This window comes from Canis aureus, chromosome 5 (assembly GCF_053574225.1).
Source record: "Canis aureus isolate CA01 chromosome 5, VMU_Caureus_v.1.0, whole genome shotgun sequence".
In the NCBI taxonomy this organism is placed as follows: Eukaryota; Metazoa; Chordata; class Mammalia; order Carnivora; family Canidae; genus Canis; species Canis aureus.
The window spans coordinates 14,095,468-14,225,686 of NC_135615.1; the positions used below are offsets into that span (position 1 = coordinate 14,095,468).

At 38.2% G+C, this 130,219-nt stretch overlaps 2 protein-coding genes, 1 long non-coding RNA gene, 1 other non-coding gene and 1 pseudogene across 4 annotated transcripts; 3 read left to right on the plus strand and 2 right to left on the minus strand.

Moving 5' to 3' along the window:
* Positions 1-16,460: 16,460 nt before the first annotated feature.
* On the minus strand, positions 16,461-21,128 carry LOC144313333 (uncharacterized). Its single transcript, XR_013378999.1, has 3 exons — positions 20,802-21,128; positions 19,691-19,844; positions 16,461-16,699 (listed from the first exon to the last, which is right to left on the minus strand). It is a non-coding gene; the product is annotated as an uncharacterized LOC144313333 (long non-coding RNA).
* Positions 21,129-41,116: 19,988 nt separating this feature from the next.
* LOC144313287 (solute carrier family 25 member 3-like) lies at positions 41,117-76,495 on the minus strand. The gene is given in 6 exon segments (XM_077896427.1): positions 41,117-41,458; positions 41,460-41,969; positions 42,368-42,378; positions 45,276-45,359; positions 65,359-65,483; positions 76,270-76,495. Coding segments are annotated over 6 exon segments (1,098 nt in total). The 3' UTR covers positions 41,117-41,316.
* Positions 64,923-64,991, plus strand: LOC144315048 (U4 spliceosomal RNA; annotated as a pseudogene).
* On the plus strand, positions 76,483-121,437 carry KIF5B (kinesin family member 5B). Its single transcript, XM_077896890.1, has 26 exons — positions 76,483-77,070; positions 83,892-83,979; positions 92,471-92,544; positions 93,455-93,559; positions 94,046-94,094; positions 94,641-94,696; positions 94,793-94,880; positions 95,040-95,164; positions 96,266-96,370; positions 96,778-96,923; positions 97,790-97,938; positions 98,366-98,559; positions 99,593-99,661; positions 101,344-101,550; positions 104,101-104,244; positions 108,640-108,828; positions 109,402-109,519; positions 110,040-110,105; positions 110,201-110,306; positions 111,030-111,131; positions 112,580-112,640; positions 112,752-112,823; positions 113,003-113,107; positions 114,003-114,219; positions 114,749-114,899; positions 118,604-121,437. Exons 1-25 carry the CDS (start codon positions 76,945-76,947, stop codon positions 114,877-114,879), a joined length of 2,892 nt encoding a protein of 963 aa, XP_077753016.1. The 5' UTR covers positions 76,483-76,944; the 3' UTR covers positions 114,880-114,899; positions 118,604-121,437.
* A 7,363-nt stretch (positions 121,438-128,800) lies between these two features.
* LOC144314983 (U6 spliceosomal RNA) lies at positions 128,801-128,909 on the plus strand. Its single transcript, XR_013380809.1, has one exon. It is a non-coding gene; the product is annotated as a U6 spliceosomal RNA (small nuclear RNA).
* The last annotated feature ends 1,310 nt before the right edge of the window (positions 128,910-130,219 follow it).

Here is a 130,219-nt window from a genome sequence, read left to right on the forward strand (position 1 = left end):
GTGGGAGAGAGGAAGAAGCAGGCTTCCCACTGAGCAGGGAGCCTAATCGCAGAACCCTGGGATCATGACTTGAGCCAAAGGCAGATGCTTAACCTATTGAGCCACTCAGGCACCCCTACACTAATCTATATTTCAAGTAAGGTGTTCCAAACCATCACCTCTCTTTCAAGATGCCTACTCCATATGACTTCTCTCTGGCTTCTTCTCAGAGAAAATTAAAACTACAGGTAAGAATTCCCTCACCTTCCATGCATTCTCTATTGTGCATTCTCTACTATGATACAAATATGAAGAAGCATGGTGTCTGGAGTTTCAAGTCTATTGAGCACTGGGGATTTGTTTGAACATAAGGAAAGATTTTTTTTCTACCAACTGGTGTATGTTATATTAATATTTAGATAAGACTTAAGGTGTAACCTGTTTGGTCAGATTAAAGGATAAGTTTGAATCGCATGATAGAAAATGGCCAAAAGTCAAAGCAGCAACATTTGGCATAAGTATCTGGAAAAGTTTGTATAAAAAACGTAATACCTAATGTGCACAGCTTGTGACTTGAATTCTAGCTTGCTAATTTGTATAAAAGGTCCTTTCATTGGATCCACTCATCTAAAAGTACATAGCAAATCTGAGTGCTATCTATTTTCTGTGAAGGCAGACAGAGACAGGCACAAACAGCACAATAATATCACTGCTCTGATGGAGGTAGGAATAGAGGTTGGTGATCACACAGATACAGAAGAATTCTTAAGGGAAGTCTCCACAGAGAAGATGGCATGTGGACTGGACTTGAAGGAAATCCACAGTTTATCTACATATAGCCTTTCATGTTCCCAAAGGAATAATATGTTTCTAAAACAAAATGCAGGAATCCTACTTCCAGAAAGATGGATTAGGCATCCTTTTTCTTATTCCTCCCACCAACTACAGCTAACTCTCCAGATGTTATGTGTGAAGCATACAAAGACTCGAAAAGGTAAAGATAAGAAGGTAGTCACACTAGGGACCTCTGGACATGAAGAATAGCAAGGAGCGAGTTCCTTGGGGTTTCTTTTTGCCTCATTATCCCAGGCTGGGTGTTGAAAAAAACTGGTAACATGGAAACACCAATAGGAACAGAAGGAGAAAACCCCAAATTCAAGAAAAGTCTGCTCTCTCTCACCAAAGGAGCAGGAAAGGAGAAGCCTAGCAAGGCAAACAACTTTCAATAACCACTCAGTTTCAGCCAAACACCACAGAGCACATTATGGTTCTTCCTTCACTCACGAGCAAAGACAAAGTGGAAAACCTAGATTGCCACCTTGTCAGGTTGGTAATAATGAAGCATCTGCTGGGAGGTGTCAGAGGAAACCTAGTGTAGAGGCAAGATTTTCCCCACTGCTCAGAGGTAATGAGGCCACCCCTCCCCCAAGACTCATCAGGAGATATCTGGGGAGCAATAAGTAGGCATCTCTGTGCCTCCCACTCAGGGTGGTGTTAGTAGACAGCCTAGAGCGGGGACCTACATCTCTTCTGCTCTGCAGTAACAAGGAGTCCCTCTCTCCCAGGTGGCAAGGGAAGAACAGTGAGAAACCTAAACTTCAATCCCCATTTGGCAATAATGAGGCTGAGTCCACCCTTTACCACCAGAGCAGTGTCAGAGAAGCCTACTAATACAAGATTTTTAAAAAATTTTTATTTATTTATGATAGTCAGAGAGAGAGGGGGCGGGGCAGAGACACAGGCAGAGGGAGAAGCAAGCTCCATGCACCGGGAGCCTGACGTGGGATTCGATCCCAGGTCTCCAGGATCGTGCCCTGGGCCAAAGGCAGGCGCCAAACCGCTGCGCCACCCAGGGTTCCCTAATACAAGATTTAAATAAGATTCAGAGCTCAGCGTAATACCCAAAATGTCCAGCTTTCAACTGGAAATCACTCATCATACTAAGAACCAGGAAAATCTCAACTTAAGTGAGAAAAGACAACTAACATATGCCAACACCAAAATGACACAGGCATTAGAATTATCTGGCAAGGATTTTAAAACAGGCATCATAAAAATGCTTCAATGAGCAGTTACACACTCACTCTAAACAAATGAAATAACAGAAAGTCTGAGCAAAGAAATAGAAGCAGAAGAACATTCTGTATACAGAAGAACAAAATGAACATATTAGAACTTAAAATACAGTAACCAAAATGAAAAACTCATTGGATACTTCATCAGTAGGTTAGAGTGACAGAGGAAAGAATCTGTGAAATGGAAGGTAGAACAATGGGAGTTGCCCAATCTGAATAACAGAGACAAAATGGACTGGAAAAAAAGTGAAGGGGGGGGGGTGCGGCAAGACTGCGGAGGAGCAGGGTCCCCAAGCCACCTGCCCACCAACTTACCTGATAACTTTCAAGTCACCTGAACACCTACGAAATCGACCTGAGATTTAAAGAGAGAACAGCCTGGACGCTACAGGGAGAAGGGTTTCCGCTTCTAACAAGGTAGGAAGGAGGAAAAGAAAAAAAAAAGAAAAAAAAGAGTCAGTGGGGAGGGGCACCGGAGGAGCCGGGCTAAGGCCTGCGGGGAGCCTCCCGGCGGGAAAGCCCAGCCCCGGACCAGCGGGAGCTTTACAATCCGCCCCGGATTCCTCCCCAGGAAAGGCGCTCAGCAGGGACCCCGGGCGGGATCCCGGGGGGGGGGACCTCCAGGTCCCGGGGTCACTGACCCAGGAGGGGCGCCGGGGGAGAGCGCCCCCCACACCGGCCCATCTCCGTAAAGGGCTGGAGCGCGCCCCGCGGCCTCGGGGAGCAGCCGGGGGGTCGGGCGGGGCTCCGGGCGGAGGGGGCTCCCCGGGAGCGCGACTCCAGCAGTGCAGGCCCCGGACCCCAGGGCGCCGGGGACACAGCCGGGATCCTGCTCCCCCCGGGACAGGCCGAGGCGGGGAGGGCCCAGGACAGCGAGGACGCTCCTGCCCCGGGAGCATCCAGGCCCCTGCGGACTGGGAGACGGCGGGAGTCACTGCGGGGACGAGGGGCGCCCTCCAGGGCCAGGGAGACCTGGCCGCCGCCGGTGGGGTTGTCCCTCCTGGTGTCACCCTGTGCCTGGGACGGAGCAGGGCCGCCAGGGGACAGAGGCCTCACGGGGTGGTCGGCTCCCCCCGACCCTGCACCCGGCAGGTGCACACACCTGAGAATCGGCACAGCCCGCCCCTCCCCCAGAAGACCAGCTGGAAGGACAGGGGAAGAGCAAGTTCCCGACCCAGCAGCGCTGGAAAGCTCCAGGGGAAGTCGAGGGATCTACAGTATATAGAACTAGAGGGCACCCCTCTTTCTCCCCCCTTTTTTTCCAGTACAACTAGTTTTTATATCAGACTGTAAGTTTCCAATTTTCTCTTTTCCCACCTTAACTAAAATATTTTACCACCTCTTCATTTTTAAGTTTCTTCCTTTTTGACTTTCATATTTTTACAATTACACGTCTTAGGTATATTTTCCACTTCTAGTTTCCCTTCAACATACTCAACTTAATTTTGGGAGATAAATGAGATATGCCTTTTTTCTTTTGTGTTTTTTCCTTTTCTCTACCTCATTTGGTTCTACAATGGCACGAGTTAATACCTTCTAAAACATGACCAGCATGCACCCAGAACAAGTGGTATACCGTGCTGGTTCATTCTGTGAGATTATATTCTCTCTTCATTCCCATTCTGCCCCCCTCTTTTATCTCATTTATGTTTTGGTGATCAATGTTGGGGCCCTCTACAAGTATTTCTGGTTTATACAAATTTGGGACTGAGCATCTTCTAACAAACAGAACTTAATACACTCAGAACCAAGAGGATAACCTTCTAGGACCCGCAGGTAGACTACATTCTCCCTCCACTACAACTACATCACCACCACCATCGCCCATTCCTCACCCTTTTTATTCTTCTTTTTTTTCTTTTTTCTGCTATTTCCTCTTTACTTTTGCTTTTTTTTTTCCTCTTCCTTATTTCCCTTTTCTTTTTTTTTTTTTCTTCTTCTTTGGGATTCTTGGCCTCTTATTTTTTTACTACTTTGTTTTAAAATTTGTTTTTTCACTTTAGTGGTCCTTTTGTTTTATTTTGTTCTGATCTTTGTTTTAAATTTCTCATCTCTGACCTCATCAGAATCATCTAGGCTGAAACTTACTTAGATCATGGTTGATATTCTTGACTCAGCTGGCTGATACTGCCACTCTCCACTGAGCAAAATGAGTAGAAGGAAGAATTCACCACAAAAGAAAGAAGCAGAAGCAGTACTCTCTGCCACAGAATTACAGATTTGGATTGCAATTCGTGTCAGAAAGCCAATTCAGAAGCACAATTATAAAGCTACTGGTGGCTCTGGAAAAAAGCATAAGGGATTCAAGAGGCTTCATGACTATAGAAATTAGATTATATCAGGCTGAAATTAAAAATCAATTAAATGAGATGTAATCCAAACTGGAGCTCCTAACGATGAGGGTTAATGAGGTAGAAGAAAGAGGGAGCAACATAGAAGACAAGTTGATGGCAAGGAAGGAAGCTGAGGAAAAAAAAGACAAAAACAATGAAAAGACCATGAGGAAAGGTTAAGGGAAATAAATGACAGCCTCAGAAGGAAAAATCTATGTATAATTGGGGATCCAGAGAATGCTGAGAGGGACAGAGGGCCAGAAAGCATATAAGCATATTTGAACAAATCTTAGCTGAGAACTTCCCTAATTTGGGGAGAGAGAAACAGGCATTCAGATCCAGGAGATAGAGAGGTTCCCCCACCTCAAATCAATAAAAACAGTTCAACACTTCGACATTTAGTACTGAAACTTGCAAATTCCAAAGATAAGGAGAAAATCCTTAAAGCAGCGAGAGACAAGAGATCCCTAACTTATATGGGGAGAAATATTAGATTAACAGCACACCTCTCCACAGAGACATGGCAGACCAGAAAGGGCTGGCAGGATATAGTCAGGGTCCTAAATGAGACGAACATGCAGTCAAGAATACTTTATCCGGCAAGGCTCTCATTCAGAATAGAAGGAGAGATAAAGAGCTTCCAAGATAGCCAGAAAGTGGAAAAATATGTGACCACCAAACCAGCTCTGCAAGAAATATTAAGAGGGGCCCTGTAAAAGAAAGAGGAAGCCCAAAGAAATAATCCACAAAAACAAGGACTGAATAGGTTATGATGACACTAAATTCATATCTTTCAATAGTAACTCTGAACGTGAATGGGTTTAATGATCCTATCAAAAGACTCAGGGTATCAGGCTGGATAAAAAAGCAAGACTATTTTGCTGTCTACAAGAGAGTCATTTTAGACCTAAAGACACCTCCAGCCTGAAAATGAAAGGATGGAGAACCATTTACCATTCAAATGGTCCTCAAAAGAAAGCTGGGGTAGCAATCCTCATATCAAATAAATTAAAGTTTATCCCAAAGACTGTAATAAGAGATGAAGAGGGACACTATATCATACCTAAAGGGTCTATCCAACAAGAGGACCTAACAATCATGAATATTTATGCACCTAATGTGGGAGCTGCCAAGTCTATCAATCAATTAATAACCAAAGTAAAGACATACTCAGATAATAATACACTAATACTGGAAGACATCAACACGACACTTTCTACCAGTGACAGATTTTCTAACACAACATCACCAAAGAAACAAGGCTTTAAATGATACACTGGACTAGATTTCACAGACATATACAGAACTTTGCATCTGAAGGCAACTGAATCCACATTCTTCTAAAGTGCACATGGAACTTTCTCCAGAATAGACCACATACTGTTTCACAAATCAGGTCTCAGACAAACCAAAAGATTCAGGTTGTCGCCTGAATTTTGAATTTTCTGAATTTTCTGAACACAATGCTTTGAAACTAGAACTTAATCACAAGATGAAATTTGGAAGAAACTCAAACATCTGGAGCTTAAAGAGATGAATGGGTCAACCAGGAAATTACAGGAGAACTAAAAAGATTCATGGAAACTAGTGAAAACGAAGATACAACCATTCAAAATCTTTAGGATACAGCAAAAGCAGTCCTAAAAGGGGAATACATCACAATACAAGCATCCCTCAAAAAATTGGAAAAAACTCAAATACACAAGCTAACCTCACACATAAAGGAACTGGAGACAGAACAGCAAATAAAACCTACACCAAGCAGAAGAAGAGAGTTAATAAAGATTTGAGCAGAGCTCAATAAAATAGAAACCAGAAGAACTGTAGAACAGATCAACAAAACCAGGAGTTGGTTCTTTGAAAAAATTAATAAGAAAGATAAACCATTAGCCAGCCTTATTAAAAAAAAAAAAAACAAGAGAAAAGAGCCAATTAATAAAATCATGAATGAAAAAGGAGAGATCACAACCAATACCAAGGTAATACCAATGATTTTAAAAACGTATTATGAGCAGCTATATGCCGATAAATTAGACACTCTAAAAGAAATGGACACATTTCTGGAAAACCACAAATCACCAAAACTAGAACAGGAAGAAATAGAAAACCTGAACAGGCCAATAACCCGGAAGGAAATTGAGGCAGTCATCAAAAACCTCCCAAGACACAAAGGTCCAGGGCCAGATGGCTTCCCTGGGGAATTCTATCAAACATTTAAAGAAGAAACAACACCATTCTACTAAAGCTGTTCTGAAAGATAGAAAGGGATGGAGTACTTCCAAACTTGTTTTATGAGGCCAGCATCACCTTAATTCCAAAACCAGACAAAGACTCCCCTCCAAAAGGAGAATTATAGACCAATATCCCTGATGTACACAGATGCAAAAATTCTCAACAAGATACTAGCAAATAGGATCCAACAATACATTAAGAAGATTATTCACCATGACCAAGTGGGATTTATCCCCGGGATGTAAGGCTGGTTCAACACTCGTAAAACAATAAACATGATAGATCACATCAACAACAGAAAAACCAAGAACCATATGATCCTCTCAATAGATGCAGAGAAAGCATTGGACAAAATACAGCATCCATTCCTGATCAAAACTCTTCAGAGTGTAGGGATAGAGGGAACATGCCTCAGCATCTTAAAAGCCGTCTACAAAAAACCCACAGCAAATATCATTCTCAATGGGGAAACACCGGGAGCCTTTCCTCTAAGATAAGGAACATGACAGGGATGTCCACTCTCACCACTGCTATTCAACATAGTACTAGAAGTCCTAGCCTCAGCAGACAACAAAAAGAAATAAAAGGCATTCAAACTGACAAAGAAGAAGTCACACACTCCCTCTTCACAGATGACATGATACTGTACATAGAAAACCCAAAGGCTCCACCCCAAGATTGGTAGAACTCACACGGCAATTTGGGAATATGGCAGGATACAAAATCAATGCCCGGAAATCAGTGGCATTTCTATACACTAACAATGAGACTGAAGAAAGAGAAATTAAGGAGTCAATCCCATTTACAATTGCACCCAAAAGCATAAGATACTTGGGAATAAACCTAACCAAAGAGGTAAAGGATCTATACCCTAAAAACTATAGAACACTTCTGAAAGAAATGGAGGAAGTGAAGACACAAAGAGATGGAAATTCCATGCTCATGGATTAGCAGAATTAATATTGTGAAAATGTCTATGCTACTCAGGGCAATTTATACGTTTAATGCAATCCCTATCAAAATACCATGGACTTTCTTCAGTGTTGGAACGAATCATCTTAAGATTTGTGTGGAATCAGAAAAGACCCCGAATAGCCAGGGGAATATTGAAAAAGAAAACCAGAGCCGGGGGCATCACAATGCCGGATTTCAAGTTGTACTACAGAGCTGTGATCATCAAGACAGGGTGGTACTGGCACAAAAACAGACACATAGATCAATGGAACACAATAGAGAACACAGAAATGGGCCCTGAACTCTATGGTCAACTAATATTTGACAAAGCAGGAAAGACTATCCATGGGAAAAAAGAAAAGTCTCTTCAGTGTATGGTGCTGGGAAAATTGGACAGAAGAATGAGACTAGACCATTCTTTTACACCATACACATAGATAAACTCAAAATGGATGAAAGATCTAAATGTGAGACAAGAATCCATCAAAATCCTAGAGGAGAACACAGGCATCACCTTTTTTGAACTTGGCCACAGCAACTTCTTGCAAGATACATCTGTGAAGGCAAGGGAATGAAAAGCAAAAATGAACTATAGGGATTTAATAAAGATTAAAAGCTTCTGCACAGCAAAAGAAACAGTCAACAAAACTAAAAGACAACCTACAGAATGGGAGAAGGTATTATCAGATGACATATCAGATAAAGGGCTAGTACCCAAGATCTATAAAGAACTTATCAAACTCAACACCCAAGAAATAAACAATCCAATCATGAAATGGCCAAAAGACATGAAGAGAAATCTCACAGAGGAAGACATAGACATGGCCAACATGCACATGAGAAAATGTTCTGCATCACTTGCCATCAGGGAAATAGAAATAAAACCACAGTGAGACACCACCTCACATCAGTGAGAATAGTGATAATTAACAAGACGGGAAACAACAAATGTTGGAGAAGATGTGGAGAAAGGGGAACCCTCTTGCACTGTTGGTGGGAATGTGAACTGGTACAACCCCTCTAGAAAACTGTGTGGAGGTTCCTCAAAGAGTTAAAAATAGATCTGCCCTAAGACCCAGCAATTGCACTGCTGGGGATTTACCCCAAAGATACAGATGCAATGAAACGCCAGGACACCTGCACCCCAATATTTATAGCAGCAATGTCCACAATAGCCAAACTCTGGAAGGAGCCTCGGTGTTCATCAAAAGATGAATGGATAGGGATCCCTGGGTGGCGCAGCGGTTTGGCGCCTGCCTTTGGCCCAGGGCGTGATCCTGGAGACCCGGGATCGAATCCCACGTTGGGCTCCCGGTGCATGGAGCCTGCTTCTCCCTCTGCCTGTGTCTCTGTCTCTCTCTCTCACTGTCTGCCTATCATGAATAAAAAAAAAATTAAAAAGAAAAAAGATGAATGGATAAAGAAAATGTGGTCTATATATACAATGGAATATTACTCAGCCATTAGAAACTACGAATACCCACCATTTGCTTCAAAATGGATAGAATTGGAGGGCATTATGCTGAGTGAAGTAAGTCAATCGGTTAAGGACAAACATTACATGGTTTCATTCATTTGGGGAATATAAAAAATAGTGAAAGGGTTTAAAGGGGAAAGGAGAGAAAATGAGTGAGAAAAATTAGAGAGGGTGACAGAACATGAGAGACTCCTAACTCTGGGAAATGAGCAAGGGGTAGTGGAAGGGGAGGTGGGCAGAGGGACTGGGTGACTGGGTGACGAGCACTGAGGGGGGCGCTTGAACGGGATGAGGACTGGGTGTTATACTATATGTTAGCAAATTGAACTCCAATAAAAAAATATACCAAAAAACAAAAGTGAACAGAGCCTCAGAGATCTGGGGGAAGATACCAAAAGATTTGTGTCATCAATGTCCCAGAAAAGAGAAAAAGAATGAGGCTGGAAAAGTATGAAGAAATAATGACTGATATTTGGCCAAAGACATAAACTGACAGACTCAATAATCTGAGGGATCCCAAACAGACAAACAAAAACAAAGAAATCCACACCAAGACACATCACAAATTTCTGTAATCCAAGACAAAGGGGAAAAATTGAAAGCAAGGAAAGAGATAACACTTTACCTATAAAAGAAAAACAGTGTTACTACATCTGATGGAGTCATTGAGTTCCCTAAGTCTATTCTTGTTTTGCATAATTATTTTTTCTCTCTTTTGTTCAGCTTGATTTCTTTCCACTACTGTGTCTTGTAAGTCATTCATTCATTCCTCAGCTTCTTGCATCTTGCTGTTCATTGCATCAAGTGTATTTCTCATTTCATTTAGAGCCCCTTATCTCTGTGGTAAGGGGTTTACTCCATATTCCTTTCTTTTCTCAAATCCAGTGAGTATCCTTATGATCATTGCTTTCAATTCTCCATCAGGCATGTCACTTATATCCATTTTGCTTAGTTCTCCAGACATGGCTTTGTCCTGTTCTCTAATTTGGAACAAATTCCTTTGTCTTTTCATCTTGGCTAAGTCTCTGTACCTGTTTCTCTGTGTTAGAAAAGTCAGTTATGTCTCCTGTTCTTGAGGGTAGTGACTTTATGAAGAAGAGATCCTGGCACAGTTGGTTAAACATTTGACTCTTAGTTTCAGCTCAGGTTGTGGTCTTGGGATCATGGGATCCAGCCCCATGTTGGGCTCCATGCTCAGCAGGGAATCTGCTGGTTCCTCTTCTTCTCCCCTGCCCTCCACTCACACATGTGCTCTCTCTCTCTCTCTCTCTCTCTCCCTCATTATCACTAGAATAATAAAGAAAGAAGACTTTCTGTAGTGCCCTGCTATAATAGTATCCCCTGTTCTTCCAGGGTCTGGTGCCTCTAGGAGCGTTCCCATTGTGTGTTGCATGCACTCTACTATTGTGTCCTGGTCACTGTGTGCTTCAGGTCAGTCATCTGCAGAGACTCTCCTTGCTTATTGTGGGCAGTGGCTGATCTCTGGCCTGAATTCTGTACATTTTAACTAGGTGTGCTCTGTTGTGCTTGTGAAATGAGACCCTTACTGCTGCCACCAGAACTGAGACCTTGCAAAATTCCTGGGTCAGAAGATGTGGTGTTGGCAGGGGTTAGGGTCAGTCTTTTGGAGTAGGGGATCCGCCATGCTGGGACTGAGACAGGTGTGACTGGGAGGGGTGGTTCCATGGGCCTTGAGGCGGGGGACGGGGCTTAGTGGTAAGCAAGTTAGGCGCTGAGCATCAGTGCTGTGCTGGTTTCCACAGGTGGCCCTGTGCTTATGCTGAGGGGTGGCAGAGGGAAATGGCACTGGCCAGTTCCTTTGTTCCCAGAGGGTCTCTCCATGAATGCTCTTTCTCTGGGATGTCCTGACATGAATAAATAACCTCCCCACTGTGTGCCTCAGGTGCTCTTTAGATTGCTGTTTCCACACTGTATATCCACAAACAGTTTGCCTGCCTTCTCTCCTAGAGCAGCCCCTATGTTCTCCAAGTTCTCCCAGAGTCAAGCACTCTGACCTTTAAAACTTCAGGCTTTAAGCCCTGTTGGTTGCAAGAGCTTCCAGGATTCAGACCCTCTTGCTTTCAAGCCAATAGCTATGGGCATTCCTCTTTCGGGTGTGGGTTCCCCTTGTGCTAGACTGTCTCTTGCCCTTCTCCATGACTGTGGCTCCCTCCCCACCACAGCTGCCATGGGCCACTTTCTCCAAATCCACATCTTCTCATTTCCTACCTTCTTTGATATGGCCTCTTCTCTATCTTTAGTTGTGGAGTTTATTCTGGCAGTCTTCAGGTCAATTTCTGGGGTATTTATGATGATTTGATAGTCACCTAGTTGTATCCATGTCCACTTCAGAGCATCCAACTGTGCTGCAGGAATTCTTGAAGTGAGAGAATGATAGGATTTTAAAGGAGAGGAAGACCCCAAACAGACATAAAACATTACCTAGAAGAGTTAGGATGATAAATATCAGGGCTGACAAATCACAGCTCTTGGCCAAAGCTACTCCAGGCCCAGCACATGAACTGATACAGTTTTCAGAGGTGTGTTGAGCTAAGAGCCAGAAGAGCTTCTTGAAGCTTTGAAAAACTTCTGTGAAAATTCAAAGTAGCTTTGGCATTCAGAATCCTCTAACAAGCTGAAGACAGATGATAAACATGAATGATTTCTAATAATTTCTAGTTAGAGGAAAAACAAGGTGAAAATCATAGGAAACTGTTTTCATTTCATGGACCAATTTCCAGATAACACAAAGCTGATTGAGAAAGTCAGCTCAGGAATTGGGGGAATATAGGCTGAAAAATAACAGTGAAAGGAAGACACTGAATGGGATGATGTGGTGGAGTGCAAGCCTTTTGCTGTTGAAAGAAACACTTTAAGACTCTCTGATGTTAGCTCAAGTTTAATACTTGCATCACATGGGTACTTGTGCCCTGAAAAGAAAATGCTCCTGGACTGTAGATCCCATAGTCCTCCGCGAGGAGATTGAGTGTGTTTTTTTTAAACCAGCATCATTCCAGTTACATGTCTTGATAGAAGAGTTCTACAGACTTCCTCAAACCTCCCAGGTGTGCAGGGCCTCATTAAGAACAGTGAGCTATAAAGCACCACATCTAGAGGAAATAACAACCAGCAGGATCAGTGACTTTTTCTTCATTTTCATTTTTTTGCTCTGAGCTATGTGTTTACAAATACAAACATAAACAACAATTGCCTACATACGTTGTGCACCTACAGAGCACCATGCTAGAACTTTTTACCTCAGTGGATCACTGTAACAACCTCATGAAGTTAGTGAGTATTAGCCACCTACAGAGGAGGACACTAGGGTGTACAGCCAGTATTCACCCATGAGTCTGATTCTAGAGGCTACATTCTTAACTTCTCCAAAGCCTTCTGATAAAGAGGAATTCTCACCATCTTCCCCCAAAACAAGTGAATCTGCTTTTTTCACCTGGGCACAACTGGCATATTCTTGAGGCAGGGGGTGAATTAAAGAGCCCTTCACAATACATTATGATATTTTCATACAAAATATAAAGTTCCAATGACTTGATGTGGGTTATCAAAACAGAGATTAACAGGCTGAGTCATAGAGTAATTTATTTCAAATTTGGCTTCAGCAGCCATTGCTAAGTGATTTCAAAAGTAGGCCAATGGTGTGGGAACGGCTTGCATGACGTCATGTTTAGGCAATCTGATTCCCACCCTGAAAGGCCGAGACCTGCATTGGAGCATGGTGCTTGCCTCTTGCCGTCCCCCACCCAACCACCCACCCATCCACAGTTCAGATGAAACGAGTTGCTCCCCGTTTTGTGGTTTTTATCTCCTAGCAATGCAGCTGCCTGATGCATTCTCATCTTTCAGGCTGAGCTGCCAACTTTCCATTCTGGGCTCCAGAATGAAGACAAAGAATCATCCTCCAAAGTGATGCTAGAGCTTTTTTTCCCCTCCCTTTTGGCATCAGTGTTTGAAATGGAAACTTGATTCACTTGTCACCAAAAAAAACCACAGAAAGTGCTACATCAGAGGAGGAAGACAAAGCCTCTCCACTGGGATTCTATTTCAGGGGTGATAACTCTGCATGCTGTGAAGAGGGCTTCAGAGAAAGACCAGGAAGGCAGTTCCTCCCGAGGGGCTTGGTGGAGCCCAGGGGACCATTCTTGAGCCGGGAACTATTCTTGTCCTGACGCATAAGAGTGCCAAATTGTGTCAGTCTTGTGAGATTCTCCCTCTCTGGGATGAAACATCCACAATTTAATTATCTCAAGTATACTAATATTAAGATTCAAATGTTTTGAATACTTAAGTACTGTCTTACCGTTGGTTCTCAGAGATGGGCTCCCCCACTTGCTAGGTGCTGGTCAAACTGAAAAATGGGAAAGATTATAGAAATCACTACTTGAAGGCAAACTTTAAGAGATTCTTAACTCTAGGAAACAAACTGAGGGTTGCTGGAGGGGAGGTTGATGAGGAAATGGGGTAACTGGGTGATGGGCATTAAGGAGAGCACTTGATGTAATGTGCGTTGAGTGTTATAGGCAAGAATCACTAAATTCTACCCCTGAAACTAATAATCTATGTTAACTAACTTGAATTTAAATAAAATCTTTAAAAACAAAACAAAAACAAAAACAAAGAAATCCCTACTCTATGGGTTTGTTATGAGGATTAAAGGAGATAGGAATGTAGATTAGCGACCAGGCACACAGAGAGGAGTAGAGTGAGGTATTTAACAGCAAGGACTCTGGACCCAATTACCTGAGTCAAAAATCTGTTACTACCACTTACTAGTCAGGTGAACTGGAACAAATTATTTGACCTTTCAGTGAGTGCCTCCATTTCCTCACCCGAAATGGGGTGAAAATGATAAAAATGATGTCTCCTCATAAGGCTGTTGTGGGTGTTCAGTGATTTAATATGTATAAATCATCCAAAACCATCATCAACACATAATATGTCCTCTATGGGTATATTCAACTAAGTGTCCAATAAATGCTCTGTATGGATGTATTATTAGTCTACATTTCTTCAGCCCTACATGCTAGTATTTAGATGCCTATAGGTGGCTTTAGATAGACATGGTCATCTTTGCCTTTATATAGAATAAATATGGTTACTGGGTCAGAGCTCAGGAAGGGAAGATAAATAATACATACTGAGCATCCATTATGTGCTAAATACTTTATGTGTATAGGCTATGTTAACCTTCATAATCATCCTAAAGTTAAATGTACTATAGCTGAGGACAAAAATGCTGAGAAATATTCATTTACTCCAAATCACAAAGCAGAGAACAGCAAAGCCAGAATCTAAGGACAGATTTGTCTTGCCTCCTTCCTCTTGTCTCAGGAAGGAACCTAGACTGAGGTTTATCACCCCATCTTTTCAGTGAAACCCAACCTTAATTTTCGCAGGAGACAAGATCTTTCATTCCACATCAGGATATAGGTTTGGAGATGCAGACACCTCCTGCTGACAAAAATTCCCCTGATGTGTAAGCATCCGACACAAAATCCTTTCTTTTTTTTTTTTTTTTTAAATCCTTTCTTGATAACAGATTTGGTTGTGGCAGGAACAAAAGGGCACTGGTCCCAGAAAAGGGAAGCCAGATCCAATTTAGGTCACAACTTACTGTTTTCCTGGTCAGTTCTGCTTACTTTCAAAAACTCTAATTTTTAATGTCTGCTCCTGGTAGGGCTGCCACACTTTAAAGTATATATCTACCTAGATGTATGCTTTGTAATGTTTTAATATAAATATGTCCAGTGTCATATTTGGGATGGACTAAAAAGTTATTTGGGTTTTTTAATCTGAAATTCCAATTTAACAGGGTATTAACTGTGTTTTAGCTGGCAACCCTAGTCTCCTGACTTGAAAGCCTTTCACTGAGTATGTCACAGTCAGAAGAGATAAAGATACCATCACCGAGCATCAGAGAAATAGTCCCAATGCCTTCCTAACCCACAAGCTTAAAATGAACTTGGAGCTGCACTCAGGAATGTCTGATCTGGGCCTAGCAACAGCATTTTCTGCAGACTACCAAAGGACCTACTGACTGAGGGGAGTGGTGACCAGGTCTGGAGTAGCAGCAATGGGATGATGAGAAAGAGGTGGAAGGATAGGTCCTCTGTGCTTTCAAACCTGTGTATTCTTGTTAGTGTTCTGGTACTGCTGGCACAGATGACAAACCTACTGGCTTCAAACAACACCCATTTATTGTCTCACAGTTTCTGTAGGCCACATGTCCAGTGGGCTTAACCAGATACTCTGCTTAGGGTCTCACAAGGCTGCAATGAGGGGTTAGCCTGTCTGGGCTCTTCTGGAGGCTCCCAGGAAGAATTTGCTTCCAGGCTCATCCATGCTGTTGGCAGAATTTAGTTCCTCCTCATGCGGTTGTGGGACTGACATCCCTGTCTTTTCTGGCTGTCTGCTGGAGTGGGGGTGATTCCCAGATTCCAGACATTGCTTCTTTCATTGGCCCCCAACTCTCCATCTTCAAAGCCAACGCCAGTGCATCAAATCTTTCTCATGCTCCCAATCTCTCTGACTTCCTCTTCTGCTGCATTTCTCTGACTCTCTGTTTTCCTCTTGTACTAAAAGCTTCCGGGATTACATTTGACCCACTAGATAACCCAGGATTATCTCCTTATGGTAAGGTCAGCTGATTAATAACCTTAATTATACCCACAAAGTCCAATTTGTTATATAATGTATATTCATAGGCATAACACCAAGGGACAAGGGTCACAGGGTCAAAATTCTGCCTCGTACTGCAGGCCTTGGACATTGACAACACATTAACACATTCTGACAAAGGCTGCCAACTTCTGGAAGCAGAAGAGCACTTACCCATTTCTGGTGCTGTGAAATAATCAGGAGAGAATCGGAAGAACTCTGTTCTGATCCCAGCTCTGCATCTACCATAGCAAGTGAGCTTAGACAAGTCATTTAAAGCTTTTGTGTCTGTGGCTACTTTGCCTGTCGGTTCTTAATATATGGATGAAGAGTCTAGCTCTCGGCCAGACACCTATGTGTGATTTTTCAGGCCTAAGCACCGGTGATCAGAGAGGCTTCACCTGCCAGTCCTCAAGGGGAAAGCTGACCTCCCCACACACTGACAGGAGTTACAGTCAAGGACCCAGGCCCCCCGCCAGCCTTGCTCTTACACACGTCTGCATTGCCAGCCCAGGCACCTCCATCTGGAGGTCTCTTTACCAGGGAGATACAATGACAGAGCCACCCTCGGGAGACACAGCCAAGACCTCCGTATAGAGGAAGAGAGGAGGACACTTGAAAACACTTTTTCTCTATGCTGACTTAGTATTCACTACTACTTTTCCATGGCAGTCTTCCTCCCTCTGTTCCCTAACCCCCAGCCCAGCCCAGGATCAATAAAACTCCAGGAACCTTTTGCTCAGGGCTCCCTCAGGAGTGAGATAATGTCCACATCTGCGCTGATACATCAGACCCTCACTTGGTTCTGTTCCATGGGGAAAATCAACAGGAGGAATCAGCACATTCTCCAGTGTAGCTTCTTGTTCATACTAGGTAGTGATTAAAGGCTTGACTATTACTTGCTTGTTGACTTGTTGTCTTAATTGGTTTCTCCAACACCTGGTAGTCCAGCTTTCTCCAGCTCAGCAGAGCACCTGACAACATGAGACAATATAGGACAATGCCTCAGTAGTGGCATGGCTTACATGGTTCATTCATTCATTCATTCATTTATTCAGCACCTATTATGGGCTGGGCACTTGCTAGGTGTCAGGGATACAGAGATGAGTAAGACCCATTCCATTATGGCAGGAAGGTTACATTCCAGTTGAGGAATCATGACCAATGAATTATGACACAGTGATATTAATTCTCTCATCAAGTATTTGTTGAAAGCCTAACTTCTTGCTTGAGATCTCATATAATGATTCTTTGAGAAAGATTTATGATTAGCTTTATTTTATAGATAAGTAAAATAAGGCTCAGAGAATAAATATTTTGCTCAAGGCCCCAGAGCTAGTAAGTGATAGATCAGGATTCAAACTCAGGACTTTTGATTTAAATTCAGTGTTTTCTCCTTCATCTTAGGTAGAGATAAGTTCTATAGGGACTCAGAGAAGGAGACTGATTCTTCCTGGGTTAAAGATGGAAGTGAATGCTATAATCCTCAGGACTTGGAAAAAGTCGAGTGCTATGTATGATGGCTCCTGCTGTTATCATCCACCATTTACATCCTTACTCCTTTTAATACATAGACAAAATAAAAGTTCCAAGTCACCTATAAGTCATCATGCAAAGCCCTGCCTTCCTTTGGAGGCAGAAAGTCCTCTGCTATCTCTGTCACAGACCTGATTCGAGGTCAGCTCCTCCAGCTCTGTGCAGATGACACCCATGCTCCAGACAATGGTGCAAATGGCTTTCTCCACAGGGTTTTAGGAAAGTCTGTCTTTACATAATAACCCACTAAACACAATGACTCTCAAAAACACTGATTCTTTTTTTTTTTTTTTTTTAAAAAAAACAAAACAAAAAACACTGATTCTTTAATGAGGCTGTTGGAGGATCAGAGTCCTATCTGGACATAAAGGAATCCATTGATTCCGCATCAATGGCCTGAAGGAAAAAGCCAACCGTGGGTGTTTGCAGAATGCTGGGCAACAGTAAAGGGCTCAGCACTCAGAGCTAGAAGGGCGGCAAAAGTCAGCATGATGCAATGGTCTCCTCCCTAAAATATTTCCTCTCGGTTCCCTGTGAGTATGAAGTTGTTCGCAAATATTTAAGATAAGTGCTCTTGTCTAGACCCACTCACTGGTGCCCAAGAGCTGTAACCACACAGAGATGAATGCTATGGAGCCTAGCCCTGGCATGTGCCCCTCCAAGGGCGCTTCTGCTTTTCATTTGTTTATTCCAAGGCCATTTCCCAGCCCTTCTTCCTTTCTAGGGTCCGTAAGGAAAGCACAGCCATCCACACAGATGCCAGAGGCCCCCCTCTGTGACCTTGCATCTGCCCCCTAAGAAATTCTGCAGACACATGGAGAATCCAGTTTTCTTCTCTCAGATCTCCCTCAGATGGACGGAAATCATTGGCCCCATTGACTAGTTATGATATTTTTTTTCCTCTTAGATCCTAGGTCTTCCCAGTCAATAGAGCTTCAAGGTGAGAACAAGAAAGATTGGATTTTATTCTGCCCAGTTTGGTGGTAGCCAAATTACATCCTTACTCAACACGAACAGTTCCAGTTATCAAATAAGACTAGTATGGATTTATTCATCTTTTAAAGACTTTATTTATTTATTCATGAGAGACACAGAGAGGCAGAGACATAAGCAGAGGAATGGGATCCCTGGGTGGCGCAGCGGTTTGGCGCCTGCCTTTGGCCCAGGGCGCAATCCCGGAGACCCGGGATCGAATCCCACGTCGGGCTCCCGGTGCATGGAGCCTGCTTCTCCCTCTGCCTGTGTCTCTGCCTCTCTCTCTCTCTCTGTGACTATCATAAATAAATAAAAATTAAAAAAAAAAAAAAGAAAAAAAAAAAGAAGCAGGCTTCCTGCAGGGAGCCTGATGCAAGAGTCAAACCAAGGACCACAGGATCACGACCTGAGCCAAAGGCAGACGCTCAACCACTGAGCCACCCAGGCGTCCCACTAGTATGCATTTATTATCTAAAATTTTACAAAATAAGTTCATTGGAAAAAGGTCCTAGAGAATGACAAAGTATCATGCTGTTCTTATCGGCTGTTGCTTAGTAATAGTGATTGTTGGAATCCTTATCCATGTGCGTTTCTTCCCTTAATAAACATCTATTGAGAACCTACTGCATACAGAGTTCTTTGCTGGACACTCATGGTGGTACAGATACACAATCTCTGTCCTTCCAGAATTTAGCATTTACTACTTGAAAGGAGCAAAGTAGAGTACTAGAGAGGAGGAACAAAAAGGTGTCCTTGGTGGTGTGTCGTTTGGTTCTGAGCACTGTGTCACAAAAATAGACATTTTGAATAACCAAGCAAGGCTGGTGCTGACGCAGCCTGGCTTCACTCATATGCCCCTTTAGCCAGCTGACAGGCTAGCCCCTGGCAAGCACCAAATCCTCTTGTTGGGCTTAATGCACGAGGGTAGTTTGGTGTCTGCTGGAGGCCAACAGAGTGAATTTCAGGTCTGTTTGTGGGCACTCTGGAATTTTAAGTGCAGGCATTTTTTATTCATGAGATTCAAAGGAGACCCTGAAATAGTTGGCTCTCCAGCCTTAACAGGCGGGCCTGAGCACTTTGTAAGGGACTAGGGGAGTCATACCCTGGCTAGGGCAGGGAAAGTGATGACTCACTCAGAGCCACTTAGGTTGGGCAGGAAACGGCTGATTCTGTTGTTGCTGTTCTAGAGGAGGCCTGCATTCCCTGGGTGGACAGGTTGCATTAGGATTTTGGCAGGAGTTTCACTGTAGCTCTTTATCTTTCTTCGATTCTTCCTGGGGATTTGGGGAAAATATTGAGCCATAGGATGAACTAAACAAATAAGAAGGAAACATGGTGTTCTTCCAGGCCCTCCCCTCAACGTGGGTCCCAGCAACCTGAGCTGTGGTGCCTCCTGGGGAGGTGAGGAGGAGGAGGAGGAGCACACAACAAGGGATCCTTCCTACACTACTTACTGCCTTTGGAGCTCCGGGCACTGGGGGAGCACCCCCCAAAGTTGTAGCTTTCCAGGAACTGCGGGAAGAGATCCCCTTGCTTGGACACTGCTGGGTTGAATTTCAGCTCAGCTGTGGAGGCAGTAGCTACTTCCATTCTTTGCATCTCAGAATCCTCATTTGTAAAATAAGATAAGTAATAGAAGTCACCTAGAAGGTTGTTTGTGAAGTTTCATGAAGAAAAACATGAAGCATCTAGAACAATGCATGGTTCAGAGTTCAAGCTTAATAAATATTTGGCTATTTTAATGAGGGTGCCAAGAGGACAGCATGCATGGAACTGGTGCAGACAACGACTGTTACATTATGTCTGGAAGCAACCTTAGTTGTTTAGTTTTAATGAGCCATAGCAAAGACATACGCTGGTAGGAGGTCACTCTGCACCTTTTGATGGATGCAGTTCTCTCTTTCTAAACCTGGGGGCATGTTTCCTTCTGGTCTAGACCAGTGCTCTTCAAACGTGACATAATGACCTGGTACATAAATGACCTGGGGGTCTTAGTCAAATGCAGATTATGACTCAATGGATTTGGAGGTAACTGACAGTCCACATTTCTAACAGGTCCTTGGCTGAGGCCACAGCAGCTGGTTCACAAATTCTGAGTATCGAGGATCCAGTCCCAAAAAACCTCCTGTGATGATGGAAATCTTCAGTGTGTGCACTGTCCAAAACAGTAGTCACTAGCCACTAGCCACATATGACTATGGAACAGGTGAAATGTGGCTGTTGGAAACTGAAGTTTTTATTTAATTGAGGTGTAAACAACCGCAGGTGGTTCATGATTACAGTATGGGACAGCACAGCTCCAGACCCTTCTGCCCAGAAGCTCAAAGTCGTGAGTTGGATCCTTGTTAGAGTCATACACAAAACTCTGTTAAGGACTACATATTATACTTTAGATGACAATGGGGATTGAGTATAAGAGGTGTAGAGTTCCACCCAATCTATCTACACACTCAGCAAATACAGCCAAAGCATATACTCCGGTACATGTGAATGTTAGTAAAATAACCTTTTTTATTTGCAGATGAACTTCCTGATAGAGCTGTCTGACCAACTTCCTTCTCTTACCTCCGGACCTTGAGCCAGATCTGTTTATTACCCATCTGTTGGAAAAGAAGGTATTTCATTAACGATGAATTCAATGATGTCCTCAGCTTGATCATTTTCACCTCTTCAATGTTTTCCTTGCATGTTTTCAGTGTGAGCCCTTGATATCTGTATACATCGTTGAAATAAACATTATCTAAACATAAAAAATGGAAAGTTGAATGAACTTAAATAGGTAAAAAGATCTTCATCTGACTATATTGAAAAATATTAAGACAAGAACTTAGAATGTTTGATAAGGAAGTTAAGTCTTTGATTTCTGCAAATGTTTCCTTGGATGAGATGGACGTGTCAAACATCCTGGGTAAATAGTGATGAGCCTTAAACCCATATCAGTGACAAATAACTGACTCTGATCCAGAGCACTGAGCTGGATTCTGAATAGATGCCAGGGCCCTGTGCTTTCTCATTGATATGAAGAGGAAGCCAGCCCATTTTTCACTACATCTTTGTAAGAAGTATGTTAATGTTCTTACCTGCTTTTTTAAAAAAGATTTATTTATTCGAGAGAGAGAAAAAGACACTGTGAGTACAAAAGCAGGGCAGGGGGAGGTAGAGGGAGAGAGAGAGTCTTATGCAGATTCTCTGCTGAGTGGGGAACCCCACATGGGGCTCAACCTCATGACCCTGAGATCTTGACCGGAGCCAAAACCGAGAGTCAGATGCTCAACTGACTGAGACCCTCAGGCACCCTTACCTGCTTTTGATATTAGATGTAAGAGATCAATTTCAATCGTCTCCAAATTGCAGTACTGATTTGAGAAATGACACCTGGCATTTTTTCTGACACTTGGCATTTTTAGCATGTCAATATTTGAAACCATAGGCAACACATGGGTACAAGGTAAAGAGTGATTATATTAGCTCTAGGTGTATATTGAGTATATTGTAGTTACATAATATATATAGCTATACTTATGAGAAACTCTTATTGTGATAGATATCAAATTGAATTTAATGACGATTAAGGATGTAATGCTTACCTTTTATTTCATAAGAGTAGAAAGTACTTTGTATAGCCACACTGCATTTTAAAAAAGTATTACAGGGGTGAGATATATTGAGAGACTAATATATGCCCCCATACCCTGCTACCAAAATGTGTGTATGGAGAAGAACATATGCTGAATAGAATGATTCAGTTCTTGTTCAAGGAACAAATGGAGCTTCTTGCCATAGTGAATAGTGTAAGGGGGCCCTTTTCAATCAACACTCACATAGAAATTAAAGTGGGTTTCATTAAATGCCTTCAACAATGTACTAGAAAACATACAAACCTTAGACATCTGGTTTAGTATGACACAGCACTTAATAGATTCAAGATTAACTCTCAGATGAGAAAGAATTCCAGTGGGTCAAGGTACAGAGGAGTATTTTTCTCTTTTCTCTTACTGCCATCGTTTCCCCCTCCTCTATTTTCCCTCTCTAACTATCTTTGTTTTTTAACAATTAGAAAGTTACTCTGTATTCCTTTGTCTATCCCATAACTTCTTCCAGTTGATGTGTCCTCTTAGTTGGTCCTCAAATGTACTCAGCCCCATGCAAGATGTCAGAGAAAGATACAAAGAACACATAGACCCCTCCTTTCTGCCTGCAATTTAGAATGTTATCTGGGGAGACAACCTTCCTATGTGAATAAATGAGCCTATAAAGAACATAAATGATCGAAAACCACTCACCAATCATGTAGAAAAGCTAGGGTGGTTGACCACAAGAAGGTGAAGGAAAAAAGAAATTTCAATGGGGATTCATGATGTCAGGCTGACGACTACAAAGCAACTGCAGAAAACCAGGCCAATATATTGAATGTCATAGGAGAATCAGAGAAGCTGAGAATCCAGTTTGCAAGGAGAGCTCATTTAGGCAAAAGCAGTCTGGGCACACAAGGTGAGAGAAATCTGAAACAAAACCCTCAATGAAGCTTATACTGTGCACCTACCGGGTATGGACAGGTTAGCACTGGCTCTCCAGTGATACCTGGACTCACAGCAGAACATCTGCTTAGAAGAGATAGAGATGTACCGATATGGATCACAACTAAGGCAGGGGTCCAGGAGCTGGTGATTGGATTGGAAACAGGCAGAGCTGGGCATCAGGATCTCAGCCAAACACTTCTGGGTGGTTTGAAGCTGCATGTTCCTTTTATTTTATTAATTGCCTTTCACGGAAAGGGCTGGGTAATGTTTTGGTCATGTTTAAGTTATGATCCTACTTTGACCATCAGCCTGGTAAGGTGGGGCTGACCCTATGGATAGCACCCTTGAAGTCGAATCTTCACAATGTGAGTTGCATTCTTAATAAAGTATATTTACAAAAGCATGTAATAATTAAATCGACATAAGACAGATTAATAGGAGAAAAACAAATTTAATGTCATATGTATGGGAAACCCACAAAATTTCAAGACTCAGACGTAACCAAAGCAGGCAGCTTTTACACACTTAAACAAAGAAGTGACACATTTGTGAGGAATCAACCAGACAACGACGTTTGTGCTTGGGGAAGTGAATTAGTGAAAAACTAACAAGATTTGTTTACACAGCCTTCTTGGCCCTGAATTCCCTATCTCTGATGACAAGGATGCCTTCTATCCTCCTAGAACAGGGATGGGGCCTTTCCTGCTTTTGCGGGGGAACAAATGGGGGTCAGAGTGTCCTTCTTGTACCAGTTGCTTCTTAAGCAGCTTTAACTCAAAATAATCGATATGCCCAAATGGTGTATCATGGGGTAGCATATTCTCCTCTCCAGCAGCAAATAAAAGTAAATAGTCAAGGCCTTGGGAAATATAGGAGGTGAGGAATAAGAAGCCAGCATGTGGCCTTGATACATAATAAAACCATAAAGAATAAAGAAAGAGATAAAACTATGATCACTTAAAATTTTTTAATTCACTGCTATAAATTAATGGGATCAACTTGAATGTGACAGATGTTGAAATATAAAATAGCTGAGAGGTGAGGATATAAAAGCACATTCTTAAATTCTTCAAGTTTGAGAACTAAGGGACATCACTGAGATTGTGTCTACTAGCAACACAGATTTGAAATGTTAAAAAAATCACACAATTATTTTCTTTACTTGTGCAAATACCTTGCTGCCTTTTCCACTAAATTGATGAATAAATCTTTGTCTCAAGTGTCTTTGAGTCACAGCCTTTGTTGAGAATCCCTGGGGAATGGAGAGGAGTAGAAGGGGGAAGGAGAGTAAAGTAGTTTAGAAGATAGAATAATTCTTTTTTTTTTTAATTAAGATTTTTTTACCTATTTATTTGAGAGAGCGGAGCAAGAGAGAAAACACAAGTGGGGGGAGGGGCAGAAGGAGAGGAGGAAGCAGACTCCCCGCAGAGCAGGGAGCTGAACTTGGGCTCCATCCCAGGACCCTGAGATCATGACCTGAGCCCAAGGCAGACACTTAACTGACTGAGCCACCCAGATGCCCCAATGAGATTATTAATGAGAGTAAACAATGGTACTGGTTTAGTCGGGATTCTTTTGGTTGGAGTGATAGGTCCCCAACTTACATTAGCTAAAGCAAAAAGGTTATTCAAGGACACTAGGGTATCTTACTGAGTTCAAAAAGAGAAATGATGCTGGGACTCAGGAAGGAGAGATCCAGCCTATGAAAGGCAGCAAGCACCATCTTGCCCCAGTGCATATCTGGGTCCTTCCTTCCCTTACCCAGTCCCTGAATCCCACCTTAATCACAACCTGAATCTTTCAGATTTCTCTCCACTGCCAGCCTTGGCACCTACTAGGGGCTTAAAAAATATGTACCAGGTTAAGTCAAACTAGAACATCTGACCCAGAAGTTCAATTCCTCACAAAGTGGACTGCCAAACCTCCCACACAAATTACCATGACATTGACAAATTTAGGGGTTGCCACAAAGAGTTTTCGACCACATCATTTTTTATTTTAAATCAAACAAAGAAGGAGCTATGACTGTTTCCAGATCGTTGAGTGTGATGGTCAAGAAAGAATCCTTGACAGGTGCCTGGCTGGCTTAGTGGCTTAGTGGCAACACATGACTCTTGATCTCGTGATTCTAAATTCAAGCGCCACATTGGGTATAGGTATTACTAAAAAAAATAAATAAATAAAAGGAAGGAAGGGAATTTTTGAGATGTGTTGTGATGCACCTTAGTAAGTTTATTTAAGTAGCACAGGGACAGGACCTGTGGGCAGAAAGGGCTGCCCCTTTGCTGCTTGAAACTGGTGGTTACATGCCTAGTGCTCATGGGGGAGGAGACATGCAGGAAGCATTAGATCATAAATGTCTTCTTCACATTTCTACTCATAAAACTACTTTTGCAAGATTTCTCTGGTGTGTATCTTTCAGTTCAATAATCAGTGAGGTATACAGACATTCATGAGACCCTCTAAGAATGTAGCAACCAGCTCCTATTTGATCCTTATGAAAACTATGCAGGCTCTAAGTCAGCCTGCTGGGCTGAAGGTGAACATTTTTCTACCCCTCATCATAATGACATGAAAATCCATATTTCTAGATGGAAAAAGAAATAAAATGACATTGAGTAGACGCAGTAGTGTTTTGCCTTCTTCTCAAGGTTCTCCATGTTATATATCTAAGCATCAAGTTGTGCCCTTCACAGTTCCATACTGGTCCCCAGCTTGATGACTCCACAGTTTGATCCCAGCTTGATCAAGAGCCACCTCCCTCTTTGTCAGACTTCAAGAGTCTTTTTTTTTTTTTTTCTGTCAGTGGGTTTTTAGTAAGAAACGATAAAGTGAGACAATGGACCTCCAGCCTTTGCCTTCAAAATCCCCTTATTATCTGTGCTTTTGAGTTGCTACAAACTTCTGTGTTCTGTCCTCGTCTCTCTCTCTCTGCAACTTTCCACATGCTCCTACCCAGAGAACAGCTTCCCAACAGGATCAGACCTGGCCCCCATAAACTTAAAAGATTAATGAACAAAGACAGTCCTATAGTCTCTCTCCTTCTGAGTCCTGCTCAAGGGCTCTCTGGGCGTGCTACGTTCTGCTTCGAGCTGCAATCACTATTGTTCCCTGTACTGAAGACTGTACTGCAAGCAGAGACCAGTCGTTCCCCACCCAACGCCATTGTACAGCAAGGGCTCCCTTCCCCCCACTTGGTATGCAAGGAGGCCTGTGCTTGGGTACTGCGGGAGTCCATGGCACTGAATGCCTTGCCTCTGTGAAGGTGAAGCCTCCGTGGTGGGAACAAAATTTACCTCTTTGCTCCTGACAACAAATGCCTTCAGCATTCTGTGTTGTTTTGTGTCTAACAACTCAAGTTAGATTGCATTTTATCCCTTAAGACAGTACTTTCAATCTGAGGGCGCTCTGAAGGTAGTACACAAGCAGAATATAAACAAACCTGATGTGAAGGAACCTTTATGTTTTAATTTGGTGGAGTGTTGTTTTTTTTTCCAGATTGGTTGAATCACAGTCCTCAGCTATTTAGAAAAGAACAAAAAGGAACAGTTTCCTGATCCACTTGATAACAAATTCTGGGCCTCCACTCTCTTTCATGGTCCATGGGACTGAATTTAAAAGCCAAAACACTAAATTTAAAAAGAAAAGAATGCATTGAAAAAAGGCAAAGTAAGATTCTATTTTTAAAAAACTGAAATGTGAAAACTTGATTTGAAAGAGATTCCATGTGTAAAGTTGCCTGAGGAAGTTTATCAAATTTTTGTCCTTTGTTTCAAAAAGCTTTGCGAAGAAGCAGTCCGGAATGTGAACTTTGACACCATCATTATTTGGACTTTGTGTTCTCTTTCATCAACAAGCAATTTTGTTTTCTATGTAGTTATAACTTATTTATAAAGAGAAATTTTATAGAGACCTTTGCTTACCAAGCATAGCTCGAGAGTACTTCACCCTGTATTTCTGGAAACCTCTTGTTTTCTTTTTAAGAACTGCCTAAGAAATCTACATCCATGGATGGGAAAGACTCTAAGCTTAGTTGTGAAAAAGACCACCAAGGACACAAAACAAGAAAAAGAACTTTCTATTGAAGTGATCATTTCACATCAAAATCATCTTAACTATTTCTAAGGGAATTGTAGTTTAAAAGACATAAAAAGTCACGAGTTGTCTTTATTGACATGGGGTTAGGTTTATTAACATTTTACCGTCTATAAATAGTAGTGAAGTCATTTGTCTATTCCTGGTCCAAGAATATCAACATAGATAATATTTGCCTTTGTTATCTTCCTAACATATTTTATAAACATTTTTCTCTGGTTGTCCAATTCTGCCAAGAAACCCCCCAACCTTGGTACTTCCTTGGACCTGCTCAAGGTGATCAGAGACTGTGACTTTTATGTTTATTTATGTGCTTCAAATTTGTTTTTTTTTTTAAAGATTTTATTTATTTATTCATGACAGACAGAAAGAGAGAAGCAGAGACATAGGCAGAGGGAGAAGCGGGCTCCCAGCTTGGAGTCTGATGTAGGACTCAATCCCAGGATCCCGGGACCACGACCTGAGCCAAAGGCAGGTGCTCAACCACTGAGCCACTCAGGCATCCCTCAAATTTGTTTTATACTGACTTTTTATTTCATGATAAATATATGCTTATTAAAGAAAATATTAGAAAGTACAGACAAGCAAAATAAAAATCACTTGTAAATCCATCCTTTAGATGGGATGATGTGGTAGGCAAGCCTTCTGCTGCGACATGGCAAGGCTGGAAGAAGCAGTGTGGAAGAGGACAGGGTGGTGAGAGGGACTGTTCCATCTCCTCTGGTGGGTGTGGAAACAGCTGTGCATGTGTGCATGTGTGTGAGTGTATGTGTAGGGGGGATGCTTGGTTCCTAGTAAGTTGGGAAATCTGAACACTTGGAGATAGAAAGAACCCTCAAGAAACCGTTACTAGTCTGCCCAGAAGTGGAGCATGTTGGGGTTAAAGCAATCAACTATACAAATGTGACAAGATCATATTTGTGCCCCAAAAGGGAGAAACAATTATGGTATGTGTGAGGGTGCTTGTATAAGTGTGTGTGATTTTTACTGAGGGCAGCACATTAATTGGTGTCCATTGCTGTAGTTCAGAGGACTTCAAGCATGAACGACAGAGCAAAGCAAAGAATATATATATATATTTTTGTAAAATGACTTTTCTGACCTACTTCTGAAGTTATCGAACTATTTTACTGATATGCCAGGGCCAATTCCATTCTGTCTTGTAACTGGCTGGATAGAATGAGAAGAAAGGCCCATAAACAGATATGCTGGAGAATTACCAAGAAAAGGAACTCCTAGAGTCAGGTGAGTTCTAAACATTCCCAAAGACAAAAAGCCCCAAAGTCTTTCCAGCCCAACCCCCCACCCTCCACCATATGTCACTGGCCTGGCAGCAGTGGCAGCCTCTCCTCAGCCAAAAGGCTTTGTGTTTAGTTTTTCATTTTTAAAAACATTTCAAATGAAAACTTCCAAAGATAAACAGAAGTAGAAAGAACAGTGTAATTAACTGCCAAGTACTCAGGTCCAAGAATTGTCAGTATTTCATCTAGACCACCATCTGCTCTAAAAATTACTTTGAAACAAATTCCAGACATCACATCATTAGATAGATGGCAGATGGATGATAAATAAATAGATAGATAGATTGATTGATTGATAGATAAATAATAGATCTTAAAAACGAGGTAGTTAGTCTCCTCAGGCTGCCATACAGGATGCCATGGAGTGGGTCATTTAAACAACAGAAATTATTTTCTCCTCATTCTGGAGGCTGAAAGCCCAAGATTAAGATGCTGGCAGGCTGGTTTTCCAGTGAGACATTTCTTCCTGACTGGCCAATAGCTTGCTCCTCACTGTGTACTCGCATGACTTTTTCTCTGGTATGCTGCTATGTCTCTTCCTCTTCTTATATAGACACCAGTCCTATTGGGTTAGGACCCCACCCTGTGTCTCATTTCACCTTAATTACCTCTTTAAATGCTCCATCTCCAGATACAGTCCCACAGAAATTAGGAGTTCAACATTTGGATTTGGTGGTGGCGGGGGGCATAATTCAATCCAAACACAGAGATTTTTTTTAACACAAATAAAATTCCTGGGGCACCTGACTGGCACAGTCCGTTGAGCCTCCAACTCTTGGTTTTAACTCCAGTCATGATTTCATGGTCATGAGATAGAGCCTTGTGATGGGCTCTTGGCTCTGATCTGAGTCAGCTTGAGATTCTCTCCCTCTCCCCCCACCCCTCCTGTTCGTGCTCTCTCTTTCAAAAAAAAAAAAAATCTTAAAAAAAATAGCGTATGGGATGCCTGGGTGGCTCAGGGATTGAGCGTCTGCCTTTGGCTCAGATCGTGATCCCAGGGTCCTGGGATCCAGTCTCACATTGGGCTTCCCACGGGGAGCCTGCTTCTCCCTCTGCCTACATCTCTGCCTCTCTCTGTGTGTCTCTCATGAATAAATAAATAAAATCTTTTTAAAAATAACATAAATACTACCATTGGAGTGCCTAGGTGGCTCAGTCAGTTAAGCATCTGCCTTCGGCTCAGGTTATGATCCCAGGGGTCTGAGATTGAGCCCCAAGTTGGTCTCCCTGCTCAGTGGGGAGACTGCTTCTCCCTCTCCCTCTGCTCCTCCCCCTGCTCCTACTCTCTCTCTCTCTCAAATAAATAAAATATTTAAAATAAATACATACATACATACATACATACAATACAATATCATTACACACCTAATGTGTAAAATAGTAACAATAATAATCTCTTAAAATAAAATATTCTGTCAAAGTTCAGTTTTTTCCAATTATTCTTATAAATGTTTTTTATAACAGCCCCAAGGTTTCATCTTATTGATGAAAGTTTGTGGGAACATACTGTTTTTAATCTTTAAAAATCCATCAATAAGCAATTTATTAAACACTTATTATGTATTTACCATTGAGAAGCTAAATGCCCATGTCAGGGAACAACAAGTAATGAGGTCAAGTAGTTAGATGGGGCCAAACTACAAAATATATTGAAAAGCATTAAAAAAAAAAAAAAAGCATAGCAAAGTTTAAACTTGATTCAATTAAAAATCGATAACCTTTAAAGATTTTTGAGCTTTGAGGTGACAGGATGGACTTCAGTATTTCCAGTGAATGACTACATGACAGTGACAATTTCCTTTATCTCTCATAATAACTGCTTCCTAGATTGGTTGAAAGATCGAGTAAAATAATGAATGTTTTATACAAACCTAGCTTGTGATGATAAATGTATAAAGATTATATTTAGTTTGTAGAAATTTGTCATTATAGTCAATGATTAGAAAACAGATATTCTGCAAAGCAAGACTGTAACTAAGTATATAACTATATTTTAATACTCAATCAAAGATTTTAATTAAAAGTTTTTAAATGATAAAATAACCATATGAATAATATAAACAAGATCATCCTTGATGGCCAAGAGACATAGAATGAAAGAAATTAAATTTAAAGATATAGAAAATAAAATTTTCTAGATATGCATTTAAATTTTTTCATTGTATAAGTCTTAAACATTTTTGTAAGAGCTAAATTCATATACAGACAAATGCTATATAAAGGAAATTTAACTCTAGTTATTTTTAGCTAAATGCATTATAAAATAAACCTAAGACCTCATTATAGGCCACGTTTTTGCAAAGATATAAAAACTGAGCTATGTTGGCAGAGATGCATGTGATAGAGTTTTGAAACACTTGTAATCTATGAGTCAGTACCCCTGGAATGTTGGAGGAGAAAGAATGGCAGTAATCAATCTAAGAGGACACAAAGGCATGTGCTCTATGAGCTGTTCCAAGTCTATTTTAGCAAGTGCACATGTTTCCAAAATGAAAGATACTCTCCAAATGGTCAATTGGCATCTGGATCATATAAGTGGTTTTTGTTGTTGTTGTTGTTGTTGTTGTTTGTTTGTTTTTCTTTATTTTTCTTTCTTTCTCTTTCTTTTTTTTTCTTTTGTCTTTTAAAATCATTTCAAGTCCAACAAGATTCTCCAAAATATTTAGTAAAAGGAATTATTTTCAAAATTTAGGAAGGGCTTTAAGGAAAAGGCTCTACCGGGACCAGAGTTTATCATTAAAATATTATCATTATTTGTTTTTAGTATTGTTAAATGAGGATATCCCATAAAGGCACATAATTCTGTTACTAAAAAGCAGAAAATAGCACATTTTGGGCTATTTTTGAAGTTTGTGCAAGACTATGTTTTGTTTGCTGATTTGCTAAAATAATTCACAAAACTCAATGGCAGGTTATACTTAGGGCTAAAATTTATGACAGCAAAGTATACTGAGCAAAAGCAGAAAGAAATGGATGTGCATCAGTGGAGTCCTGAGAGGTTCAATACAGGCTTCTGATGTCCTTAACCATCTAAGAGCATACAGGAGCACTTTCTCTGGCAGATTTATAGGTGGAATATCTCTGTCTAGGGAAGTCCATTTGAGTGTCAGAATCCAAGGCCTCTACAGGGGCCAGTCCCATAGGTAAAATCTACTACACAACCAGCCATGGCAACCAAACTCAAAACTCTGACAACAAACACAGATGCACATCATCACTCTTGAGATTTGGGAGAAACAACCTGATAAACCAGTACAGCATGGTCCATAGCTCCAAATGTATATTACAAAATTATCAATCATTAACATAAAAAAGATTCCAGGAAAAAAAAAAAAAAGATTCCAGGGACCACATTTCTAGGTGTTGGCCAAGGATCAATTACGTCTCCTTTGGAGACATGGAATGAATAAGCATATAGACCTGCTGTAATAACTCTTTCATCAGTGGTTTTGGTATGAACCAAAGGAAGCAGGCTTGAAAGATAGTGTTACTTCTGAGAGCATGCCTTGTAGCCTCCACCACTCTTCATTTCCCAAAGTTTCTCCTCCAGAAAGAATGTCTTCCATATCCTCTTCTGTCCTCATTTCCAAATCCCATATGCCCTTCAAACTCCCAAGGCATCGTTTGATTACCCAGTGACCCATGCTGAGCTGGTAGCCATCATCTGTGCAGTCAGGACCAGCTATGAAATCTGCAGGGCTTAGTGAAAAATGAAAATACTGGGCCATTTGTTCAAAATTTATTTAAAATTTCAAGACGGTGACAGTAAAATTTTAAACCAAAAGAGAACCCTTGCACTGAGGGCCCTGTTGAACTACACAGATTACACATCCATGAAGCCAGTCCTGAGTGCAATGATTATGTTCTGGAGATGTATCTCTTCCAAGAGGCCAAATTACTGATCAAAAGATGACTTGATGATACCCTCTAGGTCCATCCATGTTGTCACAAATGGCAAGATCTCATTCCTTTTTGAGACAGAGAGAAAGGCAAATGTTATATGCTTTCACTTATATGTAGAATCTAAAAAACAAAGCAAGTGAAAACAACAACAAAAACACAAACAGCTCATAAATACAGAGAACTGTTCATTGCCAAAGGGGAGGAGGTCAGAGGGATGGGCAAAATAGGTGCAGGAAATTAAGAGGTACATACCTCCAGTTAATAAAATAAATAAGTCACAGAGTTGAAAAGTACAACAGAGGGAAAACAGTCAATAATATAGTAATAATATTGTATGGTGATGGATGGGAACTACACTTATCATGGTGAGCACTGAGTAATCCATAGAATTGTCAAATCAACATGCTGTACACCTGAAACTAATATAATCTATGTCAATTACATTTCATAATTTAAAAAAAATGACTTGATGAACCTCGAGTCAGATGAAGGAAAGCAGCTGTTGCTGAGAAGGTCTTTGTGTCTCAGGAACTCAGCACAGCAGGTTTCCTACTGATCTGGTGTGTGTGTGACAGCTAAGGGAAGTACGCTCACCTTCAAGTCAGATCATTCGCTCTTGCCCCTCACTGGCAGTGTGACCTTGGAAAGTCACTTAGCCTTCTAGACTATTTCCTTCTCCATGACAATGACACTGAGTTTAAGGGGCAATTGTGAATGTTGAAAGAGATAACAGGGAAAAAGAAAAAAGAAAAGAAAAGAAAAGAAAAGAAAAAAAAAGAAAAGAAAAAAAAAGAAAGAAAAGAAAGAGAGAGAGAGAGAGAGAGAAAGAGATAATATCCAGAGAGGCACTTTGTAAACCAAAGTGCTATGCAAATGTTATTTGCCTTCTCTCTGAATAATGCCTTCTCTTCTAGATAAGGAATATTAGTTGTTATTTCCTATTCCCTGGATAGTACTCAAGACACATTGGCAAATACTTTATTTTCCAATCTTTTTTTCCCAGATACTAATGCTTCTTTTATGACAGCATTACAACATAACTTTATATCATGTATTCCCAAGACATAAAATACAGTTACAGTGAGAGCTGATCTGCCAGGAGACACTGATACACTCATATCATCCAGGTTGAGTATCTTCTGTGAATGGCTAATTTTCTGCACTTTATGTTTTGTTCCAATTAACTTCAAATTCAGAAAGTGTCATTTTCAAAACTTGTCCTAAATTGTCAGTCCGTCAGACTATATAATACCTGCAGCGGCCTATGCCCAGAGTACATTTTGTGCTTAAAAATCTCTCAGCTTCTTAATTACTGTTATGTATAGAGGAAGATCTTGAAAAATATTTTGCTAAATGAATGAATTAGTTACTAAATCAGGAATGAATGAAGGGAAGAGAAGCTCATGATCTGGAAATGTCAAAGGATTAAATGCTGAAACTTGTTTATGATCGCCAAACGTGATTTCTTTGACAACAGAAATAATTGTTTTCCTAGTTGCCAACTAAAGACTTTCAACACATGGAAATGTGTCCTAGATGGATATAGTACTTGATCCCAGGAAAGACAAGTCCTACTGCGAGCAGCTGCCTGGGCTGGTCTGGACTAGAATGAAGTGAGATGAGCCGCAAAACAGCCTATGCACACCAGCCTTCCCTGGAGGGGAACAAAGCTCCTGCCTTGGGGTTCTGAGTCTGTTTCAGAGTTGTCAAAGGAGTCATTGTAGAGCCAGATCTGGAAGTCTGTGATACTATTACTTCCTGATTTTCTTCTTTACTCTCCATCTCTGCACTCTTCTTCGCCTAGCATATAACAAACACACAATCATGGCCACTGCTGATGTCTCTTAGGCCAGATTCAAACCATGAGTCATCTCCAGGACTGTCCCCGTTCCCATGGAACACAGGAGTCGAATTGGAAACTCTTACAAAGATAGCATGGAACTAAGTCCTTGGCTCTGAAACATTAGACTAGTTTTTGGAAATGGCTTAAAGGAAAGAAACAAATGAATTTCATTCCAAACTTCTATTTTTTATATGTCTTTGGGTGGGGTGTATGGTAAAAACTCAATTAATGGGCATTGTCAAACGGAGTAGAACTCCCACTCTGGTCAGCTCACAAATGGAGAGCACAAGTGCATAATGTGTGATCGCTCAGATAGGTTGCTTTGCCTGGGTATTTGAAGGCTACTCAAGAAATTTCAATAAAAGTAAATTGCTTGCTCTAAAAATGGAAGTGTTAAATTTTTAATGTTATGAAAGAAACAATTGAATGACTCAGAGCCTTCAGTTTTAGGATGATTAAGAAACCCCAAATTGTTAAGAAACACTAGCCTTTAAACGAAGCAGAATCCTCTGAGCAAGTTAAAATGTTCGTTGCTTGTGCTCCCAGGGCCCCAAGAAAACAGAGTGAAAATAATTAAAGCACAGTTGTTGCAACTTTGGCAGCACTCATGATTTTGGAGATGATCTTCAGCTTCAGAGAGCTCAGAACGCTTCAGTTATGCACTGGTTTAATTAAATAGAATATTAAGTCAAAATGTGTCACTTTGGAGGGGCTGCTGTTTCCTAGGGGTGTATTCAGTGAATAGAGTTTTTAGTAATTAGAATGAGATTTTCCTTCTGAAGTGGCTTTTCTCAGCCAGACGATGATGCAAGTTCCTACTATCAGAAAAGGAGAGTATAGTAACATGTTATGCTAAAATGGAAGAATCAGTATGACTTTAGGGTTTAAAAAAAGACACATTTTCTAGTACTGACACTATTAACTCTGCTTCCACTGCAACAGCAGCAGCAGCACATTTACTCATCACAACTTTTGGTCCCTTATTACTTACTATTCTCTACCCAAAGGAGAAAGGACTCATGCAGGGTGCCTACTTCCACATCTTGAGACAAGAAAAATTGGGATGATTTTAGAACATCACATCTTGCCAAAAAGCAAGAATGCTTCTAAGGATTCCAGAAGCAGAGGGGAAAGGGCACGGCAATGTGCTTGATGGTCTCCTGCTGTAAAATAGAGCTTCAGTGAACAAGAAATGTTATTGGGAATATAATTAGGACAAGTTGGATCTATGAAAGGCCATGAATTTACAATACCCCAAAAGAAATATTGACATAAATCATACAAAAGATAATCGTAGTACATAAACAGGTAGAAGAGGATATGGTTTATTTGTATCGATTTTAATAAATGAAAGCGTGTGTTTCATTTCATTAAATTTATGAATATTTATAAAGTATGGATATATAGTTGCTTCTATATGAGTGAAAACAGGGACGTCTGGGTGGCTCAGAGGTTGAGTGTCTGCCTTTGGCTTAGGTCATCATCCTGGAGTCCTGGGATCAAGTTCCACATTTGACTTCCCGCAGGGAGACTGCTTGTCCCTCTGCCTGTGTCTCTGCCTCTCTGTGTCTCTCATGAATAAATAAATAAAACATTCAAAAAATGAAAAACAAACAGAAAAACAACAACAACAACAAAAAACCCCAGTGAATACAAGCAACTGTGAAAAGTCTCAGAAATTGTGGAGCCTGTACAAAGGACAGGAAAGATTACTCATTTATAGCAGTCACAGTAAAAACGGGGAAGAAAGCGGTTTAACATCAAATCATTACAGGTAGTCATACATAAGACGGAAAAAAAAGTTCAACTTTTTTTTAGTGATAAATGAGCCATATGTCCTAAAGGAAAGGTAACTATGCCTCTAGGTATCTAAGCCTCTTGATGGTCCCAACTAGTTATAATGAAATAATAAAAAGGAATAAATATGGTTTTAATAATAGTACCAGACGAGTGGATCTATCATCACAGAAAAACATGTTACTTAATACTAGCCAAGCAGGACTTTAAAAGTAAACCATTTTGAAGGAAGATACCGAGTTGTAAAATAAAACAAAACAAAAAAACTAAAACACATGCTAAAAATGATCTTGGAAAGTTTTACTAGCAAGTGGAGCTGATAAATGGATCTAGACTGTCAGCAAGAACCTCTGTCCTGTTGCCCGGGGGCTCAGGTGTGACTCACATCAGGTCTCACGCTCAGACCAAGAATTAATTGACAAGCCCCATCTTATAAATGGTCTGGCCTGGGGAATATTCTTTTGGGTCTGCGAAGATCACTGCAAAATCCTGGGAAAGTGTCCAAATAATGAAATAAAAAACCCTAGAAGGATATTGAAATAAAAAATAGCTATGACCTGACAACAGTATGAAACCAAGTAAAGGGAAAAAAATGAAGAAATAAGATAGGGCCATTTGTTGATGTCTCAGAAATAATTTCAGTGTGATAATACATTTTATAATTGTGTGTATGTTTCATCAACTGTTTGAAGGATTCAAATGTTTTTTAAAATCAGCATTAGTAATACATACACCCATAATTATAGTTTAAAATGTTTAAGAGAATTAATTAAATTGATTTTTTAAACAGATTTATTTATTTATTTTAGAAAGAGGGAGAGAGAGAGAGAGAGAGAATGAACAAGGGGAAGGCCCAAGGTAGAGGAAAAGAGAATCTCAAGCACACTCCATGCTGAGCAAGGAGCCTGATGCGGGGCTCCATCTCATAACCCTGAGATCCTGACCTGAGCCGAAACCAAGAGCTGGACATTTACCTGACTGTGCCACCCAGGCACCCCATTTTTAAATGCTCAAAAAATTTAGTTTTCAGTGATACTTAATTAGATATATAAGTTTTAACAATCTGAGCGTTAAACAAAGTTTAAATAGTTATGAGTATTCCTTCCATGTCCCAAAGCTCCTGGGCATTAAAGAATATAAACATAATGAGAGGGACATGTGGCAGGAGTCACTTAGACTGATGACAATGCTCAGTGGGCAATGGGATGAGGAAGAGGACAGGAGGTCTTCCTTGTGCCACATTTATTACTTCAACTGGGCTCATGGGTGAAGAGGTGTTTACAACATTATACTCCATACATTCTTCTGTGCTGAAATATTTCATAAAAAAACAAATTTGCAATTGTACTTGAAGGAAGAGAAACTCTCCCTGATAAGAAAGATGGTCTTAATCCAAAAAGAATGACTAGACTGATTCAAATTACACTGAAAAATGTTCACACCTTGTAATCCTAACTCCAAAGGCAGAATTTTACAAGTTCAAAGCTATTTTAAGATATTGTAATAGCTATGTACGGTGACAGATGGTAGCTCCACCTGTGGTGAACCCAGCATAATGTATAAACTTGTCAAGTCACTATGTTGAACACCTGAAACTAATGAAACTGTGTCAACCAGATGCCAAAAAAAAAAAGCCATTTTAACAACTGGCCAAGTTGGATAACTCCATTGCAATTAGCTATATCATTTGGTTCTAAAGGCATTAACCATTACATATACATTAACCTATTACACATTTTAGATTTTCATGAGTTTGTTTAATATAATTTCCAGAAATTAAGTCACAGTCCTCTGCAGACTCTGTGCTTCAAAAACTATATGTATCTGTGGGAAAACATTTGCTGTGCTAACAATGTTTCATTTGCTGGATTAAACAAGCAAGTTACCAATAAGTCATTTTTAACTTTTAAAATTCCAGTATTGTTAATGTCCAGTGTTCTATTCGTTGCAGGTGTACAATATAGTGATTCAACAATTCTACATATTACCCAGTGCTCACATCATGCTAAATGTACTCTTAATTTCCGTTGTCTATTTCACTTGTCCCTCCCGCTCCCCTGTGGCAACCAGCAGTTTGTGCTCTATAGTGAAGAGTCTGGTTTTTTGTTTGTCTCCCTTTTTCTTTACGCATTTGTTTTGTTTTGTAAATACCACTATAGTATTTGTCTTTCTCTGACTGACTTAATTTCACTTAGCATTATACTGTCTAGACCCATCCGTGTTGTTGTAAATGGCAAGATTTCATTCTTTTTTTATGGCTGAGTAATACTCTATACACCTATTGTTGGACACCTGGATTGCCTTCATACCTTAGCTATTGTTGACAATGCTGCAATAAACACAGGGTTGCTTATATCTTTTCAAATTAGTGCTTCTGCTTTCTTTGGGTAAATACCCGGTAGTGGAATTGCTGGATCCTATGGTAACTCTATTTTTAATTTTCTGAGGATCCTCCATACTGTTTTCCACAATGAATGCACTCACTTCCATTCCTACCAATAGTGCACAGTCCACATCCTCGCTGACACTTCTTGTTTCTTGTGTTTTTTATTCGGGCCATTCCGACAGGTGTGAGGTGCTATCTCATTGTGGTTTTGACTTGCATTTCCCTGATGATATAAGTTGTTTTTATATTAATTTTGGGATGCAATAGCCATCATGGAAAACAAAAATACAGCTACTTCACAGCAATAACCTATTAGTGCAATATAATAGATTAACTTTACAAGAGAAGAAAAATATGAAAAATGTAGATCTAGTGACATTCCATACCTTTGCAATGGGCCAAAGCTATCATTTCATGGGCTCAAAATTGTGGTCCACCTGGGTCACTGAGTGGACTATTGTCAGCACCAGGAGTTTTGTTACTAAGAGCCACTTAAAATGGGTTCTTCTATAGCAGCCTTCAGAGAGAAGCTCTGTCTAGAAGGCATTGGTGGGGCTCATGTCTGAAAGCACAGAGTCGGAGTCTTTCTTTACTTAAAAAAAATAAGACTTTATAGAGTTGATATTTAGAGGGCACCTAGGTGACTCATTTGGTTAAATGGACAACTCTTGATTTTGGCTTAGGTCATGATCTCAGGGTCATGGGATGGAGCCTCGCATCTGCGCTCAGGAGGTAGTGTGCCTGAAGATTCTTTCTCTCCCTCTCAGTCTGCCCCTCCCCACCCTGCTCCCAGGCTTGTGCTCTCTCTATTTCTCTCTCTTTAAAATAAATAAATATTTCTTTAAATTGTTGCTATTTGGTTTAGCATGGATTTCTCTGCATTAATTTGGATTTTTAAAATAGTGCACTAAAATGTATTATTATTTATTTGATTACTGAGTTTTTGTGAATCCCCCTCCATTTATGCCTGAGACAAGTGCCTCACTTTCTCACTCCGGACTCAGCACTGGTTGCATTTGCTCTTTCTACAATTTGCATCATTATCCAAAGGGGGATCCTGAGAATATTCCTAGATCCCTCATTCTGAACCACCTCTCGCATCTAAATAATTTTCAAACTTCATAGATTCTACTCTCCCTCTCTCTCATTGCTTTTCTGTTCTGCATTCCCACAGTCCTGTTTTGTGTCTCCTCTCTTCCCTCCAAGATGACTGCAAAAGCATCTTAACTAGTCTATCCTAACTAGCCTACCTGTCTTCCTCCGAATCACTGCCAGTAATATCTTTCTAGAAGGCAAATGTGTTCACATCACTCTCCTGCTTCAAAGAGGGACGCCTGGGTAGCTCGGCAGTTGGGCATCTGCCTTTGGCTCAGGATGTGATCCTGGGGACCGGGATCAAGTCCCACATCAGGCTCCTTTCGGATACCCTGCTTCTCCCTCTTCCTGTGTCTCTACCTCTCTCTGTCTCTCATGAATAAATAAATAATTTTTTTTAAATTAAGCCTTCAAAGATTTCCTCCAGCTTTCAGAACATCCTGAGCTCATTTGCAGACCTTCATAGACTGGCCCCTGCCTTGTTCTGCAGCTCATTTCCTGCCCTAGACTACAAACACTCCCCATGCATCGTGCTGCTGCATGTCACCTGGCATACTGTTTGTACATACTGCTCCTTGTCTCTGGAATGCCCTTACCAACTCTTTATCCAGCTGACTTCCTATGTTTTGAAACTCACCTGAAGAATATTTCCTCTGTGCCTGGATGGCTTAGTCAGGTAAGTGTCTGCCTGTGGCTCAGGCCATGATCCTGAGGTCCTGGGATTGAGCCCTGCATGGGGCTCCCTGCTCAGTGGGAAGCCTGCTTCTCCCTCTCCCTCTGCCTCTGCTGTTCCCCCTGCTTGTGCTCTCTTTCTCTTGCTCACTCTCTCTCACTCAAATAAATAAATAAAATCTTAAAAAAAGAGAGAGTATTTCCTCTGGAAAGAATTGGCTGCCAACGTCATTGAATTTATTTACCTAGTTTCTGCATTTCCAAAGTACTTCATATGTCCATTTACCATGTCTTTCATCATGTTATGCTGAATTCATTGATGTACTTGCTGTAATTAGACTGTTAGGTCCTTATGAACAGAAATCATGACTTTTTATCTTTGTTTCCCATCTACTAGCAGAGTGCTGGGTACTCAGTAAATATCTGTTTGAATGAGTAAAAGAATGATATAAAAGACATAATAATGTATGGTATACAGTAGTTACTCAAAGTATTGGTCTTCCTTTTTCTTTTTTTGTTTTTGTGTTCAACTACCCTAATAATAAGTTTAGAGTTATCATTCTCAATTACCAGATACTTTCAAGAACTGACACTTAAGTAAAGAATCTCAAGGCCTTTGTTGATGCTATCACAATGGGTTGAAGGCTTTGTTTGAAGGTATTCAACTTAACTGAACAAACTGGGTAATGCAGTGTGCTGGTCCCTGCAAGCTAAAGGTTGGATAAAAAATTATTGCAGATCTCAAAGAGTTTTCAATCAAATATAACCAAGTATGACAAATACTCACTTTATGCTACTATAAAGCATACTGCAGCAAAGTACCACAGGGTGCCATCCAGAAACTATGGGAGTCACATAACCCGTACTTGTAGAATCAGCGGAGTGAGATGCTGGGGAAGAGCACACCACACGGAGGGCACAGACATGCAGGCGGGAAGCCACCGAACATTTGGAAGCAGAAAGCAGGCCCAATGGGGGTACATATAAGAGTGGAAGGAGCAAAACCTACAAAAGTGGTTGGGAATATATTGCAGAGGGTCTGGGGTCTGAGGGTTTTTTTTTTTTTTTTTCAGAGTCCACTTTATTGAGTGCTGTAGCATTTACACAGGTCAAGGGAGGCAGGCGATGGGCCATGGCTAAATAGACCCCCTCTCCAGGGTTTCTGCTTGAGCGGGATGAGGACTAGTTGGTTCAGGATGGTACAAGCCACCCCTTCTCCTCCCCCAGGAGAGGCCCCCTCCCTCCCACAGAGCTACAGCAGCCTGGGCTTTTTTTTTTTTTTTTTTTTTCATTAATAGTTGGGTTTATTTCACCAGTGGGTTTGAAACTCTTGCCTTAGGCAAGAATACTACAGTAATTATACCAGAAATAGACAATTTCCTACACTGTCAAATATATAAAAGTTCCTCTTGCACTTTTCTCAACACTGATCAACAAGCAGATGCAGTCCACATTTGCTTTGATCAATCTACTGAGTTAACCCAAGCTTCTTCTTCAGAGACTCTGGCATTTCAGGTGGAGGTGGGCGAGGGAGCCTGAAGTAGACCTTCACAGAGTCATAGATGAACCACTGTAGTGCAGTCAGAGTGCCAATCATGATGATATGGGCAGAGTCCCTTCCACACACCTTTAAATCCGAGTCTCTGAAGGACTTGAGAAGCACTGCTACCTTTCTCTTTATTCAACACCAATACCACAGAATCAGCAGGATGAGAAACAACTGCACAGAAGACTCCAGCTATATAACCTGCTACAAATGTTACAACCAGTTGCTCTGCCTTTGAACATTCACTTCTGGGCTTGGGAACCACAAACTTATATAATGCTTCAACAGTACGTTCAAAGCAGGCAAATTTCATCATGGTGTATGGTATCTGTCCCATCCAGAGAGGAGCAACCCCCTTGTAGAATGCTTTTAAGCCTTCTTCCTTATACATTTTGGGAGCTGCATCCCTCAAGATGTTGGCATAACCTGGTTGGGTTTGAATTCTAACCTTAGCAGCTTCCATAGGAGCCAGGGCAATGTCAGCAAAGAATTCAGCACTGGCAGAGGCAGCCAAATACAGTGATGTGCGCCAGAGATAGGCATTCTCCTCTCCATGTGAGAAATCTGTGCTTGACCTAAGGCAACAAGAAACCACAGAAGGTTTTTGAGCAAGGGAGTGTGATAACCAAAGATTTCCCTAAGACAGGTTGCTCTGGTGGTAGTACTATCATGGATGTTTACTATCTAAAAGGGGTCAAGCCATTGCAAATTACTTCAAAAAAAATCTTACAAATACACTGAAAACTGTTCCTCTCATCGAAAGACTAAGTTAATGTGAGAGCTCACACTTTTTTTAAAAAAGGAACTATATACTATACTAAAAGCTTTTAAATTTAGGAATATTTCTTGGGCAACATATGAGTTTTCTTGAGTTAGAAGGAAAGGTTGATGGAAAACTGTTGCCTCTTGTCTACCGAGCTGGTGACTTTCCATTCCTCCTACCCAGGAACAGTCTGGGGTCTAGAGGCCTTACCAGTCATCCACCTAAATCCAACAGTCAACACAGAAACTGGCTAGAATTTGCCTCTCCTTTTCCACTTCTACCAAGATCCTAAATGTGGCAATCTCTGTGAAGAGATATGAAGGTGAATCCATTCCTAGAACCCAGAGTCACCGTTTCTGTAGAGCGTGATGTGTTCAAAGTAAAGCACCAGTGGTGTGCACAAACTATTTGAAAATACATGCATGTGGGCTTCACCTTAGGAAAATCTGATGTAGAAATCTGTTTGTAGAAATCTGAAGACATAGTTAAATAAAGATGTGATTCTTCATCCTTGTTTACCTTTGCATTTAAGACAATTAGATAAATATACAGCTTTTCGAGAACAAATGAGAATGAAAAACTTGGTTTTTCTCTACTTCAGCTGTCTTAAAAATCTCAGGTTACAAAGGATCAGGTGACACAAGGATAAGGAGACACAACAGTAAAAGGAAGAGGGAAAACTGGTCAGAAGCTTTTGAATTATTATTACTCCCAGGAAAAGAACTTCTGGAGCAACAGAGAAGCAGTGTTCAATGATTCTCAAACACCGCTGTAAGTTAGAATCATGAAGAAGTTCTGTGAGGGGCACTTGGCCGGCTCAGTCAGTAGAGGGTGCGACTCTTGGTCTCAACGTTGTGGGTTCGGGCCCCATATTGGGTATAAAGATTGTTTAAAAATAAAATCTTAAAAAAACAAAAGAGGTTCTGATGAAGATTCCTAACTCTGGGAAGCGAACTGGGGGTGGTGAAAGGGGAGGAGGGCGGGGGATTGGGGTGACTGGGTGGCGGGCACTGAGGGGTCACTTGACGGGATGAGCACTGGGTGTTGTTCTGTATGTTGGCAAATTGAACACCAATAAAAAATAAATTTATTATTAAAAAAAATAAGTTCTGTAAAAAGTGAGTGTTCCTGGGCCCCATCTCTGGAGATTGTTTCCATAGATCTTGTGGAGTGGAGGAGAGGAACCAGTTATCTGCATTAAACACACGCACGTTGTTTTGATACCAACATAGTATGGGAACTGCTAAAAAAAAAAAAACAAAAAAAACCCCACTCATCTCCATGTTTCCCAAATCTCTAAGCACGCAGCTGTCTTTTTATATTTGCCTTATTAAAAATATTTGTCTTTTTATATTTGTAGTATTTTCTAATGGGAGTGCTTGCTTCAAACCCTTTATGATTAGAGTAAAATTCTTCCAGATGGTTGAAACTCCAAAATCTTCACATTCTTTCCAGTTTTATAATGGGCTGACATAGGCTCATGGAAAATTAAGAGAATAGAAATGAAAATGGAAATAGAAATGCCATTAGGAAGATGTGTCAGTCTAGATGCACTGAGCAGCAGATGCCAAGATGGGATGAAATGTGTAAGGTTTTTATTAAGGAAAATGATGTTGTACGGGAAAGTGGGGAGGGGGCTTAGGAAATCTTAGGATCACTCACTCACCAGACACACAAATCTGACCCTAAGCAAAGAAGAGAGAGAAAAAGTTTCAAAGAGGCATCTTACACCACTATATAGTGCAAGGAAGCTTCTACAGAGCTGTCAAGGAGTTCTCAAGGCAAAATAGACCTAAGTTTTTTTTAAAAGGATTTAGATTTTATTTATAGATTCTTCCTGCCTGTGTGATACACAAAATCTTCCTAGACAAAGACCTTGAGAAATTAGTGGCTTTGAAGTTAATTATATTTCCTAAAGAAAATTTCCAACTAACACTGAGATCTTGCAGTATTTTTTAAATTAATAATTAAAACCTCACCCCTGGAGAAGGGAGAATAATCATCATTCCATTAGAGATGCTATATACCATTCATTCATTACATTAACAGAGCAAACAAGATTCTAGAAATGGCTCCTTAAATACACAGTGTTGTGATGTTAAGTGCTTTCCACTCTTCTGGCTATCTAATATCTAGATATTCCTGGATATGTCACGGTCTTTGGTTCTCAGATAAATTGAAAAAAGACAGGTAGCAACAATAACAATAATTACTGGTAGCAGTTCCACGGAGTAGATCTGTCTTGTTTCAATTGTTCCATGAGCACCCAGCAACATACTAGGATCTGCCTAAACACTGCCATTTTATAGCTTCTTTTCCTTATATGTCCTCTATTTATCCTCACTGACATGGTGCTTAATGTTTCAGTGTGACGTTTCCAAAGCACTCTATAAAGTGGCTAAATATAACTTGTGTCTAAGAGGAAGGCTTCCCCATAGTAGTCTCTACAAGCAGCCCCCACTTTGTGGTTCCCACGTGCATGAATTTCGGTTACCATGGTTTAGGTAAGTAACACCAGTTCTCCAGCAACATAATTCAAATTGCAGTTACCATACTTTATAGTGTGGAGCAATTGCATGCAGCGACTACTACCAGGTGTTCAGTCCACAGATCTCTATGCACGTAGCAGATGTGTGATACAACTGGTGGTCATGACACCACTTTGCTCCGAGTCTATCAGTTATCAGTCCTTGCACATCTGTTGTTCAGTTCTTGCACAAACAGCAAAGTATGGAGTTGTGTAATCCTTTCGTCTCCCAGCAATCAAACTCATATGTCATTTTACAAAAATGGGCAACAGAGGGGTGCCCGGGTTGCTCAGTCAGTAAGACCATCGACTCTTAATTTCACCTCAGGGTGGTGATCTCAGGGTCATGAGACTGAGGCCTGTGTGGGGCTCCACCCTCAGCGGAGAGTCTGCTTGAGATTCTCTCTCTCTCCCTCTGCCCTCTCCCTCCCAGCACACTGCACATTCTTTATCTCTGTGTCTCAAATAAATAAATAAATCCTTTAAAAAAAATGAGTACTAGAAGGAATTGGCCAACAAAGACGAAAGTGTAACAAAGAAGCAATAAGTGATAAAGCTAAAAGTGAAACTTGGATTGAGCACATGAGTTACAGAAGAAGAGCGAGCAGCAGGAATGGTGACTGTGTTCTCACGGATGCCTCCAGAGATACAGCCAGAGGACTTCAGTGAAGACAACTAAATGGGGAAAGAGGTCGCGATGAAAAAGATAAAGAGGTCCCAGAGGAAGTGAGGCTAGCAAAAAATTCACAGTAAAGGAATTCATAGAGGCGCTACACCACATTAAAAGCACAAAGCATAAAATGTTGCATATTGATTCTAGCTTAGGGATGTGGCAGTTCACCCAGGCTTGCAAGTTCATGACAAGAAGGCAAACACTATCTAAATTATTCTTGATAAATTTTCATAAAGAAATAAAACACTTTAATCTTTAATATTTCTCATGTGCTAAATGTTAGTTTTACTATTCTTAAATTTGTGTATATTTATTTATTTTTTAAGCAGGCTCTGTGCCCAGTGTGGGGCTTGGCCTCACAACCCTGAGATAGAGAGTTGCAGGTTCTACCCACTGAGCCAGCCAGTGCCCCAGTTTTACTGTTTTTTTGTTTGTTTGTTTGCTATACACATTTTTTTGAAGATTTTATTTATTTATTTGACAGAGAGAGAGCACCAGCAAAGGGAAAGGCAGAGGGAGACAGAGAGGCCAACTCCCCACTGAGCAGGGAGCCCTATGTGTGATGCTCTATCAGAGGACTCTGGGATCATGACTTGAGCCAAAGGCAGAGCTTAATCAACTGAGCCACCCAGGCACCCCCACCCGATATACATTTAAAGTGTCAAAATATCAAGTAACAAAAATCACAGAATCTTGTATTCCATTAACGGTTTTCTCTAGTACTAAAACACACTACTTCATTCTATCAATTGCAAACTGTTATTTATTAAGTTTTTATTCAAAGAAGCAACTGTTTAAAAATGTTTCTTGAGAGCAAAATACATCGCAAACCATGTTTGACAGAAAACCACAACTGTTTATAGACCCTCAGAAAAGTCGCACTTGAATATGTTTACCACACACACCATTGTAAGAGTTACTGCATTATACCAAATTTCCAACTGCTTTTTCCCTAGTAAAGTTTAACATTTATGTTGAATACCGCAAATCTGATGCAACCAGGAAGATATTTTTTTTTTCTTTTTTAGAGAGCGAGAGAGCACATGCATGTGTGTGTGGCGGGGGTGCGGGGGGAGGGAGGGACTAGGAGGGAGGGACAGAGGGAGAGGGAGAGAGCATCTCAGGCTGACTCCCCACAGTACAGAGCCCCATGTGGGGCTCAATCTCATGACCCTGAGATCATGATCCCAGTGGAAACCAGGGGTCAGTCATCTAACCTACTGAGCCACCCAGGCAACCAGGAGGATAGTTTCTTAATCAACTAGTTTGGAAGTAGCAACCTTCAAATTTCTGCTCTTTGCTCCATATATTTTCTGTCTTCTGCTGTACCTCCTCTGGAACCCAACTTCCCAAATTCCATTTCTAGCCATGGGTACTCACCGGACCAACATTACTATACCAGCTGTACTGAGGACACCACTGTACTAGTGAGAGGTACATATCTTTTACATGTGCATACAGATAAACAAATGAATGAATGAATGAAGCTATGAGAAGTTTTTTTTACGATAGAGAATATCCACCTTATTTTTTTTTTAAGATTTTATTTATTTATTCATTAGACACACAGAGAGAGGCAGAGAAATAGGCAGAGGGAGAAACAGGCTCCATGGAGGGAGCCCGATGCGGGACTTGATCCCAGGACTCCAGCATCACGACCTGAGCCAAAGGCAGATGCTCAACTGCTGAGCCACCCAGGCGTCCCAAACTATGAGAAGTTGATTAAGGATTGTGCTTCTGGACTTCAGGATGGGTGAATTAAAGAGTAAATCTTGAGGCTGAAGGTTGGAGGAAGGTGATCAAAAGGTAAGAAAAGGTGAAAGTTATGAGACAAACAAGCACTGGGGACGGAGTGTACGCCATGATAGTGTAGCTAATACTGCTGTGTGACATGTAGGAAAGTTCTTAAGAGAGGTGATCCAAAGAATTCCATCACAAGGAGAAATTTTCCCCCCTTTATTCTCTTTATCTTTCTAAAAAGAAATTTTATTATATCTATAGAAGATGGATGCTAGCTGAACCTATTATGGTAATCACTTCACAGTATATGTAAACTGAACCATCATGCTGTATGCCTTAAACCTATAAAGTGATATACCAATTATTTCTCAATAAAACTTGAAAAAAAATAAAGAGAAAAGCTTCCCGCTGGGCATGACCCTTGTGCTGTCAAAGCAGCCAATCCTTGGCCAGGATGGAATTCCCATGAGGCATCTGGGACAGTGGCCCTGGGGTAAAACCAGAAAGGGGTGCCAGGAATGAGTCAAAGGGAAAACTGAGAATTTGTCTTTCCCAGTCCCTCCTCTAAAGCATGGAATTTTGAATGATATTCAGCAAGGTATGTTACCCAGGGTTGCCAGGGTGTGTGTGGCCATGAAAATGTGTAACCATGTCTATGTCACTGCCCTGATCTCCCACCATGGACATCACCCACTCCTAGAAAGTGCCCCAAATCTTCCCTTCCTCCTACTTCCCACGCAGCTTCATACTCTTCTCTGTTCTGGAGGCAGACTGAGAAGTTAACACTTTCAAGGGAATAGTTGGTTACATTTCCATGGCTTGGCAAACTAGAAGAATGGTAATTCTATATACGGAAGTTCCTCTTCTTACAAAGAGATAAATAAAGCCATTTCTTAAGCAGTCCTAAGTGACAACGCACCACTGACTAGTGGCTGGGACAGGGCATAAGTGACATGTTTTCCCCATCAGTCATCTTTATTGGTTTCTAAGATGATTGAAGAGCTGCTGAAACATGGGACATTTGGAGAGACTGCTGGGAAGGGGAGTGAGGAATGTGGGCTGTGGCTTGAAGAGGAGTGAAAGATAAGACCACCAGAGGCTAAAATGTGCTCCTTCAAATTCACACAGGAAGCCTCAACCCTCCTACCTTGGAATGTGACTGCATTGGAGATAGGGTCTCTAAAGAGGTGATTAAGTTCAAGCGAGGCCATTAGAGTGGTCTCTTAATACAATTTGACTGGTATCCTTATAAGAAGAGAACACTTGGACCCAGAGAGAGACACCAGGCCTGTGCACAACCAGAGCGAAGACCATGTGAAGATACATGGAGAAAGTGGCCATCTGCAAGCCAAGGAGAGAGGCCTTAGAAGAAACCAGTTCATTAATCTAGAGCTTCTAATCTCCAGATCATGATAAAATAAATTTCTGTTGTTTAACCCACCCAGTCTATGGTATGTTGTTACAACAGCCCTAGCAAGCTAATACAGGTAGGATGGCGCTATTAGAGGCTTGGTAGACCCTAATTAAAATTAAGATGTACCTGACAATTTTTTTTTAAGGGAATTGCTGTCAAGGTCCCCTCCCAAAAAGGAAAGTCTGAGAGGAATTGTCACAGCCAATGGAAGCCTAAGGAATATAATAATTAGCTGTAAGGTAGTATTTAGACGAGATCCTAGAAAGAAAAAAAGATATTAGGTAGAAACTAAGAAGATCTAAAAAGAAAGAAGAAAGAAAGAAAGAAAGAAAGAAAGAAAGAAAGAAAGAAAGAAGAAAGAAAGGAAGGAAGGAAGGAAGGAAGGAAGGAAGGAAGGAAGGAAGGAAGAAAAAAAAAGAAAGAAAGAAAGAAAGAAAGAAAGAAAGAAAGAAAGAAAGAAAGAAAGAAAGAAACTAAGAAGATCTGAATAAAGTGTGGAATTTAGTTAGTAATAATGTATCAATATTGGTTTGTTAATTATAACCAATACACTATAGAAATGATAGACATTAGTAATAGGGGAAAATGGGGGATGGGAGCAGGATACACAAAAATACTTTGTATTAGCTTCACAATTTTTCTGTAAACCTAAAATTTTGAAGTTTAATTTTTGAAAAAGAATGGGAAGAAATATATAAAATTCTAAGATACTATAATGACAGAAATCTCCATGGTTACCTAGAGGTGGGGATGGAGAGAGCAAATCACCTGCAAAGGAGCAGTTGGGGGGGGGGGAAAGAAACCCTTGTGGTGGAGGTTACAGGATTGCCCACAATGACCAAAATTCATCAAACATTTTAAAAGTGTGAATGTCATTGTATGTAAATGATACCTTCATAAAAGAGGTAATGGGAAGATGTTGAAAGTCTCTTAAGTTGTTGTGTAAGTAGTTTTGGAAAATCATTTTAGCAGCAGGGTAGAGAATGGTTTGGAGATGAGATCAGCACAGAGACAATTGCAGAAGTCCAGGCAAGAACAGGCCAGAGTTTGAACAAAGAGCTAGTGGGTTGACAGGGGTGATTTCAAACTACACTGGAGAAAGACAATGACAATTTAAATAGCTAGTGCTCACACCCATCATCTCTTTTAATTCCTCCAGTCTCTGAGAAGGAGAGGATATTATCCTTGCTTACAGAGAAGAATTGAGTTGGACAAGTTAAGAAAACTCTAAGAGGGGTGCCTGGGTGGTTCTGTTGGTTAAGCATCTGCCTTCGGCTCAGGTTATGATCTCAGGGTCCTGGGATTGAATCCCACATCAAGTTCTTGCTTAGTGGGAAGCCTGCTTCTCCCTCTACCTCTACCCTCCCTCCCCTTTAACCCTGCCCCCTGCCTCATGCACTCTCTCACTCTCTCTTAAATAAGTACAATCAAAGAAAGAAAGAAAGAAAGAAAGAAAGAAAGAAAGAAAGAAAGAAAGAAAGAAACCATAGGAGCCTGGAGAGATGTCACAAATGAGCTACTGGTGGGTACCCTTCTCTTCCTGTTAGAATTCATTCCAATTGGTTTTCATAATAACCATAGAAGTTATTTTGTTTTTAAAGATTTATTTATTCATGAGAGAGAGAGAGAAAGAGAGAGAGAGAGAACATAGGAGTAGAGGGAGAGAATCTTCAAGCAAACCCCCTGCTGAGCACAGAACCCAGCACGGGGCTCAATCTCATGCATGACCCGTGAGATGATGACCTGAACAGAAACCAAGAGGTGGAAGCCCCACCGACAAAGCCTCCCAGGCACCCTGAAGTTATTTTTTTTAATAGATGCCACTGTAAGAAACATCTCAAGGGAAGTGGAGTTTATTTTCATTCACATGTGTTGACAAATAAAATGTGTCTGTGCACACACATGATTGAGGTGACCACATATTATATGGGATGCTTCCTTATCTAAGCATTTGTTTTAAAGCCTGCATCCCACATTAAAAGGTGAAATTTATGTGCTATTTACTATGGTTACTGACAAGTTTAGGAATCAACAAACAACCATTGATTAAACGTGCTGGGTACTACCTAATGTGGCAGACATTTTACATGTTATCTCATTAAACCCTCTCAATAGCCCAAAGGGTAAGAATCAGTCTCATTAGACAGATGAGTAAATTGCAGAGCTTCAGTGACTTACTTGCTCAAGATTCTGCAGCAAGGAAGTGGCTACACCCCATAGGAATTTGAAACCAGAGGTACATGGTCTTGCAAACGTGGGCTTTTCCCAGTGATTAAGAGTAGGGAACCACAAAGAACCACGTGTGTACCTGGAAAAACCATTAAGCCCTTTGCTTTTGCTACCCTTTCCCTTTCGTCACTGCCCCCTCCACACACACACACACACACACACACACACACACACTAAAAAGAAAGAAAGAAAGAAAGAAGAAAGAAAGAAAGAAAGAGAAAGAAAGCCCCACATACATACTATTTTCAGCCTCCCACCAGATAATAATTATAATTTTACAGAATTTCTTTTAACTAATGAGTTATAAACCAGCAGGCTACCAACTGAATCTGATCCTCCGACATGTTTTATTTAGCAAATAATTTTTTAAAAATTGAATTTTTACACAGTCTCCACCAGACCCTATGGTCCAAGATCTGGCTGTTTTGTTCATTTATGTTACCAACCTAGTCCCTTGCAAACATCCCTAGAGAGGTTAAATTAAAACTGAAGCCCAGTGAAAATGCTAGTATCCCTGGCAGAGGCTAATACTTCCAACTGTCTAAAGTAGTTTGTACCTCATTGTGACTAAGTTTAAAAGCTCTCCTAAGGAGAGATTTTGAGATGGAAAGCTAGAGCATCTAAGTAAGGAAAGCAGAGGAGATATTGGGAGCTGGAAGAGTGGGAAATCAGGGGTATTCCATATTTTTCCCATAATCCTCTATCCACCCCTCAAAGCTTTCCTTTGTCCATTTGCTTAACCTCAAGTAGGAATCCCTAACCAATGATATCCTGCTAGTTAGCGTTCACTATTTTGGAAAATTAAATAACCATAAACATTACCCAGGGCAATAATGCTCTGTAGTAATCTGTAACTAAGAGGTCTAATGTTTCAGGCTTGCAAGAGCTCACTTCTTTTTATATCAAAATATGAAGAGTCTGAGCTTCCATTCTGTATGGAAGGCCAGTATTTTTATTAATAATAATTAACTTTTATTGAGTACAATATTGTATGCCAGGTACTTTGATTTCAAACAAGAACACATCTTGTTTATATATATCTGCATAAATAATCAATAATTTTCAAGGACAGAAGAAGCAAATCCATATTTAGGAAAGAGACATTATTCTGATGAAGTAATAATTTTCAGGGTCATAACTCCCACAATGAAGACAAGTGTTGGAAATATTAGTGAGAACAGGATTGCTCCTCATTTTCTTTGATCTTTTTATTACAAAATAGCATCTTTAATAAAATGTCCATCAACCTATTTTTCTAAAAGTAGGAGAACAAGGGAATTGTCTACTCTCAGAGATGTTTAAATTTTCTCCTCTGACAACATGAAGCTAAATCTTTGAAATTATAAGTATTCCACAGTTTTAAAGACCCAGGGCCCAGATAATTAGGGTGAAGTTATCTGAGCTCCCCTCCTTGGATTGGTCTAGAATTAAGACCCTAGGTTTGAGAGGGGCATAAGCTCCATTTACACCTGGCTAAGCAAGTCTTTGAGGTTCTATCTTTTTCATTTTTCATAGTTTTAATAGGAAATTACTTTAAATATCAAAATTCTTGAGATATACAATTGAGAAATTCAGTTGCGATAACAGTGAAACTATTTTTAAAGCATAGTGTTGTAGGGCAGCCCGGGTGGCTTCAGACCAGGGCCTGATCCTGGAGACCTGGGATTGAGTCCCATGTCAGGCTCCCTGCATGGAGCCTGCTTCTCCCTCTGCCTGTGTCTCTGCCTCTCTCTCTCTCTCTCTCTCTCTGTGTGTCTCAAGAATAAATAAATAAAATCTTTAAAAAAATAAAATAAAGCATAGTGTTGTACTTAGGTTTGTACTGATATCTGCAATTTAATTGGAAACATACCAAAAAGAAGATGGAACAATGGAGAGATAGAGTAATGGATATGGTGGATACATGACAAAAAAAGTATAGTGAAATGTTAGTGAATGTAAAATCTAGATGATAGTTACACAGGTGTTTGCTACAAATTTTTGACTTTGCTCTAAGTTTAAAATTTTATTTGTATTTTTTAAAACTCTCTGTAAATTTAAAAACCAAAGGTGAAGGAATACACAAATAGGTCAATAGAATCCTTAACCATAGAAAGCCCAGAAACATACCTGTGAATGTATAGGAATGACAGTAGTAATATACAGCAGGGGGGAATAATTGATCATTTATACATAGTGCTGGGAAAAGAAGTTGTCCATAAAAAAAAATTTGATTTCTACCTCAGTAAATTCTATAGTCCAGTCCTTTATAGTGAACTAATCTAATTCTGCTTTTTCTCTCTATTGTAACCCCAGGGCCTGGTTCTTACAGGGTGGTCAACAAATATTTGTTGCATGCATAATATAGGAATGAAGACCTCAGACCTAGAAGATATACTGCAGGTTGTGGGATTCCTGTAAGCTGTGCTGAGCCTGAGGTTGGTAGCAGGAACCAGGGAGCTGAGTCTTGAGGCCTATTTGTCATAAGCTGGGCTAAAACACTATCATACTGACTCCTGATTGCAAAAAAGCAAGTTCAAGGATGAGTTCTGAGGTTGTCCTAGACTTCTTCAGTGGCTGATAGAGCTCCCTGCAAGACTTGCAAGAACAGGGTACTAGAAGATGGCGGAGTAGTAGGGCATCTCAACTCACCTGGTCCCACCAACTTCCCAAGATAACTTTCAAAACATCCTGAACACCTACAAATTCAACCTGATATTTAAAGAGAAAACAGCCAGGAAAGCTACAGAGAGAAGGGTTTTCACTTCTAGCAAGAATCTTCTAGGGTGAAATTTACTTAGGTTGTTGTTGATATCCTTGACTCAGCCTGTTCATGCAGCCACTCTGCCCTGAGAAAAATGACAAGAAGGAAGAATTCACCACAAAAGAAAGAAGCAGAAACAGTACTCTCTGCCACAGAGCTACACAATATGGATTACAATTTTATGACACAAAGCCAATTCAGAACCACAATTATAAAGCTACTGGTGGCTCTGAAAAAAAAAGCATAAAGGATTATAGAGGTTTCTTACTGTAGAATTTGGGTATAATCAGGCTGAAATTAAAAATCAATTAAATGAGATGCAATCCAAACTGGAGGTCCTAACGACTAGGGTTAAGGAGGTGTAAGAAAGACTGAGCAACATAGAAGACAAGTTGATGGCAAGGAAGGAAGCTGAGGAAAAAAGACAAAAACAATGAAGAGACCACAAGAAAAGGTTACGGGAAATGAATGGTAGCCTCAGAAGGAAAAATTTATGTATAATTGGGGTTCCAGAATATGCCAAGAGGGAGAGAGGGTCAGAAAGTATATTTGAACAAATCATAGCTGAGAATTTTCCTAATTTGGGGGGAGAAACAGGCATTCAGATCCAGGAGATAGAGAGGTCCCCCCCTCAAACCAATAAAAACCATTCAACACCTCGACATTTAATACTGAAACTTGCAAATTTCAAAGATAAAAAGAAAATCCTTAAAGCAGCGAGAGACAAGAGATCCTTAACTTATACGGGGAGAAATATTAGATTAACAGCACACCTCTCCACAGAGACCTGCAGGCCAGAAAGGGCTGGCAGGATATAGTCAGGGTCCTCAATGAGAAGAACATGCACCCAAGAATACTTTATCCAGCAAGGCTCTCATTCAGAATAGAAGGAGAGATAAAGAGCTTCCAAGATGGCCAGAAACTGGAAAAATACGTGGCCAACAAAGCAACTCTGCAAGAAATATTAAGGGAGACCCTATAAAAGAAAGAGGAAGCCCAACAAAACAATCCACAAAAACAAGGACTGAATAGGTATTACAATGACACTAAATTCATATCTTTCAATATTTACTATGAATGTGAATGGGCTAAATGATCCCATCAAAAGACACAGGGTATCAGACTGGATAAAAAAGCAAGACTCATCTATTTTCTGTCTACAAGAGAGTCATTTTAGACCTAAAGACACCTCCAGCCTGAAAATGAAAGGGCAGAGAACCATTTACCCTTCAAATGGTCCTCAAAAGAAAGTTGGGGTGGCAATCCTCATATCAGATAAGTTAAAGTTTATCCCAAAGACTGTAGTAAGAGATGAAGAGGGACACTATATCATACTTAAAGGGTCTATCCAATAAGAGGACCTAACAATCATGAATATTTATGTCCTTAATGTGGGAGCTGTCAAGTATATCAATTGTAACCAAAGTAAAGACATACTTAGATAATAATACACTAATAGTAGTAGACTTCAACATGGCCCTTTCTGCAAATGACAGATATCCTAACACAACATTACCAAAGAAACAAGGGCTTTAAATTATGCACTGGACCAGATGGATTTCACAGATATATACAGAACTTTGCATCTGAACGCAACTGAATCCACATTCTTCTCAAGTGCACATGGACAAATCCGATCTCAGATGATACCAAAAGATTAGGGTTGTCGCCTGCATATTTTTAAACCACAATGCTTTGAAACTAGAAGTTAATCACAAGAAGAAATTTGGAAGAAACTCAAACACGTGGAGGGTAAAGAACATCCTACTAAAAGATGAATGGGTCAACCAGGAAATTACAGGTGAATTAAAAAGATTCATGGAAACTAGTGAAAACGAAGATACAACCATTTAAAATCTTTGGGATAAAAAAAGAAATCTTTGGGATACAGCAAAAGCAGTCCTGAGAGGGAAATATATCGCAATACAAGCATCCCTCAAAAAATTGGAAAAACCTCAAATACACAAGCTAACCTCGCACCTAAAGGAAATGGAGACAGAACAGCAAATAAAACCTGCACCAAGCAGAAGAAGAGAGCTAATAAAGATTTGAGCAGAACTCAATAAAATAGAAACCAGAAGAACTGTAGAACAGATCAACAAAACCAGGAGTTGGTTCTTTGAAAGAATTAATACGAAAGATAAACCATTAGCCAGCTTTATTAAAAAGACAAAAGACTCAAATTAATAAAATCATGAATGAAAGAGGAGGATCACAACCAATACAAAGGTAACACACATGATATTAAAAACATATTATGAATAGCTATACACCAATATTTGGCAAGCTAGAAGAAATGGATGCATTTCTGGAAAACCACAAATCACCAAAACTGGAACAGGAAGAAATAGAAAACCTTAACAGGTCAACAACCAGCGAGGAAATTGAAGCAGTCATCAAAAACCTCCCAAGACACAAATGTCCAGGGTCAGATGACTTCCCAGGGGAATTCTATCAAACATTTAAAGAAGAAACAACACTATTCAACTAAAGCTGTTCCAAAAGATAGAAAGGGATGGAATACCTCCAAACTCGTTCTATGAGGCCAGCATCACCTTAATTCCAAAACCAGATAAAGACCCCACCAAAAAGGAGAATTATAGACCAATATCCCTGATGTATGCAGATGCAAAAATTCTCAACAAGATACTGGCCAATAGGATCCAACAGTACATTAAGTAGATTATTCACCATGACCAGGTGGGATTTATCCCTGGGATGCAAGGCTGGTTCGACACTCATAAAACAATCAACGTGATAGATCATATGAACAAGAGAAAGAAACAAGAACCATATGATCCTCTAAATAGATGCAGAGAAAGCATTGGACAAAATCAGCATCCATTCCTGATCAAAACTCTTCAGAGTGTAGGGATAGAGGGAACATGCCTCAGCATCTTAAAAGCCATCTATGAAAAGCCCACAGCATATATAATTCTCAATGGGGAAACACTCAGAGCTTTCCCCTAAGATCAGGAACAAGACAGGGATGTCCACTCTCACCACTGCTATTCAACATAGCACTAGAAGTCCTAGCCTCAGCAATCAGACAACAAAAAGACATTAAAGGCATTCACAATGGCAAAGAAGAAGTCACTCTCTCCGTCTTAGCAGATGACATGATACTCTACATAGAAAACCCAAAAGCCTCCACCCCAAGATTGGTAGAACTCACACAGCAATTTGGGAATGTGGCAGGATACAAAATAAATGCCCAGAAATCAGTGGCATTTCTATACACTAACAATGAGACTGAAGAAAGAGGAATTAAGGTATCAATACCATTTATAATTGCACCCAAAAGCATAAGATACTTGGGAATAAACCTAACCGAAGAGGTAAAGGATCTGTCCCCTAAAAACTACAGAACACTTCTGAAAGAAATTGAGGAAGACACAAAGAGATGGAAAAATATTCCATGCTCATGGATTGGAAGAATTTATATTGTAAAATGTCAATGCTACCCAGGGCATATTACATGTCCAATGCAATCCCTATTAAAACACCATGGACTTTCTTCAAAGAAAGTTGGAATAAATCATGTTAAGATTTGTGTGGAATCAGAAAAGACCCTGAATCCCAGGAGAATATTGAAAAAGAAAACCATAGCTGGGGGCATTACAAAGCTGGATTTCAGGTTGTACTATAAATCTGTGATCATCAAGACAGTGTGGTACTAGTACAAAAACAGACACATAGATCAATGGAACAGAATACAGAACCCAGAAATGAGCCCTCAACTCTATGGTCAACTAATATTTGACAAAGCAGGAAAGAATATCCACTGCAAAAAAGGACAGTCTCTTCATAAAATGCTGCTGGGAAAATTGGATGTGCAGAAGAAAGAGACTAGACCATTCTCTTACACCATTTACATGGATACACTCAAAATGGATGAAACAGACAAAATGTGAGACAAGAATCCATCAAAATCCTAGAGGAGAGACTAATGTGAGACTACATGTGAGACTAAATATGAGACAAGAATCCATCAAAATCCTAGAGGAGAACACAGGCAACACCCTTTTTGAACTTGGCCACAGCAACTTCTTGCAAGATACATCTGTGAAGGCAAGGAAATGAAAAGCAAAAATGAACTATAGGGACTTAATCAAGATAAAAAGCTTCAGCACAGCAAAAGAAAAAGTCAACAAAACTAAAAAAAATCTACAGAATGGGAGAAATTATTTGCAAATGATATATCAGATAAATGGCTAGTATCCAATATCTATAAAATACCTACCAAACTCAACACCCAAGAAATAAACAATCCAATCATGAAATGGGCAAAAGACATGAACAGAAATTTCACAGAGGAAGACATAGATATTGCCAACAAGCACATGAGAAAATGTTCTGCATCACTTGCCATCAGGGAAATACAAATCAAAACCACAGTGAGACACCACCTCACTTCAGTGAGAATAGTGATAATTAACAAGACGGGAAACAAATTTTAGAGAGGATGTGGAGAAAGGGGAACACTTTGCACTGTTGGTGGGAATGCGAACTGGTGCAGCCACTCTGGAAAACTGTGTGGAGGTTCCTCAAGAAGTTAAAAATAGAACTGCCCTACGATCCAGCAATTGCACTGCTGGGGATTTACCCCAAAGATACAGTTGCAGTGAAATGGCAGGACACCTGCACTTCAATGTTTAAGCAGTGATGTCCATAATAGCCAATCTGTGGAAAGAGCCTCGGTGTCCATCCAAAAATGAATGGATAAAGAAGCTGTGGTCTATATATACAATGGAATATTACTCAGCCATTAGAAACTACGAATACAAAAAAAAAAAAAAAAAAGAAACTACGAATACCCACCATTTGCTCCAATATGGATGGAACTGGAGGGTATTATGCTCAGTGAAGTAATTCAATTGGAGAAGGACAATCATTATATGGTTTCACTAATATGGGGAATATAAAAAATATTGAAAGGGATTAAAGGGAAAAGGAGAGAAAATGAGTGGCAAATATCAGTGAGGGTGACAGAACATGAGAGACTCCTAACTCTGGAAAACGAACCAGGGGTAGTGGAAGGGATGGGTGGAGGGTGGGGTGACTGGGTGACAGGTACTGAGGGGGGCACTTGGTGGGATGAGCACTGGATGTTATACTATATGTTGGCAAATCGAACTCCAATAAAAAATATATATTTTTTTATATATGTATTTATATATATTATATATATATATATATATAAAAGACTTGGAAGAAAATAATTTGTCACTATTTACTCCTCCTTAAGGCTATAGATAAGTGAGATAGGGTAGTAGGATTTGGGTTGAGGGGAGTGAGGATGAAATAATAATAATTTAGACATAAATGATGTAATATGAAAATTATAGATTACATATACATAAAATATGTATTACAGATATATGTATTACAGATGTACAGACATATGCTGCATTGTGTGTGTAAGCGTGTATGTGTGTATGTAAAGAGATAGTATTCTTAAAAAAAAAAAAGAATTCTATTATGAACTTAGCCAGATCTTATATTTTCTTTAGAGTCCCAAAAAAGGAGAGCAAGTTATTTTACAGTGAGTCATATTTGGCAAAAGATACTTTAAACTACTTTCCTATATTGATTTGAAGATTTTTGTAGTCAGGATACGCATTGTACTCTGATGCTAGTAAATCATGTGCTCACTGTCAGCACACCAGTGATAAAATGGAAAAGCTGCATGTGAATTATAGATAAATACTTAGAGTTTCCACTTGACTTGCTAAATCAATCAAAGTGTATTTTATTCCATTTTATCAAAACATTAGTATTTACATTTCAATACAGTCTGACATTTTTATAAGTCTACTAAATCTTAAAAAGCAGAGAAATAACCCAAATAAAAGTACTCTAAAGAACTTCAGTTTTTCCCCAACATAACAACACATTTTCTTTCTAGTGATTTCCTCACCTATCAATAGAAAGCTCTTTATTTTCATAAGCCTTAGAACTACCAAAGGCAAATGTGCAGAGTACAAATCACTTTTAGAAACATCAAACAAACATATCCATTCTAGTGTTGTGAATGCGGTTTGGTGCCTAATAGGTTCATCTAGCAGAAAAGTTATTGTAACACTATTTTACTGCCAGCACTATTTAATTACTACCCATAAATGATATATTTACAGTTCCAGGGTCTTGAAAAAAAAAAGGCCACAATTCTTATAAGGATTGCATTTACACAGCTTTGCCATACTCAATTATGTTGTGTATTTGTACAGCTGAAACCTAAAGGTGATGATGCCATTGTCTTGATTAAAGTAGCATGCTCCTGCAGGCTTCCCTGGAAGAGACGTGTTATGACATGATTGGGATTAGGATGACAGAAACTCACCTTGACTGAAAGAGTCTTCCACTTTAATCCTGTCCTTAACTGAGATGTGTATGATAAAATATCAGATTATATCACTAACAATTATATTATCAACAATATTCCAGGTACTCCAAAGTAAGAGAGAATTTTTCATGACACTTCTTAAAAAAAGATTTTATTTGTTTATTCATGAGAGGCACAGAGAGAGGCAGAGACACAGGCAGAGGGAGAAGCAGGCTCCCTGTGGGGGAGTCTGACGCAGGACTCAATCCCAGGACCTGAGCCAAAGGCAAACACTCAACTGCTGAGCCACCCAGGAGTCCCTTTCATGACATTTCTAAATAAGATTTGCCCTGACTTCAGATCTCATGGAGTGGTAGTAATGAAAAGAGCTGAAAGGCAGGTGGGCAGTAATGACACACATCAAGGTTCAAGCTTTCAATGTTTCTTTAATATTGAGAATCACATTTAGAAGGAATCTTTTATGCCTATCAGTTAGAAAAGCTGGAAATACCTGAACCCTGGGAAAGTATTCACTGAAAATGAATTTTAAATTGTCTGCTTTTCAATTCAGCTATTTAGACACTTGATTTTCATTTTGTTTTTGGTAAAGAAAACAGCAGTTCCTACTATATTAAAAATCAAGTCTTTGAGGGGTCTGGGTGGTTCAATTAGTTAAGCATCTTCCTTTTGGCTCAGGTCATGACCTGGAGGTCCTGGGACAGAGCCCCACATTGGCCTTCCTGCTCAGTGGGGAGCCTGCTTCTCCCTCTCCCACTGCCTGCTGCTTCCCCTGTTTGTTCTCGCTCTCCCTCTCTGTCAAATAAATCTTTAAAAAAAAATCAAGTCTTTGCAGAGACACACAATAAAAAGACTTCTTAAATGCCCTGCAACATTGGTGTAGTGGATCTTGCGATGTGCCACCCAAAGCCTCAAATTCCCCATTTATGATGAAGTCTGGTGGTGATTCCCAGCCTCCCTGGGAACTGCCCTCCACAAAAGAGAGCTGCCTCACCTAGGATCATGACTCTTCATCAAGGGTAACCAACATTCAATGACTAGACTTTTGTCTCAATTAGAAGAACTCTGATGGGCCATCCCTCCTCCACAGCTTTTCCCATTTGAGGTTTTCGTTGCAACTGCATCATGATTCAAATTCTCTGCTTAATGCACTTTGCTCCTTTTCTTGCAGGTGGCTTTCCCGAGAGTACACTCCAATTAACCTCCTGAAAGCAAATTTCTGCCTTAAAGACTTTTCCCCATCAAACCCGACCTAAGACATACGGCAAAAATTTTTGGCAGATTTAAAAAGAACTATTTTTATACCATTGTAGATTATTGCTCTATTAATTTGGTTTCAGCAGATGGACTGGCTGCAGTAAAATTCTTGTTGGTTTTCCTGTGGCCCAGGCTGCTTATTCCTAGGGATGGAGACCTGGTTGCATATATGTTTATTTAAGAAGGAATCTGAAAAAATTAAAAAATTACAGAATATGGGATCCCTGGGTGGCTCAGCGGTTTAGCGCCTGCCTTTGGCCTAGGGCACGATCCTGGAGTCCCGAGATGAGTCCCGCGTCGGGCTCCCGACATGGAGCCTGCTTTTCCCTCTGTCTGTGTCTCTCTGCCTCTCTCTCTCTCTCTCTCTCTCTATCATGAATAAATAAATAAAATCTTTTTTAAAAATTGCAGAATATATACAAGACTTTTAAAAAAAAGAATTAACAAGCTTGTCAAATCACTGTAAATACATGAATAAGAGACTCTTCAATTATGTGAATTCTCCTTACAGTTGTTATAATTACATGTTATAATAGATATTTAATACTAACATATTAATTTTATATATTTAATATATGTTAATATATATTCAATACTTCACATGTTAAATATATATTATCACATATAATTGTTAATATTAGCTGAATAAGAATGAAACCTAGGGCATTGAAGACATGACCAGGATATACCTGGTCAAACCACAATACATCCGGGATCCCTGGGTGGCTCAGCGTTTTAGCGTCTGCTTTTGGCCCAGGGCATGATCCTGGAGTCCTGGGATCAAGTTCAGCATCAGGCTCCCTGCATGGAGCCTGCTTCTCCCCTGCCTGTGTCCCTGCTTCTCTTTGTCTCTCATGAATAAATAAACATTTTTAAAACCCCACAGTACATCCACCCTAACGTTGTGTAGATGAGAGGCAGATTTTGGACAAGATCTTCACTGTCATCTGATTTCATTTTCAAAATGTTGGGAAATTTCTCCAAAACATCTGTTCTTTGTGTTCTCATGGCACTGCTTTTACAGAATCTATACCTATGATTTGTATTTAATTTTAACTCCTCCACTAGACTAGGACTTCCTCAGTGAGAAATTATTCACATTTGTATCCCACCACCTCTTGAGCAGAGGACCATAATTAATAGTCATTCACTGAATTCCAATTTTAATCAGTATAGGATTTATTAGCACTTATGAGATTCTGAGCACTGAGCTAAAAACATTGTTAGAGAAAATGAGTCACACTTACTGCTCTCAAGGAATTTATTATATTCTTGAGGTTAAATATACTTAAACATCTAGAGTGGCCAATTAAGTATGGCAAGTTGAATATTCACTTTTATCTTTGATTCCCCTGATGCTCCACTAAAATAACAGTAAAGAAATATAAAAGTCTCAACACCACAAGTGAATAAGAAAACTTGAAAGAAAATCATCAGTAAACAGGATTTCAACAAAATGTTGAAAATCTGTAATAGCCTGGGTGGCTCAGTCCGTTAAGCTTCTGCCTTCGTCTCAGGTCATGATCCCAGGATCCTCAGATTGAGTCCCATGTCTTCGGGCTCCCTACTCAGCTGGAAGTTTGCATCTTCCTCTCCCTGTGCCCCCATACCTCCCCAACCCCTGCTCATGTTCTCTTTCTCTCACTCAAATAAATAAATAAAATCTAAAAAAAAAAAAAAAGAAGAAGAAGAAGAAGAAGAAGAAGAAGAAGAAGAAGTATAACTTCCTAAATAGGCTGGAGAATGCTAAAACCTAAGCTTGAAGGGCAGAAAGCCAAAAAGTAAGTCAATTCTGCACACAGAATACAGAAAGCCTCAGGAATTGTAGACGCCAGGAGGCAGGGATGCAGCATAGAGCTGAAAAATAGGAAGAATTAGTTGAAAGATTATATAGGGAGTGTTAAAATGCAACTACTGTTAAAATGCCCAGCACAACAGAAGGAAGAAAACTCACTTTCAGAAGAAATTGAGCCAGAGAGGCCATGGACTCAGAGACACCAGACACAGCTCGTGTGGTAAGTGAACTGTCTTGCTGAAAACAGGGAGATGAAAGTGTACAAACTGAAGGTTGCAATCACCCAATTCTATCCATTTCAAAGAAAACTGGCCACCAGACTTATGTTCACCTTGCAAGAAATTGGAGAATTCCTCTGTGGAGAAACTAACCAGTTCAAAGGGGTTGTCTATGTAAAATGGCATTCATCATTTCCCTGATGAAGTTGCTAGATCCTGCCCAATCACAGGGTGGTGAGACCCATTGATCTACAAACACAATCTGCATGCACAGAGCTTCCAGTAAGTGTTTTAGATTTCTACTCAAAGATGTTGGAACACCAAGGGTCACACACATTTGGGAAAATGCTCTAACATGAGTGAGAGAGAGAAAAAAAAAAAAACAGAAAATTTAGAAAATGGAAAAAGACTAAAGCAAAAACAAAATAACAAAGTAGTTCCTCAGAATGATAAGAATATATTGCTCTACGAAGCAAGGACAAATTTAAATAAAAACATTTGTTTAGAAAATACAAATTTAGAAAATGTATATGTATATATATGTATATGTGTGTATATGTATGTGTATATATGTATATATATGTATATATACATATACACATTTCAGTTTGGGATCAACATACCAAAAACATTAGGATATCAAAGAAATTTAATCACATATATGTGTACACATACACACACACACACACAAAACCTAAGAGTTAAAAAAAAGATTTAAAAATAAATGTGAGAGAATCTTCCAAAAAGAACAAAAACCAGAGATGGCAAATAAGAAAGACAAGAGAAGAATAGATAAAAGGAAACTAAAAGCTGCTTGGAAGAAAAATGCAGATCACATACAGAAGATCAGGACCAGAAGGAATCAGACTTCTCAACAACAACAAAAGTAAGAAGACAGTTTAAAAAAAAAAGCTGTACTAGATAAACAATGTAATTATAAAGCACAATTTAGCTAAGCTATGAATAAAAATTACTTAGAATGTAAACAGTGGGGGTATCTGGTAGTCAGTTAAGTGACTGACTCTTGATTTCAGCTCAGTTCATGATCTTGGGGTCATGGGATGGAGACCCGAGTTGCGCTCCATGCTTAGTGTGGAGTCTGCTTTATATTCTCTCCCTCTGCCCCTTCTCTCTCTCTCTCTCTCTCTCTCTCAAAATAAAAAAATTAAATCTTCTAAAAAGTAAAAGAATGTAACTGTATGCTAATTAACTAAAACTGGTGATGGAAATATATTGGGAAGGTAAGGGAAGAAATTATGTGTATTGATTCAGATAAGGGGCAGTAAAAAGAGTTAAAATTTCATTTAATAGAATAATAAATCAAAAAGCAGTAATAAAAGAATGCTATTTAGGACATGGAGGTAAATACCAGAAAAACTGCTATGAGAGTTAAAGTGATCACTCTGAAGAACAGAAATGAGGATTGGAGTGGGTGGAGCAAGAAACTTCTGTTTTTTATTGTTGTAATTTTACTTTTAAACTATGGGCATGTGGGGCAGCCCAGGTGGCTCAGCGGTTTAGTGCTGCCTCTGGCCCAGGGTGTGATCCTGGAGACCAGGGATCGAGTCCCACATCAGGCTCCCTGCATGCAGCCTGCTTCTCCCTCTGCTTGTGTCTCTGCCTCTCTCTCTCTCTGTCTTTCATGAATAAATAAATAAAATCTTAAAAAACATAAAATAAACTATGGGCATGTGTTGTTTTGATCAAAACATTTTTAAAATATGTTCTAAAGAATTAAGATATGGCATCAAATAGAATGCAGGGTTTTTCTGTCTGATTTTTGAAAAAAATCTATTCTGAAAAAACAATTGTAGAAGGTGGCACTTAGCTTTGCACAGTGGCAGTATTGTAGCCAATGAGGTTTATCTGAGGTGCGATTATTGCTAATTGCAGAAGGAGGCACTTGGAGAAGGATGAATAGGATTTGGGTAAGCATAAGGTAGAGAAATTCAGAGTGAAATCGCAGGACTTTGAAATTAGCAAAATATAAGAGGCAGTGAAAAGGCCAGTTGCCAGGAGTCAAAAAAGTAAGATATTGAACAGTGTGAAAATCCTATTTAAATAAGTGAAGTCAGATGGTAGAAGGCTTTGGACACTTCTAAGCAGAAGAATTTGAACTTGATTAAGTAAGAAAAAAGAGAGTTGCTATAGGTTCTTAAATAATGAAATGATGTAATAAAAGCAAGGTTTTAGGAAATTTAATGTGAAAATTATTGTATGTGAAATAGTGGACATGGGAAGAAATTGTCTAGTCTCTTTTACCATTGTATCCTCGGCATGTATCTCAGTGTCTACCTCAAAGTACAAGTTCAATCCATAGTTACTGAATGATCCAATGGGAAAGAGCTGGGCACTGTCACAGTCATCCAGGCATGCAGGAGTAAAGCCTGAGAGTAAAAAAACATAATAGAAATGGAAAGGAACAAGTGTCTCTTGTGCACATTTCCCCCCTTTTTTCAGAGATAGAGTGTGCATGCGTGTGTGAGCATGCATACACGAGCTAGAGAGAGAGGCAGGGGTAGAGGGAGAGAGAGAGAGAGAGAGAATCTCAAGCAGGCTTCTCACCCAGCATAGGCTGATGGGGGGGGCTCGATGTCACCACCCTGAAATCATGACCTGAGTGGAAATCAAGAGTCAGACACTTAACTGACTGAACCACCCAGGTGCCCCCCACCCCCACCCCACCCCCTGTTGTGCACATTAAAAAAAAAGAAATACAAAGAAATACTATAATTTCCCATTCTAAATGTCCATTTAAAAAGTCATTTCACATTAAATAAAAAACAAGTTTTCCTATAGTAATAGTGCTATAAACAATGGTTATATTCTTAGGCCCCCTCCAACTATAATTAATCTAAAATATAGTCTAATCTAAGTATATATATATTATGCAAAAGTAATATTTTATAGAATTTTTTTCAGAAGATAAATTTTAAGTTCCAAGTTGTGAATTTTTATGCCAGTTGTCTATTTTCCATGTAACAAAATTTTCAAAATTGAGTAATTATTTTTATGACATCTCATGATTTTATGGGAGGAATTTGGGCAGGCTGGGTGATTCTTATGTTCCAAGGATGTCAATTGAGATTACTCACTGATATTCATCTGCTGGATGTGCTGGTCAGGACAGTTCAAGGTGGCCTCCCTTACAAGTCTGGTGCCTATGTTAGGGATAGTTGGAAGAGTGGGATCAGCTAGGACTATTGGTTAGAGTGCCTACATAAATATGGCCCGTCTAACATGGTGTTCTCAGGATAGTTGGTCTTTTTTTATGTGGTGGTTCAGACCTCTCTGAAAGAGATATAAGTGGAAGTTACACTACTTCTTCTCACCTAGTCTCAGATAGCATGCAGTGTGTCTACAGTTCTGTCACATTATATGGTTATAAGTAAATCAAAGGGCCAGCTATCAAGAAGAGAGGCCTAAATCCAGTTATGCATGGTGTACTGGAGGACCTGTTTTGTGGCTATCTTCCACAATGGAGATTCAGTCTTCTAAATCTGTGCTTACTTAATTCCTAGTCTTCTCTAACTATTCCAAAAAACACAAGAGGAAGGAAAACTTCCAAATTCATTCTATGAACCCAGTATCACCCTGATGCCAAAACCAGTAAAGACACCACAAAAAAAGAACTACAGGCCAATATCTCTCATGAATATAGATGGAAAAATCCTCAATATAATACTAGCAGATTGAATCCAACAATACATTAAAAAATCATACACCACGATCAAGTGGGATTTATTCCCGGGATGCAAGATGGTTCAATATTCCCAAAACAATCAATGTGATACATCACATCAATACAAGAAAGGATAAAAACCATATGATCACTTCAATGGATGCAGAAAAATCATTTAACAAAGTTCAACATCCATCTTGATAAAAACCCTCTGCAAAGTAGGTCTAGAGGGAACGTACTTCAGCATAATAAAGGCCTTAAATGAAAAATCCATAGCAAACACCAAACTCAAACATCAAACTGAGAATTTCCCCTAAAGCCAGGAACAAGAAAGGATACCCACTCTAACCACTTTTTAAAAAAATATATTTGTTCACTTTAGAGAGAGAGAGAGAGAGAACATGTGACAGAAGGAAAGGAAGTGGGAGAGAATCTCAAGCAGATTCCCTGATGAGCATGGAGCCCGACAGACATCAGGCTTGGTCCCATGACCCTGAGGTGATGTCTTAAGCTGAAATCAAGAGTTGGAAGCTCAGCCAACCGAGCCACTAAGGCACTCCTCTCACTACTTTTATTCAACATAGTACTGGAAGTCCTAGCCACAACAATCACACACCAAAAAGAAATAAAAGGCATCTAAAATTGGTAAGGAAGAATCAAGCTCTCAATATTGGCAGATGACATAATACTATATAAAAAACCTGAAAGACTCTACCAAAAAACTACTAGAACTGATACATGAATTCAGTAAAGTCACAGGATACAAAACCAAGTGTACAGAAGAAATCTGTTGCATTCCTGGGCACCTGCCTGGTCAGTTGGAAGAGCACGTGAGTCTTGGTCTTGGGGTTGTTAAAGCCCCATGCTGGGTGTAGAGATTACTTGAAAATAAAATCTTCAAAAAAAATCTTTTTGGCATTACATCAAAATAAAAAGTTTCTGCACAGTGAAAGAATCAATAAACAAAACTAAAAGGGAACTTACTGAATTGAAGAAGATATTCGTAAATGGCATAGCTGATATAGGGTTAGTATCCAAAATATTTTTTAGATTTTATTTATTTATTCATTATATATATATATATATATATATATATATATATATATATATATAGAGAGAGAGAGAGAGAGAGAGAGAGAGAGGCAGAGACACAGGCAGAGGGATAAGCAGGCTCCATGAAGGGAGCCTGACATGGGACTCGATCCCGGTCTCCAGGGTCACACCCTGGGCTGAAGGCGGCGCCAAACTGCTGAGCCACCTGGGCTGCCCCAAAATATTTTTTTTAAAGATTTTATTTATTTATTTGATGGAGAGAGAGAGAAAGAGAGAGAGCAAGCATGAGCAGGGAGAGGGAGAAGTAGACTCCCTGATGAGCAGAGAGCCCAATGTGGGGCTCCATCTCAGGACCCTGAAATCATGACCTGAGGTGAATGTAGATGCTTAACCAACTGAGCCACCCACCTCCCCCAGTATCCAAAATATTTAAAGAACTTATACAACTCAACACCCAAAAAGCAAACAATCGAATTTAAAAATGGGTCAAGGGACGCTGAGGTGGCTGAGTGGTTGAGCATCTGCCTTTGGCTCAGGTTGTGATCCCAGGGTCCTGGGATCGAGTCCTGCCTTGGGTTCCCCGCAGGGAACCTGCTCCCCCTTCTGCCTGTGTCTCTGCCTCTCTCTATGTGTCTCTCATGAATAAATAAATAAATAATTTTTTTAAATTAAAAATGGGCAAAAAACAAGAACAGACATTTCTTCAAAGAAGACATATAGATGGCCAACAGACACATGAAAAGATGTTCAACATCACTCATCATCAGGGAAATGCCAATCAAAACTACAATGAGATGTCACCTCATACCTGTCAGAATGGCTAAAACAAATATGTAAGAAATAACAAGTGTTGGGGAGGATCTGGAGAAAAAGGAACCCTCATGCTCTGTTGGTGGGAATGCAAACTGGTGTAGCCACTGTGGAAAACAGGAGGTTTGTCAAAAAGTTAAAAGTAGAAGTATCCTGTGACCCAGTAATTGTACTACTGAGTATTTACCTCCAAAATATGGAAACACTAGTCCTTTTTTAAAAAAAGATTTATCCATTTATTTTAGAGAAAGAGTGTAAGGGCACATATGCTCACGTCCACATCAGTAGTGGGGGGATTATGGGAGGGCAGAAGGAGAAGAGAGAGAGTCTTAAGCAGATTCCACCCTGAGCTTGGAGCCTGACCTAGGGTGATCTCATGATCCTGAGATCATGATCTGAGCTGAAACCAAGAGGTGGATGCCGCCCAGGTGCCCCAAAAACACTAATTCAAAGGGATATCCCCTATGTTTACTCCAGCATTATTTACTATAGCCAAACTATGGAAGCCCAGTGTCCACAGATAGACGACTGGATAAGGAAGATGTGAGATATATATGGAATATTATTCAGCCATAAAAAAGAATAAAATCTTGCTATTTTTAACAACATGGACAGAGTTAGAGACTATTATGCTAAGTGAAATAAGTCAGACAAAGACAAGTACCATATGATCTCACTCATATGTGGAATTTAAGAAACAAAAGAGCAAAGGGAGAAAAAAATGAGAGAGACAAACCAAGAAAAAGACTCTTAATTATAGCTAACAAACTGATGGCTATCAGAGGAGGGGATAGAGGGTGGGGGTAGGGAATTAGGGGATGAGGATTAAAGAGTACATTTAATATGATTTTTTAAAAAAGAATGTCTCTGTCTCCATTGTGCCAACATTGGGGTTTTTCTTTTTTTAAAATTTAAGCATTAGTAAACAAAAAAATTAAATCTCAATAAATAATCTGTATCAGTACAAGTACCACTGACATTTTCATAAAAAAGAAGTTGGACTAATGAGTCTCAAACTATACACTCGAGGAAACCTGCTTCATTGCTAATGTTGAATAATGGCAATCTTTCCTATATTTGGAAGAAAAACTGGGATTAACCATTTTTTTTGGTAATCAATCTTTTGTTTCACTATGAAAATAATTTTTTTTGAAAATAATTCTTAAAGCCTGCTTGATATCACTATTCCTAATGTGACAGGAGAATTTTTAGAAATACTTTGTTTTTCACATAGCATTTTTCTCCTTCCTGGTCCTGTGCAGGGTCAGACTCTTTACCTTCCCTTGCCCAGAAAAAAAGTATATATGTCAGATCTGAAAGCAGAAGGTTCTTGCAGACACTTCCTTTTCTGGATTTTGTTTTCATAAAGTCTGAGTTTCCAGAATCTGCTGTGCAGAAGGAAGGAAGAGGCAAGAGTTGCAACTGAAGTGCCTTGAATAGCAGATGTTTCCAGAACTTAATTCCTTGGCCCTTCCATCAACCTCCTTTCCATCACCATACCCATGAAATCTCCTGAGTCACCTTTTTGGAATGTCTACTCCATGGAGAAGAATTTGAAAATCACTGCCCAGACCAATCATTCCCCAGATCTTCTGAGGTAAAAACACATGGGAACGGTGGAGTGGAAGTTGAGGAATGCCAGATACAGACTACCATATTTTTCTTCTTCATATATAGAGGATAAAGGGTGGAGTTATAGGTGATTGGGACTTTTTAAATCTGGGAGTATGGAAGAATGCTGATACTGGTAATCAGCAGAGGGCTAAGATTGGAGGGCTATGGACCGGGTGGCCCACCTGCCACAACCTCCTTCTTTGAGTGACAGTTATTCTATTGTTCACTGAAAACTTTGTTCTCTAAAATTATATACTGTAAGAATCACTGTTTGAAACTATATAAGTAGAAATAAAACATCCTACTCTTGCCTGGCAGATCTAAGACATAGAGAAGCAACCTTGATTGACTTCCAAGACAGGTGCAGAGTTTTGGGACAGGGGGTTTCTGAAGACACCATTCCACATCTATCTTAACTTTGTAGTTCCCAAGGAAACAGGACCTTGGGTCCACTTGTAATCTAGACCTGATGTCAAAGATCTGCTTTGCTTGGAGCCTATTGAAGCACAACTTCATTAAAACTTTACCCCAACTCGAAATACATCACAATACAAGCAGCCATCCAAAAACTGAAAAGAACTCAAATACAAAAGCTAACCTTACACCTAAAGGAGCAAGAGAAAAAACAGCAGCAGAAGAAGAGAGTTAATAAAGATTTGAGCATAACTCAACGAAATCGAGACCAGAAGAACTGCGGAACAGATCAACAAAACCAGGAGTTGGTTCTTTGAAAGAATTAATAAGATAGATAAACCATTAGCCAGCCTTATTCAAAAGAACAGAGAGAAGACTCAAATTAATAAAATCATGAATGAGAAAGGAGAGATCACTACCAACACCAAGGAAATACAAACGATTTTAAAAACATATTATGAACAGCTATACGCCAATACATTAGGCAATCTAGAAGAAATGGACGCATTTCTGGAAAGCCACAAACTACCAAAACTGGAACAGGAAGAAATAGAAAACCTGAACAGGCCAATAACCAGGGAGGAAATTGAAGCAGTCATCAGAAACCTAACAAGACACAAAAGTCCAGGGCCAGAGGGCTTCCCTGGGGAATTCTATCAAACGTTTAAAGAAGAAACCATACCTATTCTACTAAAGCTGTTTGGAAAGATAGAAAGAGATGGAGTACTTCCAAATTCGTTCTATGAGGCCAGCATCACCTTAATTCCAAAACCAGACAAAGACCCCACCAAAAAGGAGAATTATAGACCAATATCCCTGATGTATGCAGATGCAAAAATTCTCAACAAGATACTGGCCAATAGGATCCAAGAGTACATTAAGAAAATTATTCACCATGACCAAGTAGGATTTATTCCTGGGACACAAGGCTGGTTCAACACACGTAAAACAATCAATGTGATTCATCATATCAGCAAGAGAAAAACCAAGAATCATATGATCCTCTCAATAGATGCAGAGAAAGCATTGGACAAAATACAGCATCCATTCCTGATCACAACTCTTCAGAGTGTAGGGATAGAGGGAACATTCCTCAACATCTTAAAAGCCATCTACAAAAAGCCCACAGCAAATATCATTGTCAATGGGAAAGCACTGGGAGCCTTTCCCCTAAGATCAGGAACAAGACAGGGATGTCCACTCTCACCACTGCTATTCAACATACTACTAGAAGTCCTAGCCTCAGCAATCAGACAACAAAAAGACATTAAAGGCATTCAAATTGGCAAAGAAGTCAAACTCTCCCTCTTCGCCAATGACATGATACTCTACGTAGAAAACCCAAAAGCCTCCACCCCAAGATTGCTAGAACTCATACAGCAATTCGGCAGTGTAACAGGATACAAAATCAATGCCCAGAAGTCAGTGGCATTTCTATACACTAACAATGAGACTGAAGAAAGAGAAATTAAGGAGTCAATCCCATTTACAATTGCACCTAAAAGTATAAGATACCTAGGAATAAACCTAACCAAAGAGGTAAAGGATCTATACCCTCAAAACTATAGAACACTTCTGAAAGAAATTGAGGAAGACAAAAAGAGATGGAAAAATATTCCTTGCTCATGGATTGGAAGAATTAATATTGTGAAAATGTCAATGTTACCCGGGCAATTTACATGTTTAATGCAATCCCTATCAAAATACCATGGACTTTCTTCAGAGAGTTAGAACAAATTATTTTAAGATTTGTGTGGAATCAGAAAAGACCCCGAATAGCCAGGGGAATTTTAAAAAAGAAAACCATAGCTGGGGGCATCACAATGCCAGATTTCAGGTTGTACTACCAAGCTGTGGTCATCAAGACAGTGTGGTACTGGCACAAAAACAGACACATAGATCAATGGAACAGAATAGAGAATCCAGAAGTGGACCCTCAACTTTATGGTCAACTAATATTCGATAAAGGAGGAAAGACTATCCATTGGAAGAAAGACAGTCTCTTCAATAAATGGTGCTGGGAAAATTGGACATCCACATGCAGAAGAATGAAACTAGACCACTCTATTGCACCAGACACAAAGATAAAATGGATGGATGAAAGATCTAAATGTGAGACAAGAGTCCATCAAAATCCTAGAGGAGAACACAGGCAACACCCTTTTTGAACTCGGCCACAGTAACTTCTTGCAAGATCCATCCACGAAGGCAAAAGAAACAAAAGCAAAAATGAATTATTGGGACTTCATCAAGATAAAGAAGCTTTTGCACAGCAAAGGATACAGTCAGCAAAACTAAAAGACGACCTACAGAATGGGAGAAGATATTTGCAAATGATGTATCAGATAAAGGGCTGGTTTCTGAGATCTATAAAGAACTTCTTAAAGTTAACACCAAAGAAACAAACAATCCAATCATGAAATGGGCGAAAGACATGAAGAGAAATCTCACAGAGGAAGACATAGACATGGCCAACACGCACAGGAGAAAATGCTCTGCATCACTTGCCATCAGGGAAATACAAATCAAAACCACAATGAGATACCACCTCACACCAGTGAGAATGGGGAAAATTAACAAGGCAGAAAACCACAAATGTTGGAGAGGATGCGGAGAAAAGGGAACCCTCTTGCACTGTTGGTGGGAATGTGAACTGGTGCAGCCACTCTGGAAAACTGTGTGGTTCCTCAAAGAATTAAAAATTGACCTGCCCTACGACTCAGCAATTGCACTGCTGGGGATTTACCCCAAAGATACAGATGGAGTGAAATGCCAGGACACCTGCACCCCGATGTTTCTAGCGCAATGTCCACAATAGCCAAACTGTGGAAGGAGCCTCGGTGTCCATCGAAAGATGAATGGATAAAGAAGATGGGGTTTATGTATCCAGCGGAATATTCCTCAGCCATTAGAAACGACAAATACCCACCATTTGCTTCGACGTGGATGGAAGTGGAGGGTGTTATGCTGAGTGAAATAAGTCAATCGGAGAAGGACAAACATTATATGGTCTCATTCATTTGGGGAATATAAATAATAGTAAAAGGAAATAGAGGGGAAGGGAGAAGAAATGGGTAGGAAATATCAGAAAGGGAGACAGAACATGGAAGACTCCTAACTCTGGGAAATGTTCTAGGGGTGGTGGAAGGGGAGGAGGGCGGGGGGTAGGGGTGACTGGGTGGCGGGCACTGAGGGGGGCATTTGACGGGATGAGCAGTGGGTGTTATTCTGTATGTTGGCAAATTGAACACCAATGAAAAATATATTTATTATTAAAAAAAAAAACTTTACCCCAACTCCACAGTCCCCTACCCCCCCAGAGCTGTGTAACTCCATCTTCTCCTTTGTTTGGTGAGATGCCCCACAGTTCCTCAGTTGTGAGCTGTTGGTTGCAATGGATCAACAAATCTGTAACTGGTGGAGTATGGATTAATTTCTGGAGGTATGTGGATAACTGGGTGAAGACAGAGAGCACTGTTTGTTTTTAGAATACATTCATTTTGCAAACTAAAATTGAGAACCAGACAAAGGGTTCCTGATTGTCCCTGCAGTTCTCCTTTCCCAGCACTTCAGAGTGACCTCCAGTTGAGAGTCATTATGGTATCCACCTTCCTAAAAAACCACTTCAACTGTGGAGTGGTTTTCCTGAGACATGTCATCCACAAATCGATCTGCCTTTTAAGACCATCTTAAACTCAGATCAGTCGTTCCTTTGGGGTTGAGATGGATGAATCCCACACATTTATTACCAGGCAAGTGGGACCTCCCACTGACGGGGGCCTTACCCCAGCTCACCGTATTTTTCCATATTTGTTCAGTAATCTTCATTCCTTTTTTTAAATATTTTATTTATTTATTCATGAGAGACACACACAGGCAAAGGCACAGGCAGAGGGAGAAGCAGGGAGCCTGAAGTGGGACTCGATCCAGGGACCCTGGGATCACAACCTGAGCCAAAGGCAGACACTCTTTTCTCCGCATCCCCTTCAACATTTGTTCTTTCCTGTCTTGTTAATTTTCACCATTCTCACGGGTGTGAGGTGGTATCTCATTGTGGTTTTGATTTGTATTTCCCTGATGGTAAATGACGCAAAGCATTTTCTCATGTGCTTGTTGGCCATGTGTGTGTCTTCCTCCCTGAGATTTCTGTTCATGTCTTTTGCCCATTTCATGATTGGATTGTTTGTTTCTTTGGTGTTAAGTTTAAGAAGTTCTTTATAGATCTTGGATACTAGCCCTTTATCTGATACGTCATTTGCAAATATCTTCTCCCATTCTGTAGGTTGTCTTTTAGTTTTGTTGACTGTTTCTTTTGCTGTGCAGAAGCTTTTTATCTTAAGTCCCAATAGTTCATTTTTGCTTTTGTTTCACTTGCCTTCATAGATGTCTTGCAAAAAGCTGTTGTCGCCAAGTTCAAAAAGGGGAGCCCTGCAGCAGTCCGGACGGCTCAGAGGTTTAGTGCGGCCTTCAGCCCAGTGTGTGATCCTGGAGACCCTGGATCGGTCCGCGTGGGGCTCCCTGCATGAAGCCTGCTTCTCCCTCTGCGTCTCTCTATATATATGACTCTCATGAATAAATAAATAAAATCTTTAAAAAGGGGGAACCCTTTTGCACTGTTGGTGGGAATGTGAACTGGGGCGCTGCAGGAACCGTCCGGGGAGTGAGTCCACTCTGGAAAACTGTGTGGAGGTTCCCCAAAGAGTTAAAAATAGAGCTACCGTACTACCCGGCAATTGCACTGCTGGGGGTTTACCCCAAAGATACAGATGCAGTGAAATGGCAGGACACCTGCACCCCGATGTTTGTAGCAGCAACGTCCAGAATAGCCAAGCTGTGGAAGGAGCCTTGGTGTCCACCGAAAAATGAATGGATAAAGAATCTGTGATATATATGATATATATATATATATATATATATATATATATATATATATATACACACACACACACACACACAATGGAATATTGCTCAGCCATTAGAAACGACGAATACCCACCATTTGCTTCAACGTGGATGGAACTGGAGGGTATTATGCTGAGCGAAGTAAGTCAATTGGAGGAGAATCATTATATGGTTTCACTAATATGGGGAATATAAAATATAGTGAAAGGGATTAAAGGGGAAACGAGAGAAAATGATTGGGAAAAATTCGAGAGGATGACAAAACATGAGACTCCTAACTCTGGCAAACAAACAAGGGGTGGTGGAAGGGGAGGTGGGGGGGGGGGGTGACCAGCACTGAGGGGGGCACTTGGCGGGATGAGCACTGGGTGTTATACTATATGTTGGCAAACTGAACTCCAATAAAAAAAATATATATACAAAACAAAGGCAGACGCTCAACCACTGAGCCACCCGGGCGCTCAATCTTCTTCATTCCTTAACAGAAACTTCCTTTATCTTTCTTGATCCCCTTCCCACGCACTTCGAACGACAGCTTCAACCGCAGAGCCGGGCCTCGCCCTAGGTTCAAATCTTCCCTTCTCTGGCAAAGCGCCCTGAGAACTAGGAACCAATTTTATCTGCCGACCAAACACTTCCTTATTAGGAATACAGCACTGCATTTAAGTTGACTACAACATAAGGTAGTTTTCACAAACCCCGTGACCCCTGTAGAAAGGAAAGCCAAGCGCGTGTGCCCTGGCTCCGAGACACCTCGCAGCCGGCGGAGCCCAAGTTAGGTCCGTAAGGAGCCGCGGGTAAAACTCGGCTCGGCGGCTCCGGGCGGAGAGCGGCGGCAAGGCGGCTGCGCGGCAGGCGGGCGCGGATTGGTCGGCACCGGCCGGGACCGTCGCGCGTGCGCCCTGCTCCTCGCGCGCCGCCCATCCCGCCGCCCGGTCGCCGGTCTACGGCCTCAGGAGTGGTCGGGCAGCTGCCGGCGAGCCGGCGAGCGCACTGCCGGGCGGGCGAACGGCGTGCCCGGCCTGCCTTCTCCGAGGAAGGAGGGAGCGATTTCCCCGTGCTCTAGACCCCCTTCGAGCCACAGCAGCGGGCCCGAGCCGAGAGGGAGAAGCTGAGGAGCCGCCGCCTCTCCCCGCCGCGCCGCCGCCGCCGCCATAGCTGCCATGATGGATCGGAAGTGAGCCTCCGGGCGACGGCTACCGGCGCCGGCGCTCCCAGTCCGGGCTCCCCGGCAGCTGCCGCCGGGCGAAGCACGACGCGGAGACCCCGGTCTCTCTCGGCCTCCGCGACCCTTCCCGTCAGCGCGGGCCCGCTCGCTTCCAGACTGAGCGGCGGGGAGTGGCTCCCGGCCTCCCGCCCCGGCAGTGAGGAAGATGGCGGACCCGGCCGAGTGCAACATCAAAGTGATGTGTCGCTTCAGACCGCTCAACGAGTCTGAGGTCAACCGCGGCGATAAGTACATCGCCAAGTTTCAGGGAGAAGACACGGTCATGATCGCGGTGAGTGCCCCCGGCCCGCCCCTCCGTCCAGCTCCTCTGGGCCAGGCTGGACGCGGGGTTCAAAGAGTGGGTGGCGGGGTGTAACATGGAGAGCGGACAGGGGTATCCGCAGCCCGGCCCCCGGCAGCATTTGCAGGTTCAGAGGGCGGTGGGGAGGGATGCTCCTGGATCGCCCCCACCCCGGCCCCAAGTGCCGGGAGAAGGGAGGCTCCCGGTCCGGGTCTGGACACTCCCCCACCTGGGGCGCTGCAGGAACCGTCCGGGGAGTGAGTGGGGTGCAACGTCTGCCTGTGTTTGCGCGTGTGCGCGGTTACTGTTGCTTTGGACTACCTCCAAGTTTACTATTTGTAACACGTGCAAGATGGAAGTTCAGCTAGGAATGCTGAGCTTTAATGATCGGCTTTCCTGTACCTTAAATAGTAAAGATACTTAGTTGTATGGAAATGAAAGATTAGCTACTTATGGACTATATTTGCCTCTCGGGAGGAAGAAAATTATCAAACAACTACAAATATGCATGTATTTCCTGAGTTCACCCACCTGCCCTTTGATGAATGAACGTTCTATGAAGTACTACAAGCGGCGAATCGAGGACTGTTAAAAGACCTGAGTTTTCTTGTGAAATGGGAGTGAGCAGTTTTGTTCAGGTTTCTAGCAGATCTAGCCAACTCAGATTGGGTCAAGTAAGTGCCCAGAATTATATAATCTCTTAGTGGGTTTTATGGGGTAACAGTATAGCGAAGAGTGTTAACTTATTGTGTGTGTATCAAAGTATCATAAACCAGGCTTTTAAAAAAATAAAATTTAATCAGTAAACTGGATTTCTTGTTTAGTATTCGATCCCTAGTTCTATCTTGAAGAGAAATTGATTTTGATAATCTCGAGGATGGAGAAATAGTGTCGTTTGGAGTATAAAACATAGCCAGAGTTGGCTGATTGTTGTCAGGGAAACCTAGATGTAAGGTTTATTTTTTATTTTTATTGGGTTTTTTTTTTTTTTTTTTTGAGGTTTGATATCTGGTATTGAAAGGTCTCTGAAAATATTTTGCATTCCTAATTCAAGATTAAAATGGGTTGTAGGACACTGCCTACAGAATACTGAATTGTGACTAAAAATTAAATTTATATTTCTTGGTAATGCCATTGTGGCAGAACTTTTTTCTACATGGCTATCCTGGTACAAAATCTAAATGTTAATTTTTTTTTCTCCCATGGCATTCCATATTTAGCATATTGTTTGCACAGTTTAGTTTGGAAATAGGACAAAGAAGGTCACAGGAGAAGGGACTTTGATAATTAAAAGCATTGATCTATAAAACAAGACTGAAGTTCTTTAAAAGTTTTTGTGTGACAGTTTGCAAAGTTCAGCTTTAGAAAAATGAATGTTATAGCTCTTTGTTGCTGGGTAGGCTTTTGGCAACAAGTCATTAAATTGCATACGAATAACTGCCAGCTACTGTGTGAAGACTGGGGGGGCTGGTTTTTTGTTAACAAGTTCTTGGGAGAAACTATAAATGACGTGTTAACACTAAGAAGCACAGAAGTAGTCACCTTTTCCTTTAGAATGCTCTCTGACGTGGAATCAGGAAGCTTGCAAGGGCTGGGTTAGTTGGCAAACTGGATACTAGTTTCTCATAGAATTTTTGTGATTATTGAGCTATGGCAGTAATTGACACAAAACAATTTTCCTTTTAGACTTGTATTAAGAATGTATTATTTTTTGCAGATTTGCGTCGGTGTTCAAACAAATCTATAAGTATTATCAAGATTCATTTGTAGGAATGATAAGATTTAGGATTCACAAACTATGTTGAGAAAGCAACTTTCTGCCCAAATACGACATATGAGGAGTTAAAAGAAAAAAATTAATTACCACAGGAAGCACACTTGTATACTAGGTTATTTCCTTTGGATAAAGTTCTTAAAAGTTCCTTATTTAAGTTTCTTAACAATGTAAATAAATTTAAATGATAATAGAAATAAAGGATAGGTGATTGAATTGTGAATCAGTAATACACACTTGGCCTTTAGGTAAACTGGTAACCATTTTTAGTCTTTTTTCTTTTTTAAGTTTAAGCGGAAATACAACGAAGTCACATGGCCCTAAAGGGGCCATGTTTAGTTCATATTTTCAAGAACTGGTCTTTTGATATACAAAGTCATTGATTACTCTGAGGTCTCAATTTTTTTAATGAATTTTTTAAGGCTGTTTGAAAATTTATAAGGGATAGCTGGGAGAGTGAAATTTGAAAATCTTTAGGTAAAGTCATGTCTTGGTTTGTTTTGTTCATTTTACTAAATCCTGATTCAAAATCAACAGTTTTAAGAAGGAATTGCTGCAATGCGGCATTTAAAACTAAATTATTTTAAACATGTTTTTAAAACACTTGTACACGATCTTCTGGTTAAATTAAAGGACAGCTATTTTAGCTTATAATGTTACTGAATGAGAGATATAATCTGTGCTCCTATAGAAAATAATTTTTAAGGATTCTTATTTTCATCTAAGTTCAGTTTCCAGTATTTTTTCCAAGCTTTTTTTCCTGTTATGTCAGTGGTTTTAATAAAATATGATCCCGTGGCAGGCAAATCTTGTAATCCTATAGTGTTTCTCTGTGTGTACAGCCTTTTATAAAGATTTTTTGGGTAATAAAGTGCTTGTTGAAGAGGTATAAATATCATATATTGAATGAAATAAATAGATTATTAAAGGAAAACCTTGACTTGATAAAGATAGAATTTGCTTTAAATAAGATCATTTATCCACAGCAGGACAAGAGAAACACCTTATGTAGTTGAAATAAGCCTGCTGAAAACTCCAGAAAAAAATCAATGGAAAAAAATTACTTTTTTGCATCGTAAAAGTGAAACATGCCTTTTTGTATTGCTAAGTGTCTTAACTAATCATCCTTCCTTATATGGTATACTGTAGAAGCTGTCAGAACCCAAAACAGGCTGTTGTAGTTAATTGAAATTGGAGGAAAGTAAAATCTAATTAAATCATCTTGTCCAGTTCCTTGCCTACAGCTCAATACAATTTCTCTTTTCAAATGAATTATGATACAGTGTTTGATCCTGATTACCTTAAGAGTGAAAATTAAAAGAAGAAGCGAGGGTGCCTGGGTGGTTGTTTTTGGCTCAGGTCATGATCTCATGGGTCCGGAGAGTGAGCCCTGCCTCAGGCTCAGTGGGAAGTCTGCTTGAAGATTCTCTCCCTATGACCCTTGCCCGCCCAGGTGAGCACCTTGCATACAAGCACGTGGGTGCTCTCTCTCTCTCTCTTTCTCAAATAAATATTTTAAAAAGAGAGAAGAAGCAGCTCTCCTATCTGTACAATTGTGGAATGTTAGCTAACAATCGTAGTCAAACTAAGGAAAATCTGATGTGATCTGATGATCATTGTATTCAGTATTCCAGAGAAAGGTATATTCCTGCTAAGAGAGTGTCCTTTATAACCAGATTTGGTGTTTGGTCCAGTCTCTGCAGATATAAACAGGAACCATTTCACTTAAGAAATCTAATGGATGAATTGCCTGGCTGGCTCAGTCAATGGAATGGATCCTGGGACTTGTGAACTTAGGGTTGTGAATTCCAGCCCTACATTGGGTACAGAGATTATTAAAAATAAAATCTTAGGGGATCCCTGGATGGCGCAGCGGTTTGGCGCCTGCCTTTGGCCCAGGGCATGATCATGGAGACCCGGTGCATGGAGCCTGCTTCTCCCTCTGCCTGTGTCTCTGCCTCTCTCTCTCTCTCTCTCTCTCTCTCTCTGTGACTATCATAAAAAAATAAATAAATAAATAAATAAATGAATGAATGAATTAAATCTTAAAGAAAAATTTAAGTTATAGTTGCAGTTCAGATATAAGCTTATTTGTATTTGGTTTTGTCTCCTTGAAGCCTGAGTCAGATGTGAATGCATCTTATGACTTGGAGTATCTTTGAAGTCTCATAAAAATAAGACTACATAATGTACATTTCAAGGCCAAGAACCAGGTTTTTAAGATATGGACATCCAGATCATGAATTTTCCTTTGCTTATTTTATTTGGAAGATTTTTAAGTTAAGAGATGGCCCTTCATTGTAGACCATTACAAGTAGTAGTTACGTTTCACGAGTCTTGTTTTTCATTCCAGGGAGTCATGATCAGTTAGTAACTTCATGGTTAGATCTCTAATTAAAACATTTACCTTACTTAACAGAATTAAAGTTTAGTTTTGGAATTAAAGTAAGATTTTTGTCAACTTAATGCTTAGCACTTAAGTTAATTTTTGATTTAGCAATGATGTAACATCTAAAAAAAATCTGAATCCAGCTTATTTTTTAGTTTGCATATTTGCCATAAGGAATGCTATAGTAAACAGCTGCATAAAGCACTTTTTAGGCAGGTTTTACTATTATCCACTGGTTTTGGTATATCTATTTCTAAATGGTTTATAACAAACTTTTTATTGATGACTTAAAAATGGCAGTGACTTCTATAAAGCTCAGTATTGTTTGTTCTTTATATTTTTAAATGTTTATTTTAACAAAATTTTATTCTTTTTTTTTTTAACAAAATTTTATTCTTTTGGAGGGATGCAGTGGTCTTCATAATATTACCTATCTTCTATTGGTTACTTTGTTTCATGCAAGCAAAATTTGCATTAATCATTATTTAATTTTTGTTTTCATAGTACTTTTATACATTTTTTATTTTTATTTATTTATTTATTTTTTTACATTTTTTATTAAATGTATATTTTAGCTACTTTCAGTCTGTTCTTGACTCCTTTACCAACTTACGAGTTCCTTAATGCTAGAGATTGTCTCCATTTCAATTCAGTGAATATTACTTGACCATTTATATTAGATCCTAGCATACAGTTTCTTAGTTTTGTTTCAAGATTCTACCCAGCCTTATTCTCTGTTCTTTGAACCCTACAGTCTGTATAAATTAAATAACATTTTTAAAATTCTTTTTTTTTCCATTTTTAAAATTCTTTTACTCATTTATAATATCTGATACCTTACAGATAATACATGTTTGCTGGATACATGAAGAGGAAAATTTACTTTGCATGTAGAAAAAAAATAGTGTGGTTTATCTTTGGCTGGTGATTGTTATTTGATTGTACTTGTGTTTTCAAAATTGTCACAAATACATCTTGTACAATCAGTAAAAGATTGTCTCTTTTTTAGTTGTACCTGTAAAATTGAATGTTAATGTCTTTGTAGAATCTTAGCAAAAGGACACTTTTATGTATCCCATAGTCAAAGAATAATCAGACATTAAGATGCCTCCTTTCGGGCAGCCCCGGTGGCCCAGTGGTTTAGTGCTGCCTTCGGCCCAGTGTATAATCCTGGAGACCCAGGATTGAGTCCCACGTCTGGCTCCTTGCATGGAGCATGCTTCTCCCTCTGCCTGTGTCTCTGCCCCCCCCCCCTCTCTCTCTCTCTCTCTCTCTCTGTATGTGTGTCTCTCTCATGAGTAAATAAATAAAATCTTAAAAAAAAAAAAGATGCCTCCTTTTAATTGATACTAAAGTAAAGTTATAGTATATTCTTTAGGAATGCTTTCAGCTGCAGAGGGTAGACAATAGTGGTTTAAATAAATAAACAACAACAACAAAAAACTCTTTAGACCCACAGCCACATTTCTGCTCTACTTTGTCATTGGTTGTCTTTCAGTTTTGCCTTGACCTCACAGCTCAATGTGACACAATCACTCCCTTCTTGATAATTTTTCCTTGACTTGCATGGACACTGTACACTGATTTTTTTTTTTTTTCATTCCATTCCTCTGGTTCATTCTTCAGACTATGTTATTTTTCTAAATGAATCCTCAGGATCCCCCTGAAAAGGGGACCCACAAGGTCAAAACTTTTCAAAATAACACTAAGATATTATTTATCTTTTCACTATGTTGTCATTTGCGTTGAATCTTTGCTCCTTTTACTTTCAAATTATTTTGCTTTCTTGCATCCTGCAGGTTCCTTTCTGTCTTAGGATCTTTAGGTATCCAATACCTAAGCTACTTCCTGCACTCACCCTCCCATGACTAGTATTGAAGAGACAGGCAGTGAGTTAGGTGCTACTCTTTTTCACTTCTTAAACATCCCTTCTCCAGAGTGGTTCCCTGGCATTCTTCTGCCCTCTCCCAGATGCAGGTTCTTCTCTTATATGCTCCCATGGCACTCTGTTGCATGAGTCAGAATTCTAGTCGTTTAATTATTTGATGTTTGCCCCACTATTACCTTCCACTAAAGCAGGGGGTATGTCTGTCTTGGTCATCATTCTAGCAAGATGTATATCTAGTATATCATACATTCCATAAATATTTGTTAAATGAATGAAATGATTGAAAAATTTGGTGTAAGATGGAAAGCTTAATGAGAATAGTAGAAGGAGCTCTGAACTGACAGGAGATTTGAATTTAAATTTAAATTTTGTCATTAACACCTTTTCTACCTTTCAGGATTCTAGTTTTCTTACCTGCAAGATGATATTATTGAAATTAGAGTCTAAGTACTTGCCAGAGTAGACACTCATTAAATAAAAATTCATTCAGCAATATTTGAGTGCCTGTTGTAATAGACCTAGGCCCTGGAAATATAACAAAGACTAAAATAGACATTTTTGATTTTGTGGAGTTTATTCTAGTGGATTTATATTTGGTGATCCCTAGGGTCCTTTCCGCAAGATTCTATGACATGAAGTAATGCATAGAAGGTACCCTATTTAGAAAGTTAAATATATGATGACATCTTTAAAGGGACTTTCAAGAAGTGTCCATTCACCTTTAATTTCTGTAGTTGAAACCCTTTCTTTCTGTTTTTCAGTCCAAGCCTTATGCATTTGACCGAGTATTCCAGTCAAACACCTCTCAAGAGCAAGTGTATAATGACTGTGCAAAGAAGATTGTTAAAGGTAAGGATACTTAACCTGTTGTAGTCTCAACAATAAATGAAGTTTTGTTTGGGATCTTTGCCATTTGCACTTTTTTTTTTTCTTTTCATTTTAATGCCCCCTCTTTTTAGTTAATTGTAGAAGACAGTTTAAGTAATACAAAGATCAAATCCAATTAGTAAATACATTATTGCTCAGATTCCATGATCTAATTTATATACAGTACCTAGTGAAGGCTATTATAAGAGTGTTAGTGTTACATATTTGTTCTTGGAAGATGCAGTTTTATTAGATATTCCCAGGAGAGTTTCTAAAGTTAGCAGTTCTGGCAATACACCAGCATGAGAATGAATACAAAACGGTTAGGCGGGTTTCTAAAAAGTAGTAGAAAATAATAGAAGTCTATCATTCTTCCATTTCCATTGTTCTTCTCCAAAGACTCCTCTTGTGTTCAACAGTAAAACACTTGAGGAATTTACTAGAGGTTACCAAGGGTGAGAAAAGTGTGTACATTCCAGTTAATACTATTAATTTATATTAACATTTTTCTGGGTTTATATTTTCCAAACCTGTAGAACCCTAGAGCTGAGAGGGTATGAGTGATTTTCTGGACTTCGAGTTACTACAGAAATCCCTTTTGTCAAAAGGATCTTATAGTTAAATAGCATTTACTTTGTGATATAATTTACTCTATCTCTGGTCAGCTCTAATTGTTAAAAAGTACTTCTTAGATTGAGGCAAAAGCCTGTCTTCTTACAGCATTCACTAGGGTAGAGGGGATGGGATTCAGTATAAAGGTGGACAGGTTAGGGTTAAGTAGGAGCATAAACAGTTCATCCAGTAAGTGGAGAAAAGGTAGAGATTTTGAATGCACTAAATCTCTAAGTGTGATGGAAGAAAATGTAGGTGTTCTCTTCATACTAATTTTGTTTTGTCTCTGATACAGGGTGCAAAGTTACTCCAGCATGAGGATGGGATAGGGGGTTCTAGGAAAAGGAACGAAGTTGTCTGGCAGTAGAAGTGAGTGAATTAGGGAAATGTGGCAGTATTGCCTGGCAGCATTGCCAAGGATCCATTTTGAGGTTAGCTGCCAGAAGAGTCAAATTGACCTAGTTGCGGTTTTGCTAGGCAGTTACAAAAGAGGGAGAGAAGGGCAAGACAATTGAGGATGGGGTCAAGAGAATGATGGTACAAGTGAACTATAGAATCTAAGGTGAATGAGGGGAAGGAGAATATAGGTGGGGGGAATGGGTTTGAGGGACAGTAAAAAGAAGTAAGATTAGTGTGTTACAGTCTGAGTGGGGTCAAAGGTTTGTTGGATTCTGGGTACTAGAAGGAATAATAGGAGGTAGTACATAATTGACATTAGGGAGGCAGTGTCAGTAGTAATGAAAAGGTCTAGAGTATGATTATGGAGTTGGCATCTGAAAGAGTAAAGGACAAGATCATGGAGATAGCTGGATCCAGGAACTGAGAGACCAGGGTATTTTAGTAGGATTGTCTACTACATGGACTTTGCAACCACCAAGAATTACAACATGAGTGGTATTAGTGAGAGACCATGGACTGGATACTGAAATAGTCATGGAAGGTGATGGAAAATTAACTTGATTCTATAAATGATTGTAACAAAGAGGAACAGGGAGTGTCATCTTTTGTTTGTAGGCATCAAATAGTTTTCCAGGTAGATCTGTTCTAGAACGTAATTATATTCTTTGATTTTGACATACTTTTTTCATCAGTTCAACCTAAGATTTTACATTAGTTTTTTAAATAATATTAAGGTATTGATTCATGAACTCATCGGCAATTAAGTGTACAGGTAGGTATTTTTCTCATCTGCTGTAGCCAGCATTAAACCCCATTCCACACTTAAATATTGGAGTTTTTTAATTTGAATATAAGCTTTTAAGCTGGGTTCCATCTTATTCATTTTAGCTCTTGATTATATTTTGAATTTTGTTTTTACAGTTATCTTATCAGATATGTATGTTGGCTATCAGTGTATTTGATACACCTAATATGGTGTCAAGGACTTTGAAATTATGTTAAACTCTTTATTTATAGACGTTGTTATTTGAAAACTATTACTTCACATCATTTATAAAATGCTTAATGGGGTGGTCCTTAGCCTGGTCTTCTAAAAACTGAATAAGGTTTTTGGCTGTTAATTAAATCACACGAGGTATTCAGCTGACTTCACATTCTCTTATGCAGTTACCTAGTTTTTAGTTTGTCAACATATGAACAAGGATATGATGGAAAACTTGGATCTTTTTATGAAGTCATGATACACCAGGCTGGTGTTTCCCCTAAGTATTAGTTGGGTGACCCTATCCAAGCAGGAAATGAGGTTAGTTCAACCATAGCTTTTTTTTTTTTTTTTTTTTTTTTTTTTTTCATAGCTTTTTTTTTTAGTGAAATTTTGGTGACCAAAAATTACCTTACCATTTTTCCTTTTTGAAAATGAGTATAACATTTACCAAGTTAGTCATTTTCTATTGTTTTTGTTCTCCATGGCTTTTAAAAATCAGCTGTGGTAGCTGAAATTTTTATCCATGGAATGTGATTCTCTTGTGACTACAAACTTGAGCTCATTTAAAATCGTTCTTTTGCTCTTACCCACCTCAGTCTTAAAGTCTGTCTTTACAGTGGTTATTATGTTCCATTTTGAAGATAATATTGTAGAAGGTGGTAATAAAATGATCATTGCTTTGTCTTATATTGTTTATTAACATTTTATTCTCTGGGCAGTGCAAGTCTAGTCAGACATTAGTCTTTTTCTGAATATTTTAAAAGCTCTTTTTAGGAGCTTAGTTTTTGTTTTGTTTTGGTTAGACTTACTTAATCTGGGCTTTCGTTTTTCTCATACTATCCTAGGGATTTTTATCTCACACATCCTTGGCCATATAGTGGGTTTTCTTTTTCTTTCTTTTTTTTTTAAGAATTTATTTATTTATTTATTTATTTATTTATTTATTTATTTATTTGAGAGAGAATGCATAAGTGGGAGGGAGGGAGGGAGGGAGGGAGGGAGGGAGGGAGGGAGGGAATCTGAAGCAGACTGTGTGTGCTGAGTATAGAGCCTGATGTGGGACCTGATCCCACAACCATGAAATCATCCTGAGCCAAAAACAGGAGTTGGTTGCTTAATTCACTGAACTTCCCAGGTGCCCCATTGGCTCTTAATAATAGTCTCACACCTGTCTTTCTCAGAACTCTTTGAAATCTATTGTCCTGAAGTGTTAAGGTACATGTTTCTATTACCTTCTGTTCTGTTTCATTACTGTTTACAGTTTTAAGATGACATCATTCTTTTTTTTTTTTAAGTTTTTTATTTTTATTTATTTATGATAGTCACAGAGAGAGAGAGAGAGAGAGAGAGAGAGAGAGGCAGAGACACAGGCAGAGGAAGAAGCAGGCTCCATGCACTGGGAGCCCGACGTGAGATTCGATCCTGGGTCTCCAGGATCGCGCCCTGGGCCAAAGGCAGGCGCCAAACCGCTGCGCCACCCAGGGATCCCGATGACATCATTCTTTTAGTGAAATTTCCCTTCTCTTCTCAAAACTTAGGTCCCTTAGATTTCACAGCAAATTCCTGCTTTACTGTTTGGAACTGAATTCTGAATAGCAGTTCTTTTATCTTCAGTGTGGATAAGAATGTGGGCTTTGAGTCAGACAAACCTAGATTGAAACTTAGACCCTGCTACTTTTAGCTGTGTGACTTTTAGCAAATTACCTAACCTTTCTACATCTGTTTCTTGTTTTGCAAAATAAAGGTGCTATGAAGATTTTAAAAGGTGATGCATGAAAAAGAACTTTCATCCAGGGCCTGGTATAGAGAAGCAAGCACACAACAGTTATCAATTGCTGTTTGTTTCCTCTCTTCTAAGAAAATTAATTTTTCTCTTGATTTAATCAACCATGTTGTGCTTGGGATAATTCATAGCCTATAGTATTTTCACTACAAAATTAGGCTTCAAGCAACTATTACAATGGGAAGTTCTATCAATGTGTCTTTCCAGCTTCTTTGCTAGATTTATAATTTATGTAAGAAAAGTATCACCTGGCTATGACTTACTCCTTTTATCTTTACCCAAATGCTCTCTACCCCTTTTGAGGAGACTAGATATAGTAGGTAATGAGAGTCGTCCTGGAGAAGATTATGAATGTGGAGAAGTTACCATTAAATACATAGATTTAAGGAAAGAGATGAGGTGGGGATAGGTCGTGGGTGCTTGGTGAGATAGGACAGAAAACCAATTAAATACATCACAGGGTATACTTGGGACAGTCACTGGCAAACACATCCAGTGAAAGGCCATAGTTAGAAACTTCTGGTAGGCAGCAATTAGCAAAATGATGGGTGAGTTGGTATTTCTTCTGAAACAGATTTGAAGAGCAGGCTGCCAAGGATGACCTGAAGCAGCTAGTATTCTCTGGGCTCCTCCTGACAGTTGGCTAAAGTACTGTTTCTTTCATTCATTCATTCATTCATTCATTCATTCATTTTGATTGATTGATTGATTGATTGATTCATGAGAGACACAGAAAGAGGCAAAGACATAGGCAGAGGGAGAAGCAGATTCCCTGCAGGGAGCCCAAGGTAGGACTCAATCCTGGGACTCCGGGACCACGCCCTGAGCCAAAGGCAGATGCTCAACTGCTGAGCCACCTAGGCAGGCATCCCTGTTTCATAAATTTCTATACAAGTTTATATATATATATATATAAAACTTGATTTTGTACAAAGCTATTTCCCCTTTCTATAGATTCATTAGATAGGTTTTCTTTATTTTTTTTTTTAATTTTTTTTTAGGTTTTCTTTATTTTGAACGAGGCTTACCCACTTGTATTCTCTAGTGAATTCCAAATCTGAGTGATGTCTTTTCACTTCCCTGTATGAAGTAGTTGGCATTTATTCAATACTTGCTATATGCTATGCATCATAACAGGCATTCATAGATTTCCTACCATAGCTTCCTGACCTGAACTGTCTGCCACTATATTAACTTACAATTTTTGCAGATGTGGCTTGCCATGTATTTATTTTAGTTTCTGTGTTTTATATAATACAGTGCAGTGGTTAAGAGTATGTCTTTAGAACCAAGACTGTCTGGGTTTGCATCCCAGCTCCATCTTGCCAACTGTGGAAGTAGAGGCAAATTAATCTCTTTGTTCTTAGTTTCAGTGTAGTGGGACTAAAAATAGTACCTTTCACGGGGTTTTTGTGAGGATTATATATTAGTATATGAAAAATTATTATAGCCTGGCACAATGTATACTCTCAAATGTTAGCAATAATAATTCCATATGAGGACTTTCAATTCTTGTAGCCTTCTAAGCCTTCCCCTTTGCCAGTGAGGAACTGAAGTTCAAAGAGATAAGTGACTTTTAGACAGTGTTATGCTATTGTCTTGCTTACTAAATAATGTTTTTCTTTTTTACAAAGTATGAGAGAAGTGATACTTGTCCATAGTTGTTCTTCTCTGTTTCTCACAAGAACAGCAAATGTATGTTTTTTTTAATTTTTTTTAAATTTTTTTTTTAATTTATGATAGTCACAGAGAGAGAGAGAGAGGCAGAGACATAGGCAGAGGGAGAAGCAGGCTCCATGCACCGGGAGCCCGACGTGGGATTCGATCCCCGGTCTCCAGGATCGCGCCCTGGGCCAAAGGCAGGCGCTAAACTGCTGTGCCACCCAGGGATCCCGCAAATGTATGTTTTATAGAAGGAGGGAGGCTTTAGAAAAATGCTGTGTGTTAGTAATGGTAATAATCATTCAGTAAGCATTTGAGTTCTTACTAAGTGCCAGGCACTGTAAGGAGTTGAGCACAGTCCTGGCCTCAAGGAGTTTAAAAGTTGCTAAAGACGGCATATAAATCTATTGGCAGTTGCACTATGCAGTGATATGTATAATGTTTAAATGTAGATGTTACAAGAACACATAGGATGAGACTCCTCCAAATTTATTTGGGAGTAGTTGTATAGTTAGGTTTGAGAAAAAAAGTAAAGCCTAAGCTAGTCTTAAAGGATGCACAAAGAGTAGGAAGGAGGAGGGATCCCTTTCAGGCAGAGATGGTACATGTGCCAAGACATACCCACATGAGAAGAGTGTCACAATGTGTGGGGAACAACATACATTATGGTGTGACTGAAATTGAACCATCTGAAATTGTCAGATTTGATCATTTTGACTGACACAGAACAGCAGTATGAGAGGAAGGGTGGTGGAAGGTAGAGCTGAGAAAAGCAAACAAGAGCCAGGTCGAAAAATGCCTAATTTTTTCTCATTACAGATGTATGCTTTCTAGGATTTTCAAATAGATGAGTGTTGCTTTTGTTTTTTTATTTTTTATTTTATTTTATTTTAAAGATTTTATTTATTTATTCATGAGAGGCACACAGAAAGAGAGAGAGAGAGAGGGAGAGACACAGGCAGAGGGAGAAGCAGGCTCCATGCATGGAGCCCAATGTGGGACTCAATCCCTGCTCTCCAGGATCACGCCCCGGGCCAAAGGCTGCACTAAACCACTGAGCCACTCGGGCTGCCCTGCTTTTGTTTTTTTAAATATCCATGCTTAAGATAAAGACATTTCATTGTATATAAATTTTAACTCAGGAATAAAACTAAAAAATGAATCCTAATTAACGATACATATATGGTAAAGTATTTAGGTGAAAGTGTGTTGAAGTCTGCAGTCTACTTTGCAATGCATTAAAACAGATGTATGGTTATATACATGATTAAACATTAAAATTACAAAATGTTAAGATAGAATCTTGGTGATGGTTATAGGGTGTTCACTGTAAAATATATTATCTTTATTTGTATGTTTAGATTTGTTGGGGATAAGTCACTATAGAAAGCAGAGGCAGGGCTGGATTTGAAGGTAGGCAAAAATACTTTCCTAATTGATAAAAACGTTTATTAAACTACTTCAGTGATAATGTGGCATGTCTAGAAAACACCTCATCAGTCATTGTTAATATCCCTTGCACCAAGTGCAGAGGATAGATCATAGCAGGTGCTCAGTAAATATTTGAATGTTGTATATTCCGTAATATCTGTAATCATATGAAATTTTTAAAGTTACGCTTGAAGTCTCCAAAACAAATGTATTGCATATGTTTATTATCCTGGGTCCCCTCATGTTATAATACAGTTTCACATAACCACAAATATTCTGTAATTCCCTATGGACATATGCTACTTAATGTGATCTTGAGAAAGTCATGTGTTAATTCACTTACCAATATTTATAGCTATAGCAAACCTTGGATTTTATCCTTAGGTTTTACTTGACTGATTAAAAGATCTTAAGCAGAAGGTATGATATAGGTATACTCAGAACAATTATATGTAAAAGAAGTAAATTGGAAAAGATCCAGTACTTTTTTTCTCAAGATGATTTCTTGTTCAGAAATACTGCAATGCCATCTATATTTTTGAAGGTGGTGAAGGGGACAGCAGGAAAGATAGAATCTAAAGCCAATGTGGGGCTTGATCTCACGACCCAAAATCATGATCCTGAGCCTAAATCAAGAGGTTGAATGCTTAACCATCAGAGCCACCCAGGTGCCTCCAGTGTCATCTGTTTTAAATGTGATTTGAGAGCTCTTAAAATTTAAGTACCTTCTTTTTCCCATTAATAAATGTTTCTGTAGGAAATCTGTTAATATCTAGTACCCAATGTTGGGATTGTTCTTATTCTTTTTTAAATAATCAATTTAAGAAAAAGAACCAGGATTGTCCTGCTTTCTCATTTACTTAGCTTCTACTATTTCCAATAGAGGCTTCTCTTTTTACTTTGGCTTCCTTCTAGAATAAATTGTAGAAAAAAGATAAATCTTGGAGTATACACAAAGCTAGAAAAAAGATTTATTTTTAATTTCACAGAGAATTTATTTTTGAGGTACAACTGGGCTTGTTATGCTTGTATAGGGAAGACTGTTCTTTGGATTTGTAAGCTTTAACCACCAGTTAACCGCTAATCACTAGTCCTGTTTATAAAAGTGAATTCATATCTGTATGTAAATTTGCAGAACAATTTTTTCTTTCAGGTCACATAAAGGTTTGGAATACAGGTGTAAAGGCATTTGAGATCTACACTTCCATAAAAGGTTATAAACAATGGAATTTAAAATTTGTGTTTTATTGACCACAGAAAGTAATCTGGGCTGGAGAGAAAATAATTGCTCAGGTGGATCATCACTAAGAAAATACTACTGATGTATTCTTATTTTTTTCTTCAGTATCTTTATAATAAATCTTTCATGAATTGAACTTCGACTTTGACGGAATCTTTCATGTTAGTGTAAAAAAAGTCCATCTTCCTCACCATTCTTCCCACAAATATTTTGTTTTGCAGATTTGATTATGCTGAGGAACAGGGTTAATATCTATATTAATTTTTTCAGAATGTTTTCTAACATTCTTAAGTAATTTCTTAAATATCTCGCTTAAGGAAAAAAAATCCCCTGAGGTATAAAATTTCTTATTCTGTCATAGATGTACTTGAGGGATACAATGGAACAATATTTGCATATGGACAAACATCCTCTGGGAAGACACACACAATGGAGGTAACATTTCATAACTATACTTGCATGTGGTTTGCAAAATAGTATATTCAGTTATTATTTGGTAAATGATTTTACCATGCTTAAACATCTTTATTTACTCTTTATTACTTTCTCCAGTACAAATAATATACAGGTAACATCACTATTGGAATTTAATCAATTCTGGAGTTTGAATAATGAAGTTATATACTTGAAATCATATTTAGCTTTGTTTTATCAGCATAACCACAATATATAGCATTTTAGAATTAGGGAATTTTCTACTACCTTATAATAATGAGGAATTTGAAATTTTGAATGTTTTAATGTTTTCATTTCTGTTCAGAGCAATTAATTCTCTTCAAATACCTACTACTCTTCTTTAATATGAATGTCTCCACAGTTATCAGTGCTGCTATTAATAAGATGTGAACCTGTCCAAACTTTGCATCTAGAAAACAGTGTATTTGTTATCTTATGCTGTTGCTACATCTTTTATCATTTATCTGAGCATTCTGTATAAATGCTTATTTTATTGTAATAAATTCATATTACTCATTTCCATAAAGTTACAGAGAACAAAAACATTTCTTGTATTTACGTGGATTTGACCTGAAGGAACAATAAAGACTTACATGAGTAGAAACAGACCTTTCAAAAATATGTTCGTTGCACAAGCATGGATAATCTAAATCTAGTGATTAAATAAAAGGCTAAGATCAGTTGATAACCCTTGTTGACCTGCAGTATTTATGTGTAACTTACTAATACATAATAGTTGAATTGGATTTTTTTAGATACCTTGTAGAGTTGTTTTCACCAAAAAATGGCAACAATTACAATTACTATTCTCTATTGACTACAAATTATAGGTTGAAAGTTTTTACTTTTAATTCATACTTCTTAAAGTCTCATTTTGTTTTCTGTTTAGGGTAAACTTCATGATCCAGAAGGCATGGGGATTATTCCAAGAATAGTGCAAGATATTTTTAATTACATTTACTCCATGGATGAAAATTTGGAATTTCATATTAAGGTAGAATCCTTGGGGAAAGATTGTATTTTGTTTTATAGCTAGAATAATTTTATTCCAAGAAATAATAAATGCTCTTCCTTTTTAAAAACTATTTTATGGAAATTATAGTAGAAAAATCATTAGAATTAGTAAACTGGGGTTCTTCTGCCTTTAGATGACCTTAAACAAGATCACAAACTCTCTTTTGTCTTAGCCTCCTTCTCTATAAAATGAAGGAGTTTATTACTGAACTCAAAGGTTCTTACTCTTCTCATGAGTCTAACTCATTTTAGATGAGGATATGTAATGGAAATTGCTTTTAGTTACATGAGCAGTTTAGATAATTCAGATTATGCCATTAGAACATAAGCTGTGACTGAGTTGTTGATAACTCTGCCTTCTTGTCTAGATCGTGTTTAGCCCTCAGACCCCAATAAATTTAATGAACAAATGAATGAATTTAAAATTTTAATTGATTTTTTTTCCCTTTATTTCTTTGCCCTTCAGGTTTCATATTTTGAAATTTATTTGGATAAGATAAGGGACCTGTTAGATGGTAAGTTAAATTCTTTTATCATTTTAAAAAGCACATTACTTTTTTAATAATAGATATAAGGCCATTTTTAAGTAACCAAATGAACTGGACTTAAATTATAAGAAACAGGTGTATTTTAAAGTTAGTTGAATGCCTTTGACATGCTGAATAACTTCTTTAAAAAGCACATATTTATGGTTGCTTATGTTTAAGTAGTAAGTAGAAAATTAGATTATAATTAGAAGTCCTGAGTCCTCGTCTTCTCTCAGCAGCTGTCAGTTAGATTCATTGCCCTGGGAAACTATTAAACTACTCTGGTATAATGTTATTTTCAAAATGTAGGTAATAGAGGTTACCCTGGACCTCAAATTTTATATTGCTGCATTAGTTTCTGTTTAAATCTCCTACTGTTTCTACAGAGTCTTTTCTTTAATAGTGATGTGTCATTTTAAAAATTTACCTATTGTTATTAGGCCACTTGGGAAGAGAAATAATCAACAATTAGCTCTTTCATAACTAGTTTTAGAGTTTAGGAGAATGTTACTGATACTTTTTTTTTTTTTTCAGTTTCAAAGACCAACCTTTCAGTTCATGAAGATAAAAATCGAGTTCCTTATGTAAAGGTATTTATAAAATAATACAGAATGCTTGTTTAAAAAAGTAATAAATTGTCAATTGTCAATATGGCTATTGACATACTTTAAAAAATTATTTTATAGGGGTGCACAGAACGTTTTGTATGTAGTCCAGATGAAGTTATGGATACCATTGACGAAGGAAAATCCAACAGACATGTAGCAGTTACAAGTAAGTAAAATGTCTTAACACTAGTTAGGCACAAAACTGCCTTAAAATACCTTTATCAACTTGATTAATTATATTGGATTTTTATGTAAATAACGCTTTAGAAATTATTAGTAGGGAAAGCCGTGTTTGTTTATAGTTGTTTGTGTAATTTCATTGCAGATATGAATGAACATAGCTCTAGGAGTCACAGTATATTTCTTATTAATGTAAAACAAGAGAACACGCAAACGGAACAAAAGCTGAGTGGAAAACTTTATCTGGTTGATTTAGCTGGTAGTGAAAAGGTAAAATCTTTATATTCTAGTAGATACTTAAGCATTTTTATAAACTTTAGTTTGAATTTGGACTTCAGCATTGTTGTTAACATGTTAAAAACTATTAAATCAGATTTGAGAGATTAAAAAAAAAGAAAAGCTTTGATGCCAGTGCTTACGATTACTTAAACTGAAAAACTGGTTCCAAATTACTGTTATTTGTGCCATAGTCCAGTTCAACCCCAAGAGGTGTTACCTTTGACTTCAAGTGTGTTTTTATTGAGACTTTTGTTCAGTATATGTAGTTATAAATTTTATTAGGTACCATCTTCCAATTTTTGATATCTATTTTACCATACTGACAGTGGGGCTCCCTGTGAAAACTGGAAACTATCCATTAGTCTTCTGGTTTGGATGTACCTACTTCTTTTCCTTTCAGTGATTATTTAACTATCATACACTATACAGTAAACTAATCTGATTCTAGTTTATGTGAAAATCAAAATAAGTTCAAATGTTTTAATGTTGATCTCTGTAACTATTTTTGCTGTTTTGCTAATTTTGTTTCTTCTGATTGAAGTAACATATCAATTCCCTTTTACTTAAGTCTTAAACACATCCTTCAAAGCCTGTCTTTAATTTTGTGAATTCTGAGAGGCTGTTTCTTCAGTCAACAATGCTAAAATATTACTTTTATCCTATTTTTAATACATATATTTCACATTTTTAAAAGAAGTGAATTTGCTTATGTATTTAAAATCAGTAACAGTTAAAATATCAAGATTAAGCTTTAGCAAATTTTAAAAGGTTCCTCTCTTAATGAAGCAGAGGAGGTTAACAAATAGTATATTGTAAATGTATCCGTAAACTTATTATTTTCAGGAACATAAACTAAAAATAAAATTTGGTATCTCCTTAATCACATTCTTCTCATGCACCTAGTTACTTGACCAAGTTCTCAGACGATTAATACTTAAGAAATAGTGATAGCTTAGAGTAAATAATTGGTGAATAAAATCATGAAGCTTTTCATTTTATTGTTTGCTGGTTATTGGTGACCTCTGAACTTTTTTAGAAAATCATTTAAACTTAAAATTGTTTCATTCTTTTGGAATCTTAATGTGTATGTAGGTTAGTAAAACTGGAGCTGAAGGTGCTGTACTAGATGAAGCTAAGAACATCAACAAGTCACTTTCTGCTCTTGGCAATGTCATTTCTGCTTTGGCTGAGGGAAGTGTAAGTATACATGTCTTCTCTTTCCCTATTGTTATCTTATGGGGGATTATTCAAATATCAATATATGTGTATGCATGGATGTTTGAGTGAAAGATTTGGTGTGTTTCAATCAGTATATGTGAATTAGTTGTCTTTTGGGAATTTATAGTATTTGTATGTAGATTTTAGTTCCCATTTTAATATTAATCAGTTAAAATAACCAAAATTCCTTTGTAACTTAAAGTCCAACATATTTATATAACAAATTTTTATATATAAATTTATTTTTTTTATTGGTGTTCAATTTGCCAACATATAGAATAACACCCAGTGCTCATCCCATCAAGTGCCCCCCTCAGGGCCCGTCACCCATATATAACAAATTTTATTGCATAGAAACCCATTGGTCTTTTTTTTTTTTTTCATAGACATATGTTCCATATCGAGATAGTAAGATGACGAGAATCCTTCAAGACTCATTAGGTGGAAACTGTAGAACCACTATTGTAATTTGCTGTTCTCCATCGTCATACAATGAATCTGAAACAAAATCTACACTCCTGTTTGGTCAAAGGTTTGTTAAGAGAATACAAAGTCTAGGGGCACCAGAGTGGCTCAGGTCATGATCTCTGGATCCTGAGATTGAGCCCCAAGTCAGGCTTCCTGCTCAGCGGGGAGTTTCCTTCTCTCTCTGTGCTTCTCTCTTTCTCAAATAAAATCTTTAAAAAAAAAAAAAAAAAAAAAAAAAAACCAGTCTAAATGATAGATAGGTCTTTTGTTTATTAAGTCTAGGAAAAGTAGGTAGATATTCAAATCAGTGCATATTGTTAGTATGCCAGACACAACTTTTTAATTGAGAGGTAATACAAACAAGGTCCATTTTTAAAGGTGCTTAGATTTGAATTATGAAAGTCAGATGTTAACTTTACTCAAATTTATTTGAGAAGCTTTAATTTAGCATTAAAGAAAATAAGTATTTGCATCAGATAATAAAAACTTGACAAATATAATTCTGTATTAGTCTGTAGACATATGTGACAGGTTCATATAATGAGATAACCATTTATGAATTGGTTAACCTAGGAGAGTCAAAGATGATTTTATTTTTGACCTTCAACAGTAATTGTTTTTATATTAATTTAGCCTTCCAAATGAATTGGGGAAATATGGGCCCTTGTTCTTTATCCTTATCAGGTTGATTTTTAAATTTTAAGATAATCACCAATTTGTGACTGACCCAAATTTATTAAGCTTGTGAATAAGCACTATAGTAATTATGGTTCTTTGTATTTAGTCATAGAGATAATTTAACAAGAATTGTCAAGTTAAATTACTTAGCCAAAAATGCCATATGTGTGTATATATAACAGAGATCTGTAGGTATCAATTGAAAATAATTAATTTTAGTCAAAAATTTTTTTCTGCAATTACTTCTCTTAGGGCTAAAACAATTAAGAACACAGTTTGTGTAAATGTAGAATTAACTGCAGAACAGTGGAAAAAGAAATATGAAAGAGAAAAGGAAAAAAATAAGACCCTGCGGAACACCATTCAGTGGCTTGAAAATGAACTCAACCGGTGGCGTAATGGTAATAATTTATGAATGTGTCATTTTGAGTTTGTTGAGTATGAATATAAAGCTATTTTACAAACTTGAGACTCTGTTATGAATATAAACTATATCCGTTTTTACTTTTTAAGCATTAAGGATCATCAATTAAAAATGATGAAAATCTTTTAAATTCTGATTTTACCTGACATAATAAATAGAGGCACAGAGGCCATCTTAGAAGCTATAAAAGTCAAGATGGAAAGGTTCCACAGTGGGGTAGAAGCAATAAAATTTACAAGATTTGGTGACTGGATTTAGAAGATAGGGATGAGTCAAAAGTAATTGTAGCTTCTCAAATCTTGGACTGAGCAGATAAAGTTGGCGAGAGCTCCTGAAATTGAATAAAATTATAATTTGTTTTAGACAGGTAGATGTTTATTAACCATGTTATTGCCTTATTTTAGGAGAGACAGTGCCTGTTGATGAACAGTTTGACAAAGAGAAAGCCAACTTGGAAGCTTTTGCAGTAGATAAGGATGTTACTATTACCAATGATAAACCAGCAGCCACAATTGGAGTTACTGGAAACTTTACTGATGCTGAAAGAAGAAAGTGTGAAGAAGAAATTGCGAAATTGTACAAACAACTTGATGACAAGGTAGCTTGTTGTTCATGTTTTGTTTTGGAATGTTATGACATAGGTATTTTTATTTTTAATTTTAATGTTATGGATCCAGGGAACCTATATATATCTACCTTAGTTTCTTTTGAAAATGATTGTTAGGTTGAACCTCAGATACATTGGTTTGAACTGCATGGGTGAATTTTTAAAACAAATATAGTACAATAATATAAACAAACTTTCCTTAGGATTTTAATAACATTTTTTCTCTAGCTTACTGTACTTGTAAAAATGCCTTATGTAACCCAGTAACGTAAAAATGTGTGCTAATATGTGTTAATTATCTTTATTGGTAAGCCTTCCATTCAACAGCAGGCTAGCAACAGTTAAGTTTTTGGGAAGTCAGAGGTTATATATATGTGGATCTTCAACTCCATGGTGGGGGCGGTTAGCACCCCTAACTCTCACATTGTTTTAAGGGTCATGGTATTGATAAAAAATACAAAATCACAGTTTCTGTTTCTGTGCAGGAACTGTGTATGAGACATACTTGTGTTTTCTTCTCTTATTTAAAAGAATTTTCGAAGGAGAATTAGACCTTGGGTCATTGGAGAATCTTAATGAAATGATTTCTCTAAGAATCAGGGATCTTAGACTCAATAATAAAGGTGATGCAGGAGATTAGGGAACAAAATAAAGTGGAAATAATGTTTTCCTGCTTTAATTATCTCAGCTTTATTGTGAAAAATAACAAATTATGAATCAAGAAAGGGAAAAACGAGAGCAGTAAAGAGACTAGAAGTAAATAGTTCTTGTTTTGTTTTTATTTTTAGGTGGTGTTTTATGTGTATTTTAAGCAAATATGGCAGGTTTGAAGTAACTGCATTGCCATTATTTCAATAATAAATTTAAACATGTTTATTATTTCTTAGCATTTAAACAAATGACTAGCCTTCAGCATTTTTTTAGGAGATTGAAATAAGCTATGTTTAATTTGGAGAAACAGTTTTGAAGTATTTTGGTCAGGGAAATAATAATCTTACAATGACTTGTTACTTTAAAATTCTAGGATGAAGAAATTAATCAACAGAGCCAATTGGTAGAGAAACTGAAGACACAAATGTTGGATCAAGAAGAGGTAAGGTGAATATTGTACATATTGCTGTCAGAAAAGCTTACAGTTTGTCATGACTATTTAAACATAAGAGATGGAAAAAATAAACATAAAAGATGAACCAACAGAGAGCTCAGAATATCCTGGAGTACATTTGCAATATGGGAGTACCTTTAATATGCCCATGCTTCACTGTGGATATGATACATCATGAGTGAAGCAAAGATTGACTTCCTCTTAAGGTTTTTCTTTTTTTAAGTTTGAGTTCTATCTAACTGGAGAGGAGAGGATAACTTTTCAGTACTATTCTTTAATATAGTTCTACTGTACTTTTTAACTGTCTTCTACTCTCCTTGTTTTATATATAGTGCTGTTTTATCTCCTTATTCTCCCCAAAACCTGTCTTACTAATCCTTGAGATGGACTTAACTATACTTTTAAACTGTCAGTTCCTTTATGAAGAGTATTTCCACATGGAAATGAAGAAATGTAAAAAACAGTGTTTTATTGTTACTTGTTCACTTAAACACACAGAAACAGGTTTCAAGGGATGATTGAAGAAAAAATAACTGAATTGCTTTGACCTATCTTTAATAATTATATAATTTGAGGTATGACCTACTGTGGGAATAAGGATGTCAGTGAATGAAATCTTTTTTTACTCCTCTTTTACCATGTCTGCCCTCATCGAACCAGCTGATTTTTGCCTTCTTTACTTTCATCTTAGTTCTTTCAAGTTCTCTAGTTTGTCACCTGGTTTAGGACCCTCAATTTATCTTACCTGGCAGAACAGAGGGGTAATTTAAAAATGATACTTCATTTAAGATTTGGTTTGGATATGGAGGCAAAGGTTACATAGCTTCAATAAGGAAGAGATAGCCACCATCAGTCAACATGATCCTGGTCACATCACCTTTGTACTTCAATTATAGCATGTTTTCTCAAAGAGGGCACTAGTAACATTTACACAATTCTTCATTATATTATTCTGTGCTGTGTGTTACATACAGGACCTTTAGCATCCATGGCCCCTGCTTCTAGGTGTCCTTAGCATTCTGCCCCATTAGAAATACTCCTACAAATTTCTAGATGCTCCTACTTGACAGCCACTGACCCTCTTCTCCTAACTAGTCTGTTGGCTTCTCTGCAGTCAAATTATATATGTTGATACTAAGTTTTCCTGAGGCATAGGTCAGGTGCCACCCTTTGTTGACCAAAGAAGATCTGAACTTTTAAGCATGTCTTCTAGACAGCTACTAATTTTTTTGTTCTGTACTCACTGTTCATGAACCTAGTATGCATTTTGTTTTCTAATACATGAATTTGCACATAACTAAAAATCTGCCAATTCTAGCCTTCTTCATGAATAACTCTCTTGTTTTAAATATTACCAAGCACTTTGTCATGTCCTGTCCCTCCTTTTTGGCTCTTAGTTAACATTCCATCCTGTATTACATTTATTTATGTGTCTTTGTTTCTTCTATTAGAGTCCTCAAAGCAAAGTCTTTATTTTTTTATTTTTTATTTTTTTGCTGTCATCCACAGTGCCCGCACATAGTAGATAGTCTATTGAATGAATAAACGTTCACACAGTTAATAGCATCCACATTTTATTCCCTTTTTGTTTAGCACATGGTGAAGCAAATAGATTTTTTAAGCCTTTATACCTTTTTAAAACCTCTGTATACTTCTATTCTTGTATGTAGCTTTTGGCATCTACCAGAAGGGATCAAGATAATATGCAAGCTGAACTGAATCGCCTGCAAGCAGAAAACGATGCCTCTAAAGAAGAAGTAAAAGAAGTTTTACAAGCCTTAGAGGAACTTGCTGTCAATTATGATCAGAAGTCTCAGGAAGTGGAAGATAAAACTAAGGAGTATGAATTGCTTAGTGATGAACTAAATCAGAAATCGGTAGGATATAATTCTGTTTTCTTAATACTTTAGTACAAATATTCTTCATTGAAATTAAGTAACTTCTTTTTATCTAAGCTCAGTGCTGATAGTATCCATTCTTAAGCATTTCCAAGCCTCAAATTCAGTTTCTCCTTTATATAAATCCTTAGAGGTGAAGGAAGAAGGTTATCCTTTTAGGTCCTGACGGTCTGTTAAAAGGTAATTAAAATGCCATTTGAAGACTTGTTGGCTATTCTTAATATTCTAAAGTTAAAGAGAAAATAAGTTAGCTCCTAGTTACTCAATAAAATTATTAGATGATTGTTCAAACTGTAAATTAAGAAATGTGCACATAAAAATAAGAGGATATATAAGCTCATATAATTTTTTTAAATATTTTACTTATTCATGAGAGACACAGAAAAAGAGAGAGAGAGGCAGAGACACAGGCAGAGGGAGAAGCAGGCTCCATGCAGGGAGCCCGATGTGGGACTTGATCCTGGGTCTCCAGAATCATGGCCTGAGCTGAAGGTGGTGTTAAACCGTTGAGCCACCCGGGCTGCCCTATAATTTGGTTTTTGTTTTCTGTTACATTCCTAGCTCCTGGAGTAAAGCCTACCTAGCACAATATAGAAGGCTCTTCTTGTAATTCTGCCATAGATAAGGGTCTTTATTTGTTATTGCTATAAAGCAGGATTTGCCACCTTCCTAGAATGATGCTAAAGGTAGTATCTAACTGTGGGATTGATTGCTATACTTGCAGCATCACCACAGATGAGCTGTCTTATTATTAATGTTTTATTATTGTCAGTACCAACTTCTTGTCCAGAAATTGCATCTAGAGTTGGACTCAGGATCCGTGTTCACTACTATTTACCTATCCATGTTCACCTATCTAAAGGAAAGCAGTCAAGAACTATTTTTAAAGGTTTCATGCCCCTGATGCAAAATTCATTTTCCCCTTTTAATCTCCAAAGGTACAGTTTAATAGCATGGAGATCAAAGTGCCTTTATAATTCTTACTATTAAGAATTATTGAGTTGTATTAGCAAACCTAATTGCTATTTGGAGAACAATAGGAGTTTTTTAAAACTCCACAAGCTGTAAGTTGGTCTTCAGTCACCGATTTTAGTCTTTAAGACAGTTGTGGGTGTGTCCCAGTTATGAAGCTGAGTCTGTCAACGCTATGTTGGTAATAGAAGTTGGGAAAACCTTACAGCATTCTGCATCTTTTTATTTTTTTATTTTTATTTATATTTTTTTAAAGATTTTATTTATTTATTCATAGAAACACAGAGAGAATGAGAGGCAGAGATACAGGCAGAGGGAGAAGCAGGCCCCATGCAGAGAGCCCAACGCGGGACTCGATCCAGGGTCTCCAGGATCACGCCCTGGGCTGCAGGCAGTGCTAAACCGCTGCGCCACCAGGGCTGCCCTCTGCATCTTTTTATATGTGTACAATATTGTTACTCACTTGTTAGAGAAAATACATAATGATTTAGACTTTAAAGCATGCTATCTTCTGGGACTTGAAAGATATCTGGTATTTTAGATTAAACTGGATAAGCATACAACTAATATTCAGAAACTTAGGGAAATGACCAGAAGAAACAATAAACTGAAATGATATCTTTACAAAAAGCTACTGTATTCTTAATACAACTTCCTGACTTTTAATATCTGACTGTGTTATAATGGTAAGATTTATTTTATTTATTTTTTTAAGTTTTTTTTTTTTTTTAAGATTTTATTTATTTATTCATGAGACACACACACACACACACACAGAGAGAGAGAGAGAGGCAGAGACTCCGGCAGAGGGAGAAGCAGGCTCCATGCAGGGAGCCCAACATGGGACTTGATCCTGGGTCTGCAGGATCACGTCCTGGGCTGAAGGCAGGTGCCAAACTGCTGAGCCACCCAGGCTGCCCTAATGGTAAGTTTTAATGTGGCCAAATTGGGTTGGACTTCTCAAAATTGTGGTGACTTTGTTGCTGGTCAATTAGCTATTATTATAAACTTAGAGTAGTTAACACTCAATAACACTACTTCATCACTATCTCCTAAATAATTGCTTTTATATCATAGTATCAAAGTAGTAGTAATTATCAGGTAGACTATTTTCAATGACTATGTATATAGAAAGGAGATAAAACATACAAGCCATCTAGAAAGTTCATTACTATTCTAACATTATTTTGTTTGGACTCCGTTTCAAAAGATAAGCCATACTATGGTAATGAAAGAAAATTCAGGCTAATTACCTTAGAAGTTTCTCCCTTCTAGGCAGGAAACATTACCCAGTCTCAAATATTAGGGAAATGGTACAAATGATGTGCTCTTCATAGAGCATAATATGGCTACTTTACAGACTCTCTTAGATCTAAAATATTTTCTAAGTTTGAGCTAGGAGCTATCCCGGAACTCTGTAGATGAGATAGTTCAGAAACTGAAAGTAGAAAATAATGCATTTTTTTGAGTCCTAGGTAAACTGAAATACCTGTCAATATTCAAAGTAATCTTTCATTTAATAGGTTTAACTGTATCTTTTGTTTTGGATTCTATTAGGCAACTTTAGCAAGTATAGATGCTGAACTTCAGAAACTTAAGGAAATGACCAACCACCAGAAAAAACGAGCAGCTGAGATGATGGCATCTTTACTAAAAGACCTTGCAGAAATAGGAATTGCTGTGGGAAATAATGATGTAAAGGTAAATAAAATAGCCAAATGCTACGTATAAGTATCAGTAGACAACTCATACTTCTGTTTACTGCTTACTTTTTACAAAGTTCTTTTCACATCCATTATCTCATTCACAACAGCAATGTGTTATAAATGGTATTTAACTTCATTTTAAATCAGGGAGGAAAGAAGAAAAGAGGCACTCAAAAGGCATAATCAATAAATATCATTTATCTGGATCCCATGTTTGGTTCTTTTCTCCATCATGTAAAGATTTTACATTTAGAGGTTATGTTAATAAATTACTGTACATGAAAGTGTATAACTGGGACAACAGCAGAGATTAGCTCAGGGAGTAAAATCATGAATGAATGAGTCTGGTTGCCTTTAAATGTTTGAAAAGATGAAAGATGAGCACTGCTTGTTAATGTTTTTAAAGTTTTATTATGAAAAATTTCAGACATAAAACAGTAGAATAATAGCATGAAAGAGTTAGTAGTCAATATTTTGCTATACCTGTTTTAACTGTGCCTGTTTTTCCTCTCAGTCTTTTTTAGAATACTAGCATTGGTTATTTTAACATTGGGCATGTGATAAAAAGGAAAGATAGTGACCTGGTAAATTAAATGAAAACTTAGACCAAAAAAAGCAAACTAAGACTCTCAATTGCAAGCATATGTACGTAACATGAAAGATTGTATGTCAGAGTAGGTATTTGTGTGGACTTTATCTTCTTTATTTTTTTTTTTTTAAAGATTTTATTTATTTATTCATGACACAGAGAGAGACAGAGGCAGAGACACAGGCAGAGGGAGAAGCAGGCTCTAAGCAAGGAGCCTGACATGGGACTCAATCCCAGGTCTCCAAGATCACACCCGGACTGAAGGCGACCCTAAACCGCTGAGCCACCGGGGCTGCCCTATCTATCTTCTTTTTAATTTTTTTTATTTATTTATGATAGTCACAGAGAGAGAAAGAGAGGCAGAGACACAGGCAGAGAGAAGCAGGCTCCATGCACCGGGAGCCCGACGTGGGAATCGATCCTGGTTCTCCAGGATCGCGCCTTAGGCCAAAGGCAGGCGCCAAACCGCTGCGCCACCCAGGGATCCCCCTATCTATCTTCTTTATTAAAGCTTAGTTAGGTAATAATGAGAACAAACTTATACTTGGCTTTTTTTTTTTTTTTTTTTTAAGATTTTATTTATTCATCAGAGACACACATACACAGAGGCAGAGACATAGGCAGAGGGAGAAGCAGGCTCCCTGCAGGAACCCTGATGGGGGACTCGATCCCAGGACCCCGGGATTATGACCTGAGCCAAAGGCAAATGCTCAACCACTGAGCCACCCAGGTTGCCCCTATACTAGGATTTATAGTTGACAGTCTACAAAGAATGAGAAGCCCAGTTTAACAAGATATGAAATCAAAGTTTTCAATACAGAGCATGCATTCCTTCTGTCACTTATTCAAAGCTGCTGTGTGTTGATGGCAGCAAGGATTCATTTTCCTTATACATCATTTCTTAATGTTGGCTCATGCCATTGAGACAAAGGAAAAATGTTAAATACTGGGTGACTCGACCTGTTCTCTCTTCAGTCTCTTCTCTCTTCAGAATGTTCCATCTGTACATTCTGCCCTATTCTGTTGAGAGTAAACTAATATGATAGATCTGTGTGGGGTTTTCTTTGGGGGATGGAAAAGTAAATTTACTTCATAGCATTAAACACTAAAGAGGTGTTCAAAATTTACTCTGTAGATTTGCACTTTCTTTTTAGAAAAATCTTTTCCATTTTATGTTCAACTAGCCTTAATTTAAGTGAAAAAGTGGTAAAGATAGAGAAAAGAGTAGAAATGGCTTATGCTTATGTTCAGTGGCAAGAACCAGTGATAGAATGCAGGTTCCTTGACTCTTATTACTGCTTTTTTCACTTTACCGTTAGAGCGTTTTGAGAACAAATCGGCCTTACAAATAGGTTTAAAAACAAAACAAAACAAAACACCAAAACTGGATTCTCGATATTTTTTCATTTGTATGTAATTCTTTCCTCTTAACATCATCATTAAGCACTGCTTGAGTTTTATTAACTTTGTTTTTTTTTTTTTACATTATGGTTCACTCTGTATTGTATGATTTCATGCATTTTGACAATTGCATTTATATAGATCCACCCTTACAGTATAGTTACATATCTAAAACAGTTTCATCTCTGTTTAAATAAATAAAATAAGATTTTATTTATTCATGAGAGACAGAGAGAGAGAGAGAGAGGCAGAATCACAGGCAAAGAGAGCCCGATGCAGGACTTGATCCTGGGACTCTAGGATCACACCCTGGGCTGAAGGAAGGCACCAAACTGCTGAGCCACCCAGAATCCCTAAAAAATCCTTCTTGCTTTTTGTTCTGTTCATCCCTCTCCCCTGAACAGCAGCCATGGTCTTTTGAATATTTGTATAGTTTTGCCTTTTCCAAAATATCATATAGTTGGAATCATATAGTGTATGTCCTTTTCAAACTGGCTTCTTTTTCTTAGCAACATTTAAGTCATTTTGTGACTTGATTGCTCTTTTTTTTTTTTTTTTTCCCCACCAAATACTCTACTGTATAGATGTACCAGTTTATCTGTTCATCTATCAAGGACCATCTTGGTTCCTTACAATCTTTGGCAATTATACATAAAGCCACTGTAAACATTCATGGGCGAATTTTCTTGTGGACATAACTTTTCAATTCAGTTAGTGGAAAAATACTTAGGAGCATGATTGCTAGGTCATATGTTAAGAGTTAGCTTTGTAAGAAACCCCCCAAGGTGGCTATAGCACTTTGTATTCCAACAATCTAACAATGTTACTCCACATCCTCACAAGTATTTGATGTCATCAGTTTTGTTTTTGTTTTTTTTGTTTTTTTTGTTTTTTTTGGTTTGAGTTGTATAGCATTGTCTCATTTTAATTTGCAGTGGGTTTTTCTTATCTAGAGTTTTAAAGAATTCTTTGTTTTAGGTAGCATCCTTTATCAGATACATGTTTTACAAGTATTCCAATTTGTGGCCTATCTTATCATTCTCAACATTGTACTTGTACAGAGCAGAGGTCTTTAAATTTTAATGAAGTTCAACTTACAGATTTTTTCTCTCAGCATTGTGTTTTTGGCATTGTATCTAAAAACTCATGATCAAACACAAGGTCACCTAGATTTTCTCCTTTATTTTGGAGGTTGTTGGTTTTATATTTACATTTAGATCTATGATTCATTTGAAGTTCATTTTTCTGCAAGGTAGAAGGTCTGTCAAGCTTCATTATTTTACTTGTGGATAGATAGTTTTTCTATTACAGCTTATTGAAAAAACTATCTTTATCCATTGAATTGCCTTTGCCCTCTTGTCAGAGGTCAGTTGTCTGTGTATGTGTCTGTACCTGGGCTCTCTGTTCTGTTCCAGTTACCTGTCTGTTCTTTTGCCAGTATCACACCATCTTGATTACTGTAGCTTTAGAGAAAGTCTTGAAGTCTCTGACTTTGTTGTTGCTTAGTAGTGTTTGGCTATTTAAAGTCTTTTGCCTCTCCATTTAAACTTTAGAGTCAGTTTTGTTGATATCCATAAAATAAATTTGCAGGGATTTTAATTAAGATTATATTTAAATTTGTAGATCACGTTGGGAAGAACTGAGATCTTAATATGGAGTCTTTCTATTCATGCATGTAGAATATCTCCCGTTTATTTAGTTCTTCATTGGTTTGTCATATTGATTTTATACCTACTTTATTACATTTATGACTAAGTATTTCTTTTTTCTTTTCATTCTAATGTCCGTACCATTGGGTTTTAAATTTCACTTTCCCTTGTTTGTTGCTGGGATATAGGACAGTTACTTTTTTATGTTAATCTTAAATTCTGCAGTGTTAACTTTGATGGCTTATTCTAGGAGTTTGTTTGCTTAAACAATCGTATCTTCTGCAAACAAAGACAGTCTTATTTCTTCTCAAGCTCCCCTTAATTTTGACACTGAATATTGTACTGGAATTTTGTAATGAAATCCATGAAACTTACGGAATGTACAGTCACCATGATATTTTTCCTTGTCAAGCTTGAAAGTTGTCCTTTCCCTCTCCCTAAACATTATTTAAGTTTAAACTGAGCTTGCATATGATTAGCTTGCATATGAAGAGAAAATCCAGAAATTGAAAGAGGCAGATGCCATCAGTTTTGCTTTTGTTTAGGCTGCATTTGTTTCCCTTGTAAACATGTATTCAAGTTTTAGAAAATAAGAAAAGCAAAAATTAAGTTTTATTAAAAATAATGTTTAATGAAAGAATACTCCATACTTTTTATGAATATCAAGTAATATTTATTTGTTTAAAAGATGCCAGTAACCACAAACTGGGCATTTTTGTTTTTAACTTTTTATTTTACTTTTTTCTTATAGCAACCTGAGGGAACTGGCATGATAGACGAAGAGTTCACTGTTGCAAGGCTCTACATTAGCAAAATGAAGTCAGAAGTAAAAACAATGGTAAAACGCTGCAAACAGTTAGAAAGCACACAAACTGAGAGCAACAAAAAAATGGAAGAAAATGAAAAGGAGTTAGCAGCATGCCAGCTTCGTATCTCTCAAGTATGTGTTACAGAACAAAGTTCCTTTGTTGTTTGAATAGCCATGTGTAAATTGTAAAAATTTTAAGAGAAATGACTTTTCTATATGTTATTTTGGGTAACAATAAAAAGGTTAGTTGATCTAAAAAAGTTAATTTTCCTACTTTGTGCAATGAGATGAATGAATTTAACTGGGTTATATTTACTTAAAATGTTACATGTAGAAATTTACTTAGAAAGATGACTGATTTGGCTATTAAAAATCTAGATGAATTCTAGGGTAGACAAGTGCAGGACCAGTTTTCTGGCTTTGGCAACTGAATGGATGAGGCCATTCACCAAGGTAGGAGTTGTAGTAGAGAAAGAAAGAAACATTAGAATAGTAAGAATACATCATACTTCAGCCTTCATTACCTTAGTTTTGCAAGTGTTACAAGCTATACAGTGGATTGTTTCATTAATCAAATACTTTATCATTGTATTATTATATATTTAAATATATAGAGAAAACTTGCTTACTTTCAAGTTATCCTTAACAATAAAATTTGTGCATGAGTTATTTTTGTACTTCATATTAATATGTTTTTCCCAAAAGCATGAAGCCAAAATCAAATCATTGACTGAATACCTTCAAAATGTGGAACAAAAGAAAAGACAGCTAGAGGAATCTGTCGATTCCCTCAGTGAAGAGTTAGTCCAGCTTCGAGCACAAGGTATTAGCTTTTGAATTTTTGAGTTCTACCTATATTAATTCTTTTAGTATAATTGTAGTAAACTTATATTCACACTGATAGAGAATAAGAATATGGATAACTTAGAATGTAAACAAATAATACATTTTAACGTTGGCTTTGAAACCCACTTTTCAAATTGTGTTTGAATATTGAAGTGGCCAATCTAGGAATTTCCCACAAAGTTATCAGGGGGTGTGTGCATGTGTGTATAAATCTTAACATAGGGGATGTAGAAAGCTATTTTAGTCCCTACCATGCCCTAACGCATCTGTTCCAGGATTAGGCAAAGAAAATAAAGGCAACCATAATAGCAATACAAAGGATATAGCTATATTATTAGTCAACATGAGCTGAGAGCAAGATTTACTATGTAGCATTTAGATAATTTAAAGTCAAGTACTATTAAGAAACAGATCCCTCATAAAACCTATTTGCTCCTTGGTTTATTGGAAGAACGTTAAGGCTTATTTCTTCTGTTTTTTTCTCTCTACCCAAACAGAGAAAGTGCATGAAATGGAAAAGGAGCACTTAAATAAGGTTCAGACTGCAAATGAAGTTAAGGCAAGTTTCATGTAACATTGGCTACTAATGACTTAAGCCCATTATTCTTAATCTTGGTTACTTGACTTAAATCCTTTTCCCCCCAATAACTTTAGCAAGCGGTTGAACAGCAGATCCAAAGCCACAGAGAAACACATCAAAAACAAATAAGTAGTTTGAGAGATGAAGTTGAGGCAAAAGAAAAACTTATCACTGATCTTCAAGAGTAAGTATACTTTTTCTTCACTCTTAAGTTATTAGAAGCTAATTCAGAAAGATTGACTATTTAATAAGAAGAAATAATAGATTACTGACAGATAATATATTCTTACTAGAAACATGCATTTTTTCATTGAAATTACTATTTTGACTTGAACGTAAAGAATCTTTTCATTTATTAGCAAAACCTCTAAGTTCCAGATGAAATTTTTAAAGTTAATTTCCTTTTTAGAAATTTCTTAACAGAGAAAAACATTACTAGAAATTAATGGAGTTTAAAAGGTTGAGATTTTTTTAAAGCTTTTATTTTAATTCGAGAATTTTTTATTTTTTTAATATTTGTCTTAGTTTTTCTGAAAGACTTTCGCAATTTCCATAGCCATATGCATACATAGCCTAGAATTTATAGAAATTGGAGGTCTATAACTAATCATGATTTGAGTAGGAACCAGAGGAGAGTAACAAAAAATGATGACAAATTGTGGTATATGGGTCTTAATACCTTAATGATACAGAATGAGATTCATGGTTTCAAACCAAAATATGAAAAACACTATATATAACCAGAAGTAGTCAGATCTTCTTCCTTTCTTTTATCCCCTTATGGGGATAGGATAACAAGTCATCCTCAGTATTTCAGTAGTGAAATTACAGAATTTAAGGATCTGAAAAAATTTTAATGGTGCCATTCAGAAAATGACATTGATACTATGTTTTTTTCTTTTGTCAGCCAAAACCAGAAAATGATGTTAGAGCAGGAACGTCTGAGAGTAGAGCATGAGAAGTTGAAAGCTACAGATCAGGAAAAGAGCAGAAAACTACATGAACTTACGTGAGTAAATGTTTTAATTCAAGTTTAAAAATAAAAATTAAAGGTGCCTGGGTGGCTTCAGTTAGTTGAATATCTGCCTTCAGCTGAGGTCATGATTCCAGGGTCCTGGGATTGAGCCCCACATTAGGCTTCTTACTCAGCAGGGAGCCTGCTTCTCCCTCTCTCTGTCTCGTGCTGCTGCTTGTGCGTGCATGTGTGCGCACTGTCTCTCTCAAATAAAATCTAAAATAAAAGTAAAAACTGGGACGCCTGGGTGGCTCAGCGGTTTAGCGTCTGCCTTTGGCTCAGGGTGTGATCCTGGAGACCTGGGATCGAATCCCACGTCTGGCTCCCCGCATGGAGCCTGCTTCTCCCTCTGCCTGTGTCTCTGCCTCTCTCTCTCTCTCTCTCATGAATAAATAAATTAAAATAAAAACTAGAGGATTACAGGCATTGCTCTTGGTTGTATTCAGTAGACGTATTTTTAAGTTTGTATAGGCTGAAGTGTATTTTTCTTAAGCCTTCTGAGTTGATTTAATATATACCTTAAAATTTGCAATATATTGTACTTTAACAAAAGCAGGATCCTGTATTTTTTACTGATGGTTGAGATTCAGATTTCTGTGTATTAACCTGCTTGCTATTTCTGTGCCACCATAATATTTCAAGATTCACTATAAAAATATACTTTAAATGACACTAAGTTATTTAGAAGGTTTTGGGATCTGCCATACAGACTGACTTTTTTGTCACCTTTGATCTTGGATAAAAGAACATTATTGTTCCAGCCTTGTCTTTTGAACAGAAACTTTCAACCATTTACTTTTCCTAACGTGCTGACAGTTTAGTCAGTACTCAGTTTTCTAGAATCTGAGCAGGTAGAAAACTCATGATTATAAGTTTTCACATCGTGAATTTATGAGTTATGATTTAAAAAAATTTTTTTTAAAGATTTTTAGTTTATTCATGAGAGACACAGGCAGAGGGAGAAGCAGGCTCCCCATGGGGAACCTGATGCGGGACTCAGTCCTAGGACCATGGGATCATGCCCTGACCAGAAGACAGATGCTCAAACACTGAGCCACCCAGGGCGTCCCATGAGATAGGATTTATAAATTAAACTGTTACTATTAGGATGGTCACATGTCAGGATCAGCTTATAGTTGATTTTATACAAACTCTGCTGAATCTGCTGAATACCAAAGTTCTATTTAGAATAATTTTAATTAAAATACGTAAAGTGTTTTAGTCTTCAATAATTTATAATTCTCAGTTAATCAGAATTATTTTGGATAAACAGTAATGTGTCCTGCTATATGGCATATTCTAAGAACCACTTCTTCTTGTTTGAATTTTGCTACATTTTATTCCATCTCATCCACTGCTATAATAGGAGTTTTTTTTCCCTAATAAACTATAGATCTAGAATAAGATTATTAGAATTCAAAATAGATGTATATTCTGTTTAGGGTCATGCAAGATAGACGAGAACAAGCAAGACAAGACTTGAAGGGTTTGGAAGAGACGGTGGTAAGAAAAACTTAAAAATAAATAAGATAGTGGGATGTTGAATGGGTTTCCCCTTGGTTACATTAAATACTTAAAGACTACATTTCAAAAACATTGCTGTTCTTATTTAAGGCCAAAGAACTTCAAACTTTACACAACCTGCGGAAGCTCTTTGTTCAGGACCTGGCCACCAGAGTTAAGAAGGTAATAAAATAATACTGAAGAGGTTAGTTACATAAATGGTGCTTACTATGTTTAATTGCTTATATCTGTAGTAGAAGTAATTTTACATTGTCACAATGATTTTTGTGTAGTTAAGGTTAGATTTTTTTTTTTTTAATCTTTAAATGTTTTCTTAGTATTTATTGACTTTCTTTTCTTAGAGTGCCGAGATTGATTCTGATGACACTGGAGGCAGCGCTGCTCAAAAGCAGAAGATCTCTTTTCTTGAAAATAACCTTGAACAACTCACAAAAGTGCACAAACAGGTAATAAAGAGTCTATTTTATGGTAGCTGCAACATTGTAAGACAAAAAATTGAGGAATAGCAAGTGTTTGAAGATTTCAGAGGCCTAAGGATTTTTCATACCTGAGCCGTTGTATTAATTATATAAATAAATCACTAGCAGTTTTTAGGACAGTTAATATTTTAACAACCCTTTTATCAAGAAGTCAATGAAAATGGGTGTTATTATTTATTTCTCCTAGGATTTCCGGTTTGTCAGTTTTTCTCATTTTTTTATTCATGGTGATTTTTAAATCTTCAGTAGATAGGACTTTGCAGTTAAAGTACAATCTTTTTTCTTTTGTCATTCATTGCCCCAGAATGTGTATTTGTATGAAATGTATAAAATAACGAGGCAGTTTGTTTTTTTAAAAAATTGTGCTTACTGTGTGGATCTTTGTTTTTGTTGTTTTGCTTTTTTGTGGCTTGATACATGATTTGATTATTTTTAATGTTTCTCAGCATATTCAGTTGTACATCTTTTGTAATTGTAAATACGATGTTTGCACTAGAGTAAAGGGAATTTTAGGCCTTTTTGCTTTCTAGACTTATTTTAACACTTAAAATGATACTTACCAGTTAGTACCTTACTGAAGAGATCTAACACTGTGTTATAGCTTATTGTCATTGCCTAATGGAGAGACCAAATAATCTTCGCCTAGACCCCCCAAAAATTGAGGGAAATTATATCTTTGTGAGAAACATATATGGATGTATGTACTCTTTGCATGTTGCTGCCTAAGTTAAATTCGCTAAATGGTAAATGTTAATATTAAATGTAGTTTTACTTTTTTACTAAAGAGAAATTATGAAATGTTGATATTTTTTCAAATCATCCTGTTAAAGCTAAAATCCTTATTGTCTTAATGTACCTTTAGTTGGTACGTGATAATGCAGATCTTCGCTGTGAACTTCCTAAGTTGGAAAAGCGACTTAGAGCTACTGCTGAAAGAGTGAAAGCTTTGGAGTCAGCACTGAAGGAAGCCAAAGAAAATGCATCTCGTGATCGCAAACGCTATCAGCAAGAAGTAGATCGTATAAAGGAAGCAGTCAGGTCAAAGAATATGGCCAGAAGAGGACATTCTGCACAAATTGGTTAGTAGAATACCTTAAAACCATTTAAACTTTGCTTGGTTTGAATGTTTTTACTTACTTGAAAACAATCTAATTGGTTGATTATGTGTTGTCAAGTTGGTATTTGTCTTTATTTCTAACTTACCAAAGAGTGGCATTGTTGCGAATAACAAGCAAAATGAGGAATAGCCACATTTACAGGACAAGAAGATAAGTAAGAACTAGACAAGCATGCAAGAGTGATCAGAAGAGGTGAAACTATAGAGATGAGTATTCTTAAAGACTGACTTGCAAGAAAATAAGTTGCCAGGAGTAATATGACATGCTTCAGAATAAATCATTCATACAGGAATAAGGTTTTTAAGAGAATAGGGATTATATAGGTCCTGGAGAAAAAGATACAACAGAAAAGAGAAGACTTAGTAACAGAAAGGCAAAAGGAAAACCACATTTGGGAATTCTTGTGAATCGAGAAGAGACGTCTCCTAAAACATCACTACAATCATGTGTTAAGATTTATCCTAAAGTCACTTTTTGTTCTTCATGTTAGCTAAACCTATTCGTCCTGGGCAACATCCAGCAGCTTCTCCAACTCATCCAAGTGCAATTCGTGGAGGAGGCGCATTTGTCCAGAATAGCCAGCCAGTAGCAGTTCGAGGTGGAGGAGGCAAACAAGTATAATCTTTACACGTTACCCACAGGTTCGTAGTTTATATCTGGCTTTTGAATCATAGTTCTACATGGAAATGTTCAGCCATTGGTTGTTAAATACTACTTTTTTTTTGGATTCTCATATTAACTGGGTTCTTTTTTAATGTATGTGATTATAAAAATAACTTGGCATGATTTCTTTTGGTCTTTTTTCATAGTTCAGATCATACTCTATTTTCAAATTTGTGTTAACATTTGTAAACTAACCTACTGGATTATTTTTCAGAGCTCTTATAGTTAATCTAATAGATATACACCATGGATAATTATTCCCTTTTATTAGACATAGGATTAATTTATGTCAATTTTTTCTCTACTTAATATAAAATGTCTCACATTTCAAATTTCATATATGGAAATTTCAGTTTGGAAAATTTCAAGTGTGAAATATCTTTGTGTCCCCTCACCTTTTAGGTTATTTTTAGATTCCCAGAAGTGAAATTACAAGAAAGCAGAACATTTCTAAGGCTCTTGATACATGTTAATACACTGCTCTCCAGCAAGATTAGGACAGATTGCCTCTTAGACAAGGATACTGTCCATTTTTATTGTATCATTGCCAGCAATTAATATTGATTGATAGTTCTTAAGCTTCTGTTTTAATGGTCCAAAATAAGTATCTCTTTGATTTATTAATAAGAACTTGAATTTTTTTTCAAAAAACTTACCACAAAGTATGAGATATATATCATCCAGAAATACCACCCAATATATTATGTATATCTTTCAGGTGCTTTCTTTGCATATTATGATTTTTAAATTAATCTTAAATTATTGAATACTCTAATAATATACTATTTTAGTACATATGTTTCTTTGTAGCCTGCTTTTTAATTTTTATTTATTTTCTTAAAGATTTATTTATTCATGAGAGACAGAGAAAGAGGCAGAGACATAGGCAGAGGGAGAAACAGGCTCCTCACAAGGAGCCCAATGCAGAACTTGATCTCAGATCCCAGGATCATTCTTTTTTTTTTTTTTTTTTTTTTTCCAGGATCAGTCTTTAAACCAAAAAGGCAGACACTCAACCACTGAGCCACCCAGACGTCCCTAGCCTGCTTGTGTGTTCTGAACATTTTCTTAAGCAGCACAACTAGTTAATTAATAAGCTGCCTAGTATTTCATCATAGAGCAGAAACTCTGGTTTTTGTGGTTTAGAAAAGTCCCAGATACTGTGCTTTGGATACTAAAAATACTAAAATAATTATGATGGTTAACTGTTTCAGACAAATACTAAAGCAAGATGCAAATAAACTGACTTTTTTTACTTTGACATATTGAGTAAGATTGGCTCTAAGTTTGAGTAGAGAATTAAGCAATATTCTGAAGGAATCACATTTCCCAACAATCTAATGAAATTTTTTGTCCACACAGCATAGGATTTTAAAAGAGAGTGACATTGTGAAAAGAATATAGACACTGGAGTTCCATCTAAGTTTGAATCCTAACTTTTCTACCTCCAGCAAGTTACTTTTTTAATATTTAATTTCTTTCTTGTTTTGACTCCTTTTAAATTAAGCATGAAAACAAATTATGTATTTATGGTCTAAAACTAATAATTTCTATAAAACAACTTTTTTTCCATAACCACAATAACAGTATTGTACCTGATATTATAATAATATTTTATCTAATTAGATAATTAGTATTATCTTAATACATACTCAGATTTCTCTAATTTTTCCCTCCCAGTCCTTAACAGCTGGTTTACCTAAAACCAGCGTATAATCCGCAACCACTGTTTACATTCTGTTAGATCTCCTAGTTCTCTTTTAATTTAGAAAAATTCCCCTTTTTAATGACATTGACTTACTGAAGAGACTAGGCCAGTTATCTTGAGCATGTGCTTCCTCTGGATGTATGTTGTGTGGTAGCCTTGTTCCTCTGTTTCCCATATAAGGAAAGCATTTATTAGATGGAGCATATCATTTTTAACAAGACTGTCAAAGTAATAGGTGTTTAATCTTGTGTTACATATAGTAGATAGTTTTCCTGCCAATTAGAGATGGCCTCTGTTTTTCCCCATTTGAAGTAATGGCTTGTTGAGCCCCTTTGTGAAATAAAAGTTACTCTTGAGAATTATACAAGCTAAAATGTTGTTACCTAGGACAGAGCAGGTGTTCAGTAGAGGCAAGCTGTCTTTTCTGGAAGTGTAAGTGAGCAAAGGGATTTTTAAAGCATAAATATAGGTACAGATAAAAGTTTATTCTTTTGGGGTATTGTCCTCACCTCACATTAGAATTCATGTGTGGGGGCACCTGGATGGCTCATTTGGCTAAGCATCCAATTCTTGATTTCAGCTCATTGTCATGATCTCAGGGTCATGAGATCAAGCCCCACATTAGGCTTCATGCTCAGTACAGAGTCAGATTGAAATTCTTTCTCTCCCTCTCCTACTCCCTCCACTTTACTTGTGTGTGCGCTCGCTCTTTCTCTCTCTCTCTCTCAAAATCTAAAAAAAGGGAGGTGGGGATTCATGTGTAACCTTTGAACTCCTATCTCATTTGCAGAGAGGATAGACCAGGGCCTTTTGTTAAATATAACTAAGTTGTAGCATTTCACTGATCCCAGTGTAGTGACAGCTGTTCAGCACATGAGGGAGATAGCTAACCTAGCCAGACTAGGTTTTTAAGACTTGAAGTAATTAACTATAAAAGTATAATTAATTACAGGTTTGTTTCATTGCTGATCCAAAGGATTGTGGTTTTTAGTTTTTAAAGCCTTACATCAGTCAGTCTTAAACCATGATTGAGGAGTATATAAGCCTCATTAGTTATAAGTTGTTGGAAAATTAAATAATATGTAGAGAAATTTTTAAATTATTTTTTAATTATCAAGCAAAACATTTCAAAAACACTGGGTTTGTTTCTGGGAAGATAAAAATGTATGAATAATATTGATTCTTTTAGAACCCAGTTTTATATGGCTGGTCTTCTGGCTTGCATAATACCTTGACAAGTTGAGTTTTCCTAAACACATAGGTAAATAGTTTAATACAAGGTTGCCCCTGGGTAACAAGAGCTGGAATTGCTTATTTCACTGTTACTTTTCTTACTACGTGTACCTCTTATTTATACTATCCCTCTCCCCCTCCCCCACCCCGACTTTTGTTTTTTACAGCTATCAGGAATATAACATTGCTAGATCATGGTCTTTGGCTTAAGAATGTCACTGACTGTTGACTTTCATTTTATTAACCGTCTTTTTTTTTTTTTTTTTTTTAAACAAAATGTAGGGATGCCTGGGTGGCTGAGCAGTTGAGCATCTGCCTTTGGCTCAGGCCGTGATCCTGGAGACTCGGGATCGAGTCCCATGTCGGGCTCCCTTCAGGGAGCCTGCTTCTCCCTCTGCCTGTGTCTCTGCCTCTCTCTCTCTCTCTCTCTCTGGGTCTCATAAATGAATAAAATCTTAAAAAGAAAAATGTAATTCCTACATAGGCTCACTCATAACTCTCTTGGGGAGAATAAAAACAAAGGACTGACGTTTTAAGCATTATACTGTTCATAACTCTACTCAGAAGCTAAATATAAGGAAAAGGGATCAAATCATTTAATATTGGCATCTTTTTAATTTGAGAGAAGTGGCTTAAGCTGTTGGCTAAAGTGTCTCTAAATATATTGGTATATTTGTTTCATTCTCATTATTTCAAACCAGTTTTGTATAAAAATATTTTCTCTGTTTCACCTATTTTCAGGCATTGAAAATAATTGAAGTATGAAGAGGATGTAATATCAAGCAGAGTCATTCAGTGACTATAACCTCTACCCCCTTGAGAATTGTAGAATTATAACTTTTTTTAAATGTATAAATTATACCTGGCCTGTACAGCCGTTTCCTACCCACTCTTCTTGTAAACTCTGCTGCTTCCAAACACAACTAGAGTGCAATTTTGGCGTCTTAGGAGGGGGGAAAATGACAGTTTACAACTGTGGTCCTATTTATTACACAGTTTGTCTTTCGTGTCTTAAATTTAGTCTTCACTGTGCCAAGCTAACTGTACCATATAGGATTGTGCTTTTTGTACTTTTTGTCTGTTTGTGTTTATTTTTTAATCTCAGTTTAAGTTACCTAGCTGCTACTGCATGTTTTTCTTTTCTTAGTAAAATGTCTTCCTTACTTTAGGGAAAATGGAACATTTAGATTAAATCTCTTAAATTTCACCACTTACAACACTACATGCCCACAAATATATCAGGTCAGTACTGTACTTTAAAAATCCCTTGAAATGATTTCAGAGTTAAAATTATTTGTATTGTGTCTAAAGTTTGCTTCTGAAAACTACTGTTTGAGCACTGAAACCTTAAAACTGCATAACGAGGCGTTTGAGACTGAGCACGGCTACTTAATTTTCTTCATGAAATGCCTGTTGCCGAATTATCTTGAATAGAAATATTTTATAATGTCACAAGCAAATCTGTCTAAGAAAGGGTTTGGAGAAGGACTTCCATTTCTCTTCCCAATTCTGTAATCAAAATGGTGTGATGGAATGAAAATACTCTGCTTCATCCTGGTGATCCTGTTAATTAATATAAGAGTTGGACAGATGTTTATTTGTCATCTTAATATGGTGAAATGAATTAAGATACTACAGCATTAAACAGCATTTATATTGTTAGTACTATATTGGTTGATTTAAATTGATAGCCTATGGAAATTGAGAAAAGTGTGGAAGAACTTAACAGTGAACTTAAGAATCTATAGGTGAATTTTGGTCTGAAATCCCTGAGGTGTTTTTAACCTGCTACACTAAGTCATACACTATAATTTATGCTTGTTTAGTCTAGAAATAGCAAATTGCAAGTCACTGATTAATTATCTTCAAAGAAATTTTGTTGGCTATACCCATAATTTTGTAATTCGTACTAGGTGTACCTGTTTTTGCCACTACTTCCTCAGCTGATTAAATGACGTCAAAACTTTATTTTCGAAAGCTCTAAACGTAATTGGGAGATAGATTTCAATATTTGCTTTATCTGTGTGTGGGGTGACTGCACCTATATGAGCAGAAATTTGCAGAGAATGATGATTTAAGGTGATTCAGTAGAGAAAGTTGGAAAGTTCTGTGTTAGGATCTGGCTGGCAGAATTAACTTTTTGAAAAAGTTTTATACACAGATATTTGTATTAAATTTGGAGCCATAGTCAGAAGACTCAGATCATAATTGGCTTATTTTTCTATTTAACTATTGTAATTTCCACTTTTATAATAGTTTTGATTTAAAAGATAAATTTATTTATTTATTTTTTTAACAGTCAAAAATCCTTGCTGTTGCAGTCTGCGACCTTTAAAATGATTGTGTTGCTTTTAGGATTGGTCAAAAAGAAACACTCCAGAAATTGAGATGAAACCTTGGTATGCAGCAAGATTGAAGTAATACAGTTAACTTAAAAAAATAAAAAAAGTGCTATAGCCTATTTATGGGGATAGTTTTCTAAATGGAGAAATACTGGGCTGCATTCACATAGACATTTATATTTTGTTTTCAAAAAAAAGCTTGCTCCTTTGGCAGTATTCTTAAATGAAGCAGAATTTTTTTTCTCTTTTATCTGAATATGGTAGTTTCATTGTAAGATGTATCACGGGTATTGGTGCTGTGTAACAAACAAATGTAATTAGCATGTGGTTCCGAATACACATTGTTAGGGTTTTTTAAATATCGAAATGGTTCTTTTCTATTTATAATTTCAAACTTTCACAAGTGTACAGAGAATTTCATAAATTACTTTTCAGTGAACTGCTCTTTTGCTATGGTAGGTCATTAAACACAGCATTTACTCTTAGAAATGAAAATTTCTGATCCTCTAGAACATTGACGCTTATTTCAATTTGCAGTCATTTTTTTTTTTTTACTATTAACGTTCCTCTGAATGGTATTGATAAATGGTTCAGAAGAGAAACTCAGTGAAATAAAAGTAATATTTATTCATGGTGATCAATTAAATTATTTGCCTAACTTAAGCAAGCTACTGTTCATAACTTTTCCATTTGACATGATGTGACAGAAAAGAATCTGAGTATACCTGTGGAATATGTTGGTTTATTTCCAGTGCTTGAAGATACACTCAAAGCTAATTGGTTTGGGAAGACGCCATATAATTTTTAAGTTAACTGCATGCTGTAAATGTGTTTCATGTTTAAATAAAGTGGAAAAATTTTTTGAAATGTAATAACTTTCTTAAAACTTATTTGATGAAGTATTAGGTTGATTTTATATGACTAAATGGCCTCTTGTCTTGCAGATAGTGACTTAATAAGTTGTTATATTCATGTGTATTTTGTTTCCTGATGTATTGCTTATTCTTTGGACAGTGGGTATTAAATATGTAGGCTGAAAATTAAGAGCCAGAAATGAATCCTCTGTCTCACCTACATTATTTTAGTGTAGCCTCCCTGCTACACGATTCTGTTCACCTGAGCTTGATTGTTATTCACCTTTATAAGAAGTGTTTGTTTTTCAATACTTACTCAGTGGTCCTGAATGGTCATTCAGGCCTAGCTGGAGAAAACTAAAGAAAGATTGTTCATGAATTCTAGTGGTGATTTGGCTTTTTGTTGGGGCAGGGCGGGAGGGTAATCTTAAATTCTTAATTATAGAAATGTTTAATCATATATAAAAGTATGTGATAAATGAAGATTCAAGTACCTACCACTCCATTTCAACAATTAATCAGCTCGTGGCTGATTTGATCTATAACCCCACTTATGTGTCCCCTTCCCCATTATTTTAAAGCAATCCTAGATACCATTTGCATTTTATTCATAAGTATTTCAGCATATATATTAAAATACATGCTCCTTAAAACATACCATTATAAAAAAAAACCATACCATTATCGCACCAAAAAAATTTCAACGTTTATAAACTGAATCAAGATCCAGTTAAAATCCATGTATTACAGTAGTGTCCCCTCCATTTCTTTCTCATTTTTTTCAAATGAGGAAAACAAGTTATTCAACCTGTAGAATCCCAATTTTTTCTGATTGCATTCCTTTGATATTAACTCCTCTGTCTCTTGTATTTCCTGTCAATTTGTTCTGAATCCAAATACTTCATCAGATTCAGAGTTTTTGCTTTGTTGGGAGGGGGCAGCATTAATTCATAGGTGGTGGTATTCTTCCATCTGGTGGCACATAATGTTGAGTCTCTTACTGGATTATTAGCTGCCATTGATGATCAGTCCCTTTATCCATCAATTTATTAGGGGTTACAGAATAGCAATATTCTAATTTGATAATTCCTTCATTTGCTAGTTGGGATAGAGAACTTGGCCCTCATCTACTATTTGGTTACCCAGTGGTATAGTTTGTGTAGGAAAATCAGAATAAATGATTCTTTTCCTTTACTTACAAGTTTCAAAATGTTCATTTCATTGTCCTCTTCCAATGGTGACCAGTTGTGCATTTTTTCCTTGTTTTTGTATGTTATTTGGTTATTATCCTTAAGTGTGCTCCATGAGCCTCCAAGTCGTTTCTGCTTCCCCCACTACCACCCTTTTTGGAGAGATTTAAGTGGAAACAGACACTGGACCCTGGTGCAGTCTCTCTTATCCAGGCCTCCAGTGTGCTAGCCACTTCTGTCTCATCTAACTCAATAAGCTTAACAGTCGATGTGATGTTCTGTGGAGTGAGCAGACATTCAGAGCTCTTCAGACTTAGGACCAAGGGTAAGAGAGTTTACATGGCCCCGGAGCAAAGTTGTACATGCATGTTGTCTGCTACATGTAAATGTACGCTGTTCTTGGTCCTCTTGGAATCTGAAAGGAACACATTATATATTGATTTGGCTGGAAGTTGTGCGAAGGGAGGGCACAGTAGTTTCAGAGGCTTCTGTTTGGCCACTGGCATAGCCTGTATCCCACAGGCCAAAGTAGCATGGAGGGAGTCCTGCCACTAAGTATGTCAATTCTAGTTACACATGCAGGGACAGGGAAATGACTTGTGAGTCTGCAGAACATATGCAATTTTTTAAAAACTATTTTATACATTGCTCATCATGATAAGTGTACTCTTAAATCCCCATCACCCCTTTTCACCCACCTCCCCTCTGGTAACCATCAGTTCTCTATAGTTGAGTATTTCTTAGTTGGTCTCACTCATATTTCCTTGGTTCATTTTCTTAACACAGATAAGTGAAATCCTATGGTATTTGTCTTTTTCTGACTTTGCTTAACATTACACTCCCTAGCTCCATCCATGTTGCATATGGCAACATTTCATTCTTTTCTATGGATAAGTAATATTCTATTATATATATACATATGCATATGTACACACACACTACATCTTTACCCATTCATCTATCATTGGACGTGGGATGTTTTCATAGTTTGGCCATTGTAAATAGTGCTGCAGTAAACAGGGGTGCATGTGTCCCTTTCAATTAATGTGTTTGTATTTTGTGGGTAAATACTCATTTGTTAGTACAGTTACTAGGTCATAGGATAGTTCAATTTTTAATTTTTTGAGGAACCTCCGTACTTTCTTCTATAGTGACTGCACCAGTTTGCATCCCTACCTGTAGTTCAAGAGGGTTCCTTTTCTCCACATCCTGACCAATACCTGTTTTCTTGTGTTGAATTTAGCCATTCTGATAGGTGTGAGGTGATCCTTCATTGTGGTTTTGATTTTTATTTCCCTGACAATGAGTGATGTTGAGCATCTTTTTATGTGTCTGTTGGCCATCTGTATGTCTTCTTTGGAGAATTGTCTTCTGCATATTTTTAAATTGGATTATTTTTTAAGTGTTGGGTTGTCTCTTTTTTTTAAGACTTATTTTTAGAAAGAAAATGGGCAAGTTAGGGGAGGGGCAGAGGGAAAGAATCTCAAGCAGATTCCCCAATGAGTGCAGAGTCTGATGCAGTGTTCTCAACGATCCTGAGATCATCATCTGAGCTAAAATAAGAGTCAAGCACTCAACTGAGGCACCCAGGTGCCCCATATCAGTTCTTTTTTTTTTTTTTTTCTTTATATTTTGGATGCTAACCCTTTTAGATGTCACTTGTCTCCCATTCATTGTGCTGTCTTTTAGTTTTGTTAACTGTTTCCTGTGCAGAAGTTTTTTATTTTGATGTACTGCCAAAAGTTTATTTTTTTCTTTTATTTCCCTTGCCTTAAAGCACTTAATTAGAAAGATGTTACTGCCAATGTCAAAAGAAAAACTGGCTGCTCTCTTCCACAGTTTTTATGGTTTCATGTCTCACATTTAGGTCCTTAATCCATTATGAGTTTCTTTTTTGTGTATGGTGAAAGAAAGTGTCCACTTTCATTTTTTGCATGTAGCTGTCCAGTTTTCCCAACACTATTTGTTGAAGAGACTTTTTCCCATTGCATATTCTTTCCTCCTTCTGGGTTTTCTGTTCCATTGATCTGTGTGTCTATTTTTGTACCAGTACCATACTGTTTGATTACTATAGCTTTGTAATATAATTTGAAGTCTGGAATTGTAATATCTCCAGTTTTGTTTTTCTTTTTCGAGATTGCTTTGGCTATTCAAGGTCTTTTGTGGTTCCATACAAATTTCAGGATTGTTCTAGCTCTGTGAATAATGCTTTTGGTATTTTGATAGGGATTCCAATACATTTGTACATTGCTTTGGGTAGCAGATGTTTTAACAATATTCTTCCAATCCATGAGCATATGCAGTTGTAATATGTGCACTTACATATACATTTATAACTTGGCCAGCACTTCTGTATTACTGTACCTATATATGCTCTCCTCCCCTGCACTCTTCCCTCCCATCGTGATGCTTCAGATTTCTGGGTGTCAGTGTCAGGCCCAACCTCTGTCCAACAGCCCTCCCTCAAAACATTTGGGTATCCCTCTTTCTCCATTATACAGTGCTAAGTAGATGGCCTTAATTCCTTTGGGGGCCAGATAGGCAATTGCTTTAGTCTGTGCATGATGTGTTGTTGCCAGGTTCTTCCTTCTGGATACTCAACCTCTTCATTGTGTGTTTTGAGTTGGAAAACTGGCTTGGCTAACTGGGGAAGGGATTGTGACGTTATTAGGGCAACTGGCCTCAGCTTCTTTGTTGTCTTCCATCATTAATATTCTGATGGTAAAAAAAAAACTGAATACTATTTTTATTGGCTGCCCAGATATGTTGCCCCTAGACATACTGTGTTCCATTAGTCCTATCCATAAGTTCTCTGTGAGTCCAGCTCCCTTGACTTCCAGGTCAGCCCTGCTGCACAGTATGATAATGGTATCCATCTGTCTTCTGATAGTTAGGCACCACCACCCGGCCTTTATATTGGCAAGGGTGGGGAGAATTTCATCCTTTCCACTGCTATCAGTGAATCTAGTTCTATAACCGCCTTATTTACCATAATGCATCAGGACTGCCTTACAGAAGAGAGCTACCACTGAACTTTTTTACTTTAACAAAGTGCATGTGGCATCTTGTATCCCTCATGTGAGAAAACTTCACTGCCTTATTCTCCCACAAAACTACTAACTCCAGAGAAATCAAATAGAGGACCACTGTACAAGATGCCTAAACAGTCCTCTTCCAAAGTGTCATGGTCATAAAAAACAAGGAAAGGCAAACTCAAGTCACCAGAGACCAAGATTTGACAACTAAATGCAGTGTGTGATATCCTAGATTGGATCCTGGAACAAAAAGACATCAGTGGTGAATAACATACCAGTTAATTACTTGGTTTTGATGCAGTGGTGATGGAAAATGTTAACATCAGGAGAAACTGGGTAAAGGGCATAAGGGAATTCCCTCTATTACCTTTATGACTTTGTAGTCTAAAATTATTCTGAGATAAAAAGTTTATTTAATAATTTATAAAGCCACAAGAAATGGAGGTGACAGCAATAACATCCTGGATTCTGGAAAGCAAAACTTAGCAGACCCCAGAAACCTGACTCCTAAGCCAACATTGAGGAATGCCAAGAAGCAAACCAATATCCCCCCATAGAACTGCCAAATGTTCATGAATATGACCTCAGGTACCAGCAGAAGGACCCCGAATATAGGACTGACTGATTGCCAGATGGGGTCTTCAATACTACACAACTTGGCATTGCTTCTCCAACATCCTTGTGTAAGCCTATGTGTCTCCTTAGAAGGAATAAAACAGAAGGTCTTTATGCTAGTAAACACCAGGAAGAGTTGAAGGTAAGGTGACCTACTGAGGAGGAGTAAGGAGCATGACAATTATCAACTTACTGCCTTTCATCCCCAAGTTCACTTTAATTGCTATTAGGAATTGAATTGTGCCCCCTTCTTCAATTCCTATATTAAAGAACTAACCCCTAGTACCTTAGAATGTGACCTTAGTTAGACAATGGGGTCTTTTCAGAGGTAATCAAGTTAACGGCCACCAGGATGGCTCTAGTCCAATGTGTCTGGGGTCCTTATAAAAGACGAACTTGACACAAAGACAGGGAAGATGGTGTGAGGAGACACAGGAAGAACGCGGCCATCTACGACCCAAGGAGAGACCTGGCATGATCCTTCCCTCACCCCTCAGAAGGAATCAACTCTACCAACACCCTGATTTTGGATTTCCAGCCTTGTCAGTTGTGATACCTTAAGTTTCTGTTAAGTAAGTTTGGCTGTGGTACTTGGGTATGGCAGCCCTAGCAGACTAATACAATTGCTACACTGCAATATTGAGCTGGACCCTCTAAGCATATGTCCTTTTCTCCTTTCTTAGCTACCATACTTTCGTTTGCTTTTTCTTGTTAATACCATACCGTTGTCGGTGGTGTGTTTGTTGTGGTTTCGGGTGGAGACATCCAGTGGCTCTTAGCCTCCGGGTAGACAATCTTTAAGTGACCTTGCAGCCCTGGCCCTGTGACCGCCTCTCTGGCCAGCAAATGGACTGACAAAAGCCCTGACTTCCTCTGTGAGCCTGCCCTTCCGCCTGTGGAGAGGCATATCCTGCCCAGCCATCTTGTATCCCAGTGACATGGATTCTTTCCAGTCCCAGTCATGGTTCCCTGCTTGCCAGCCTTGTCCTGACTGCAATCCAGGGAGATGGTTTCTACTTGCCTGGGAGCCCTAGCAAACTTCACCATCAGGTGAGCTGCAGGTGAGCTGCAGTCACACCTTCACCAATGAGATCTGAATCCCAGACATGGGGAGAGGGGGCCCCCTTCCAAGTTTGTTCCTTTCTCAGGTACTCTGCTTTTAGCCCTAGAGTGTTCTTTATAGTTGTCTGTACCCATGTACACTTAGTGCCTTTGGGCTGTGACTGATACAGAAAGTAATACGAAAGTCTATAATCAGAATATTTAGAACTTCAAGCCTGTCCCCCTCACTTGGCTACCTGAATGCTGGCAGCCAGGCTATGTTGCCCATCCAGGAGATGATAAGATTACTCTGAAAAACTGGACAACTGTAATGGCGGTACCCAAGGAAAAGGTTTCAGAAATGTCAGTCAACAAATCCTATTTATACGAAACGGTTGCTTCCAGTCAGTTTCTTTGTGTCTCCTTAAATATATACAAACAACCAAGGATCATCAAGCATTTGAGGAAAGCCTTTAAAGTTAAAGGATCAAAACAAAAATGTTTTAAAGAATAATAGAAAAATAAGTCTACAAGGAGAGAACACTTTAAAGAGCTAGCACTAATTTCTCAGGTTGTGAAATAGTGGTGAAAAACTCAGTGGAAGGGTTAGAAGATGAAGTTGAAGAAATTGCTTACAAAATAGTACCCAAAAGAAGTTGGAAAATAAGTTTGAAGACTAGAACAAAAGGACTCAGATGTGAATAATAAACATTCCACAAGGATGAAACAGATAATCAATGAAATCATTGAAAATTGAAGAAAATTTAACTGAAGGCCATCAGTTTCTAATGCACAGCACAATGGGTACAAATAGACCCACCCTAAGGTACACATTGTGATATCCCAATACAGAGAAGACCTTTAAAAAAAAAACAAAACCCCAAGATTTCACACAAAGGATTGAAATCTGAATGCATCAACACTGGAAATTAGAAGAAAATGTATTACTACCTTCAAAATTCTCAGGGAAAATTATCTTAATTTGTGTAAGGGTAAGTTTAAAAAAAAAAAAAAAAGGCTTCCAGACACACAGTTCTCAAAATTTTACTTCTTAGTACCCTCTATTGGGAAACTATTGGTCAGCCAAAATGAGAGATTAGACTAAGAAGATGTGGGACATACAGAAGTGAATCATGAGGTGACAGATAAAGAGCAACCAGTCCAGATCGGAGCCAGTCAGAAAGCTACCAGAGAGAAGTTTCCAAAACAAAACAGAATAGCTAGTGTGTTTGAAGATTCGGAGAGGAAATTTATATAACTGAAGAGTAGTTGAAGGTTGACTAAATGATTGATACATAGAACATCGTGAAAATAAAATTACTGATTCAAAAAAGAATCCTGAGAAAGGAGAAGTCAGCACCGTATATTACATAATTCAGCCGTGATTGGCATGTTTCATTGTCATAGTAATGTAAACATGGATTATTAACTAAATTCATGATAGGACCTCACTGAGAGGAAGAGGGGCTAGAGGGTGTGCGTGCGCTTAACCATGAATAATCACGTAGGGATTTGGAGATGAAAAAAATGAAAGTGGCTACTTCTGGAGAGTGGGAAACAGGTAAGGTAGGGCAGGGGACCACTTTTTTGCTTTGTTTTATTTTGATTTGGGGGTTTTTGAAGCAAGTTTTCTAGAGCATGTTTGACTTTTCAGGGCTCCACTTTATATTCTGTCTTCAGTGGCTTTCCTTTGAAGATGGCTTTGTATGCTAGCCCCAGGTTCTGGACCTAACAGAATTTAACTTGCTCATTTAAAAAACAATTGTCATTTGAAAACCTCAAGGTGACTCTTCCATCTCTTGTCACTCTATCATTCTTTGATGCCCAGTAACCTTTTCTAGAGTTATAAATATAACATCTGGTGCCGCCTTCAGCAGCACATATACTAAAAATTGGAATGATACACAGAAGATTAACATGACCCCCTGCACAAAGATGACAGGCAAATTCATGAAGCATTCCATATTTTTAAGTAAAATGTTTCTGAGTTCAAATATATTAAACAAATACAGATAAATATATCTGTATCTCACATCTAAAGAGTTTATTTTAAATTAAGCCTTCATAATCACTGACTACATATGAAAATAAATCCACAAGTTCTCTCAAATTAAACAATTATTGAAAGTACTTTTTTTTTTGAAAGTACTTCTTTATTAAAGAAATGCTTCCAAATATTGAAAATTAGAAGTTTTCTTACTGTGGTAAAACGCACATAAAATAAAATTTACCACTAATCACTTTTAGGTGTACAATTCAGTAGTGTTGGGGAAGAAGTGCTTTTTAAAGAAAATGTAAGCAGAAATTAGCTCAGGGTTGGAACTATTTGTATCATGATCTATATCAATGTATTTATTTAATGTTCCTCATTTCATATTAGCTTGAAGAAATGATGTTAACATTATAAACTTTCAAATGTCTCCACTGTAGGTAAGATCGAAGCCTATGAAAACTATTTAAAATATTCGAGAAATTAACTCATTTTTTCACCCACTTAACAGTTGGGAGCCATTTGAAATAAAAAAAAAAAAAAAAAAAACAGTAGTGTAACCAAATCTAAGCAATCCAAAATAAATGCCCATTGTTTCTTGAGAGAGAGACAAGACATCACCAGTATGAGCTACAGAAAACACCCACGTTAACATCTTGGATATATTATTTTCTTGCTGAATAAAAAGTTAGGCACACAGCTTTTCTATACAATAACTGGAATTGTGCACAGTCTCCCTCCACACTGCTCTGAAAATGAACTTTTGTTTTATGCAGATGTAGGCGAATTAGAATGAACAAAAGGCACACATGAAGGCTGAGAACATTTAACTGAAAAGGAAAAACAGCTTTTTCTTCCATTACACAGGAGACCAGATGTAAATTGTTTACAGGCTGTTTTGCAGTGGGCAGGTTAGAAGGTTCCAGCTGTCCTGTCTTTGAAAGTGGCTATCCCTGGCAAGTATTTTCTGACCGCTCCTGCCAAGGTTCCTAACACAGCCTTTCTGAAAGGATAAGCAGGAAGAACCCCCTTCTGGAATCCTCTGGTCCTGTATCAGTGTCGAGGACCAACTTATTCCCACACCCACTATTGCAATAGTTTGCTCATTTCAAGGTCTGAGTCACTTGCTAGAGGATGGGTCCACAGGTTGCTGATGGGGCTGGGAAACTCCTGCAGATCCTCTAACAGAGCTTTTATGGGAGAAGAACACTGCATGACCCTTCTTTAAGAAGGCTGTTGGAGGGGCAGCGGGGTGACTCAGCAGCTGAGCGTCTGCCTTCGGCTCAGGTC

What these genes read in the sequence shown, in the direction of transcription:
- KIF5B (XM_077896890.1), top strand. Translation starts at nt 76,945, where the DNA reads ATGGCGGACCCGGCCGAGTGCAACATCAAAGTGATGTGTCGCTTCAGA. An exon ending in GATAAGGGACCTGTTAGATG is followed by an intron (nt 94,095 to 94,640) that starts GTAAGTTAAATT and finishes TTTTTTTTTCAG; the next exon opens with TTTCAAAGACCAACCTTTCA. An exon ending in ACACTCCTGTTTGGTCAAAG is followed by an intron (nt 96,924 to 97,789) that starts GTTTGTTAAGAG and finishes TACTTCTCTTAG; the next exon opens with GGCTAAAACAATTAAGAACA.